Raw genomic sequence first — 144179 nt, 5'->3', positions numbered from 1 at the left:
GAGAGAGAGAGAGAGAGAGAGAGTGAGTAACCATTGTTATCTTTGATTTTTTTAAATACAAGAAATACCGGTATTTCGCAAATTGAAAGAGAAAAAAAAAACAGAGAAAAATACAAAATTGTACCAGTACATACACCTGTCAAATAGAACTTAATGACGTTGATGAAAAATGATAGGTACCATTCCAATAATTTCTCCCCTACAGCATTAACATTTTCATATGATGGTGTCTAAAAAATGGTGTGGAATTCATAGTGGCTTAATCCTAAATGGTGTACAATGATGAATCATTTCTCGCGGACTACATGGACTACCTCGTGGACTACATGGACTACCTCGTGGACTACGAAGACAGCATGCTGCATGGCCAAAACTTTTTCCTTTTGATTACGTAATTTCTAAACCAATCAAATTCGGATACAAACGTCACATGCAGCTCTCGGGTTTCAATAAAAAGCGCCAACGGCGAACAATGGATTTAATGAAGGCAAAAACTTTAGCGCCAAATGATGTGGATATGTGACGAAACCCTGATTGATATAAAAGATCAAAGTACTAAAAGTACAAAAGGGATTATTCAGACTATTGTGATATTATAGTAAAAATAATGAATTATACCCGAAGAACTTATTATTGAATTAGAAATTCTCAGTAAACTGCAGATTTATTCCCGGTAAGCCATAGTCATCTTATCAAATATTTGAACTAATAAACTGTCAGAATGGAATGTTGTCATCCACACTAAATATTGTCCTTAATATAGTATAAAGTCTACGTTCTTACCTTCAGTCTGGAATACACTAATTTTTTATATTTACCGGTGGTCTACTAAGCCCCCCCCCCCCCCCCCCCCCCACAACCCCCTTTCAATTTTTCATTTTGCGGAATATGTAAAATCATTGTCCATCTTTTTCTTTTGATGTAATCAATTTTACACATTTTGGGTCTGGTTACCGTCTTCAACCAATATAATGAAATATACAATATGTACAAGCAATGTAAGAAACAATTTCTTGTAAACAAAAAAGCACGACTTCCGCGTGAATGAGTAGTTTCTTTCTGGACATACTAAACAAGAATCCTGACTCTCCCGCCAGGGAGATTTCTTATTATATACTAATATCTTCAGATTTCAAGACCTATCTCAGGTCTTTTATTTGACTAAAAATTCTTTCTCGAATCAAGACTGCATTTTATCCTGTCTACTGGCAGCTGAAAAAAATGTTATAAAAAAATAAATTGTTTTTGTATCTTGCCCTTCGTATTTATCATATATCGGTAATAAGAAGTCAATATCTTAAACGTGAAAGGAGTGTAAGAGTAATATGATACCATGAATGGAAATAAGTGATAGACTGGGATCTCTCACATTCTTAAAAAAAAATACAGGTACAGATAGGTAGCGCAAAAACAATACCATCAGCAAATAAAAAAAAATAACCGACCCCGATACGGATACGTGTGCCAAATTTACTTTTATTGTGGAAGTTTCAATTTAAGTGCCAAAAAGCCTTGTTGTACTTTAAGGCTTTAAATGTTTTATTTTCATTCATTAAGGATACCATTCTGTGTTTTACATGAAAGTTGGATATCCTACATGTGTTATGCTTTCAATGGACAAAACAAAAGGAAAGCTTCGTTTTCTTCTTCAAAGACCTATTTTCAGTTGCGGATTCATTGAGTACAAAGGCCCTTGTCACTTACGTACCTTCAAGTCGACCGATTACATGTAGCGATGTATGGTTTAGAAAACAGATATTGTGTCAAGCAAAAACTGGAGAGTAAAAATGAAAATGAGAAGAAAAAAAGAAAAATAATTTCGCAAACCGAATTAGGAAACTGTTCCAAAATAATATTGATTATTGTATTTAAAATTGCAATTCATTTAATGTTATTATAAAAAATACACGGTCTTTAGCACGAGCTTCGTTTGTATAACAAAGGACAGAGTACTTTTTCATCAAATGTTATCAACAAAAACACCGAGTTCAATTAATTTCAAGGAAAGAAAAAACGAAAATAAATCTCTTCGCGTGCAAAAAATGATTACTTTAACCGAAATCCCCCTATAATTGGTATGGGAAATTCTAGATAAACAAAAGTTGTTAAGAGGAATGCAAACGCGATTTGTATAAGGTCAAATCTGAATGTCGCAAATTGACAAAGGCAGTTACGAAGGGCACCGAAACTGGTTAATTTAGTAATTAGTGTCTCTCTTGTTTCCCATCGGTCCTTGAGTTCATTAACATTACACAGAACAGTCGTTAATTAACGGAAATAATTAACGGAAGTTAGAAGCATCCCTATTATCGGAGCTTTTGATTGAATTTCAGTCATTTGTGATATTTACGAATCTTTATTTTTATTTCGTTCCACTCCGAACCTTAGAGGATATCGATCAGTCCAACGTACTAAAATAAAAGTACGTTGACTTGGTTCCCAAGGCGCAATAATTAAAAATAATAATGATATAATATACCCAGTGTTTCATCTCAATTTTTTTTTGTACACTTCAAAACTTAAGTATTACTCAATTCAAATCAAAGTTGTTTTTTTTTTTCAGATTATAAAGCATCGTTATTGACTTTATTCACGTTAAATTAAGAGAAGTGATGCAAAGTAAGGTCTACTTTAGGCAATTTTTTAAACAGAACTCATGAACATGAATTCTTTTGCCGTGCATATTATCAACTAATCGTCACCATGAATGGTTTTCAGTGTGAACGGGGGTGGGGGTTGTTAGCCTAAGTGATTTAACAATCAAAGGTATGGGATCAGTATTGAAGATTCTTATTTTGCGCGAATTCTTAATTTCGCGATTGTGCCGTTTCATATCATATTGCGACAACAGAAATGGCGAGTTACGAAGTTTTGTTGTAATTGACCGGTGGTGCACCATCTGTATGAAATGAAATAATTGCCAAATTTTTATTATCTGCGGAAACTGTTTCTTGCTAATTCGCGCGGATAAATTTCGATACATTTGTAGAACTGAATGTTAATTATAAATTATAATTATGAATTTACAGTACTACCATAGACATGAGATAAGTACCCTGTTTTCATAAAATGCAAACCTGGAAAAAATGTTTTATTTTCAAATTAGGCCGATATTTAGAATACTTTTCCTGGTTCTCTTTTACTCTAATTCTGATTATTTTTTTTTCTAATATTGTCTTCTCTATCAAGCTTATCGAATTCTGCGGCGCGAATTTGGTTTAATGTATTGCCTCCAGAAACAACTATGTCACGCTTTAAGACAGTATTAACATATTTATACCTAGTTCTGCGAATTTTCTTCCATCTTATACAAAAAATGATTGCGGCCTTTCAGGACTGGCGTGGTCGTGGAGATTAAAAAAGAAAAGTCCATCACAAATAACACCAAATAATACGAAGCAATATATATATATATATATATATATATATATATATATATATATATATATATATATATATATATATATATATATATATATTTTTTTTTTTTTTTTTTTTATTTCACTGATCAAAAAACACAAAATCCAGGCCAGCATGCATTTATTAATCCCGCTTTCGTTATCAAAAATCCTAGTCGGAATATGAAATGAAAAAAAGCCTCTTAATATCTCTTTTTTCTATAAACCAATGGGGATGTTAATGTAATCTATACTTCAAACACTTTTATAATTACAGCTCAATTAAGGGTTGGGACAATGAAAATGTGAATAGATCCTTCTCATATTATACTAGTAATCTTCACAAGATACTGCAGCATTCCTATATAGATTCTCAATTTACACAGTTAAAAACCATTTCAAATAATTTTGCGTATACATGTATAAGGTTAAAAAAAATATCAAAAAATCAATTATCTATTTATTTTACCCGACAGGAGATGTACATATTGAGAAATTTAACATTTAGTGTTTGTTAATTGTTAACGAAATAAAAACACGTTTACAGTTGGGGGGGGGGGGGTTAAAAATGTTTTTGGTGTTTTGTTTTTCAATGTTTAATACTATAATCATCCGTTTAAACATTTTTATTCCAAATAATGGACAACCGACTGCTTTTTACAATTTATCTAAAAGTTGATAAGCATATATATACATCAGTAAGTTCGTTTCATTTCCAAGATCGTTCGAAAAAAAAAAAACACATATAAAACACATCTTTTTTCACAGTCACTGTGTTTTTATCAAAATGATTATAACTTATACAAGATACTTATCTAGCTTTCCGATTATATCAAACTGAAAACCAATTTTGTGAAACATTGTACATTTTGAACATGTGCATGGTCTAGTTTGAACTTTTGCTATGAAAGATGAATGTGTGATGATGGGGGAAATTGATATACATGCATGTACTTGTCTCACTTTTAAAGTTCCTTTGGCAATGATATACATGTAAACGCACCTTTTGTGTCTCTGCAATGGCGTCTCTAATTTGATGGCGTCATCGATGACTTGGGCACACCAGAGCTTTCCGGAAAAGTTGTATTCGGAAAAAGTAAATGATAGGGTTCATGGCGTATTGTGCTGCTGTGATGATAAACGTGACCCGATACGCAGCCGGGGTCACGGCGTAAGGGTCGACAAAAACTATGACCCTCGTAAACCAGTATGGCACATTGAAACACAACACAACGAAAAGAACCAACACAAAAGTTTTGATTATACCCAAACTTCGTTTAGACTTCGATGCCGTCGGTGTAACCGGAGTTTTTCCGGCCGTCGTGTACGGTTTTGATAGGGTCAGTTTTTGCTGCGTTACATTGTAAGAAACAGCGTTGAAGGTATCGTTCGTCTTAACGCAGGATGGTCCAGTTAACACCGTCTCCACTGACGAAACGCACGTGTTTTCGTCAGACGCATGCCTCGTCCAGGTCGAGGAACTGCATGCTGCCTCTGAAGTACCCCCAAACGATACCTGTGCTGGAGGTCTAAAACTCCTGACACCTTGCACGTGTTCTACAGGTAATTGCAGGTGTTGTACGGGCGTAGGTTGAATTACTTTCTTCCAGTATAGATATGATTTGATCACTCGGTAAGTGCAACAAGAAGTAAGAATTGTTACCATCAACAACAAAAGCAGCACTGTGCAACCATATATAAACAGAATGTAGTCGTGGTTTCGTCCATACACTTCCAAGGGGTTGTTCTCGTCAAAATCGTAGTTTATTCCCACAACGACACAAGCAAAGACTATGACGATGACGTAACTGAGCACCAAGTAAACGGCCTGCCTCCATGACGTAAAATATCGTCTGTAACCCTCATAGTTTGCTCCAGAAGCCACGAGCCGCTCCAGAGCGATAATCCCGTGGTGTATGTACGACTGCAGGAGCATGCAATCAAAGTACGCCCTGATTTTGGAGAAATCATCCACCGGGGTGATTTTCCTGAAGACTGTGCCCGTTAATAGGAAAGGGCTGGTCAAGATGGCGTTGATGCTGAGGCAGATCAAAAATCGGAAGAAGCGGTGTTTCCTGAGTTGCGAGTTTCTTGCCATCACCACCAGGGGAACCACGTTGCAGACGACAATTGCCAGGACGACCACGAAGGCCACCCATAGGTAGCCGTCACCAGGGTTGTTCGAGGGAGTCCCACCCAGACAATTGGGGCACGGCAGCGTCGAGTTGTTTGCCATCCTTCTAGGGTTGTGTTCTGATTTCTACTGGCTTCCAGGTTGTTTTCATCATTGCTTTTAAATGATAGGTCTCCAGATCGATAAACGGCAGTCTAACTGTTTGTGACAACTTTGTATAGAAGTCGTCATAATTCTTTGTGTGTACGGATTGAAAGAGCTGTAATTAAACGGGGATTGAAAATTTTGAAATGTATTTACACCCACAGCGTTAGGCCACGCATTTTCAATTATTTTCAAAAAGTGTGTTTTATCACGAAAAATTGAAGTAATATGAAAACTGAGTAAAGTACTACAGATCGTGAACTGTAGTAACTTGATTCACAGAAGAATAGGACAAAGGAAGGAACGCACACAACAATGTGATAAAGTTGACAGATACCATTAATTAATTAAACCATATAATACATAACATATAGATCGTGGTGTGTGATTTTTTAGGAAATGATTTGGGTCATTTCTCGTTTTCAAAAACGTGTTTCTTTTTCTATCTTCTACCACCTAAAAAGTAGATTAATATCGAAATGGCGCAAAGTACTACTAAATATGATATGAAAACAGCCGTTCTGATAGGCTGTTTGAGAGCAGTAGTGTGCATTGGAACGGCTGATTTTAATCAGACTAAGAAAAACTGTAACACTAATATAATAGATTCACAAAAGAAACACAGTAAGTGATAAAATTTACACAGCAATTTGATACAGTTGATACATATTATTAAACCATCAATAAAATATGGGAACCAAAAAAAAACGTGATATATGTGGAATTATTTAGGTAATGATTTAGGTCAATGATCATTTTCATTTGTCAATTATAGCACGGACTTTATTTAACATGAAGAATTTGCTTAAAAACTCACTTGGAAATGACCAATCGGTGGTATCGATATTTTAAGGAGGCTAAGTCACGTGGGTGGTCAACATATTACCCGTCATGTCTACCTTAATTTTTTAATAGATGAATTCAAAGCCATACACTATGATTTAGCAGAGGAATAAATCAATATATAAAAGGAATAAGGAATAATTCTTTGAAAATTATGAGATGTTAATTTTGGTCGGGGCGTGGTCAAATCCTTAGGGCCTGTACCTCGCTCCGTCCGAAATTATCACCTCATAATATTCAAAGAATGGTTTCTTAGGACTTATATTTACATTATTTCCAATCTCTACACTTTCAAACAACATTTTAAATTCACTTTTTCTGCACATATAGCACATGCTATGTATTACTACGCGGCGCAGCCAATACCATTTTTTCGGTCATACTATATGACACGCCAATTTTGTGTCGTTCATCTTTTGATGAAATTATTGGGCTATAGGCTTCAAAATTGGTTCGTAATGTTACATATCATAGACAAAGACAGTTGAAAATGTAAATATTTTAGCTTAAAGCTTTGACTTTTTTTCCTTACATCTTTATCAGTAAAGAGCTCTTCTTCTCAAGAAGATTCATATATAGTCTTAAAAATGGTATAGTTGGCGCTAACGCAAGGTATTAAATTTGTCTGCACCGCCTTTGTGTGTTACAGGACCGACGACATCCAAAAAAGCATTCAATGCTGAAATGTTTCATGGAAAGTGCCATTATGCTGAATTGTCCTACTGTTGACTTGTTCAAATTCTGCATGTTACGAGTCATCACATCGTCACAAGCATTTGCGTCCAGGGACCTTATTCACAAAGCCTCCGTAAATTCCGCAGCTGTCGCGCTGAGTTTACGGGAGACTTGCGCAAACTTTACGGAAAGATTACGGTTGGTTCACGGCTTATTTACGAAGCTCCCGCAAACAAAGCGAAATTTACGGAAATTTTGCGCAAGTTTTATGCACATGAAAGGCACCTGCATGCATTGAAAGATTGTGAAAAGCCTTTTAGTATTTTTTTAAAATCTTAATTGTTATATATGTTGGGTTATTCATTAAAACATTCACGTGTGTGTGTTTGACACCCATGAGAAATAAAGTAGTGAAGGTATCGATACTAGAAATATTAAATGGTTAGTGCCTTTTTTTAATAAATTTATATATGGCAAATTTATGTAATATTTGTCAAATAGTTTTATAAATGATTACACAATTTGTTTTACTTGATAATAAACAGAATATGAAAACATTGTCATAATTATATGTAAATTGAATACTTTGTTGTTATATCATAATCAACAGATTCAAACTCCTATTTTCCTAAAATTGTGTTTAACATACTATGATTCAAAGTTTAACAAAAGATTAAATCATGTTCATCACAATAAGATACTTAAATAACTTAATCATTTTTCTTCACGATTTAGGATTTTTGATGTGTTGTTTTGTTTGGGGTATTTTTTTTTTTTTGGTTATATATGTTTTTTCCTAATCCTTTTAATTTCCGTAGCTTTCCTTTCATTTATTGACCTTAATGATGAGACATCTGTGTTTTTATGACATATTCCCTTCTATAATCTTTAGGCTGTCGATCCCTCTCCCCCTTAATTAGCTCTCTGCATCCAAGTTCTATTCTTGAATAATGGTTCATGATTAGGGGGTCAGAATTTCTAAGTAAATTTCTCTAATTAGTAGTCCCTCGTATGTTTATTATCAATTTCCTGACCTGTGATTCTGTGACGTCATCTGGCTTATTTTTTTTCTTCTATTTAGGCAAGCTGACGTCGTTTAAAGAAGAAACAAATTCATTAACTGTCTGTGTTTCTTTGTATAGCTTTTGTCTCTCTCTGATTTATTTAACTTCAATTTCTTGAATAAAGGATCTAATTTAAAATATAAAAAAAAAAAACGTTCATATAGTTTACAAATTAACTATGATAATTTTTTTTTTAATTTTACCGTTATTTCAAATTTCTGGTGCATATTTCAATTATCTAAGGTAATTGGTCTATTTTCCATTTCGTTGTGAGTTTTTTTGTTTATGTACATGCATGTCATATTCATTTGTTCGCTTATGCATATGTGTACTTTTAAACTCTTATATTTACATTCTACTGTGTTTTTTCATTAAATTCTGTGATGTTTAAATGCCTGTAAATGCAACACCTATTCACTGCGTATGAATATACGAGTAATTTACATAAATAGTTCTCAAACAGTGATTTCTATGTTATCGGTTAAAAAATGTATTTCATGAATGTTGTCAAAACACCATGTTTTATAATTATTCAACAAAATATTTGACTTTATTGTTAAAAGCAACATTTCAAGAGTTATTTATCGTGGATAATATTTTCATGCTCGTGGACCTCATCTCAACAGTCTATGTGAAAACCAGTTTAAACCGGTTTTACAAAACAGCTGTTCTTGCTGTTACTTATTCACTCCCTCCGTGATCTGCACTTTATATCGATTTATTTAAGTAAATAATTGATTTCTTCAGTAAGGGAATGTAAATATAAGCATTAAATGATTTATTTTTGACGTCGTTGTGTCAATAACTGCCGTCAGGTGAGCAGACAAATTATCATAACGCGCTAACGCGCGTTATTCAATTTGTCTGCTCACCTGACGGCAGTTATTAACACAACGACGTCAAAAATAAATCATTCAATGCTATAGTATAACGTCTTACCAATTTGATTAAAATCGATATCACTGATAGTCAACTGCTTTCGAACATGTTCAAGAGCGGTAGCGTACATATTAGCATACTATCACAGCTGATTTTAATCAGATTGAGTACCTTACATTACCTTCATCGGGGAATACATTACCTTCATCGGGGAATAACAATTCATGCAGATTGAGTGCCTTACATTACCTTCATCGGGGAATAACAATTCTATGCAGATTGAGTGTCTTACATTACCTTCATCGGGGAATAATATTTCTATGCAGATTGAGTACCTTACACTACCTTCGTCTGGGAGTAGTAACTCTAGGCTGCGATCGTATTTCCCTGCATGGAAAATAAATGTTTAAGCAATTTACTCTTTGAAACTTAACAAGATGTGGCTCCATTTTCCTGTTATAGTAATTGAAAATAGTTTGATTCAAGAATGAGAGCTACTGCGAACATTGTTGGCATTATTTGTAGAGTCCAGCAATAGTTTCGATTAACACTATCTCTCAATCTTTTTTTTTTTTTTTTTTTTTTTTTTCAAATTCTTTTATTGATTTTATGTAAAACAATTTACAAGATTGTGGTCAAAGATGGCTTATACATAGATATGAATTTCAATTGAAATCATTATTCATTATTATGCACACAGTGATAAATATAATAAAACATACATACTAACATACAATGTATCGTCCGAAAACATAATCATACATGTATATATTGAAATGTTACATTCATTGGTATACGTAGTAAAAATAAGTTGAACCCCTGGCTTACCCGGTGGACATAACACATACATATGCATACAGTCCATCACTACGTCCCCGGGTAAAGCGCTAATACACATAGACAGTCCCTATGTGTATCGGGTATATTATTGTTTTGAAAAGAATAACAAATATCAAAGTTTAGATATCAACAGTTGAAAAAGCTCATTTTCTTTTGTATTTTTTAGCATTTTCAGAACTGCACAGTGTGTCGGAATGTACTCTTTGAATGAGTTTTTTATCAATAAAATTGATTCGGGTAAATTTTCAAGTCTACAATACATTTTACATTTGTATATTCTATATGCAATAAATGACTTATTTTTGACGACCGTAAAGGTCATATATATGTGGTAGGGGACTTTAATGCCCGGTGTGGAACTTTGGATGATTTTATTTCTGATGACAAGCTTGAAAAGTCAGTAGAAAATAATTTACAGTCATTTGTAGACTATGACAATAATGTCAATGTATACTGTAGACATAATGCAGATAGAGGAGTTAACAACTTTGGTAAAAAGTTGATTAATTTGTGTAGAACTACAGGATTGAAAATTGTTAATGGAAGAAATGAAAATGACTATAATGGTAATATCACTTTTTATAACGCCAATGGAACTAGTACGATAGATTATTTACTTACAGATGTGTACAATTTTGACAATATTGCTTATTTTTCAACAGGTATTTTTAACTGCTTCTCCGATCATGCACCTGTTTCTTTTTGTATTAAAACTAACTACATAGATGGGGGATCAAAAGCCTTGTGCTGTGCAAACACTTCACAAGGGAACGGGAGTATAAATCAATGTACTTCAGTTAGATGGAAAGAAGGTGCTGATTTAGAAGCTACGTGGTCAATAAGTGAACACTATGATTTATTTTTGTCATATGTAGAAAACCAGTTATATACACAAGAAGATGTTAACAATTGTGTAGCGAATTTTAGTAAGACACTCTGTAAAATAATGAAGCCCTATTGTATTATCACTGGTGGACTGGCAAATACAGTTACAGTTGCAGAACGTTGTATTGATAAACCCTGGTTTAATGATATTTGTAAATCAAAATACCGTGATTATAGAGGTGCACTGCATAATTTTAATGTATGCAAGTCGGATGTAAATAGAATTGTACTTTGTGCAAAGAAAAAGGTTTATAAAAAAACAGTCCAGAAGTTTAAGCATAACTATGAACGATATCAGGGAGACAGAATGGAATACCTAAGAAAATGTAATCCAAAGCAGTTTTTTCGTTTATTTAAGAATAATAAAAAAATCAGTTGTGATGTAAGTGCCAAAGAGTTTCTTGAGCATTTCAAGAACCTTTTTGAAAATGTAAAAAGTACTACTTATGACAACGCTAGTGATGATTATGAAAGATTACCATGTTATGAAGAGTTAGATGTGTGTATTTCAGAATTAGAGGTTGAGAAAGCTATTTTGAAACTGAAAAGTAACAAGAGTAATGCTGAAGATGGTGTAATTAATGAATTTTTTTTCGAAATGTAAAGAGGTTATGATACCTATTTTGTGTAGACTTTTTAATAATATATTCGACTCTGGTTTTTACCCAGACAATTGGTCAAAAGGTTGTATTGTACCAATTTTTAAAAAAGGTGAAATGCAAGATTTAAACAATTATAGAGGTATCACATTAGTTAGTTGCTTGGCAAAACTATTTACAAGTATTATAAATACTAGATTGTTAGAATGGGACCAGAGATATAATATCATTACTGATGCTCAGTTTGGTTTTAAACCAGGGGTAGGTACAATTGATGCCATATTTGTACTACAGAATCTCATAAGTAGAACTTTAAAAAACAAAAAAAGATTGTACTGTTGTTTTGTGGATTATACAAAGGCCTTTGACTTAATTGATAGATCAAAACTATGGTATAAATTGCAAATGGAGGGTTTTGGAGGAAAATTGTTACGTATTATTAAGTCTCTATATAAAAATGTAAGAGCATGTGTTAAACATAAAGGTACATTTACAGAAACATTTAGAATCTCAGCTGGAGTTCTACAAGGTGAAATATTGTCTCCATTATTATTTTCAATGTACCTTAATGATTTTGAAAGATATTTTATAAATAGTAATTGTACATCAATTGAATTACAAATGATTAATATGTTTTTAATTATGTATGCTGATGATACTGTCCTTTTGGCAGAATCGCCCGAGGGTTTACAGGATATGCTGAACACATTGCACAGATATACTGATGAATGGAACTTATCTGTTAATGTACAAAAAACCAAAATTGTAATTTTTAGAAACGGAAAATGTGTTAAAGATAATGAAAAATGGGAATACAATAGCAAATACGTAGAAGTAGTGAATCAATTTAACTATCTTGGAATGTTGTTTAACTACAATGGTAAATTTTTATCTACACAAAAGCACTGTGCAGCACAGGGAAATAAAGCAATGTTCAGCATATCTAGTAAAATGAAAGATTTGAATTTTAATGTTGAAACTCAATTGAATGTTTTTGATACTTATGTAAAAAGTGTACTTAGTTATGGTGCTGAAATTTGGGGATTCCATAAAGGTCAAGATGTAGAAAAAGTCCATATAAATTTTTGTAAGAAGGTTTTGGGTGTCAGAAAAAATACTTGCAACAGTGCAGTTTATTATGAAGTAGGTAGATTTCCATTAGAAATTTTCAGGAACCAAAAATTTTTAAATACTGGTTTAAATTAAGAAACAGTAAAAACTGTATTTTAAAAGCATGCTACGAAGACATGGTGAAAAATAAAGACATATGGATTTCAAATATTAGGAAAGAATTGTCCATCTTAGGCTTAGCCGATTTATATCAAAGTACTATGAAAGAGACTGTTATTTTAGATATTATATTTAATAGAATGTGTGATGTCTTTAAACAAAAAGTTGTTAACGATATAAGCAATGCATCAAAATGTATATTATATAAACATGTTGTTGATCATTTTTGTTTACAAGTTTACCTAAAGAAACCAATTCATGTAAAATATCGTAAATTAATTACACGCTTACGGTTGTCCTCACATGACTTAAAGATTGAAACAGGGAGGTATGATAATTTAACACGTGATTGTCGAAAATGTGAATCTTGCAACTTAAATGTAATTGAAGATGAGTTCCATTTTTTACTTATTTGTCCATCACTTTGTAGTTTAAGACATAAGAAAAATAAGACATAAAAAATACTACTCCCGAAAACCAAGTGTCTATAAAGTTATACAGTTATTATCTACCTCTAATACTAAAGAACTGTGTAATTTAGGTAAATATTTATATTATGCAAACAAGCAACGAACTCTCCATGTGAATTATCCAAATTGATTATGTACACTTTGTTTTTCTTACTGTTTATTTAATATGTATATGTTCATATGTATAACCTATGAGACATTTGTCTCTTGGAATAAAGAACTTGAAATGACAAAAAATAATTATATAATTTGGTGACTTGTGTTTCTTCCAGGTAGAACCCCAAAATAATATGCTTCCAATTGATATCAAAATTTAAGCACTCGCTGGCCACTTTCCAAATTTTTACTACATTAACACAATCAAAAATAAGATGTTTTGAATTTTCAATTTCGTTACATTGTTTGCATTTAGCAGTGATATTTTTATTCCATTTGCTCACTAAAATATTGTTACATAACAGATTGTTCAGTAGTTTGTAATTAAATTCAGCTAAGGCTTTGTCTTTGGTATTTTTAATTTTCTGTGTATATATTGATTTCCATACATTTTTGCTTTCCAACTTAAATTCTTTTTCTAATTTAGATTGTGTACAAGGTGCTTGAAATTTACGTTTTATTAATCTTGAATAAAAAGTTTTGGTGTTGTGTTGATCGGAAATTATTTGTATTTGTTTTGTTTGTAAGTATGGAATTTTTGAAAAATCGTATTTGAGTTCAAATTTGGTAAAAACTTGTTTTATTATTTTGTATTCACATAACCAGTTTGTTCTTTTGCGTAATGTATCGAATATATCCGACGAACTTTTTAAAGTTCCATTCTCTTCAAAAATATCTTTTACATATAGAATTCCGCTTTTAATCCAATTTTCAAAGCAGATTGTCTTACCTTTAAAATTGAATATTTTATTTGACCAAATAGGTTGTAATAAAAAAGCTTCGGTAGAAAAGGCAGGTATTTTGGTTTGGGTATCATCTTTACATAAATTATAGCATACAAAAGCTTGCTTGTAGAACTCTGGGAAGTTGTTTATTATACCATAGTCTTTGGCAACCGTCTCATTTGTTTTCATCAGATATTCAATATCAATTTTTGTATCCTTACAGAAACTGTTAAAAAAATATTTAATATTGTGTTCTGTACTAAGTAAACGTGGAATCCACATAGCTTTTAGGGCCGTAAATTTAGATTCTATATCAACAAGACCTATTCCTCCCTCATATACTTCACCTATGATGGTATTTCTTTTGATCCTATCAGTTTTATTCCACATGAAATTAAATATAAGCCTTTTAACATTTTTTATGAAATCATTGTCGGGTATTTCCAAAATGCTAGCTACATATATAAGTTTAGAGATTGCTAATGTGTTTATTATTGTGCATTTTCCAAATATTGTTAGTTTTCTTTTTTTCCAAGATTCAAATAACGTTTCCATTTCATGATATATTTTCATCCAGTTTTTATTGTAACACTCAATCTTATCATGACCAATGTGTATACCTAAGCATTTCACTGATTGGTTCGTTGCATTCAACATTATATTGGTTTTTAATAGTGCCAAGAAGGATGCATTCTGTTTTAGATAAATTTATTTTTGATCCCGCGAGTTTGCAAAAGATGTCAATGGTTTTAATGGCTTGTTTGAGAGAATCTATATTCTTCAGTGATAATGTCATATCATCTGCATGTTTGATGTTTTTAATTTCTTTTTCTGAGTTTTTAACTGTAAATCCGTTTATTAACCCATTATTTTTTATTTTATCGGATAAGATTTCAGCGACGAAAAGATATAATAATGCTGAAATAGGACAGCCTTGTCTAATTCCTCTATGCATTTGACATGTTCTTGAAATCCATCCATTATTTTTTAATCGAAATATTGGGTTTTTATATAAAATTTTAAAGGGACTTGGACACGATTTGAGATCAAAAAATTTATTTCTATTTTTTAAGTATAAAATGGTTTACTTGTGCATTTTAAATGATTGACCAAAATATTAAATATTAAAGTCAAGTTACAAACGAGATACAGAGGTAAGAATTGATAGTTATGTAAACAAAGCTCGAGTCTTATAGTTGTTTACAAAAATGTAATGTAGAATTTTACCATTTCTTAGACAAAATGACATGTAAAAAACAATTTAAACTAATTCAATATCTTCATAAATACTATTATCAACAAAAGAAAGTTACATTTGATTAAAACTTACATCAATACAACACATATGTAAAAATGACAATATTCGAGCTTTGTTTACAAAACAAAGAATTATGAACTCTGTATCTTGCTTATAACTTGATATTTTAGCTTCAAAATTTTACATAGTATTATAAACTTCTATATTTATCAGTATAAACATTGAAAATGGAAAAACAAAATTTGAAAATTTTAAGTCAAATCGTGTCCAAGTCCCTTTAATCCAGTGAATAAAATTAGTTCCGAAATTAAAAGTCTCTAACGTTTTGAATAAAAAATTCCATTCAACAGAATCGAAAGCCTTTTCAAAATCTAAAAAGAGGAGTAGCCCTTCTTGATTATTGTTTTCGCAATATTCAAAAATGTCTAGAATTAGTCTAGCATTTGTACCTATAAATCTTCCCTTTATGTACGCTGTTTGCTCATTACTTATATATTCATCTATCACTTTTTGCAATCTGCGTGCAAATATAAACGCAATGATTTTATAATCCGTGTTAGTCAAGCTGATAGGTCTGTAATTTTTCAATAGATATTTTTCACCTTTTTTGTGGATAAGAGAGATTACTGCTAGGCGTTGAGAGAAAGACATTTCATTTAACTGGAAAATTTCTTTCAACATATTAAAAAAAAGTGAAGATAGTTGATCCCAAAAACATTGATAGAATTCTGCTGGCAATCCATCAAGCCCGGGAGCTTTATTACTTTTCATACTCATTACTGTATCTTTACATTCATCTAAGGTTGGAAATTTATCACAATTGTCTTTAGCTTTAGTAGAAAGCGTTTTAATATTACTAGTTTCTAAATAATTTTCAATGTCTACGTCGTTTACATTTTTTGTATCGTATAAATTCTCATAGAAATGACACATTTCACCTAAAATTTCGTCATCTGTTGTTAAGTTTTCCTGTTTTTCATTCTGTAGTTCATAAATTACGTTTTGTGTTTGATGTTTTTTTTCTAGACATAAAAAATATTTTGTGTTCTTTTCACCTTCATTAATCCATTTTGCACGTGATCTTATCTGAGCACCTTTAGACTTTTTATCATAAAATTCGTTTAACTGAGTCTCTAAGTTTCTTTTCCTAATCATATCAATTTCATTGTAAGGCAAAGATTCTATATATTCAATTTCTTTTTCTATATTAAATATTTTCTTTTTAAATCTGTTTGATTGTTTAACGGAGAAAATTATAGATAATTTTTTAACCTCGTCCTTCAAAATTTCCCATTTTTGTATAAATGTTTCATGCGTGTTGGAAATATTTTTTATGATTTCAGAAATTTGCTCTTTGTATTCTTTATTTTCTAAAAGAGACGTGTTAAGCTTCCAATAACCACCCCCCTTTTTGTTATCAAAAATATTTAGATCAAATTGTATCGATCTATGATCGGACATTCTATTGCCGTTAGAATGGGTGTCGGGAATTTTTTGTAATGCTAAATTATTAGTTTTTAAAGATAAGTTTTCACTCATAAATACAAAATCAATCCTACTTCTTGGTGTGTTATTTGCATCGCACTAAGTAAATCCATCGGAATGTTTATTTTTTTCTTCCCATAGATCTACACATTTCATTTGCTTAATAATTTCTTTCAAAAGTTTTGAACTCTTATCAGTAGTACTATTCAGCTTACAGTTGAAGTCACCACACAAGATAGTATTTGATATATTATTCGAGTTATTATTAATAAATGTTTTCATTCTTTTAAAAAATTGAATACGGTGTGATTCATTATTAGGGGCATAAATATTTACCAAAGTTAAATCAGTTTCGCCTATTTTTACATTAATCAAGATTTTACGTCCATCATTAGAATCAAAATAAAAATAGTTTGATTCAAGAATGAGAGCTACTGCGAACATTGTTGGCATTATTTGTAGAGTCCAGCAATAGTTTCGATTAACACTATCTCTCAATCTTGATAAGTTGATTAGTGGTGCTATCAAAACCCAGTTGTGTTAATAAAGAATTTGAAAATTTTTCCGTTAATTTTCCACCAGAGTATTCAGCTTGAAATTAAAACCCAATCTCTCATCTCGATTCTGCTTCAATAATTATTTTATTGATTCTATTGAATTTTGAAATAATTGTAAGAAAATTTAGTTTTTGTATACTTATTCCACTTCATACTTTTAATTAAGTTCACTCTTTGTCAAAGTGGATTCCATTCATCATGTGTTAATACAATATATTGTAATATGTTAGTAACATTCAACAGTTTCAAATAAACAACAAATACAAAAGAACAGTTTCAGATCATTTACTGTAAAAATAAACAATTACTCAGACTCTCATATTCTCTCACTGACATAAATAGCATACAAAAAATCATATGCAGGATAAAATTGGCTGAAAAGTATGAAATGCAATGCTCACTATCTCAAATGCTTCTTTAAAAAAAATCAAAAAGGTTTCGTAACATGCATGTACATGTGATATACTGTAAGTATGTTCAAGTATTTTCTCATTTTTTGTTACAAACAAATACATGTTTACTGGTGCAGTTTTTGTTGTGTTTTCTTATAGGCTTACAACCTTCAGCTATAATTCACTATAATTCAGCAATTGTTACACTTTGTCAGTTCTTTTTGAAACACATTAGATTGTATGACTGCTTGTGACGTTGTCAATTTCAAACTACATTACATCAAAAGCATGAAAAACATATTTTATCAAATATTATAAAAAGCTCTTAAGAAATACACGGTACATTGTTTAAAAATGCAAGTAATAGTAGTGTAGAAAAATCATTTAAAATTGTTGGGGATAATTTTCTAAGTTGTCAAATTTTCAGGGATATCACATCATGGGTTTAAATTACATTTTTGTATAAAATAATTACATGATTTTATTATATTTTTGTATGAAATGAATAGAGTTTTTTTTGTATAAAACGAATAAAGATTTTCACAGTTTTTTAAAGATGTAAATTCATGGGTGTGGAGCGGCCATGGAAATTGCCGGAATTAATGAAAATTGATCTACAATAAAATTCTCTTATGTTCCACCATACTTCTGTAGGAAAATAATCTTGACAATGCTTCATAGTCATTACATCATATTCCTTAGAAAAATATGCACACTTCAAGCTGTAAATTATGGGGAATTTTAATGAAAATATCACGGATGGAAAAAATAATCAGGCTTTGTTTATCTGTGTAAAAATAAGAAAATATCAGCATGCATACCATCCAAAATACTTCACTCCTCTTACTTATATAGATGCAATATAAAACGGTCTGCTTTGGTAACACTATTGCATATTGAGACTTCTCTAATAAGCCAAAAATGTTTGGAAAATGCATCAAATTTCTACACAAAAATGCACAACAATACGAACACAATTTCTCATTTGCACATCATCTCACATCAAATGATCTCTAATAAAAAATTTACAAATTTTTCTCTAAAATGTCCTGAATTATGACCCCGAGGAATTCTGATCCATGGTGACATCTGCTGATTGGCCGGCTACTTTGACAATGTCATTTATATTGGCCAACGTAGCTCCGGCGGCTGAGATTGGTGTCATGGCAACCTGTATGTGCTGTTGATCTCCTGCTGTCATGCCGACGGTTGCCCCGGTGATTGTTTGGTACATGGAGACAGGTATTGTTACTATTCCTGGTAGAAGAAAAGAAGCTACTTGTAGTTAAGGTCTTCCGTTTCCAACGGAAGACCTTACTATTATTCTGAAAAATTTTCAAATTTCTTATTATTTTTTTTTTTCTTCTAGACGCCAACTTTGATCCTTAATATCTCGCTCGTTTGTTCACCGATTGTTTTGAAATTTTCAGGACTGATAACATGCCGCGTGATGTTGTCGTTGCATATTTTAGTTGAGGAAAATCCCCATTCGGTTTTGAGTTATTCCCCTTTTAGTAAAATTTAACGACTTCTTTTGTCCAGGGGGGTTTAGCTATAACGATGACTGGCAGAGTCTCAAAGATGGGCTGGTTTGGAAGCTAATACATTGAATTTGTGCGAGATATATTTTATTTATTATTTAAATGCAAATAAAAGGGGTGGTATAGATGTTGAAACAAAGGCAAGAAAAAAATTCAAAAAAATTCGCGTATTTTCCGTGTTAGTTTCCTACCTGATAAAAATTTGTTATAACATGTATTTTAAAAGATCTTGGTCTTACCAAGACCTTTCATTCGGTATACAGAAAAAGGGGCTGGCCCCTATAATTAAGGAGTTAGATGCGTCAAAAGTTTCTTGTCAATAACTTGTAAAGGAATAAAAATTTCTAATGCATTATTGAAGCAAAGTTGTAAAGAAATTAATTTTGAATCCTTCCGTGGTATTCAATTTAATGTTTTCGTAATTTATAGCCAGTATTTGCAGAAACAATTGTTGTCAGTTCGGTCGATTTTTGTGGGGGTGCGCACGTTTAGGAGGTTATGAAAGGGCTTTTTGTAATGCACTAACTGATACATGCAGCGCGCAAAAATAATTCTACATAAAATTCCCAAATGTTTTTATTCATATGTACATATTCATTTCATAAAGATGAACGTCTTTGACCTTATTTTTGATGTTTGTTTCATAACTGTGCCCCTTTCTATATTTAGATGCATTACGAGACTCAGGTAACCGATCGATAGAAGAGTCGCTAGCTGTATTCAGGCCGTCGCCTTGACGACAGTGCATATGCTTGTAGAGCTGGACGTACACATGTTTAACGCCCCGCTGTGTTACTGTAACAGAGACATTTTGAATTGTTTCAGTACTGGGAGATGTGTTAATTAAATGGTTCGAATGCATGGTAATTAAACTCAACTTTTCTACAGTACGTATACACGGCCGTCATATAAAGCACAATGTGTATTACTGACATGACAAATGTACGCTGGCAATTTAAACGAACGTGGGATTGCTCCCGATAGAACATTTCTTTTAAAGCAAAACAAAATACTGATTTCCGATGGATATAATATTATCATCGTGGAGATGATTTTAAAAAGTGAACTTAATATTCGTATACGATAATATTTGAATCCAAAGCCGCTATTTTTAAGTAACGGTTATTAGGGATATTAATTATGACTTGCCCCGCGTTTCACGTTTTTTACTTGCAATGCATCTACAAACGAAAATACCAAACAACCTTCGGCCGCAATTTATAAATAATTTATTACATACTAGTACACAATATTAAAGAGATAATTAAATAAATTGTGCTTTATAATTGTACTCGCTATCTTCCGTGGAAATAATGGCATGGAAAAAATGTTGTTCAATGTTCATCAAAAACGATGTAGCCTTAGCAATCGAAAATAATTAACAAACTGTATATTGATAGATTGACACATTAACCAACATTCAGACCCGCAATGTATTTTTTGCAAATTCTATAAAATGTAGGCTCAATAAGTGAATTTTTCCGTTTGGGGTATTTTGAATCACATGTGTACGCTATGTGTACATGTACATATAGATTAATAGCCATATAGATAAACACTTTCAGTGTTGAATTTTTAAAAGATATTTTGTACATGCAAAGCAATCCAATGCAAGGGCTATTAAATTCGAACAATGTACATACGGTAGGGATCGAACTGATACTGGTTCTGCTTGTTCTACAAACAGCGAATGAAATGCGAAGTATTAGGATGTTATTTTTAAACAAATAAGTATTGCTCTCTTAAAACCTTGCATTACTAAACAAAGTATTTCATCGGAAGCATTATTAGTTACCTTAGCTGCATATATGTAGCTCTCCGTCTGGAAAAATTAAGTACCATCCGAAATTTTGCATACAAGTGCTATACAGACTTGCAGCTAACATTAACTTAGAATTGCCGCTGTTCACAATTTCATTAAAAGACGCGCAGATTCAAGTGGTTATATGTCGTTTGATATGGGATTTATGATGTCTATTTATATTATTTTAATTAAGGACAGACGAAACGTTCCTCAATTTTAATATAATTTTCCTTGATATTTCATTCCTTATTTATTAACATTTAAACCTGTTAATTCCAAAAAAAAATTAGAGTACATTACCAGGCTCGTTTTGGAGCTAGAATATTTCGAACTTCCCTTAAAATAGCACGCAAAATGCATTTGAATGCTTATAAGTAAAGTCATACTATATATTTTAATTTGAACACTTTATATTCAAACCAAAAAAATCATATTACATAAAAATTTAATTATGAAATAACAAAGTGGAAATCTTAATTCACATTGTGGCGATAGGAAAAAAATGGAAGACACATGAAGGTCGCGTTTGACCTTAATATTATACAAGCAATAGCTTTCCAAAAAGCTTGCCTGACTACCCAAATTTATTCAATGGAAGCATGCATGTATCAATTAGGCTATCTTATAAGAAATGAAATTTAATTTTCGCTGCGGATCATAAATTATTAAACTGAACGCGCAGAGTTTAGAAGCAATTTCAATCTTTTTCTTCGATCGAGTGCATGTACCTGTATATCACTGGAAATTAAATCATTTCATTATTTTAAATCATTTTAGGAATGTACATGTATCGAATAATCTCAAACAGCCAAATTGAAAATTGAATTTGTTATATATTAGATGCAAAATCAAAGACATTTTGTTATTTCTAACCATATAGGAAAGGATATTCAAACACGTACATGTAGCATCGTTATTTGAAAGTGTGTGTGTGTGGGGGGGGGGGGGGGGGGGGGTTAGGTGGGAGCTTCATCAAAAAAAAATCTTGACAAGGAATTTAAAAAATGGGGAATTTTGAAAATCCTAATCCGTAGGTGGGAGGGGGTATTTACATTTTAACTTCAATTTAATTCAATTAGAATTACTTTATTTTTTGGTTCCATTTATTACATGCTCCGACAAAAGTGAAAGATCCATGATATCTCTATTTATTATATGACCAGTTAAGAAAATAGAGTGGGTAAGACCATCTACACATCATGTGCTCTGGCCTAACTTGGACTCGCCCACTAATCGGCGAGCCAAAATTATGAATGAGACGTATTATGGCGCGAAGTCTTTCTTTACCATTCACGCAACAGCTGAGATCTCAGATAGATCCATCGGCATAGATCCACTGAGAGGGTGTCAACTAATAACTACATATAACCCTTTTCCAGATGAATGAAATCGCCCAATTGATCGAAAATCGGGTCACACGTACCCCACTTCGGCGAATTACTTGTACGTAGCCCCTCCAGTAAATATTCCAATTATATGAATTTATATTTGTTTTAATTAATCCAAACTGATCATTCTTTGTTAATGATGATAATCCAACACCAACTATTACTTACATTGTACTACTTAGACAATGTGTATCATCTTGTTGCGATGACACCTCCCTCTTTTTTTTTTGACCTTTCAAATATGGCAATCTATTTTTAAATCAGGATTACACACGTGCAATGTGAAATGCCCTTTTAATTGAACACTCTTGCTCATTGTGCTTATTACATCCCATATAACGTTTTCATCAATTATGAATATAAATGTTGACCCATTAAAGATGCATCCTCAGGCAATTATTAATTCAAGCTTGTGGGTGCCCCCCCCCCCCCCCCCCCCCCACTTTTTCTCACAGCAACTAATTTTTTTAAAATTTACTTATAAAAAATTGAATTATCAAGGATGTAAAAAATTTATATAAAAATAAGGAAATTAGGATTGAAATTGAAGTTATATACATACTACGCCAGACCCCCCCCCCCCCCCCCGGATTAGGATTTTGAAGATTTTGGGAGTCTTTTTTTTTTTTTTTTTTTTGCTTGTCAAGATTTTTTGGATGAGTCTGCCCCCCCCCCCCCCCACTTTCAAAAAGGATGCTACGTGCCTGCATAAAGATAACAACATTCAAGGGCCTTCCGTCATTTTCAAGCCATGATAAACATGATAAAAAGGACTCTCAAAATAAGAAAATAGACGCAAAGTAAACTGCATTCATGGCATATGTTCACATTGTATGATGTGTCTCAAAATTCCTATTTTGGACTCGTCCACTATAACTACGAAAAAATTAATGAATGAGACATTCTGATTCTGGCGCGGAGTCTTGTAAATGAAATTTCCATTGATCTGAATGGATTTTTCCGTGAGGGTCGGGGTACTAGGTATAAAAACAAATTTAATCGTTCAAAGTTTTGAATTGTTAACAACGATATATCAGATCGAATGTTTTAGAACGATTTATAAATCCAAAATACAGTCATTTTTAATCTGTTGACGCGTGAGCATATGTATTAAGTAGGCGGGCATCCCTACACTCTATTAATTGAAGACAAATGAAATCGCGTCCAGCAGAACTCCCTGGCATTTTAGTGTTTGTAATTATAAATTTATGATTTTGTTTGTTAATAACAATTCAACATCAATTATTAATTAACAATGTACACTCTAGTACGCTTATACACAATTTTGTTGCGATGACCCCCCCCCCTCCCCGGACATTATACCTATTTTTAAATCAGGATTACACACGTGCTTGCATGTGCAGAAGACAATCTGGAACTTAACTGATAACTATATCATCTCTTTGGAAATTTATTTCTCCGTAAGCAAATACGTGTAGTAACTGATACATGCAATTGTGAAAACCATAGAGGAATGCATGATCTGCGCATAATAACTAACTGCTTGATGCAATATTTCTTTTTTCCAACATGTTTTAAGTCAATGATAATATGAAAATATATGCTTGACTTCATATCGGAAATAAAAAACTCATTTTCTTTATTCCCCTTTTCAATAAACAAAACAAACCAACAGACCAAATTGATCCAGATAAATATAATTATCAAAAATAAACCTAAAAAACAAACTACACTTTCATCCTTCACCCACAATATTGCCTTTTCGATATTTGTCATCGTGGTAGATCCGTGTAACAATCTATTAAGTAGGTGCTTGCACGACATAGAACCGGCCCTTGCTGATCAACGTTTTCATTAACACATACATGTATAAAGGAAAAAAAAATATTTAGATTTTTTCTTGGATTTATTTTGATGTAAATAAAAAAGAGAAGAAATTAGTACTATAATATATATGCGATGTAAATCTTTTTTCCACGCAATATTTCGTATAAAACAACGAAGAGTAGTATCTTGAAACTTCATTCAAAATTTGATTAGACCTTTAAATTGTAAAATGTTAACATTGAAAATTGTGCCCGATTTCTTTTTTTTTAAGATAAAACTTTATTAAAAAAACTGATTCTTTGAGACAAAATAAATTGACATAATCAGTTTGACATTCTCCAAGTGCAGTTCTGTAGCTCTTAGTCTGAAAAAGAATCGGATGGACGACCTAGGACCCAGATCGTCCATCCAAATTTCTTGAATATTGCCATTTCTTTCGTACGCGGACGCATGTTGGCCGAATACTCACCGAGACTAAATGGTTCGTATTTTAAGTTTTAACTGCGTTTAAAGGTAATATTGGAATTCCGATAATTTTGAAAATGATTAATTAAATAAAAATGGTTAAAATTACCGTTAAATTACCGGCATCGGCCTTCCCCATGCGCGAATCTAGAAGAGTAGGGTGAGGGTTCCAGACCCCACCCCAACCCCCGCAAAATTTCTTTCCATTACATGTACAATATAAAATTACAAAAATATGCCTCGGACATCCCCAGGCAAACTCAAATAACCGTCAGACACTCAACCCCCACCCCAGGAAAATTTTTCTTATCCGCGCATGCCCCCTTTCCCCCCCCCCCCCCCTCAAAAAACAAAATTATTCTTCAGAACCCCCTGTAAAATTTCCAGGATCTCCGCATACATTCTAAAAGATTCATTGGCCCTTGCTTTCGATAAAAAATGCGAGTAAAATGTTTGGTCTTTTTACGTTCATACCGGGCATACCCACTGTGTGATTATAATCGTCGTCCATATTCTGTGTATATTGAGTCAATTATGATGATTCGATAAGTTTCTCAAAATAAAATGCACATGCAAACAAGAGGCCCATGGGCCACATCGCTCACCTGAGCAACAATGGCGAACTACATTGACTTAACACACTTTACGGTCAGACGCGACCTATCTTCCATTATTTTCTATTTTTTCCTATCTCCACAATGTGAAGATTTCCACCAAGTAATTCCATAATTATATTTTCCTGTTATATGATACTTTATTTATTTAGATATAAAGTGTTCAATTGAAAATATATACTATTACTTTATTTATAAGCATTCAAATGCATGTTGCATGCTATTTTTAGGAAAATTCTAAATATTATAGCTCTAAAAATAGCCTGGTAATAAACCTTGATTTTTTTGGAACTAACAGGTTTAAATGTTAATAAATAAGGAATAATTTATCTAGGAAAATTATATAAAATTGAGGAACGTCTCGTGTGTCCTTAAATAATTATGAACTGTAAAATTTAATATTTAGCAAAGTTAGGTACCATGATAATTTTCTGACCTAAAACTCAATATTTTATAAAGGCGTAGGGGTGTAATATATATTGTGATGTATTAATTATATAACACTGGTATATTATTTCCGACAGTTTTTGCACATATGTGAAAAGTATTAGCTCATTTAAGATAAAACAAATCATACATTTCCTAAGACGTATATCAGTTAAAAAATCAGCACCCATTGTGGGCCTAGCTTATTGTGTGTAATCATAATTTGAACATTTTGAATCTACACAATTAAAGGATGCCAACATTTTATTTCATTAATATGTTGTCTTAGAGGCTATGCAATGCATATTTATTTTATATGATGAAAATACTGGAAAAGGTAGTTACCATTTATCTGCAATATTTTTTGTTTGGTATATTGGTATTTATGAAAAAAAATATCGAACTTAAATTAGTGTAATTTTCATTTTCCACATCTAAGTGAATATATTTTGTGTGTTTATTTAAGATGCCAAGCTCTATGAATATACCATGCAGATGAGATACATTTCATTTTCACAGCTGATATCTCATATGTGAAAGTTAACAAAGTTTGACGGACAGAGAATCGCCAGCTAGTCTGGAAAGCAGTACGCAGTGTTTGAACTCTGTGGCAAAAGTTGCTAAGGCTACATTAAAAAACTTAATTGGTCTTCTCTTAAATAATTGTTTACATGATGTAAACTTGTGTGACGTTTAATATCCTTACTCACTTGATCGATGAAAACATTTGACTGGAAAATGTTGTCACATGATGTGTTAAAAAGCTATATAATTTAATGTATTGTCAGGCATACAGGTATCAGTTCTGTACTAAGGCCCATTAATTATTTCATATTCCCTCAAAACAACAAACGGCTACAAACCAAGATGATTTTCTGCTGCAATATTTTCTTTAAAATAATGATAATGCACGGATATCCTCATAATTATAATGTGTCAGAACTGTTTAAAAGAAGTTTTTATTTACTCGTTTGAAAAATATCAAAATTGTTGCAGATGTAAAATAATTTATCAAATGAGAAAGGACCCCAGAAAGTAGTTATAGCACATCATCCTTTTGATTTTTCTGTACACAAGTATATAATGTTTAGCAAGACAATTCCAATGATCAACAAACATGTCAGCGTCAGTCGTAGAATGATAGGCAACTTTTAAAAACTTATCCAATGTGTTAAATTTCATATTATTTAATGCATTCATACATTATATAGATAAAATGTTTTGTAATTGAGTTAGCCAGGTGACACAAAATCAGTTTATGCACTGTGTATTTTGGAGAAATAAGTCCTACCCTATGACCCAATTACAACAGTTTTTAGTTTTAAAGATAACTGTAAACAAACGGTTTTGCATTAATTTGGCAGAGTTATAAAATAATTACAAGTTACCTTCTTATATATTGTAGTATCAACAAGAAATGTAATGATTATCGATTGTAATTTTCAATGCACGGTATATGTGTTTGCATCACCCGTATTTATAACCTCTAAAGATAAGACAGTCGCGGGTGATTAATCACAACAGGGTTTAACTGAGGCTGTGAAAACGTCTTTTCAAATTCATAAACATCTTTTTATTGTCTTTGGATTTAATTTACACGATTATGAACTCGGAATACATGGCTACTTCAAATACTCTCTCAAAGGAAATTCCGGCGAAGTTACCGATCAAAAATCGATTATTTCAATCAAAGTCGCTCCCTTGTTTGATCCTTGTTGACACAATTAGAAATTAATAAACAATAAAAACAAAGGGAAATGCACTTTAGTACGTTGTTAATGCATCAGATTTTATCATTTTTGCAGGTTAACAATCAACTGCCTATTTACCGAAGTTAATGTTTCAAATACATGGCGATTGTTTCCCAAGTCAAAAAGCAAAATGAAACGAAGAAAAATTCAAAACAAGCTAAAACCACCCTCACAAGTGAAAATAACAACGCGTCGAAATAATTAACCTCAATTTACTTCACAATAATCGGCACCAATGTTATTTCCATGTTTCATAGATTATATTCGCACGTGAACTGTTGCACAACAAACTGCCAGCTTCAAACAAAGAACCTCGTTTTCGAGATGCAGTAGACTGGCGATGCCTGTCATAAGACCAGTCTATCGCATTGAATTGCCAGTCTACGATATATGGTATAACGAGCCATTCTTTATTAGTATTTTCGCAATTATCTAAAATTTGGAACAGAATTCGCGTATAATTTTTGCAATTTATATTTTCCTTTCCCTAAGGATGATTTATGCTAAATTACGTTAAGATTAACTCAGTAGTTCTTGAGAAGAAGATTTTTTAAAATGCACCCCCCTTTTTTACAGTTTCGAGGTTTTCTCCGCTTTGAATACAGATCGGACTTTTATTTTTGCAATTTATATTCACCTTCTTATAAGGATGATTTGTGCCAAATTTGGTTAAATTTGGCCAAGTGGTTTTAGAGAAGAAGATCAAAATGTAAAAAGTTTACAGACGGACAGACAGACGGACAGACAGACGGACAGACAGACGGACAGACGGACAGACGGACGACGGACAACGGGTGATCAGAAAAGCTCACTTGAGCTTTCAGCTCAGGTGAGCTAAAAAACAACATGCGGCGAATCAAACTTCAGACAACTTTTAAAGATCTGTATTTGCTTATATACATGTACTTTGTTTCTTTTACACAGTGTTTATACATCTAATATTGCACCATGGTCAGGTATAAATTTTTATATTACGTCACAAGTATGACGCAGCTACGACGGAAGACCTAATCGTTGCTTGCAACGAGCTCGTCTCTAGTTTCAAGTATAATTCAAAAGTTTTGAATATTTTCTTCAGTTTGCAGCAAAAATCAGTCTTAAAAACAGGGAGGTATTACAACTTGTCTCAATCACAATTCCTAACTGCCATATACAGAGTATAATTCATTTCATAATATTAACACAATCAAAACCAAGTGAATTTCCTTTTCATTGCCATTGAGCCATATCTTACAAAAATGGCAAATATTTCCAGCAAACACATAATAATCATTTATAAAGTCATAAAAAAATAATGAACAAGAAATATGAAAAGCGAAGATATGAAAAGCGAAGATATGAAAAGCGAAGATATGAAAAAAAAAAATATTTCACTCATTACAACCTACCGCCTATATGAGAAGAGTCATCAGCTAGAATGATTTGATGACCTTGACTGAAAGGTAGAGTGGTGACCTGACCTGTCTCCGGGTTCATCTCCATGGTGATCGGTTGCGCTGTCAGACCATGCGGAAGATCATGGTGGGTGGCCACATCGGCCAAAGTTTGCACCGCCTGAGTGGCTTCCTGCTGACCAATATTGGGAATCTATGACCAAAAAAAATAAAGCCGATACATTGTCAATGCCGTTCCACATCGGGAAAAATATAAAGCATGAAGCACTTTCTTTCTGTGAATCCTGCCATGTCCCCTAACTGCTGCTTTTTTGCTATGAAAAAACTTATCAAACTTTGTAAAACGGCCAACCACTACATTGACAGTAAAATTTATGATTGATCTTGTTTGACATACTTGAAAGTATTTAATATTTAAAGATCTTAATAGAGATAGCAACACTTTTTCTGCTTAAAACTCAATATTTTTCATGTCTACATTTCAGCTCATAAGTATTTCAACACTCACTGCAGGACAAACAAACACACTTACACAGTGAAAAACGGTCTGTGCCACACCAACTACATGTACATGGTGTGAAACTGTGAGTGTGTGTGTTCAACTGTGTTTCACAGTGTAAAATTCAGATGAACCTCTGTTGAGGTAGAGACTTACAGCATGTACAACGGTGGCTTGTGTGCCGTCAGCAAGAGTGACCACGGACTGGGGGGAGGTGTCTATCTGTATGAACGACACCGTTCCGTCGGGGTTGTTGATGGTCTGCACCATGGTCCCTGCAAAAGCCTGAGCCTGGGGGAGGGGATGAGTGGAGGGACCAGAACTGTCCTCGCTGAATACATGCAGGAGATCCTCTCTGCCATGGTGTTTGTAGCAGTTTTTGACAATCGCTCGCAATGCTTCTGTCCATGATACCTGCAATTAGTAAACAAATTTGCATATTAGGAAACATTCTACCTTGAATTACATCCGCATGTGGATTTTTTCTGATTACAGGTAGCCTAAATTACATTCTTATGAAGTAAAGTATATGTCTTTGAAAAATCAACAAAATAAACTGAACTTTGCTTCATCTACTGCCTTCCCCCTTTTGATCAATAAATAAAATGATCTTAATAAAAAAATATGATAAAATTTGGCCAAGGGAGAAAAACAGCACAGAACAAGCACTTTTCTTATCACTATTTAATGATGTCTAAAATAGTGATATATATATTGTGTGTATGTTTTAACAGATCTCTCCAAAATGTTACCTTCCGTTTCTCCTCCTCTGTGCGGGCATCACTCCTGACGTTCTGCCAGGGTAGATCATCGGGCCACCAGTGGGGTCTGCACTCCTCCTTACCCCAGCCTGGTTTACTCCTCCCAGTAGAGTACTTCAGCATCTCCGGAATAAAGTTCCTAAGCTGGGCCTAGAAGAATACATCACAAACTGTATATAAATTTTTTAATGCTAAGGACGCACACGACGTTCCTCATTTTTCGATAACTTTCCTCGATGGATTATTTCTTCTCTTTTTTCATTTGAACATGTCCATGCCAAAGATTCACAGTACATTACTAGGCTATTTGTGGAGTTGAATTACTTTGAATTTTTCTATAACCAGCATATTTCTTAAATTCATTTTAGTCTTACTTGTGTCATTTTATCAACAGGGGTGGGGATTCCATCAATATTGAGGGGAGGCAACTCATGCAGGCCTGATGTGTCTGGCTGAGAGGGCGGGGCCTGTTCATTGAGTGACTGCTCTAGTTCTTGGACAATCATGCTCTTGTTGTTTCTCATCTATTAGGAATATTCAAATACTCACATGTAGTATTCTCAATCATACATTAAAAATTAAGGTGATATGGGACACCTCCATGTTGTGATGTACTAACTATCGAAATAAACAATAAAATCAAGTTTAATTTTATAAAAAGTTTCTTTCCCGCAATTATCACCTATCAGCATTGGTATCACTATGAATCTGTAAGTCATGAGTTTGAATTCTGCTTGGCATTTTAAAATTTTAACCTTTCCATACAATTTTAAAACATATTTTTTGGTGAAATGTTGTGAAATTTTAAAATTCTAAACCGGTTAAAGTATTTAAATTATAATGTACTTTTATCAACATTAATTATTGACAGATGTCTCATACCACCTTAAAATCGGCTCTGAAAAAGATATTCATTTTAATTCAGTTATAATAAGTATTATTAATAAGAAATTTTTAGAAAGTTCTTGCTTTAATTTTTTTCAGAATTTAGATTAGATCTATTTGAAACCATTAGAATTTGTGGTGGCTCGATCCAATTGAGTGAAATTCATGGGAACATCTCATCCATAAATTAACATCCCAATCAAATAATGGAACCCAGTTTTAATCTATATACTTAGTACAAATATATCCACAAAATCATATCCCCATGAACCCTTTAAAAATATGGAAAATTCACACAAAAATTGTCCACCCCTCCACAAATCTGAATGATTTCAGAGTAATTTATCAAGTGCTGTATTTGGACATTCCCTTACCACACCCTCTAGAGGCTGAGAGCCAAACACTTTGAAGGCGTTGATGGACTGGCTCAGTTTCCCGGGGGTCACACACAGGACCACGGCTTGCTGACCAATCCGCGTGTTGTATTCATCAATGGTAGCCTTCAGTTTCCTGTACCAACAGAAAAATTCACCAAACTTTATTTCAGTTAACATTATTTATATTGTATTTCTAAAAGTTGAGAGAGAGGGAAGAGAGACAGAAAGGAGAGAGAGAAAAAAAAAATAAGAGGCTATCATGCATATCTTTCATATCTTTACTAGAAATTGCATCTTAATTCAACCTAACTGACAGCATATTTATCATACCGCACCTAGAAATTTCTCAATTGTTCGAAAGTTGAAGAAAATATAAATTAAGTACCATTAGGTCTTGGAATAATGAAAACATATTTAATGTCTGTATTTTGTAAGTTGAATCATTCAACATCTTCACATTTTACCCTAGGTTACCCTTGTGAGACTTGAAAACTCATAATGTCTTAAATTGTTTGCCATTACTTCTAAAAAAGATACTCATGTATTACAGTTCATATTTTCACATAATCTTGGACAGAACTTTGAGCAGTTTAAAACACTTTTGTTACAAAAATTAAACCTGGAATATTTCCTAGATCCCTTGATAAAAACATTAGATTTTTGTATGTACTGGGGATATATGAATATGAACTGTACCGTAAAAGCCTTGTTTGTTGCCGTTTTCTCTTTGACGGGTTGGTTTCAAAATGATGTGGATGTTTCCGCTTCTTGCTTGAAGCAATGGCTGCTGCTGCAGCAACTCCAATGGGACCTAACAAAAATAAATTGTTTTTATATACTATTGTAAGTGTAAAGGCAACTTGTCCAACAAAAATGTAAAAGTTAAAACTTCTTGTTTTCCTCACAGGATTGATTAAACTCAATGTTATAAATTATATAACATTCAATATTATAATGTTAAATAAATGTATAACAGTGAAAATTGAGTGCAGATTCATTCAGAACATTTCCTAGACTGAGCAGGACCGTGAGGCTAAACATGTAAAGCTGGGACTGAGTTCAAAATAAACACAGACCTGCAGCTGCCAGTTGAGCTGTGACATCGTCCTGCACGGATGTACTCAGAAGGTCGGAAGCATCGAACGAGGAGCTGTCCGGAGAACTCGGCTCGCTCAGGTCATCACTCATCATCCCTGAGCTGATGTGCCCAATCTGTTGAGTGTTGATGGTGATGGCGTTCATGTTGCCGACGTTTATCCCTCCAGAGGAGGTCACCTGATATGACATATTCATTGTCCGACTTTATACTTCGAATCATACATGAGTATATTGGCTGTAAATAGAAAGAATAGTCTATTTATTAATGGTATACTCATATATTTTATATTTTTCACATGGTTTGCACAATTATGTTTCACACAAATTTTTTAAATCCCCTATCCATCAAAAACAGCTATAGTGACTCTCACATCGCTGTCTTCACTCTTATGTTTGGGGTTGTTTCAACTTTGGCTGAAATTTAATTGATAAATTTATATGAATGGTGGAAAATAAAAGGGAATTAATCCATACAAAACGCTTCCTTCATTGGTCGCCATATTTGATTTTTTACAATCAAGACCATAAATTGAATCAAAGCCATTTTCACCCAAGTTTGTAAAATAATCCGTTGTAAAACACCGGGAGCATGTGTATATGTATATAAGTTCTACATATCAAAATAAAAGTTCTTCTGCGCATTCCGATTAGACTCAAGTTTACATGCGCATTAGGCTCGACGGGCGGGGGGACAAAGAATGCGACTGCGCTGGAGTGTGCGCGCACTCGCCCAAAACAACGGGCACCTGTCGAGCACATGGTGCAAAGGAATACTTGATTATGACCAGAAAAATGACTTAACAGTGTCTGTTAAATGCTGACTACAGTAGAAGACAAAATCGGGACACGTTTAACATAAATTATTCACCGGCATCATCGTCAAATATGCTTTGTTCATGCGAAAAGTCTCGTCTTATCTAAATATGTTGTATTACACATTTTTTGGGATATGTAAACAATCTATAAACACACTGAGGACTTCTCCTCATTCATAAACTAGAATTCATTTCTTACCTTTCAAACAAATTCGACAATCGTCATTTCTTCCGCAGATTGGTAAATTCCTGCGCCACAATTTGCCAAGCGGATCACACCGATTTTTATATCCTTGCGCATAAAAGTAGTTCGCGATATCTACTGTATCGCTTAAAATTTTGTTTTGTTATTTTTCTTTCTAAATTTAATTGGAAAGTGTTTTTTTTTAACGTTGATGACATCAATAAAATCATTTTGCCTTTTACAAAAAGAAATAAAACAAACAAACAAACAAAAACAATGTAAATACATGTATTAAAAAAATGATTATTTTGAATTTTTTTTATTATCAAATTTTTTTTTAGAGAAAACATTAAAAACAACTGTGTTTAACAAAATTCTTTTTTTTACAGGTGAAAATGCAAATAATAATTTTATGTTTTAATTAATTTCTTTTCGCACTAAAAATTACATGTATAGTAAGCATTTGCAACTTCACCCCCGTAGTTTGTTTCCCAATGACAGGGACATCGAGTGACTCAGATGCCAAATTAAATATCATTGATTTTTACATATTAAGACCCCATATATGGGTCATTCTCAAAAAAGGTGGATTTTTTCAAGTACCATATGTACCATATAAAAACAAAGTACTTACAACCAGATTGAATTGATCATCTTTTTGGTATTGGACACATATCATGTTGTTTGTTTGCTAAAATATGCCAACAGTACATCGAATGAAAATCTATAAAAATATAATATTTACAACCACATGAAAAGAAAACAGTCTTTGGTGTAACGCATAAGAAATATTCATAAATTTCATTAAATCTTATTGTTCATGCATTTAATTTGGTTTTAAAGTTAAATTTTCTGAAGTTTTTCTTGAACTTGATCCTAAAACAAGAATTCAATCGTGTGTTTTCCTGAAATTTTCATATTTGGTTTTTGAATGAGAAATATGCATTTATCTCATGACATTGTATTGCACACTGAAAACTTCTTTTCCATTTAATGTCTGATTTTTTTTTTAATAGACACTTGTAAGTGACATGAAAAATAATCTTAAGTGAAAAAAAACTCAATATTTTTTTGTAAATCTTTGAAAATGAAAACAAAATAAGGGATGTTACACTAAGGACAATAATTGTTAGTCCAAATGTTTTACCAAGGACAATCTTTATTTAAACACGAAAATATCAGATTTCAAAATAGAGACAACTGAATGTTTTCATAGCTAAAACTTATGAATGCATATATTTTATTAAAACAGTAATTATTATCAATGTGCATAATAGTGCCCCTAAAGTCAAATTATTTACACAATTTAGTTCCAATATGTTTCACCAAAGACACTTATGCTACATCATGGACTTTGCCTGTTATAAGAATCTAAGTTTTAATATTTTAATTTGTTTTAACAGCTTGTAGTATTTAAAATGAATTCAAAATTACCAAAAACACATTTCAGCAGATATATTATACATGTAACTGTTATTCTCTACAAGTTCAGGCTTAAAATTTAAGTTTGTTATACAAAAGACACAACATGTTACACCATGGACACCATTCTATCTAGTTGATGAATAATTTTAGTATTTTATTATACTCCTGTTTGAAAACATTGCATAATCTGTCATAAAATGTATTTATACAATACTAGTTTTATTAATTTTTCTATCAGAAATACATGCATGGGAATTGAAATACTCTTTTATGTAACATTAAAAGTCCTTGGTAACACATTTGGTTTAAAGTCAGATAATATTTTTTAGGGAAAATTTGGCTTAAGCTATAAGTCCGATATCAAATTCAATATTAATTATACTTGAATTGATAAATTCGATTTGATTTGACAATACTTAAATTTTTAAAAATGAATATTTTGGGTCATATGTGCTTGGTGTTAATTGTATGTGTCTTTGGAGTAACAAAATATTGCATGATTGAGAAATAATCTAGTTCTACAGCAAACAGATGCATCGGCATTATATATCAGCACAAACTAACTAATGCGATTAATTGTGATATATTTATTTATTAATTTCATCATATCTTTCCCCAAAAAATAAATTATGTTAATTATAGTCTCTGGGATAACAATGATGGTCTATGGTGTAACTTTTTGTTTTTGTTACACCAAGGACTGTTACACCAAGGACATATTTATGAATTAACCTGTCTCTGCTAAATAATTACTGTTCCCTCGGAGTAAAAGAGCATGATATCTGCTTCAACAACACATAGCAATAGTTTTTCTGTTTTCCAGAGTGTCTAAATATTTCTTTTTCCTAGTATTTCCTGTTAGCCCAAAGACAATATAAAAAGTTACACATTCATTTCTACTTACTTATCAGGAAAAAAATAGAGTAAATTTCATTATCAGCTATTTTGTCTTCTATCATTGTTAATAGCTATACGATGGGAATAAGGATGCATCATTTATCTTTCAAATTACTAAGAATGACAACTCTTACACACCAATATTTTGTTTCGTTACACCATGGACATAAAAAAGGTAACAGACAAACTTTATCTCGCTGAAAAATATTGTTCATATATTGTCTTCGTCTTTTTGCTCGAGAGAGGTATTTTTTCATATCGTTCATCCCGTGACCCTATTATTTTAATAAGAAAGGGTCATACTACCTTTACAAAACCTATTTAAAGTCGCAAACTCTGAGTTGTAACAGTCAAATAATGTATAAAAATCAACTTATAAACTTTCTAAAATTTTTAAGATTTTGTTAGAATTAACTGTATATATACCAATATGTATGCTAATATATATATCCAAAGGTAGCACAAAAGTGAAACTTGGCAAAAATCAAGGATTATACTTTCTAGTGCCCTGTAACAACCCAATACCACCTTTTTTGAGAATGACTCATATAACCATGATAACATCAACTGGCAAGATTGGAATTATTAATATATACAATTTACGTCAATTTCATCTGTTACAGTCAAAACATTTGAATATTGGCGGGGACAAATTGCCGCGGACGTCTGAGATGACATTCGAATATTTTGACTGTGAAGGTGAAATTGATATAAGATGTGCAAAATGTATATATATTTCCAACCTTGTCAGTTAAGTTCCGCGGTCTTATGTAATACGAAGTTTTAAACATAGGAAAATGATCTATTACTTTGGCGCGTTGATTGATAACTTCAAAACAAGTATATGTTTTTTATATAACTTGAGAAAGTGTTCTGGCTTTGAGGACGGGACGCTCCCTCTATTTAGAACCATTTCAACAATACCTTGGACTTTCGGTAGGATGTAGCTATCTTTTTCTTGCATCGAAACAAGGCCAGTCAACATGACGCTGGTATCAAGTGAAATATGCACCGATTGCATACGTTAAGTCTTAGCTCAAAAGCCACGTGGACAAATCTTGTTGATTTTAAAGAGCCGTGTCTGAGTGGCCAGCAATGAAATACACAGACCTACGTCACATTGATGTTTGACACAACTACACTATAACCTGGACCCCACCTGTTTATATATACATGTACATGTACATTCTCTGTAAGCACCAGAAATTCTTACAATAGTGATGGAAACTTTCATTCACCGACTTTGAAGAAATTAGGCATGCATATGCTAGAAGGGATATCTTGATACCTTTTCATAAAATTTGACTGCTAATTACTAATTTTAGGTACCGTTACCATGGAAACGATACCCCCCCTCCCCCCCCCAAAAAAAATGTGACGTCCAGGATCCCAAAATCACTCTATTTTTTTTTTTTTTTAAGAATTGTCAGTAATTGATTAATTGTGATCAGATGTGATAAAGACAATGGGTTGATTTGGTCAAATGCGTGTACAATCTATATATATATATATATATATCTTTTTTTTAATTTGTGAATATATATGCACACTACTTTTAAGTTAATATTACACATGTCACAAAATTAACAGTAAATTGCTTCAAGACTATACCAGTTAACACTTACTTAATTAATTAGCAGTACATCACGTAACCTTTGTAAACAAAGACGCGAGTTTTCACGACACGGGTTTTGTTTACATTTATTTACAAATAGTTGTGAATTTTGTATAGAGTTCTATTTGTTCTAGTATACTCGTCAACTGATATCAAAATTTTACCCAGGCATTTAATTCGAAACACCAAACACAAACATTTCTACAAATGCAATATGGAATATATTAAGATCTAGGGAGAGAAAAATCGTGACCATGTCCCTTTAAAGGGACTATACTATACATGCTAGTATGTAGATACGATTTGAGATGAACTTGTTATTTTTATTTTTATGTATCAAATGGAGTACTTGTGCATTGGAATGATTCACCAATTAATTATACTGGAAGATTTGAATATTTGAATTCAAGTTAAAAATTCAAGCAAGATACAAGGGAAAGAAGTCGCAGTTACGTGTATGTAAGCAAAGCTCGAGTATATATATAGGTCTTATATTTGTTCACATGCGAATAATGTAAAGAAAGTATCATTTCTCCACAATTGACAAAAATCCTCCTGGTAAACAAGATAAACTTTTTCAATGTGTTCATAAATAATTTCATCAATAACAAATCAAAAAATGTAATATTAATTTGAAAGTTATACCAATGTACCGGTAATACATGCATACGTAAACAACAACAGGACTCGAGCTTTGTTTACAAAATAAGGAAATCTCAATTCTAACCTCTGTAATTCGATGTTTGACTTCTATTGACAAAGCATTAAACACATCCATATTGACCATTCTAGACAGTGAAAATGGAAAAATAAGTTTTGAAAAAATTGATCTTCAATCGTGTCTAAGTCCCTTCAAAAGTTTTATTGAGAAATGCACACTGTCAGAGTTAAGGAATAAGATACACATATTTATCATTTCAATTTACTTTTTATTGTTATTTTGAAATGAGCAGGCGAAGTTGGCCAATCGTCCCAATATTTGAACCAATCTCTGGAAACTATTAATCTTAAGTACTGCTCTTTGAAGAGTGTATTGCGCAATAAAGGGTATTCATACCTGTGATACATATGCGTCATATTTGGAAATAAATCCAGATATTTTTTCATGAAATTTCCTTTCCCTTTCCAATTTCGTAGGATTTATATTTAGAAAAATATTCATATGGACCAGTGGCGTCGGAAGCAAATGGAACGCCGTGGGGGGGGGGGGGTTGTAGACTTATCAAAGCCCCCTCCCCCCGGTCCCAACGCCTATGTGGACGTAGAAGGGAAGCCAAATGAATTAAATAGAACAATGTATAATCATATAATAGTGATTTCAATATTTCTAAATGATAAAAAACAATAATATATATAGAATATTAGTCAGTCATGAATTGTTTTTATTTTGGTTGTCATTGCACATTAATTGTGGGAAGATTTTTACTCACGTACAACGTACCATCAAGTTGTGGTTTACAATTCTGTTAGATTAGTCAACATTGTATACATAATATATATAATCATGGTTATGCCAGGAACGAACAAACATCTTAATTAATTTTAATTAAATTAGTCTAAGTTTCTTACTATAATAGTTCTAATTTATGCATTCAAATGAACACTCGGACTTTTTTTCCCTATAAAATATTTACCAAAAAGGAATGATGTAACTTTTAACAAAAAAATTGCATATCCTAATTGATCAAACTACATTTTTTTATTTTTTCTTGTTCGGTTTCACACTGATGTGAACTATGATCCGCTATCAATACAATTAGCTGTGGATTTCTTTCGACATCCAAGTTTTAAACAGTATTGCACGTCGCATACACATGAAGAGGTAAGAAAAAAAATTAAAATCTGAAGCAAAAAAAAAACAACGGGTAAATAGTTCATAAAATGAATGCATCATGGACATAAAAAAAATTAAATATATTTTTTGATTGAACAAACATTAGTTAAATTGATTATTGGCATGTTTTAATGTTTATCACATATCTATCTAGCGTCTATCTATCACAGTCTTGTCATTATGACGTCATATACTAGTGTAGCATCATACATGTACTCGCAATATGAATCAAATGGTCAACTTTTTTTCCTACCCTGGCCTTTAAGATTCCGACTTGTTTACAAAACCAGCTAACTTAAAGTTATGTTGTTTAGGCGAAACTCCATATATCGAATATTGGATTAAATTTCTGCAGCTCAATTTAAAATTCAGTTTATATAAGAGATCTAGTGCAGGGTCGTCGGATCGATTTTCATCGAACCATTGAATGAAGCCTATTGATTTAAATCATGAGGAGGCGCAGAAAAGTGTTAAAACATTAATGTAAACATTCTTTGAAAATTAAGACACAAGATGTTACGGTGTTTCCGAATACGCCCCCTGGGATCCGCTAATATTGCCATTAATTTATTAGAAATCGATCCGTAATATAGGACATGCCTATGTTATGTACTTGCAGCAAACAGAGGAATCTTTAAAGGTACTGGCTATCAACGTAACTCGTCTTCTAAATTTTAAAGAAAAGAGAACTTGGCAGCTGTCCAAACTGTGTACACATATACACGTACTGAACAAATTACCCGGAATGTAATTGTTAACAATTAAAAAAACATATAAATAAATCGAAAAAAAAATGGCCCATGTACGGTTAGTGAAAAACAGATCTTCGATAAAATATTAATGTCAGTGAAGCACTAACTTCGCATGATTCAGGCGTCATACATGTATGCACTGATTATTCCCTTTCTCTCTTAATTTCTGATAATGCGATTTATGAACCATTCGAAACCTCGTCCAAATATTTTGAGTATTTTTCCTCACACGTCCGCACCGCCTTCACGAAATATTCTGGGTCCTTGATTGCTTGTAATAAATCCGCCTGGATCATGTTCATCGTTTCGTACATTGCAGCCTCCTGGTTTGATATACTTCTCGCTTCCTTCGCGTCTGGCGCTTCGAACACTCTCACATCTACGATGCTATCGTGCTCAAATGTTCGTATATTGTCGTCAAAGAATATATGGTGGACGGTTTGATCGAACGGGTCTATGTACAAGGGTTTGGCAGTCCGATGGTGGTAGGTATTGTTCTGCCAACACAGAAAATCGTCCTGGAAAGCACATATCCCCTCCGTTTGGCTCAACATGGAGTATATCTCTCGATCCCCTGAGTAAACTGAAGCCTCTTCTCCATTCTTAGACTTTCCATCTTTGATTTCGAATACGATTGGCTCGTTGGGTTTTCGGTAAACTTTTCCATGAGTTGTGTTGACTTTCATGTCCAAAGGGTTCGGAAAGTCCGGGTGATTCCCGGATAATCCATGAGAAAGACTAGTAAGTACATTTTTGGCATCTAAACCGTAGGTTCTGAAAACCACTGAGAAATCGCGTCCATCCTCATAAAGCTGATGAATAACCCTATACACAGAAGGCAGAATATAGTGATATTGCTTTCCATTTTTGCCAGACATGGTTAGATGTTCTACAGGATCTTGTCGCCATCTTAATAGGTGCAAGTGTTCTTGAAAAACAGGCAGAAATCCCTCTCCCATGGCTGTGTGTGTAAAATCACCGGTCGCTATCCGTAAGTTGGTCCTGTCTGCCGGAGTTTTCACGAGAAGTTTTTCCAGGAACTTGTATATAGTTGTAGTCCCCGGGGCGGGAGGGGTGAGGGACGGGGTGTAGGAATGCCAGTGCCATTCAGAATTCTGTGCTTTTCCCCATGCCACCCCCGTCAGAAAACTGTTCAAAGCCTGTTCCATAGAAACTCTAGTTACCGAATCTGCCACAAGCACCGTATTCCGAATATCGAAATGAAGCACCAATTTTCGTTTTCCATCTATCCGCCCGGTTTTGGTTTTAACATTGTTAACACCGGAGGGGTTGTCAAAATTTGTGGTATCCATGCACGCTATATCGTCTGTAATTGGTTTCATATCTCCATTTTTCATTTCTACTCCACGCCGGGTGAAAACCCGATGAACAAAGTCATGTAGCTCTTCTTCTTTGGTGCGGCGGTCCAGATTGACGGCTTGGAAATACAGTTTCGTACTGTTGCTCTCAATACCCAGGGTATACACACACAGAGTGTATAACAAAGCCAAAATCAATACTGATCTATGTACCTGCGGACATGCGCAGTCTTGATATAAGCGCCGTATATTAAATATCCGTCCTGCTTGATCACTTCTATATATAGGGAGAGATCGAACCAAATCCTGGTCATATACATACGTAAACAGTCCAGTTTATGTCATGCTAGTTTATACCCTTTTATATTGTAAAAACCGGGCATGTCATTCTTGAGTAAATAAACCGGTCAGGTGGAAATGGGGGAATCCCGGCGTCAGTCATTGTCATGACAACCGCAGCTAAAAGCCTCATCGTCGCTACCTGTCTAAATTATGCAAACAAAGGGCTCGCCTAATCACCTTTAATTAAATATATTCAAACCTTTAATTGGAATTTTAAGTAAAACATGTCTTAGTCAGACAATGGGATATCCCCCACCCCTCGTGATGGGCGAGTCATTACAATTAAACTCGGTGACAGATTTTATTTCAGATTAATTTCAATATACACCAAATTAAATTCACAAAAACGAAACGATTTTGAAAAAAAAATTATGATAAAGTTCGTGTGAAAATGTATATGAATGAAAACAATTTTAAAATATTTAACTACACATTCTAAGAATTTTAACACACTGACACTTTTTAATCACAAATCTCAATAATATAGATTTTAAATCGATTTTCACGCATAAATCGATCTAATAATTACAAATTGATCGGATATCAACTTGTATCGAAGAGACTTGTGCATTTGTTTCTTTTAATCGGCGCTTTTTTTTCTCTCTCTCTTCTTTTTAATGTGCATTGGAAAAATAAAACTTCGAAGACATTAGAACTCGTTAAATATCCCATTTCCGTTTACGTTTACATTCTTGTTCAAGCGCGTTGGTGGAATATCTACCATTAAATGTGGGAATTTCCTAAAGTAGTCCTTTTAAAATATGAATCGATCCAGGGATGATTCTTAAAAAAAATTTCCATAAACACCAGACAAAATCAGTTTCCTTTTCACTACTGATGTCAATGAAAAAGCGTCATAAAAATATTGCCGGAAACCGCACAATGTCTTAATTAAAACTTTTATGTCTTGTTTTAACTCATTGCGGTTTGACCTTGCTATTCCTGACGAACATTCGATGCCGTATTATACAGAAAACCGCATTGTCTTATTACGCACAGGTCAAGCAAGTTTAGATTCTGCTAATTGAAAAAATTATATATATATATATATATATATATATATATATATATATATATATATATATATATATATATAGTTCCTAGAATACAACTGGCCATGCATATATAGGGACACGAATGCATAACGTTATAATAAAAGTGTTTAAATTAAAAGGGCTTTTAGTGTAAACTATTGTTTAGAAAAACAAAAATTGTTAGGATATCTTTAGTTGTGTTTGCTATTCTAAAATTCTGCAAAATACTCCACACTGCAAACGTGTAAATTATATATACCGAATGACTGGAAACTTACTTGAAAATTGAACTGACTGCATGATCAGTATGCAGGCAATTACTAGTAATTAGAGAAAGATTTAATATCTGAAAAAAGGAAGATCAGTTTAGGCAATCATAGTAAGGTGGCATGTTAAACTCTTCAAACGGTGTTGATAATAAAATGTATGAGACGACATTTACTTTCGAAAAATATCCATTAACTAATATATCTCAAAAATAATTCTGTAACTTTGGAATTTAATAACTTTTGCTATTTAATAACCTGTGAAAGATGGAGATGGATTATCATACCGAGAGATAAACAATTTGTATTTTTTTTTTCTTTTGAAAAATGAAATCGGCGATGAGTTCCTTGCCTTTTTTTCATATGGGAAGAATCAAAGCCGCTCTTTGTTTTTATTTGATGAATCAATATCCAAACTGACACATGCGTCAAAGTTTACAAAACATCCGTGCGCCAGCATTTTGTTTGTTGTTTTTTTTTAACTTCTTTTTTTCACAAAAATTACTAATTTTTTTTTTTTACGATTACTTGTATACGTATCTAATTGCATCTTTCGACAGATTTTTGCGTTTAATTTAAACTCCAATGTGCCCCTTTTCAGGGTGAGGTGGTCATTATTTATATGTATCGTTTTCGTGTACATCTTTACAGTGTGACATCCGTAGGAAACGTAAATTCTAAGGCGAGTGTTTACATGCAATAAAACACTTTATAACAAATGTTCAACACTAAATCGTGTACATCCTTATTTCAACATTGCACAAACGTTTGTTTTATTTCACAAATGATTATGAAACCATCTTTGTTATAAAGTTGCCTATGAAAGGAAAAATAAAATGTAAAAAAAAGTTAAAAATCAAAATTACAGTAAAATTATAAGTTGGATAATGCACAGCATCAAATTAAAATAAAAGCTATTTATACAAAAAAGTTAAATAACTAGCACATGAACAGAAAATTGAAATAATGATAATAATAAATATTCAAAATAAACATAAAAAAATAATAATAGCAATAAATAAAGAATGGGAATTCCACGATTACAAACACAGGGGGCGGACATCAATTCAGCATCGGAATGCAAAACACATTGAGCTGTTTAAGGCTTCTTGTCTTTTATCTCTACGCACATTAAGCTATTTATAGTCCGTAACAGGACACGCAATCGATGAAATCCTCGTCATCTGCACGTTTAATATTCCTCCGTGTCGTCTTCCTCGTTGCCGTTTTCTACGGAATCCAGACCCACTTCCTCATAGTCATGTTCCAGGGCCGCCAGATCCTCGCGGGCTTCAGCGAACTCACCCTCCTCCATACCTATAGTATTTAAATCATCATCATCCCATCATCATCATCATCATCATCATCATTTTTTTTTCATCATAATCATTGAATTTATCACAAATTTTCAATTTCACAAAATCATTATCATCATCATTATCATCATCACCATCAACATCATCATCATCTTTTAAGGGCGTTTTTTTTTTCAGACTGACAGCTTGTTCAGGGACACGACTTACCTTCGCCGACATACCAGTGGACAAAGGCACGTTTTGAGTACATCAGGTCAAACTTGTGGTCTAACCTTGACCAGGCCTCGGCTATGGCGGTAGTATTACTCAGCATACACACGGCCCTCTGGACTTGTGCGAGGTCATCACCTAGGTAATAAAGTTCCAGGTCATTTAATGCCCCCAAAAAACCCCACCCCACCAATATTCCCAGCAAAAATTACAGGTATTTACTATGATATAATATCATATATCACGCATATCATTGTCATTGCAATTAGTCACCAGTGGTTAAACAATCTACAGAAAAAATCATTTATTGAATTAGATCAAAGTCTTTTAAACCAGAAGTTTTACCCCCAAAGTAATTATTATAGCGGCGCGGTAGTACCTGGAACGATCGTTGGGGGTTGGTAGTTGATGCCCACTTTGAATCCAGTTGGACACCAGTCTACAAACTCTATGGACCGTTTGGTTTTAATGGTTGCTATGGCAGCGTTGACATCCTTGGGAACCACGTCACCACGGTATAGCATGCAGCAGGCCATGTATTTACCGTGGCGCGGATCACACTTGACCATCTGGTTACTGGGTTCGAAACAGGCGTTGGTGATTTCTTGTACTGACATTTGCTCATGGTATGCCTTTTCAGCTTAAAAGAAAATTTGAAGAGTGGTTTAATTATTGTCATTGTGGTAAAATATGTGAGAGAGAGAGAGAGAGAGAGAGAGAGAGAGAGAGAGAGAGAGAGAGAGAGAGAGAAGGGGGCTTTACAAAGTCGAAACATTTTAACCTGAACAATACCAACGAATTTCTCACACATACATTTAAACTTGGTTTCTTTATTGATAAAGTAAGATATCTTGAATAATGAGAAACGTTGTATGTTAGTCATATGCACTAACATGCTGAAACTGCATTTTTAAAGGACGCCGGGTATTGCAAAGTCATGATGCAATCTTTTCCGTAGCCAATCCTTTAAATTATTAAAAATCTATCCATATTTCTTCAGACAAGCGTATAACAAAATATTTGCCTACATACTCAAGGATACACAGTACCGTTATCCGGGTCATCGAACCTGGAAAACCCAGAATGCTATTTTCGTCATAATATCGAGTACATACAAAGATCAAGAGAACTTTAAATCGATGAGTGTTCGATATTACCGGTACAAGAAGTAGGACATTCCTGTATAAATAAACAGAACACTCTATACAGCCTTTTGAACTTGAAAGCTTGCTAAATCATTTAATATGTACATCAAATATTTTTGTTTAGTCCTGGACAAATTGATCCATGAAGTTCTTAACCGAGGAATTATGTTCATATATATATATATATATATATATATATATATATATATATATATATATATATATATATATATATATTCAATAAAGATGGAGTGCCTACATGCATATTAAAATATGTTTTATGATGATTACGATTCTTGTGGTGAAAATGTGACAAAAATATATCAAAAACTGATAAAAGTGAACAACATTTTTACAACAAATGGAAAAATCAATAGCTACAAGCATAACTTATCAAAATTAATTATGACTGTTATCTTCTTTTTTTTATTTACATAGACATTATTGTATTTGGTAAAAAAAAATCATGCACAATTCATTGAATTAACAGAAAATCACTAAACATACCTGAAATAATTGGAGCGTATGTAACTAATGGAAAATGTATCCTGGGATACGGCACCAAATTAGTTTGAAATTCGGTCAAATCTACGTTTAGGGCTCCATCGAATCGAAGGGAAGCAGTAATAGAAGACACAATTTGACCAATCAGCCGATTTAGATTTTTGTAGGAAGGTCTTTCGATGTCAAGATTTCTTCTACAGATGTCATAGATAGCCTCGTTATCGACCATGAACGCGCAATCGGAATGTTCCAATGTCGTGTGGGTGGTCAGTATAGAATTGTAAGGCTCCACAACAGCAGTTGAAATCTTAGTTTAACAAAATATGAACAGAATATTTTTTATAGTTATATTTTAATTACCAAATGAACTGTATCATTTTTTTCTCGTGGTACCGGATCATAGAATTTTTTTAAAAAATAATGTTTGAAAACAGACATTTTCCTAAATCTTAATTATATTTTTTTTATTATTTACCTGTGGGGCTGGATATACGGCAAACTCAAGTTTAGATTTCTTTCCATAATCAACCGAAAGCCTCTCCATCAGTAAAGACGAAAATCCACTTCCGGTTCCGCCCCCAAAGCTATGGAAGACGAGAAATCCCTGGAGACCTGTGCATGGATCAGCCTGTGACAAACAAGTCATAGCGTCATTATTATTACATTGTCAGATTTAATGTTTCTTATGTATTCGTTTACAGTATAGTACAACAAGATAATCTGATTGTATGCTTTCTAAAAATAGTATTCAGTAGTGGACTTTCTATAAAAAAAAAAAAGAAAAGAAAATGTGTCATAATGATTCATTCTTTTTTTTTGCTTGTTTGAATTTCAGTCTGTCTGTTTGTCTGTCTGACCGACGTAAATCTTAGCAAAATTTTTAATTAACAAGACAGTGAACCGAAAGCCAGCCAAAGACAAAGCTTTCAATCGTGCGCGAGATAATTAACTGTAATATCAGTGGCGTGGTGTTCTTCATGCAACAACGAAATTGATTGTTTGTACACATGATTTTTTTTCCTCATAAAATAATGAAAAAAAGATGTTGGAGGTTCAGTAATTAAAACATATTGACTATAATTGAATCCAGTTAATAAGTAGTGTATGTTCGTTACGCGTGCCACTGAATATCAAGATATCAAGTCAGATCTAAAGAAATAAAGTTGACGTCTGAGACAGAACAATCCTGTACCAGTTTCCGGATCCTGTCCAGCACTAGGTCGACTATCTCTTTGCCGACCGTGTAATGGCCCCGTGCGTAGTTGTTGGCCGCGTCCTCCTTCCCGCTGATCAGCTGTTCCGGGTGAAACAACTGTTTATAGTTGCTGCAGCGCACTTCATCTGAAAGAGGAAAAATTCTGTTAATATTGGGTTACACTTATTTATATTTATGTAAAGTAACGATAGACATAATAATTATTACGTCATGAATGATATATATATATGGTAACGAGACAATTCTTTCGTAACTACTTGAGAAACGGTCAAACTGTTGTCCCCCAGCAATGAAGAAACCCGGGAAACTGTTGTCCTCGGCTTTCGGCATCGAGCAACAGTTTCCCGAACCTCTCCCCTGACTCAGGACAATTCTTTTGATTGTTTTCCGAACAATCATGAACTAATTGCAATATATATTATTTCTGTTATGATGAATAACGTCCGAATGAGACGCGACTTCCAAAATGTCACGATGTCAACTATATATGACTGAATTTGCGTCATCTGGCGAGAGTTGGCAAAAAAACAAACCCACAACGCTCGGCTCCAGGTCCACATAAATAGCCCGGGGCACGTGCTTCCCAGCGCTGGTTTCGCTGAAGAACGTGTTGTAAGATTCGTCGCCATTGTCCACCATGTTTGGCTTGTCACAGATCAAGTGACCATTTGGGTGAATTCCGTGCTCCAGACAGTAAAGTTCCCAGCATGCATTGCCCATCTGTACCCCAGCCTGGCCCACGTGAATAGATATGCATTCCCTCTAGAAAAGAAACCAAAATTCATCAGGGGTATAAAACAAGCACTCATATCCCCTATGACTTGTAAACGCAAATCCAATGCGTTTGGTATATTACATGTGGAAGTTCCTTATCTTAAAAACTATTATGAATTTATTATCGAGTTTGGGGTAACAAAATTGAATTCCACAGTTCCTCATTCAATTCTGAGTTCATTAATATTCTTCAGCAATCCTGCTTGGACATCTGACAGAAATTGTGCGATCGAATTTTTCCGCACACGTTATAAAACAAATACCGATATAAAAAAAATACTCCAACCGTTTTGATAAAAAGATGAGTTATTTTGATACATTGTTTTCAATACATATTTTGCATGAGTTTGACCCTTTGTTGGTCTTGATTGTCCTCAAATTGTACACTGTTTGGAGCAAGCGTTTAGAGACGTATGCATCTAAAACTTAATGAACCTCATCACTAAAAGTCGATCAGGTTTTAGGAAAAATCATAAGACTCTGAACCATATTCTATCTCTTTAATTTTTATCAAATAGAAAAAAAATAAATATTTTCTCCTGCTTTTGGTGACTTTAAACAAGCATTTGATACAGTCTGGAGAAATAATCTATGGTATAAACTACCAGATATAATAGATTAGGGGGGAAAATGTTCAGAAAGCATGACATCATGCAAACATCAAACTTTTAAAAAATGTTTGAAAAAAATAAGCACTTTTATTTTGAAAATCTTAGAGCAAGTCTGCTGTCTTAATAATTTATTTGTATTACTGTACACAGGGTTATTTTCGCCCAGTGATATTTTCGCCTTTCTTCAGTTTGCAAACAGTTTTGCCCCGGCTTGAATTCGCCCACACTAAGTATGGTTTAAAGAGAGGTCATGTGAGACATTTGTATTCGTCCAGTCTTTAACTCGCCCGCCGACAGTGAGGGCGAAATATGGGCAAAAATAAAACGGGGGCGAATATTTCCCTGTATACAGTATCAATTTTTTTCTCTGACTTATGCTTATTTACACGTGTATTACTGTGTAGTATTAAAATATTATATATGATTTATTAGACCCTTGACAATTAAATTAAACGCAAATAACACAATTTATTTTGTACCTCGTGTACCATTGTATTTTAATGGTTTGAGAGAATAAACAAATTGAAATTTTTGTAGTTGTTCGTAAATGATAGTGTTTTAGGCAAAACAAATTTAATTACCGCCATTAAAATGCATTGGATATAGTAAGGAGGCCTTAGACATTTCCGATTTTAAAATTTGTAAAAATTCAAAACCAATCAATCAAAAAACTAAATCGACGAATCATTTTGTGTGCTTTTTATCCTTGTCTGGAAACAAATTTCCCGATTGTCGAAAATATACATTTATGTATAATAATCTTTTTTTTAACAGAAAAAAATGACCCGCCGATTAAGAGTATACAGTACTACAACCCTGTCCTCGCCGTCACCAAAATTTTTAAATCACTTTTAAACTCTGTCCTCAACTCAAAGATAAGTGCATTAATTTGCATGGGGTCACACTCCACACTTGAGGCTGAACATTGACTCGATGAAAGTTGATGACGGTGGGACTAGTCCGCATTCGTGCAACGCGTTTCCGAAAATATTTCATGAATTACTCCGACTGTCACAACAAAAAGAAATTAAAGTTATTTATGTTTCAATGTATACATACTTTACAGCGGAGTTAATCTTTGTTACACATTTCTAATCCGTTAACGTAGAGAATTTAATTTCCAAATTAAACCAATTATTTCTAAATATAATTAGATCTGACTCAATAAATTAGATTTTGGTTTAGTCCCGATTGTCCTTAAAAATTTTACAGTCCAGTCCGCATTTGCGCAACGATCCCGCGCAGTAACGACTCCGCGAAAATATCCGATAAAAGTACCGAATGACGACACTCTAAGGTACAATACACAAAATCTCTCGACACCAAACAAAATTAAAGTTACCCGTCCGAATCTCAAATCCGGCGTTCCGTAACATCGAAGGCTGCACATTGTCTTTCTAAAAGAAAACCCCTCAACATTAAAAGCAAAACATCAACCCTGCTCACAACCCGTCATGTCCTGCAAATCTATGGAGCTGTTATAATTTACATTGTTATAATGGCAGCACCCAAGCAGATGCGTCCATTGTTGCACACCGCCCTGCATCACTGTTTAATTTATCTTTCTCGGGTTTGAAGTACTAGAGTGCCCAATGTAGACTTGCTGTCGTGGGTTTGGAACAGTGAGACGCACCATCCTCGTTATCTTCTAGGCTCTTTTTTTTGTTTTTATAGAAGACAGTCTGAAGTATTGGAGCAAAGACGCGCCGCGATGTTTTAATAGTCTTATGCAACTTCACATCTGCCATTCAGCGCGATTTACTAAGATCATCAGCATTTTCTCTCTCATTTCAATCTGTTTTTCATCTTCAGAAAAAAAGAGTAAAACAAACTGATGTTTTTTATCGAATGAGTCATTGCGAAAGGGAACGGTTCTATAAGAGCAGACGTTGAATGATGCAAACCCGAACACTTTCTAATTTTACATTTTGTGTGCACGGTGTAATAACATTACGTTATACTCAGATTTCAAGTTATTTACACTTACGTATTAAAGAAGATATTTTATTATTCATATCATACTGTATTTTATTTACCGGAAGGTAAAACTTTGAGTAAAACGAAAAACGTACTCTTCAAGAAATTTCGTGCTGTTTCCTTGAGTTTTATTGATAGAAATAGCTTCACCTTCTGTTTCAATGATATAAACAGACGAGAACTGAATTGCACACAGCGCGTGCACAGTATCGGCTGCTGATTACAAGACGCTCATAAAACAATGCACTATGCAAAGCAATTACCAATACACGAAAATCGCAAAGATGAAAATGAAAATGAAAAAAAAAAATATCTTAATTAATACACATGTGAATAGTTTTAGTACGCCTCTTCTTCAAATTTCAATCCACGATTTTTAATTTCATCATTTTAAGACTAGGCCTAATTAACCAAATGCATAAGGTATCAAAAAAAACTTTTACTTATGAAATATTACAAAAATCAAAATTTTCTTTTTAATTTATTCGTAATTACAACTGATTATTAAGGAAATGTCCTACGTACCATTGTAATAGTCTTTAATCGTCAGAAACAGGAGGATTCGGCGAGTTTTCTTTGTCCGTTGTTAGTTGGGTGTTCAAGGTACCAAACACAACGCCGATCTGACAAGCTTTGTATGCGCGTGCTGGAGATACACCATGACGTCATGCACATGCAGATTTCACTATCTCTATACCGTTTTGTTCACAGCTTCTAGCCGTTCATATCAACGATTTTCACCATCGCTTTTTACAAGCGCGTGATTTTGGTTAAAATGTTTATGGGGACATTTTTTAGATTTCGCAAAAGATATACCGGTCTGGAACTGACAGCGAATTATCCTTAGACATTCATAATTAAAATTGATACCACATTTATATTAAGATTTAGAATATATATGTAAGATACATGTATATCTAATGGACGAACTTCTTCTGTGTATCAAATAAATATCAAATGAATATTTGATTGGCATAAGGATTTACACCGCAAAACTGTTATATATATAGACTCAGTTTTTTGTATAATAAATAGTTTATAAAATATTTGTTGTACAATTGTTACAAACAAAACCTCAGCGACCAAAATCAAAACGTTTTAATATAGCATAAAATTTTGGAAGGCAAAATGTGTTTTACAGTATCAAAACTTCGGAGACCCAAACTTGATGAAATGTATAAAAGACATTGGTGACAAAAATTGCGGGATATAAAGAACCAAAAGGTTCATTTTCCATTGCCATAATTGTCTGCGATAACACTACGACTTGATTTTGTAATGTTTAGTCCAATACATTTCATCAATGACTATTATGATTAATAAAACGATCAAATACGGTCGAACGTAATCAAATATATCATAATGTCCTTCGGGCATTTTATGGATTTGATCACCCTGACCGTATTTGATCACTTCATAATATACTCAAAGAATGATTTCTTATTTAATATATACACTGTACACAGCATTAAAAACTTAATTGTCCAACACGTTGTGTCAGCATGTGGACTTGTGTGACTTATAGCATTTATGCTTTGCCGACCCTCATGCAGTCCTCTAACTTTTATCAAAGTCTTTTCTAGTGGTGTTTCAAGAATTTGTTGTTTATATAATATTTAAATCAAAAGCCAAAAGAAATTTTGATATAATATCCAGATGTTTTACAAAATTAAAGGCATTAAAAAATCAAATTAAAAGTGCACCTTTCTAGTTTCCTTACGGTGCAGGCACGTAGCATCGTTTTTGAAAGTGGGGGGGGGGGGGCAGACTCATCCAAAAAATCTTGACAAGCAAAAAAAACAAAAACAAAAAAAAACAAAAGGGAAATTTAAACTTTTCCAAAATCGTCAAAATCCTAATCCGGGGGGGGGGGGGGGGGGGGGGGGGGGGGGTGGGGTAGCTGGCGTAGTATATAACTTAAATTTCAATCCTCATTTCCTTATTTTCATATCAATTTTTTACATACTCCCAAAAAAGTGGGGGGGGGGCAACTTCATGGTAATTCAATTTTCTATATGGAAATTTTAAAAAATTTGTTGCTGCGAGAAAAAGTGGGGGGGGGGGGGGTGGGCAGCCCCCCCCCCCCCCCTGACGCTACGTGCCTGGCCTGCGGTGAAGCCCGGGGGGGGGGGGGGGGGGGACTCGAGTCTTTATCGTTGTCTGTCGGTCATTCTGTCCCAACTTCGTTTTCCAGACTTTTTTTTCCAATATAATTATTTTACATCATTCTTACTAGTTTTCAGTGAAAAAAAACCCAAGCAAGACTTTGCAATTGGTGGCCAAAACATGTTTTCGGCACTCATAGCTTTGTAGTCATTTTTATCAACATTCACGACTTTGATGGAAAATTGTTAAAGCAAGACTTTAGTGGTCAAATTACGAGATAAGTACATAATTTAAGACTAAGTGCTCAAAGCTGTTTAAAGCAAACATGACTCTAAGTTGAGTATCAAAAGACGTACTTGTTCAAATTGACTTTTCCTTCACCACAGTATTCGCATAAATACCTGGTTAGTCTTAGCTTTTATTAATCAAGATTAATATTTCTCTGGTTCAATGTTTTATCTTCTGCGATCTACTTCCTTCCAATAATATTGCACATTATCATTATTTGTTACGTGCATATTTAAAGCTTTTTATTGTACTAGATCTAACTAGTCCTTACTGTACAAGTAAGGACTGATAAGGACTGGTGTCGGCAAGAGAAGCAGTTCAAATTGGGGGGGGGGGGGGGGAGGGGGGGTGTGGGGGCACAAGTCTGTTTTGGCTTGAATAAAAGGGCACAATGCCGCCAAATAAACTTTCCCATGTCGGTAATTCATGTTTACCTTGCCAGTTAATGAAACAAGCAAAAAAACAAGCAAAGTTTCCAAACTTTTTTTTAATATTCACCAAATAACAGAAGAAGAAATATAGTAGTAATACCACCACTTTCCAAATTTTATCTAGTTGATTTATACGGTATGACATACATGTATTTGTTCTATAAACAAAGCAAAAAAGAAACAAAAAAGAAAACGGGAGAAGCCCACTTGACAATGGCGACGAGTCCATTATAAGTTATCTCATTGTAGCGGCCTGTCAAACAGACCTAGGCAGTAAAAGGAATTCAAACTCTTAAGAAAATTCTGTTTCACAGACATGCACATATATAATTATATAGAAAGCAACAAATCTCCGTGGAAAGAAACTAAGGCTTGTGTACAAGAATTATTGGTGAACCGAATTATTAATAGTAATTTTTCGACCCCCCCCCCTTTTTTCTGTCTCCAATATCCGGAATATAAAGGTTTCAGAAAATCCCTTTTACTGATGAACTTAAAATTTTAGAGAAAGCCTTATACTTTCAGTAAAATAAAGATATATTTGCATTTCTTTTAGTCAGATTGTTTACATATAAAAAGATTTACTTTTTCCTCCATTTACTTCTATTATAGGAAAGACAACTCTGAATTTTCAAAATAACAAGTGACATGTTTTATATGAAAATACTTGTATGCCAAGATAATTTTTTTTTTAGAAAAAAAAATACTACAAAATTATAAACAAATGTGTGGAATGAGATGAAAAAAAAAGTAGAATACACGTCACGAATATTGATCGAACCTGTAGTTTCTTTCCAAGGCAGAGGCCAGATTATACTCATTAGATGAGAATACATGAAGCTACAATCGTCTCTACTCTACAAATGTACGCATAGACAACAGAGATCGTAAACACACACACACACACACACGTACGAAACATATAAAACACAAATGGAAATAAGAAAGTTGGCCTCAGATTAATACTTGTGAAATACTTACACAAACATATATGATGACGATATAACACATAACCATGGCAACACAGTAAACTTGTTTCCATTTTTTTTTCTGGAACATTTTAAGGGGGGGGGGGGAATTTTAAGAGGGGGACAGGTAGTGGGGCAAAATACTGTCAAGATGCCATATGGCTGAATGCAGTTTAAAAAATTTAACCTGTACGACAAAAAATAAAATTTGATTAACCAGTACAACAGCTGATGCTAGGGTTATTAAAAATCATGAGAAAAGAAGGGCAATTCTGCAGGGCCGTAACCAAATGCATGCTTGACTATTACTCGAGGGATGACAAAATGTTACATTGCAGTACAACATCATGACAAAGATTGGAAATATGATATTCGTAACAATTGGGAAATCTGTCTCAATTGTCATAGCACCTTCATAATCTTTTACAACACACTATAAACCAGTAACATATTTCTCAACAATAAAAAGATAAATACTCATCATTTAAACATCTTAATCCTAAATCTATAGATTGAAGAAAAAAAAATTTAAAAATGATGTAAATATGGAAGAAAGTATTCATATGATCGAAAAGCGGAATTTTGAAAATTTAAGCGGCCCAAGAAAATATCGTATTTCATACAATGAATATTTTGTTCAAATATGGCTAATCAGATATAAAACACAACAGCTTAGACAGATAAAATAAAAGCACAGAGAAGAGAACAATCTACCTATATCTTTCCACTTACGTTGGCCATAAACCCCCCTCCCAAGTTCTCATTGACATTTACACGTATATATCACAACATTTCTTAAATTAAAAAAATATATCCAAGAACAAAATAAAAGCACAAAATTCAAACAATTCTAAAAAGGATTTTCCCACTGAAACAATATTGTCCTGCTTTATAAAGATAGGATTTGAATATTAAAAAAAAAAAAAAAAAAAAAAAAAAAGTTCAAATTCAACAAAATCCAAAAACATGCAATGACCTGTAAAAAAAAAGTTTCAAAGCACTAAAATATTCTTTGTGTGTTTTTGGTCTTTGTCACAGAGCAAATAAATTGGAACTGTACATAAATTTTAATAGCGTTTGGTGATGGGATGAAAGAATTTTTTTTTTCATTTTCCAGGAATGAAGACAATTTTCTTCATCCCACATCTAGGTCTTTTACAGGAAAAGAATTCTTTAGATAAAAATGTGTTGTATTTCACAAATGAGTAGCACTAAACTGATGTAATATTAAAACCAACAGCATACGGTAATGAATTACACATGGATAAATCCAACAGGTTCAAGATGAGTGAAATTCTGTTACATTTTGAAATGCAATAAACGGCACATCTATGCTGATGATGAGAAAAGATGAAATGGATCCCACAGAGATTACACCTCATCTATGTCTTGTACATGTTGTATGTAAAATAATTTTTTTTTTACACAAATGCGTCTGCCAATGCATATCAGAGAACAACATGGCCGATTCAAATCCACTGTTGGATACAGGGACAATCTCTCTATCTATCCACAATTTTTTTTTCTTAAAAAAAAAACAACAAATTCCAAACTGCCGTAAGTCTATCTCCAAAAGGAGAAAACTCACTGAAGCTTCCGTCCACATATCACATTGAGTCTCGAATGTTTTAAACTCTCAATAATTAACAAATAACAAACAACAACTCTCTAACAACAGTTGGATGATGTAATTCCTCTCCTTTAAAATAATTTTTTTTCTTCCTTATTTTTTTTCGTTTTTTGATTTTCATGAACATTCTTCATTCCCTTCATGTATCTCTGTCAATGTAAAAAAAAAAAATGCTCCATTTAAAAAAACCTTGCTGTTATGTTGTCGCAATGGATGTCTGTAGTGCTGAAATTGCCTCCGAAGTCATCTGAGCGGTCGTGATCTGAGGAGAGGCAAACAACATGGACCCCGTGGGGGTGGAGTCCAACCCTGTCCCCTCAGCTGCCCCCTGCAGGCCCTGCCCCGCCATCTGTGAGTTGTATTCGGCGGTCTCCATTCTGAGAATGTAAGGAATTATGCTGTCAATTTGAACACTGCCGATCAGGCCGGCGAAAAACAGTTCCTCCATCACGCTGGGACTGAGAGAATGAAGGGCGGGGAGGCGGAGCAATAGTTTGGCTAGGCGGTCAGGATTAGAGGGGTGGGTCTGTCGAACGTGATTGGCCAACTCCCGCTGAGCTCTGTCTTGGACCCTCTCAATCTGTGGGGCATTGGGCAAAGATGGAGTATCTGTAAAATATAACTCTATGTAAATGACAAAATTCAGCTCAAATTTTTTTAAAGTCTTATCAAAATGCCTATATCTGCAATAAAACAGGTTTTGGGCTTTCTGAATTCAACACAAACATTTCCCCTTCCAGGAAAAATGCAGATTACAAATTATTGTCATTAAAACAAGTTCATATTTCATGACTATGTAAAGGGATAATGTTATTTAAACACCCCCCCCCCCCCCCTTTAAAAAAAAATTAAGAAAATTTATCTATAACATCTATGTAAACATGTATTAAATGCATTTTTATCAATGACTAATCTTTTTAAAATAGTTTACAAGTAACATCCATAGACAGATCTTCAATGTGAATACTGCAAAAAATCATTTGAATTTCGTGTTTCCCCAATTTTCATGGGTTGCCCTCCCCCATGAATTTACATCCTCAACAAAATCAGATGTAGAAAGAGTGATTTTTTTTTACTGAAACTGAAAATGCATCCATGAAATTACATTCCCACGAAAAAGCAAAAAACCTAAAATCCACAAAAATTGGCCCCCACAAAAAATTTAATGATTCCACAGTAATCCACTTACCTGGAGAGAACAGGACTAGGGCCTTCAGATAGGCGAACTCCTCCGAGTCTATCTGTAAGGCCTCCAGTGATTGGATGTAGTTCTGAAGCTTCAGAATGTGATCAATCACCAGCTTCACACGCTCCGCCGAGTTCTTGTCTACAAAACATCAAATGGGAGATAATTAACAGACTGTCTATACAAATTGACACTCCATTTTCTTCAGTTCCAGTAAATTATCTTCCCATGAACATGTGTGCTTTGGAAAAATTTGTGCAAATTCGATTCACCTGAATATTTGATTAACAATACTGCACTATTATTTGTACACGTTTTATTCTTTTCTTTTAAATACTAAAAACATTGTGACTTATTAGTTTATGAAATTTGACAGAAAGAGCAGAATTTTAACTTAATATGGTTAGAAACAATAGTTCCTTTGAAGTCAAACAGCTTGACAATCATGCCAAAAAATTCAATGTACAATGTGGCAGGCAGATATTTTAAATCTATTTTCATTGAAAGATATACAAAGGGAAATAACTCAATCTCCATATTTTAACTTAAAATTGGAAATGGAGTTATTTTTCTTTTCAGTGTGGCAATAAAATTGATCAAAATGGCAGCATTTGACACAAATGTAATGCTGGGATTCCAAAGAACCAATATAATTATTTTTTGGTCGTACCTTGTTGGAGCGCGGTCTGTAGGTGATTCAGTACAGCTATTCTTGGTTACTAGCTATATATTTACCTTGTTGGAGTGCGGTATGTAGGTTGTTCAGTACAGCGGTTCATGGTTACTAGCTATAGATTTACCTTGTTGGAGCGCAGTCTGTAGGTGGTTCAGTACAGCCGTTCATGGTTACTAGCTATAGATTTACCTTGTTGGAGCGCAGTCTGTAGGTAGTTCAGTACAGCGGTTCATAGTTACTAGCTATAGATTTACCTTGTTGGAGCGTGGTCTGTAGGTGGTTCAGTACAGCGGTTCATGGTTACTAGCTATAGATTTACCTTGTTGGAGCGCAGTCTGTAGGTGGTTCAGTATGGCCATCAGGATGGTGGACAGAGACATGGACTGGGCACACTGAGCCAGGCCCAGGGTGAACAGCTCGCTCCAGGACGACTTCACCAAGATCGTCTGCACCTCTTGGCTACAAGCAGATCAGATATATAAAAATAACTCTGTCAAGTCCCATAATGAAGACAATGTGCAAAGCTGAAGCTTCAATTTAATTGCACTTCAAAAATTAATAACTTTTGATACTTTCAATAAGGGGTTATGTAAATCATTATTTATATGGAAGAGATGTTTAGGAAAAAGTTCTTCTGGAGGTCAAGCTAGTGTAATCAAGACACTTTAACCCTCTCCCTTCCAGCCCCCGCCCCCCCCCCCCCCCTTCAAGATTTGCCCTTTGATCCTACATTTGACACGTAGGTGAGAGAACTGACCTTAGAACGTGGAACGCGGGAATGGAGCGTGTCCAGTGCATGGACAGGAACAGGAGGCGGGAAGCAGTCTCACAGATGTAATGCACGTTCAGGTACGCCGGCATGGGCGAGGGGGTGGTCAGGTTGAAGGTAAAATTCTGCTGAGTCAGCACCGGGCCTGGAGAAACAAAAATTTCCAACATATCATTATTAAAGCATGTTATTTCACACATACATCTTAATATACTGATTTATCAAAAGATTCGCACTGCAACAAATAAAAATTCTACAGATCAAGAAAATAAATTCATATTGTGTACATACTGTTTTTTGACTAGTACTGTAGTATGCTTTACAAATGTGAAGTGTAAAATATACCCCCTTTTTTTTTTCAATTCTGTCAATAGCTCAACCCACCCCTACCTAAAAACATGTATGAAAATATAAACCCTTTAAATGAATTTGAATTTAAAAAAAAAAAGGTGATATATAAATACATATTTACTATTGTCATATCTCAATAGTTATACTCTGTTGCTCATGATTCGAATATTTGTGAGATAGAAGTTGAAAATATCAGAAAATTATCTAATCTATATATTCTATATTGAATGCATTAATTCATCTCTAAACTTGTGAGCAGGGTCTCTCTCTGTTATAACCACATGAAACATTTATTTAGCACTTGCCCCTGATGTTATTTGAACTTTTCAGCAATGTATAGCATTTTTTAAATTGGAATAAATCAAAGTCCAAGTTAAGATAAACTGCTAGGTCATTGCTATTGCTTCTACTTATGACTCAAATAAAACAGTTGAAGCTTGAGAAGTGACTTACCGTCAACCTCGACTACGATGGAGCTATCTCGGTTGTACTCGGAGCCGAGATCCATGCTGAGGGAGGACTGATCCAGACTACTGTCACACAGAGAGGACTGGTCCAAGGGCTGCAAAAGGAGGGTAATCAGGTCAGTCCATGAAACACACTTATCTGTCATCTATGTGCATCAAAAGGACTCAGACATGAAAACTTATGATTAGTCATTTTGAATTCATAAAATAGAACCTCCCCCCCCCAAAAAAAACCCAGATGAATTGGAAGAATGAGTTTAAGGAAGGGTTAAAAAAATGATATGACTGTACAAAATAGGTGATAAAAACAGTCATTTAAAGAAAGGGTTAAAAAAATTATATGGCTATACAAAATAGGTGATTAAAAACTCAGTCATCAATCATAATGCAATTGTTTAGATATCGGCACTTTATTAATTATTATCTCAGTGATGCATAGTGTGAAAGAGGTTTGCTTCACAACAAATCCACTGATGCAAAACATGAAATCACCATCCTATACATGTAAAACATACATATTTTTTCATAAATATTTTATATGCAAATATTTAGGTTTAAAATGAAGATTCCTGATGAGTACCTGAGGCTGGACAGCTTTAGCCAGTGTGTCGAAGGCCTTCGCGGCATTGTTTGACGTGTCGCCTCCTAGTCCCGTGTCGCCGTTAGACGGGCTCTGATCCTCCTCCGCATTCTTGCTCATTGTGGCTAACGTAGTGACAACATTGGCCAATGTACTCAGATCTGTCACAAAGAATAAATCAGTCAGATCTTTCTTTAACAAGGAAACCACAGAGAGAGAGAGAGAGAGAGAGAGAGAGAGAGAGAGAGAGAGAGAGAGAGAGAGAGAGAGAGAGAGAGAGAGAGAGAGAGAGAGAGGATGACACTGTCAACTGTAAATTTGATATCCTCACATGAATCTGTGCATGGAATTGCACATGAAATTGAAGCCCTCACCAAGAAAGAGTTAGATGAAAAAAATTGGAGAGGGCTACATGCATTGCAGGTAGACATTTTTACCTGTTGTGGTGGAGGCGGGCACTGCCCCTCCCATGATGACACTACCCTGATCTGTGTGGACAATTCTCTCCTGGAGATTCGCCAACAAGTTACTGGCCGTTCTCTGAGCACCAGCGTCTTCTAACTGAAACAAGAGCTTTATACTGTGAATGAAACAATACTGGCTTAATAATCACATAGGCTTTAGTCTTTCTGATTCTTAGCTTCAAATTTTGAAAAAAAAGAATATACAAGAGTGGTAAAATGAATTGTGGGGAACTCTTTAAGAAATCCTCATACAATGTACTGTCAATTTACTATATAATGTAAAAATCTTAGCAGTTTTTAATTTAGCAATTTTATGGAATATAGCTTTAATTAGCCATGGTGGTACTCTTGAAATTCAAATCGTAAGTTTTTTTTTCTTTTTATACCAAATGAAACTTTAAATGTAACTTTTTGCAAGCATCACATTATTTTAATGACAATTGCCTATTCTGTATAAAAACAGCAAATGGCATGTACACTGCACATCAAAAACAAGACTAGACCTGGCTCCATACTTTGCCTGCAAATGTAGGAAGTGATGCCGAGGGACTGCTGAGATCTTTGCGGATGTAGATTTTCTGTGTAGATGTGGCCACCGTCGCAGGGAACTGTGGTCGCTGTTCTTTCTCTGGAGGCTTCCTCTCTTGCTGTACAGCTGAAAATGGAAAATGTTCAAAGGCACATCACAAACCTATCTTGATAAAAATTACAACCAGAATTGCTAATGAAGGGCTTTTGCCCCAGGCTTGGCCTCTTTTGGATAAGTGCCAGGATGAATGACCTTGGTCAGTGACCTCAGATTAAAGTCATGACAAACCATTACTTCACATGATTCTCTGATATATCTTTTTGTAAAAGTTTTGAACCATATTTGAAATCATAATGAACAACATAATACAAAAAGAGTACTCCAAATAAAATCATAAACCCCTCTCACCACATACGAAGTTAACTTCGTTCCAAAAAATGAATAGAACATTAAGATTTATCCTGTTCCAAACCATTTCTAAAGTTATTTGTCTTCAAACTGTTCCTCACAGTCCCCTTGGTTCACAAAACCCCAGTCCCAGTAGAAAAGTACAAACTACAGTGTATATTAATAAACTCACATTCCGCTCTCATGCCCACGGCCAGGCACTTCTGGAGCCGACAGTACTGACACCGATTTCTGTGGGGTTTGTTGACCGGACAGTCTTTGTTTCCACGGCACGCGTACCCCAGCTGTTTCCTGATGCTTCTTTTGAAGAACCCCTTACACCCTTCACAACTTGTGCAGCCATAATGTCGACCTAGGGATCAAAAGGAAAATCAACATCTATGGTGCCAGGGATGGAAGATTTTGCTTAGTTGTAAATGTAATTCATTATTTCTGTCATCTTCACAGTATGTTTCAAACCCAAGAGGAATGAAAATCACTTCATTATAAGAGTCAATTCATTATAAGCGTGTTTACCATAAGTACATGTAAATCTTCCATGTATAAGAAATTTATGACTGATAATAACTCATTAAAAGGTATTGCACTTATCTATGCCTTGATATTCTAAGTATTTCAGCATGATTGTATACCATAATACATTTAGCAACTTGCAGAGAACCTCAGCTTCTAATTTAATTCAGAGGGCACAAACTTCAAGAAAGACACATAGATGCAACACTTAATAATATCAGTGAGAGCAAAGGACAGAGAGAAAAAAAATGTGATGAAGAAGGTAATAACAATGATGATGATGATGATGATGATGATGATGAAGATATTTACCAGAGGCTTTGTCTCCACACACGACACACGGCTCAAACTTGCTCTCAAATGACGCTTTCTGGACCTTCTCTCGGATTAAGTTTTGTTCATCCCTCAGTCGCTCCAGTCTCTGATTGTGTTGTAGTTCCTACACAAAAAACAAAATTCTTGCAACTGCCTTAGACGTTTCTCATAGAAAAGACAAAATGCGCCGCAATTAAATGAAAATGGGGCAATATTTAAAAGAAAAAGTTGCTCTTTGCCTTTCAGTTAACACATGTCTGTATGTATTAGCTGATGAAGGATTGCTCTAAGAGAAATTTGACATGTCAGTATGACATGAGCGCCTCAACAAAACCTAGTTCAAATGCATGTTAAGGAGAGAGTATAAAAAGAGAATCCCAAAAACCAAAATTGGCTCGATACATCTAACAATGGTGTGGTAAAGAAATCCTAAAAACTAATTTCAAAAATCAAGGGCTATAACTCTTCTATAACTTATTTTCAGGAAAGACACAGCTTTCATCAATTTCTTTACTTCAGACCAAATTGTAAAATTAGGCAATATAACTCTCATGTTACTGTAGGCAATTGTATACCTATATAGTTGGGCATCAATAACACGCAAGAAGAGGAAAAAGAACAATGGTTATGTTCAAGAGCTATCACTTCTTCAGCAGAATTCTCGATCAATGATGTACACATTAACCTAAATTTATATCAATCATCAGGCAGTTAACTTGTATTGCCATGCATTGAATTTCAGTAGACTAGTAAACAATAGCCTCTCATATAATTAAACCAAGTAATACAGCATCATTTTTAAACATTCATGGGATCTGCAGATGTGGGCTGGTCACATGATCCGTAGGGAAAAATCAACAACCCCAGATCATGTGACCCACCTGCATGAACAGCCTCATGAATAATCTAACGAATGACACCATATTCCTTTTCACTACAACCTCCATTTACACTGAGTCTGACTGTAGCAGCACAGGTTCTCAAGCTGACTTTAAATTCAAGCTCACTTTCAGCTCAAGTTCACTTTAAACTTGAGCTCACCCTTAGCTCAAGCTCACCTTCAGTTTTACAGCCCAGTCTATGGAAGCCAGATTGGCATTAGGCACCTGTATAACTTGTGTGGGTAGGGCCCCTTCCTTCAGCTTGGCTGCTAGCTCGGGCGGGGCCATCAGGATCTGTTGCCCGCTGCTACCGTTAGTACTTGCAGTGCTAGTGGAGGCCTGGAAAAGTTTGGTCAATTTCCATTGTGAATACTGAGTATAGAGTTAAATGGGAGTCAATACAAGGAAATATATACACGAAGGTTGTTTCGATGAAAAATGATAAAATTCAATTTTTTGGTCAGAAACTCTGACATGAATCTTAACATTTTCCACTTAAAGGCTGTCACTTTCATTCTTGCCCCTCCCTCCTATACTTTCCCATTTTTTTTCCAGCACAAAGCATAATTTATAATACAAACTTCTTCTTGCCCTAAATTTCCGTATGCATTCAATGTAATAGAGAGATATGTGATGGCACATAACACACCTAAACACATTTACCTGTAAATTGGACGCAAAGTTGACAGGAATCGGGAAGGAGCCAGGCGCTATTGTAATAGTGTGCAGGCCAGACATACCGCCCGCCGCCGTGGAAGAAACCGCGTTAACCACGCTGGACAAACTCCCGAGGCTGGACGGGTTGATGACATGGATGACGTTTTCTGGGGAAATTCCACCCCCTTCCATGATGACGCGACTAGTGGAGACCGAGGACGAAGATGAGGGAGACACAATACTTGAGGTTATACCAGGAGCCCCCTCCTCTGTACTCATCTGATCTTCCAAATCTTCCGCCTAGCCAGCTGCAACGATACAACAATGGAGCAATTAGCACTAGTCTTGATCTATTCACATGTATGCAATCAGCATGTGAATGATTCTTTTGCTCAAAATCATCCGTCAGTTTAGGTCACCCTCTGTTATATATTGAGATGTTATTCTGTGTAGTATCAATATTGTGCTTTGAAATTCATAAGAATTAGCAATAGCAGGAGTCATTAACTCAATTTATGTTGAAGAAGCAAAGAAATTTATTTTATACACATCTTTTTCGTAATCAGTTTAAGTTAGGTTAAAAGTTTAAGGTGGAATAACACACCTGGAAAAAGTAACTCAAACTAACAGGATTTTTTTTTTATAATGAAAGATATATGATAAATAAACTGTACAAATGTCAAATAAGCAAAAAATATGCAGTTAGGGGTCAGCCATTTTGTGATGGTTTGTTATTCAACCTTAAGGATTCTCTACACCCTGTGACTTCTACTTTTTATGACAGTATCTCATAACATTGCAATTTTATTGGATTGTAAAACAGTCTCTGTTGCCGAAATTTAGTGTTTATGATAAACACTTTATCTCTGTGGCACAATTGGTGTAGCTTCGGTCTACCAACCCGCAGGTCCCAAATTCAAATATGGCAGGGATTCTTTATTTTCATGAAGAGCAGCAAAATTTAAAAAAAATAATATTTTTTCCCCCAAAATTGAATTTTTTGGGAGTCATTTTCAAATCAAACACATGCTAAAAATCCATATCATCAAGTAATTTAGAAGAATGGGCTTGTATGCGGATCTTTTCCCAGGTGTGTGTGGGAACCCTAATGACAAACCATTAATTTCCCTTGTTTTATTCCCTGATGACAATAAAAATTGAACGCACACATACTTTTCAATAAAATCTGATTATACACCAAATAATTGTTCCCCAACCACTTTACCCTTTTGAAGTTGAAAAATTCATTTATCTTTAGCAAGGAATTATACATGTATATGCATGATTTTTCCCTATTATCTCAAATCTACCTTTTTTCTCCTTGCAAATGGTTGTTTCATAAAAAAAAAAATTAATTTTGAAGATCAGTACATGGTACATATTGCTGTTTTAAAAAAAAATAGATTTAATGATTACTGAGAAATAAGAGATCAAATGGTAGAGCTACGAAAACAAATAGATTTGAATTTCTATCGATGAGTAAAGTTTTAAGTCAGTCGTATCATTTTCTACCCCATTTGACTAGATTGTCTATGAGAGAATTATCAGAGGTAAGAAATTCTCTTCACGTTAAATGTAAGTATGAATAATCATGTACTGCATGCTGTTTTTTTCTTATTTAATTTTTTTTTTGCATGTACTTATGCATTTTCTGAATAATCAATGAAATATAAGCTTGCATGTTTTTTTTCCTCATTTTTTATTAAAAAATGAAATTTAATTTGAATTTTTTTTATAATAATCATTTTAAAAAAGTAGTAATCTAATCAGTATCATTTTAATTTTTATAGTGGAATATACGACAAATTCTTGCCAAGGACCATTTCGTGCATTGTTAAGAAAAATGGCCAAACAAAGCACTGGTGAGAAATGGTCCTTTGCGAGAATTGGTTGTATAAATTTCAGTATAGCTCAAAATATAAAACAATATTCTGCCACTTTTCTTTTAAAATATGATTAAACTGTACTGCCTTATATTAATAACATCAGAATGTATATACATGTATATATCTTTGCAAATGTTAGCTTACTGAAAACTTCTTGTGGAATGTGTTCTTATATACATATATATACATTAGTATGATGTTTCAGTAGTAAAAAATCAATACACAATCCAGACACTAATTAACATAATGTATGCACGTGACCTAATTCTGTCTCAAGCTCTCTTAGAAAAGGACAAAGGTCGTACAGATGTCGGGCAAAAGGAATATGGCAGAAACTGTAGAAATAAACATGACATTTTAATAATTACGTAAAGATTTAGCTTTAATCCCTTCTCACACCAAAAATGATGTCTGTGCGTATAATTTGTGTGCTAGTAAAATACGCACAAACTCGATGACCGCGTAGTTAACACAGGGTATCGAAAGGTCATGCACTCTTCCCATGTGTTACTGGCCGTGGGGTTATGTTTACAACATACCAAAATGAAAACAACAACATACCGTCGGGGCGACTTGTCAAGTCCGTTGAAATTAAATTACAGACCGAAACATCAAAATACATCAAGATTCTTAAATTCTAGCCATTTTCGGGCAACATTTCTGTCATCTCCGACGAGTTCATCGAGAAATGGCGGCTGCCGAAGCGTTGAAGATCCGGGTTGCAGTGTGAATGAACGTGGAGATGGATTATTGCCCAATTAATCGATTCTGCTTTGTCACGAAATGAACGTTATTGTTGTATAATAAATACATACCTTTGTCTGACAAATCCCCTGTGTATTTTAAAAATATTATAACTATAGGTTTGATTCCTCCGAATAAAGGTCATAGGTTGTGACCTGTTGTAATAAGAGCCCAATGTCTCGTGATTTTTGATTGGTTGACAATGACATCACGAGCGGGTTTAAGCGCGAGAAATAAAGCGAGAGTTCACTGCGCATTAATTCTACGCAATATAAACAGGAAGTGCTCTGCAAAACATGTGTGGGAAGGTTTGTTATTAACTGATTATGAATTAAATTATGTTCTCTAAACTTTTCCTGTGCCTAAATAGAAATTACGAGTACCTGAGAATGATAAAATTCAATTTTACAGAGGGGGACATTATTTTTGATTTTTGCACAAATGTTCTCTGTGTCAGTCAACTGCCTGACTGTCGAGAACGCCCCTGCTAAAAGTTGATGAACACAAATTGTTATCAATTTTAATTAATGCACTATATGACAATGCTAATATGTCATATTGGCTAAAAGTTTATCCAATTGTGCCAGTTCTGCAAGTTCCATTTTTGCGATTATTCTGTTCCAAGATGTCTATGCACTGCACTATGCAGCCCATTTTTTTTTTCAATTATTTGCTATTGCTATTCATATACTCAGTTGAAGTTTGTTTTCGTTCTTGTTAATTACTCTGGATAAAAGGAGATAAATGTTACCTTTGTATTGATTTCAAATTATTTCTCTGACAGGTTTGTTAATTTTTTTTTAAAGAACCAAGGTTAGCTTAAACAAGTAAAAATCTCAAGCTTTGTCATGGCTGTTGGTCAGATAGACCCCCAGTAACTTTGAATGCTGGAGAAAATATACCCAGGAGAAAACGTACCAAATTTAACGGGTACGTTTTCTCCAGGAGAAAATGTACCTGGGTACGTTTTCTCCAAGAGAAAACATACCCTATGAAAATAATAAATAATGGTTTTCACAGACATTCTTAAATGAAACAAAATAAAATATACCATGAACATTTGTATCATTTGTTGCTATTGATCTTAAATGCATACAATAATTTGTAACACACACATAAATGAACATGGCCTGAGCATTTTAATTAGTCAACAATTAATCCACCTTAAACAGAACCGTTAAATAATTAGTTTTTATTGCAATCTCATTTGGAGAACTAAATGATGAGTATCTGAAGAAGTCGATATCGCGTTTTTTAAAACATTTTTTTAAAAATTATCTATAAAACAAAGTTGCTTTAATAAAACCAAGTCCAAGTCTTTTAAATATTTGTTTGATTCATATATATGGAAAGTACTACGAGATGTAACATTGAACAGTCAATTTGCTTCCGACGCCACTGACATGTATAATGTGTGGAGTGTGAATATTTTTACCTCATGCGTGGGGAGGCAATACATAATATTACATAATAATAACTGCTCAGGTATTTTATTGATTATCACTATAATTAAAATTAGGGGATCTCGCATAGAGACACTCAAATCGGTAAGGCTACCGATAAATGGATAATTAGTAGAAGTAGATAACACTTTATGACAGGTCATTTGTACTAAAATAAAAGTTGCTACAATTATTATAAAGATATTATTCATAAAATGAATATATTTCTATACATCTATGCATTGAAATATGCATAAAAGTAGCATTTGAAAATTATTTAAAAATATTAAAAACTATTATTAAGTATATTTATGATTTTCGTAGGGTACGTTTTCTCTTGGAGAAAACGTACCCTAGAGATTGGGTACGTTTTCTCCTGGGTACGTTTTCTCTTGGGTACGTTTTCTCCTGATACCGTAACTTAAAGGGCCTGAGCTTATGAGTTAGAATGAATAAGCATGAAATTTATACATTTGTAAGCTTATAAGATAAACATGGTTAATATTTACATCAGGGTTGGACAGGAAATACTGGTCCTGCGAATTATCAGTGGTAAATAGTAGTATTTCCCGTCCCGGTATTTTTACAAACTTGGATATTCTGAGAACTACAAATTTAAAATCTTTATTTGTTTAATTTTCTTAATGTTAAATACGTTTTTATGAAATAGTATATTTTAAGAGTAAGCATAAAAACACAATTCAGCTTGCTTTGCCGTTTCACTGTCAGCAATATGATTCTTAATTTCACCAGATCATCTATTCCCAAGGACTTCTGTAGCATCTGGAATATAAGCTTCAGTCCATCTTTTAATTTTGAACCTCAAGTTTTGTGTTTACAGATTTATAATCATTCAAAAAATAAATACTTGAATTTTACATGAATTTAATTTGCTTTAATCTGCCATATGTTATATATTTATAGTATAGTAAAGATAGTTGCTAGCAATATTCTTGAGTAAAATATCATTGCTGCTCAGGTTAGTGCGATGAGGTTCATAAGCCTCGTTTAAGTACCATAATTAAAGCATACATGCACAAATCTAGAAATTTATTTTTGGGGGGGGGGGGGGGGTTCTGAAGCATATTTTTTGTGATTTTATAATGTAATTAAAAGAAATTTGAATTTTGCAGGGAGGGTCCAGACCACCCCCCCCCCCCCCCCCCCCCCCTTTATAACTGTGCATGGCATAGATATCAACTTAATGAGTATCAAAAAAAATTAGTTTAAATTATAACTCAATTCAGCAAAATATTGCATCCCTTCATTGAAAGAAATCCACTGTTTTATTGAGACTGGAACAATATTGTATCTGACAGTCATATAGTTGATTAAAAAATACCTACTGGCAGTACAGGTAAACTTCTGTTTTCAGAGTAAAACTATTTCTAACAAAATATTCGTAAATTTTCTTAAGTACCATATGTCTTCTAGATGAACCCTATAAAAAAAGTACATAAATAACGTGAGTATAGCTGAGTGTCTACTTTTTAATGTGTATAGATAACCCGAATGTCCCAGTTACTGTGAACCACCAACAGATCTTAGCTTCTGAGAAAAGTCACACATCATTGCAGGCACTTAAAACATTTAAAACATTTTTCCCTCATGTGTTAAAAAAATAGAGAATTTCTCCTTTTTTATGGACAGGTATTGAAACAAAATTTGTAAATTACCTTTTCAGGTCTGCATACATGTACGGTACTTTGAATAGATAGTTTATATGTACCAGTACACATCCATGTATATCTTGCAGTATGAGATTTATCTGTAGATTGTTTATATATTTAAACGACGCGCCTCGGTTGACTATTTATTATTCCATTACTGGTGAAAGGCAGGGGGGTGGGGGGGAACTAAAGTCTCTATCATGGTTTACTGGTCGTTCTGTCTCCATTTCAATATCTAGATTTTTTGATTTGGTTTTGCGAATAATAATTTCAAACTTACGCCGTAGCTTCATCATGATCGATGCCTTGCAGATTGACTGTTATTACTTTTAATCAACATGTACAGGCATTTAACATGTTAAATAAATTTCTAAATGTGACTTATTGAACTGTGAATTCCAATAATTGTAAAGGTGGGAAAAGATAGAACAGAACTTTGTCATGCAGATCCAACTGTACTATTCCATCAACACACAGGAATTATCACTCATCAAGTTCGACTTTCATTACTTTTTAATATTAACAGTTATTGATTTTAAAAGTAATTAATGTTTGAAAATCTCTCATATTGGTGTCATCAGGGTAGTGCTAGGCTGGTGCACTACTTCAAGTTTCGGTAAGTTTAAGTTGCGGAAACCTTTTGTAAACAACATGTACCTGGTATCCAAATTGTATATGGAGGTTGAAACTATGCAGAAACTTCAAGTTTCAGTAAGTTTCCGTTGCTGAAACCATTTGGATTTGTTGACAGCCAAAGTTTCTGCACTGAGGAAACTTAATGAAACTTGAAGTTTCTGTGCTGAAACCTGTCAGGAACCTAAAGTAACCTTAAATTTCCACAAAGTTTCCAAAGGGTGTCCGCAGCGCTGAAACCAGATTTTTCATCCAGTGTCAATTCACACAAATTGACCCAGATGTCTGTTGATCCTAAATGGACCAAAAGATGATGAAAAAATTAATTTTATTATATAAACTCATTGAATTAAATTTTTTTTTTTGGGGGGGGGGGGGAGAGGGTGCTTGTAGGGGTCATTAATTGATTCAAACATTAATTAATTCATTTATTTATCTTGCAGTATGGGACGGTTCTGGAACAGAGTCTATTGGATCCTCTTGGTGTGCCCCATCACCTGTGGATGGGAGGACTTGAACTTGCCCAAGAGTCATTTGTCCTTCTATCTACGTAACCACCCAGAGGTCGCGCAAAGATGTCAACAGGATGAGAGCTGTCCCTATAAGGTGAAAATCCTCGACAAAGATCTATTTACTGTGTACAGGGAAATATTTGCCGCGGTTTTATTTTCGCTCCTTTTGCCCTCTTTGTGAGCGGAAAATTTAAAACTGGATGAATTTCAATGTCTCAAATTATTTCTCTTTAAACTCAACTGTGTCTGGGCGAATTCAAGATGGGGTGAAACTGTTTGTAAGTGTAGAAGGGTGAAACTTATGAGGGGCGAAAATAACCCTATATACAGTAATGAGAAAGTTGTTGTTCACATATTCCAGCCTCTGTATTTTCTTTTTTAACCAAACTTTACAAAATAAAACCCATTTGTATAATTATTACAGCAATGTTTGGAAATTAATCTAAATAATGCATGCGAGAAACAATTTGAAATAAAATATATTGGTATTGATGAAACATCTTAATATGCATTAATTTTAGGTAGCTCATTTATATAAAATTTCCTACATGCAGCCTTAATTATCTGCTAAAACTAAAGTTTATTTTATATTTTAACTATATTTCCTTGAATTTTGTTTCTGACAGAGGTTTTTAGACGAGAAAAGATGTTGGGGATACGAGGATTTCTGTGACTCGACCAGCCGTCTCAATTCCACTTCCTGTCCAGAGCCGAGTATGGGATGGTAAACTCTATAGCATCAACTACTAACCTTACTGACCATCTCTATTGTTTACATCCGTTTTTACAATACAAATGATGTCAACAGCTACTTAGTTTATACCAGTGTAAACTGAGTTAGTGAAATTTCAAAATGGGTTTTAGACAAATTATACCCATAAACAGCAATAACAGCAAAATTTAAACTTGCCATCTTGCAGATTGATCATATGTAGTAAATTCCTAATTAAACGCGAGGAATTTATATCCGCGCAAAATCGCGAGAAGCAAGTACCACGCTTTTATTTGCTGAGAGTTGGGAACTGTAAGAAATAAAGATAAATCTTCTGCGTCCGCGATTTTATATTCTCGCGATTTGATACAAAACAGTGGGAACGCGGAATTAAGTGCTCACGTAATATAAGGAATTTACAGTATGTGGTCACAATACCGGTACATATAATATTTTGCAAGCATTGTATGCTTCTATTAAGCCCATACTATACCTTTTTCATTTAACCGATGAAATAGTGCGTCACATAAAAGTTAAATTTTTAACGCTGGTACATTGTAAAAGACCATAGACTTTGGTTAGTATGTGTGAAGCAGAAATTTGACATAAACTTTCCACATTTATTTTTCATCGTCAGCCATTTATTCAGACATTAGTTGAATGAAATCAACAGCACACCTGTCCAAATCTATGCTTGTAATTTAGTATTCTATAGAAACAAGTGTTAAATGTCATTCTTTTTTGATGGGAGAACTAAGTAGTTGCAGAGAACTGAAAGCACACTGTCTAATTAAAATGGCTCAATTACCTTTGATTCTTGGTTATCTTCTGAATCATATTAATTATATATTGTCAGCTACATGTTTTTATATATCCTGCCTTCTTGACAGAACGATAATTGTTTTGTTTTCATTGTAAACATGTTTCTAATTAACTTTAAACGTGTTAAATAATTTCCTTTCTTGGTTATGGTTCTTGTTAATTTGTTAATTTCATATTTATTTTGATATGTCTGAAATCTTAGTCCTGAGATAAGAAAAGTTTGAAACCACTAAGTAAATATACTATGAAGTCACCATGTTAATTTTTGTAAACCAATTACTTTTTGTGAAGACTATTTCACAGTCTACAAATTGCAAGTTTATTCAAGCAATTTATACTTCCATTTCTTTGAATTTTAGTGATGAATTGTAATGATTATTTAATTACTAACCATGCTAACAATTGATGTACAATTTCCGGCCTATACATAATGATATACTATTATTTTTTAAAGAATTCATATTAATCAAAATAATTTGAATACACAATAAACATGAAATTAAGCAATGCGTATTAGATAATGGCAAAGACATTGCAAAATTTAAATAATTCCTTTTTGAAGTTTTCACGAAGGTTAAATAACTTAACTTAAGATGCATTTTATGTAGAAAATACAATTTATAGTTTGTTTTTGGAATGAATGAACATGCCATTGTAAGTTTCTTTTTTAATGTCAATATGTTAGTTAATTTTTATAAAGAGGCACTATGTAAATGAAATGTAAAATTTTTACAAAATGATAATGAGAAAACTGCGAAAAATGTTGTCTTAAAAGTTTTCACACATTTATACATGTACATGTAGTTGTGTTCTTTGAGTAGTTATATTAGTGGCAGGTTTTTGTGATCCTTCTGTTGTTATTCTTTAGACTTTTGAAATCATAAGTCAGTTCATGTTTTATGATATTTATTAAGCACCGTAATCATTGTATAGTGGTCTAAAATCAATCTACAAATTCTTAATCAAATCATAAGCATTAAAATTAGTAAAATAATAGAATAAGCAACTGTTAATACATCCTTTCGTGTCACAGTTCATATTAAAGTGACTTATCAACGAAGTCCATTGTTAAAGGTTAATTACAATTAAGAGTCTTGCATCCGTTGAGTGTTTCCAAAGTCCAATCATCATCGAGAGTTTTACTCTTCCTGGTCATTCTGCTGACAACACGAATTCAAACTACGTCAAGTGTCCTTTTCGGTCAATGACCTTTAACATTGTTCACTATACACTTATCTCGTATCGCCGTGCACAACAAGCTAATGACTAATTAACGTAAAGCAGAATACAATCATAAAATTATATTTCCTAGATATATGGCTATCTGGTTACATTTTGCTGTATTCCAAACAGGACCAAGGATAAAGAGTCCCAGCTGGATCTGTTCTGGAAATCGGTGGACTTTGGTTACGTCCTGGAAAGAAGACGAGAGCTGAAGACAATCTGCTCACCTAAAACTCAGGTATGAAAGGGCCATCATCTAGTCCTTGGCAAAAAAAAAGACTCTTTAAATCTTCAAATATCTTTGCCAGTCTGATACAGAGAAATGTTTGCCCCCATTTTATTTTCACCCCTTTCACCCTTGTGTCAGCTTGTGAATTGAAGACTGGGTGAATTCCTACGTCTTATATTATCTCAAAATTGTCTCGCGCGAATTCAAGACAAGACAAAACTCTTTGCAAGTCAAGAAAAGCGGAAATATCACAGGGTGAAAATAACCCTGTATACAGTACCCGGTACTTTCAGAAAAGAAAAAACATCTGATTCATCCTCTTAAACTTTTGCAAACCATGCAAAATTTTGATCGACTAAAATTTGTAGCAAACAAAATTTTAATCAGCCAAAACTCTTAGTAACCAGAGATCTAACTGTCACTTTCAGTTTTGAATACCTTCTTATGCCTTTGTATTTAATTGTATAGCCTGATGCATAAATAAGATATGAACAAAAAAAAAAATATTTTTAGTTTGTTGTGGCACAGTGCAGCACACTAAGCAGGTATAATCAGGTACATATGTATGAGGTATTTAAGTATATGTAAGATGGAAATAGGCTTTTGTTTTCCATATTTTAAACAATTTTTTGCACTAACAGGAGGATTCCCTGTTGGAGTGTGTCCGTTACACCAGGTTCTGTCATGGAAAAAACCTGTTCTTTGACTTCACCAAGCCAGGAATGTTTGCTGGACAGGATAGGTAATATTCTTGTATTATTTCTGTAACATTAATTTTGTGAATAATAGCGGTCTTGGTACTCTACATTAACAAAGGAATGTATACATGTATGGTAATTGAGAAACATCTCACATAAAGATAAAATATTGCAGCAGATAAGCAAATGAAATGAAAATAATGTGGTGATATTCTTTTAAAATCAGTGAGGAAACAAGTAATGAAAGAACATCTTTACAATTTTTATAGAGCTAACAATCCATTTAAACATGTATTATACAAAACACATTTTTTAAAAGATTTCACTGTAGTCATAAAACTAAATTTAGAATTGTCAAAGGGTGTGCAGAGACCTTGAATGATATTTTTAAGTTAAGGGTCAAGGTAATATCGGACCATGCAGAATCCTTTTTTCAGAGCATATTATACTTTCTACTAAGCCCTATTTGGCTCATACTTCACATAAGCAGAGCTTTTGAAGAAAGGTTGTGTAATGACCTTGAACCAATTTTCAAGGTCAAATGTGAAGGTCATAGTAGAATTAAATTCTTGTCTGGAGCATATCTTCTCTCCCTTTGCTCCAATCTGGCTCATACTTTACCAACATGGTACCTTTGATCAAAGGGTATACAGTGATCTTGAATGATGTTTGTAGGTCAAACGTGAAGGTCACACGGATCTCACAAAAATTCTTTTTTTAAAAGCAAATATAAGCTCAACACTTAGCCTTTTTTTGGGGCCAATACTATACTTAAACAAAGCTTTTTTGTTAAGAGCATGCAGTGACCTTGAACCAAAACAATGTGAAGAACATAGAAGATCTCTTTATAACCAAAAAAATGTGAAGGTCATAGCAGATCTCTTTATAATTAGTTTTAGACAGTGTTTTATTTCCCATTTGCTTAATCTTACTCAGATTGAACAAAAATACCAGTACCAGTATGTAAGGGGTAATGAGATTGAGTTCTATGCCAGCTGCAAAATTTATATGTTATAGGTCAATGTCAAAGCAAAATTCTCTAGAAGGCTTTTCATCCTATTGGCCATTATTTCAGGGGTAGGGTGGGGGGGGGGGGGGGGGCTTTGAGATGGTCACCATCGCAATTTTGTCTAGATATATTCATGAAACCTTACCAGGAGAGAACATAAATAGGCATTGTGCCTGCTGTTCAATCCATTTCAATGTATTTATATACTTGAATAAAATACTTCTTAAATTAATTTTGTCTAGATAATCAAAGTACTTAAAGTTGAAAGTAGATAACATAATACTTTTTAGCAGAAGTTGAAGGTATGAGGTTGGTTTTGAAATCCATTGAAACCATTCATGAATATATCTTTCTATTTAACTTATTGTAGATTCAAAGAGAATATGTTTGATGAAAACCTCAGGTTTTCCCAGGACTCTTTCAATAATGGGGTCATAGGAGGTCACTGTGACCTAGATCTAGAGAGCTTGAGGGCAGAGGGGGAACATAAAAGTGCCTTGCAATCTTGGTAAGTCTTTCTTTATTGATGAACAATCAGTAAAATCTGCTTTTTTTAAAATAAATCAGGTTGGGATGTTTTGAATACTGTGTGTAAAGAGTTTTAATGTCATTTGATGTCATTAGTACATTTTATATCTTCACTCCAATAAATACAGTACAGCTCACGAGTATCCCGACAAAAACACCGACCACCGTGTTTGAAAGTCCACGCTGAGCGAGGAAGGGTCGGTACCTTTGATCTATTGTTCTCTGTTACAGCCACAGAACGAGAAAAAACACGGTGCGACACGGTGCAACGCGATGCAACACGGACCGTAACACGGTGTAACACGCGGTATTTACCCGTGAAAAAAGGAGGATTTAGGAATAAAACTTAAAAAGAATAAAATATTTATTGATGTACGTAAGAGAATGAAAGAAAAAGACAAAGAAATAGAAATAAATAAAATTTTTAGGCACGCAATTTTCAGACGTATGTGATTGTTACGGTTGATTTTTGTTGATATTAAAAATCGATAATATAAAACCACATCAAGGTTTGATCAATTAAAACACTAACACTTTATTTTCCTTTTTATCATTCAATTCAAATAAACGGTTCCATAAGTTTTTGTTTCAGTCCGTTTTTAAGCGTAGTAGTAATCATAGTGACTGTAGTTTGGCAGTTTTAATAGTGCATAGAACCATAACTGTGATCTTTTCTCACTTATACTCTATTCAACGATAACAAATCTAACGGGTTGTCGAAAACAAATGTACTTTCTCTAAGTTATATAATTATACAGCTTTATATCTAATATATTTTCAAATTTTCTTTCTTTTAAACATATGGTGATGTACTTGTCCATGTAGTACCGCGTGGTACATATTCATAGCGCTAAGAATCCGTGGATCGGTACTTAATATTGTTTTTATTTCATCTTTATAGCAACTTGAGTTTAGAAATTATTTGTGTTCCAAGAAACTACAGTTTACTCAGTATTGCAATAATTTCTGTTTGATTGTTTAATGATCGTCATATAAGAGAGAGAGAGAGAGAGAGAGAGAGAGAGAGAATATACCAGTATGAGTTTGATTTAAGTACATTTTACTTGTAATTCAGTGTAATAAGTTAGATTTATAGTTTCCATTATATTGAACCCTTTTCCCTAAAATTGCGATAGAATATATGCAGTCAGGGTCCACGTGCTATCCCTGTCAATCAAATCAGCCCGCGAGATAGACCACGTGCTCCTTCCATGATATGGAAAAATGCCGTTCTATTGTTTTTTTAAGTCCTCAAAATAGAAAAATGTTTAACAATGAAGTATTCAGTGTTTGAAATGTTTAGTTTCTTTATTCTTATACTGCATGTATGAAGGTTGGAATATTACGTTGTAAAATCTCTCTCTCTCTCTCCTCTCTCTCTCTCTCTCTCTCTCTCTCTCTCTCTCTCTCTCTCTCTCTCTCTGTACTTTTGTGCAAGCATTTTAGAATCATCAGAGTTCTATTTGTATGAATTTAATTCATTTATTTTAGATCCATGGTTTTAATAATGATTTCAACACAGTGACTAATAGTTTGTAAAGTTCACGATGTAATAACTTAAAGATTTTTCGTTAAAATTTCGACACTATTTCACATCAATAAAGTTGTGTGTTCTAAATGCTTGCAAAAAGTGACCAGTATTATATCATTCATCTTTTTATACCCCCGCTCCGATCGAGAGGGGGTATACTGTTTTACCCTTGTGTGTCTGTCTGTCTGTCCGTCCGTCCGTCCGTCCGTCTGTCCGTCCGTCCGTCTGTCCGTCTGTCTGTCTGTCCGTCCGTAACAAAAATTTCTGTTGCATTTATCTCAGCAACTATTTATCGCAGATGCTTGAAATTTTAAGACAGTGTTTGTTAAGGCATGCCATATCGTGGGATATATTTTTGTACCAATCGGACGTCAACTTCCTGTTAAATGACGACTTTGCTTATTTTTTAACCAAAATTTTCAAACAAATTTTCGTCAAAGATTTCTCAGCAACTGTTTATCGCAGATGCTTGAAATTTTTACACAGTATTTGTATAGGCATGCCATATCGTGGGATATATTTTTGTATCAATCAGACGTCAACTTCCTGTTAAATGACGACTTTGTTTATTTTTAGCCAAAATTTTCAACCAAATTTCCGTCAAAGAATTCTCAGCAGCTATTTATCGCAGATGCTTGAAATTTTAACACACTATTTGTTTAGGCATGCCATATTGTGGGATATATTTTTGTATCAATCGGACGTCAACTTCCTGTTAAATGATGACTTTGCTTATTTTTTAACCAAAATTTTCAAACAAATTTTCGTCAAAGATTTCTTAGCAACTATTTATCGCAGATGCTTGAAATTTTTACACAGTATTTGTTTTGGCATGCCATATTGTGGGATATATTTTTATATCAATCGGGTGTCAACTTCCTGTTAAATGACGACTTTGTTTATTTTTAGCCAAAATTTTCAATCAAATTTTCATCAAAGATTTCTCAGCAGCTATTTATCGCAGATGCTTAAAATTTTAACACACTATTTGTTTTGGCATGCCATATTGTGGGATATATTTTTATATCAATCGGACGTCAACTTCCTGTTAAATAATGACTGTTTATTTTTTGCCAAAATTTTCAAACAAATTTTCGTCAAAGATTTCTCAGCAGCTATTTATCAGAGATGCTTGAAATTTTTACACAGTGTTTGTTAAGGCATGCCATATTGTGGGATATATTTTTGTACCAATTGGACGTCATCTTCGTGTTAAATGAGTACTTCGTTTATTTTAGCCAAAATTTTCAAAAAAAATTTCCTCAAAGATTTCTCAGCAGCTATTTATCGCAGATGCTTGAAATTTTAACACACTATTTGTTTAGGCATGCCATATTGTGGGATATATTTCTGTACCAATCGGATGCCAGCTTTCTGTTAAATGTCAACTTTGCTTATTTTGCTTATTCACATCAGAGCGGGGGTATCACTAGTGAGCATTGGCTCACAGATATCTTGTTAATCACTCAGGTTTTTTTTGTACATACATGTATGTGTACCCGGTAAATAATTTCTTATCGCAAGTAAATACTTTGAAATTCCCGCATTTATAGAGTTGCTGAATTGTTCCCCGGATCCACGCCCCGATAGTCTTACGTGTAGTTGTTTGTGTACATATCTACAGACAATTTTGTTTGTTTGTTAGAGATTAGGAAAAATCATTGAACTAACAAAGTAGAAGTAAGTTATATTCAGACCATACACATGACGGATCGTGATGAGTTACCACACAGGTGTTCGCAGAAAGGTGTGAATAACGGCATCTCGAGTACACCTGTTCAGACGTCCAAATATACTCAATGTTAGTTGTAAATTCCAATGACACCTAACAAGACAGACAATAACACCTGTTGTGTATAGAACCCAAGATGAAAGACAATGCTGTGTATCTGATCAGCTTCCGTACATCGCACTAGTGATTTTTTTCATGTGAAATCACGAGGACATTACCAGCTATACGGATATAAAGTTGAAAATTATTTTATGAAATGCGGGTATATTTTTAATACATGTACAATTCTTGAATATAATTTAACAAGAGTTTGTTAATGTATTTATCTAAAATCTATAATATAAAAGTGATTTTTTGTTTATTTATTGCTACATAAATAGCTGAAGTCCAAATTATTCGAGTCACCGGTAATATGGGGTTATTATTTACCACAGCACATCAACAGCACATGTTTTTAGAAAAACATGATCTGAAATGTTTTCATTTCTCATTTTTAATTGGTTTAAAGTAAGGCTGTAAATTAATTGATAAATCAGAAAGTGTTTACAGATTACAGAAATAAGACGTTTAAGCTCCCGACATTTAAATAGGATCGTCAGTTACAACATCACGTGTGTTTAGAAAAAAAAATACAAGATGAATTTAATTATTAGGGCCCCGCAAGGATTTGCGGGTGCCCTATAGTAATCACTCTGTCCGTCCGTCCTTCTGTCCGTCTGTCTGTCACTCTTCCGTCCACAAATTTCCTGTTTTTTTCTAATAACTTTTTTTATGGTTGCCCAATCAAGTTCAAATTTGGTATGGTAGTTCAATAGGCAGAAATACATATTTTGATGCTAAGTTTGGTTCTCTATGTCTTCTGGTTTGGAGCTGGGGTGGTGGGGTAGATTGTTAACTATGCAAAAGAATGAATGGGCAAAGAGAGATAACTGCTTAGAATGAATGAGCAAAGAGAGATAACTGCTGAGAATGCTACCATTGTATACATGGAAGGCTGTGCAATATTTGTCCTTTGGGATTAATTAACCTTCCACAGGTAGAAAATCCTAAGCTTTATCTTTATCTGTCACAATGAGATTAATTACTGCACTGCCTGTGTCTGCAAATGAACTTTGTTTTGAAGTTAAGGTCAATTTTGAATGATGTGTAGTATTGTGTACATTCTTTGAAATATGGATTTAAAATATAATATTCATATTTTATTTTGGTTAAAATACCGTACACAATGATTTATAATAATTTTATTGAATTCTAAAATCAAGATACATATTAAGATATCCGTTTTCACTATTTTATTTTTTAATTATTTATTTTATTTTTTTCTGCATTAATGCTGTTAATTTTAACAGGTAATCAGATAATAAACCCATTCTGTTATTTCTGAAGAACCACTAAGGCTCAAGAAAAAAACACTTTAATTGTTGGATGAAAATCATATCCAACTACAAATCACGAGATCCTATATATTCCAGTTCTTTACATCTTCTGCAGGGCATTTATTTTTCATCATTGTTAATATAAAGAGGATGGAATTCAAAGTTTTTTTCACTTCTCTATATTAATTGTCATAGCGGGGCCCTTCCTGACTGGTCAGTTTTCTAGTTGATTTGAATTTTGATTATATATTAATTGATTATTAAATATTTTTGGTGAATTTATTCCAATTTATTCAAGTACAAATGAATTAAAAGGTACCCATTTACGTCGAGTTTCCAGATCACAAAAAATTAACTTCACGTTGACAGCCTCGACAATTTTCTGGGTCCGTGCAACTTAAGTTGACATTCTTTTTTTTTTAAATGTGAAAAGGATATATATGTTTCAACCCTTGTTTAGCCATGATTTCTTTATTTCTAAACATACGCTATTTCTATCAACGTCTCAGGTAACGATATCCACGGAGTAACACAGTGGCCACGGAGTTACACAGGCGGCCACGGTGCGACACGGTCCTTTTTCTTGAATTTTCCAATACACATACACAGTGTTACACCGTGTGCACGGTGCGACACAGACCGTTTTCCACCGTGTTTTTTACACGGTGGGTGTCGGGATACTCGTGAGCTGAACTGTACTTTGCTGCCATCCTGAAAAGTTGATAATCCAACCCTTCTCCATCCTTTATCCTACAACCTAACCATCAAAAAGGCTCTTTTCTATCCTGTCCTTTAGAATTCTATTTTGTTCCATCCTACTTTAAAGATGGCAGCATTTTTAGCTATATAATGAGGACAATTCTAATTTTGCAGAAAAGAATGGTTGTATAACGTTTATTAAGTTGTTTGATTTTATATACTCTTTATCGTCAACAAAAGATTATATTTAAAGGTACGCAGAGGTGGAACATTTTACTTCATTACCTTTCCGCCCAATTCAAGACGGCCATTGTGATGTCATAATAGACAAACCTGTATACTTTATGAAGCTGGATGCAGGTAGGTACCAGCAATTTTTATGTCATATGAGGTATTGTTTTTTCTTTGAATATATTAGAGAGAGAAATTTTATATAGAGTCTTCATTTAAATGAAGGTGTTGAATATGAATGATAATGAGTTTAATACATGATGAAATAACAGTTGATCAATTTTGAAGAAAATTGGGTTTTTTCAGCAAACCATTGCTCATGTTTGTTAGATTTTGAACAAAAACCCCCCCCACAAATTAATATTTTATAATTAGTTACTAGTTATAATTTTTATGATTTTATAATTGTATGTAACCTAGTACTTAGTGAATCCCAAAATCTGGCACCAAATATATTGCTGTTTATGAAGTGATGGGACAATAAAAAGGTTAATAAAAAAAAATGATTGTTTTTGGTTTTTTTCAGGAGTAAACATGTACCACCATTTTTGTGACTTCATCAACTTGTACACCTCCAATCACCTGAACAATTCTTTCTCCACCGATGTTTACATTGTGATGTGGGACACAGTAAGTTGCCATGGAAACATAGGTGATAAATGACGCACATATATTGTCAAAAGACTTTGCTCTCACTGCATCTTCGCATCGGTAGAAAATGTTGAATTTGGTGACTATATGTATTTAGAAAGCATAGCAAAACATGATTAGTAGAAAAACCTAATAATGTAGTGTTGCAGGCAGGAATTCTAAATTTCTACTGATATTAAGGTTGCTGGTTGGTCAACAAATTAATATCTGCGTAAAATTTTGATATTTGATTTGTTTAGTTATAGCCTATTACTTGAAAAAAATCCATATTTATATATGTCACCTTTTGAATTTGGTTACTGTACTATAGTTTTATATAGAGCTCTCCTTATAAAGAAGATCAAATACAGTCTAAAAATGGCCACGACCATTGAGCTCTTAATATTGACATATGCTTTGCAACTGAGTCAGTTAACAAACATTAAGGAATCTGTATTATTTGATGTGTCCATCCTTTTATGATGTCTTCAGTACCATAAACTGAAAATTATATACCTAGTTATGATATGTGCTTGACAATCAAGACAAATCAATATTAATCAATAAGCGAAAGGAATCTGTATTATTGTTTGGCAAAGAAGCGCTAGGTGATACAACACAGGGGTTTGATGATTTAATTTGCTGTTTTTCAAGGGATACACAACTTTCACCTTTATTGCCAAGCACAAGATGAAGGAAGAACTATTCGCTGTTATATTTCAATGCTAATGTAGATTTGTCGCAGATGGAACTTTTGATGGAAATAACCCTGATGATTGATTGTTACTGTAGAATCATTAAAATTCGTGGTGGCTTAATTTTTATGGCATACATTGGTAACCTCCACCACAAATTTTCATCCATGACAAAAACAAATTTAATATGAAAGAGTTCATTTTTTTTTCTCAAACTGAAAACACAAAATTACATCCCTACATATAAGTAAAATCTCCACAATTCGCGAAAATTGGCCCCCACAAATTTAAATGATTTCATAGTACTTATTGTAATGTTACAGAGCACCATGGGATACAGTGATATGTTCAGTGAGACGTGGAAAGCATTTACAGATTATCCTATAATCCGGTTACATGAGTACGACAAAAAACGGGTGAGTTTTGTATTGTTTTACGTTATTGGCGTGATTTGATGACGTTCTCCTCAGTAAACCGAAGTTTAGGGGATGTTTTATGAAATCTTCTTGTCCATTTGTCCGACATCCCCTTAAATTTCATTGAAGCTGACCTGTGATGTAACCTGAATCCAAGGTCATTTGACCACGATCAAGGCCATATCATCAAAAAGATATTTAAATGTCATATTTGTTACTTTTAATTAGTGTCAAGAGATGCTATCATTTACTTGACACAACATATCCCATGTCTTTAGGGGGAGGCAAGTTAATGACTTGTGTTAACTTAATTTATTTTAAAAAGTCCAGGGTCACATTATTTATTTAGGTACAGCTGGCATTTTACCCATCATGCATCAACATGTATTGGTAGCTAGCTCTTTGTCTGACTAGAATAAATACATTATTAGCCTTGCATGCTAGCAAGGTTAATTAGTTATTTCTGCTCAAAGAAACCCATTGGTAGGAAATTTCCAATTTGAAAGACCAAGTTAATGAAGTTATTTTTATAGAGTTCAAAAAGTCAGCTAAAGTTATATGTAGGAGCTGTTAATAGAATGAAAATTATTTAGCAATAAAATGCTTTTGAAGGTATGGACATTTCAGAAAATATACGATTACTTCGTGCAGTCCGTGATTTTTCTTAGGTCACTGTAGATTTCGACCATTCGATAAACAGGGCATGTAGATTTCAGTTCTGTCTGTTTTATAGAGCTATGAATTAACTATAACTTTTCGTAACAAATAGAGGGAATCATACTCGGTAGATGTAAATATAGTGAAATAAGACTCGACAACATCTGACTTTGATTTTTATGAAGAATACAAACGTAAAACAGCGTCTGCTCATTTCTTAACAACTGTTCAATTACTTTCAATTGTAGGTTTGTGTTCGTGATACTGTGTTTTCACTGCTGCCAAGAATGAGATATGGCATGTATTACAACCAGCCATTAGTAAGTGTTCAGATACACTGAATCAATTTGGGGGGGGGGGGGGGGCAAGGCGCAGGCAAATGTTATGGTGATCAAGTTTTTAGCTGCTTTTCCTCTGTAAGGGAGATAAGTTGCAATTTGAAGAAGGATTGTAAACCAGATAATTTGGAGTTTGATACCTTGTGTTATTATTAAACTATTAAGATGAGTTTTATATAACATTTGAATTCTGTAACACAGAAATACATGAAAATAGTAACTTTTGGCTGGGGTCAATTTTTTTTTTACAGTACCGGTACTTCTTGCCAAGAAAATGTTGACATATTGTTTATCAATTAATGATAGGTAGTGGGTTTACAAAATTATGTTTACTGTAAACGTGGTTATATTGACGAGTTCAAAATTTGAAGATTTTTTAGTAAGAGACAATTGGCGAGTTTTAATTTTGACGAATTTCTGAATAAGAGTAAGAGTTATCTATCTTTGATTTCTTATAATGCCAGGGTTAGAGTTATCTTTCTTGCGAACTCTTTTACAAGCGTTAGTATTAATAAAATTTAACTTTGATTGAAAAAAAAGTCTGTACAGATTTGATGGAATAAAATTGTTCTTTGTATTTTGATTTTATTCACTATACGATATTGCCTGAGGTAATAAAGTAGGTCAAACACGGCATGATAATTACGCACGCAAAGTTATTAAAGAATGTTGTGACGATTGAGTGATAATTGCATTTAAAACATGTTTGTTTAGATTTTATGGGTTTTCTCAATGCTAATTACGTGTTTTTATAGCTATTTACATAAATGAATCATTAACTTTGATCTAGTCCTAACGGGATAATGCCGATAAAAAATTCTGGTATTAATATATATGATGTGAAGTTTGGCGAGTGGAAATTTTGACGAGAAAATAAAAATCGCCAACATAGTCAAAATTAACACATCGTCAAAATTTCCACGTTTACAGTATATGAACCAATAAAATTTGAATGATCCATTGAAGTTTCACTGCCCACAAGTATAAAGGTTTAAACAGTGCTGATAGTAAAATACATGTACATGGTGTATTTTTAGTCTATGAAACAATGATTGAACCATTGGTAAAGTCATGGAGTTTGAGAATATAAAATATCAATTAGTTTGAGAAATATTTTATTCAAAAATATACATATAAGTATACAAGTAAATATGGATTGAACAGCAGGCAAAAATAGCCTATATTTATAGTTCTCTCCATCTGAGATCAAGGTATGAATATTTATAATACTAATAGTGTATACTTTTCAAAGTTTTACATGGACATTTTACTAAGTAAACTTATAATTTAAAAGAAAAAATCAATGACATAATAATGTCAATGAAATTTTCTGTACATGGACATCCCTTTAATTACTTATATGTTTATTATTGTTCCAACTTTTATTTTCATAGGTTTATGGTTGCCATGGTAGCAGCTTGTTTGAAGCCTTTAATCAGCATTTAGCACACCGACTCAAACTTACTCAGCATGGGCCTCTAGTAAGTGTCATCAAATATATCAATGATATACAGTTATATATATATTAATTAACATAAAAATATTATTCAGTAACTTTTTTTAAAAAATCATGCTTCTTTTGAAAAAATTACCATAAAACATTTTGAAAGCGAACACACTTGTTATGAATTCATGCTTGCAGCGAAATCTGTGATGTTAGCTTTTATTTCGAACTGTTTCATAAACTTATCTGTCAATGAAATTCCAAATTAAATTTATATTTATAAGAATAAAAATTGCTTAAACATTGCATTTGGCTATAAATGTGTTTTATGTGCACTGTTAATGGGTTTTCATAATTGGTATGAAATAGAAATGTATTTAATTAACTTACTGTGGAATCATTAAATTTCGTGGTGGCTCAATTTTCGTGGAATTCGTGGGTACCTCTCATCCACGAAATAACATCCTCCACGAATTAATAAATTATGGTAATAAAGTCATATATCCTTTGCATGTTTAAGAGAAAACATGAAATTACGTCCCCACGAACCTGTAAAATGTAAGCAATCCACGAAAATTGGCCCCCACGAAATTTAATGATTCCACAGTATTCTATTTTAACAGGTTGGAGAAAATATATTTCAATCTTTCTTTTGTTTTTATAAAAACAGGAGAACAAAATTAGAATCACTTTGCTGTCAAGAAAAACAAAGTACAGGAACATTTTGAATGAAGACGAGGTTTGACTTTTCCATATGTTTTTACTGAAATATTTTTATATATATGTTTCACCAAAAGATCAAATGTTGGCGTCAATCTGCAACAAGTGAAAAAAAAGTTTTAAATGTTCTGTCAAATCAGTGTTTGGCAGAAGTGAGTATTTTGAAGAAGTTGCTGTAATTAATGAAAAGCAAGTTACCTAATGAAATTATTAACTCATACATTTATAAACTTTACATCTTCTAATCTATTACTATTATAGTTAACAATATCAGGCATATTTATTGATTAATTGCAATTTGTATATTTCAGCTAGTGAAAGCCATGAAAACTGTAGGAGAATTTGAAGTTCAAGTTGTTACCTATAACAGGTAATCTTAGATTCTTGATTTTGAGTTTTATTCTTTTGATTGTCATAATCAGAAACATTTTTCGCAAAAGATAAGCATTTTAAAGAAAAAATAAACAACCTTCACCATTGTTCATAGTGCAAGTTTGATTCTAAACCAATTTTCCCTATTCACAAGCATTTTCAGAGGTTCAAATATGAACAAAAAATGTTTTTTTAATTTTTTTGAAATACAAGTCATGTAAATTATTTTTTACTTATAAAAAAAATGACTTATGATGAATTAAATATAAATGTCATGCATTTACTCACACAAAATTTTAAACTCTTCAGTGTATTACTTGCAACTAAAACAGATTTTCCATTTTCTCATAAAAATACAATTTTTATACCCCCCGCAAACAAAGTTTGGGGGGGGGGGGGGTATATAGGAATCACCTTGTCCGTCCGTCCGTCCGTCTGTCTGTCTGTCTGTCCGTCTGTCTGTGCAATCGTGTCTGGTCCATATCTTTCTTATGGAGAAACATTGGAAGTTCTTACTTCACACAAAGATTGCTTATGACGTAAGGGTGTGTCATGACCTTGACCCAAGGTCATTCGGGCAAGGTCAAGGTCACTGGCAGAAAAAGTGCAAAATTCGTGTCCGGTCCATATCTTTCTTATGGAGAAACATTGGAAGTTCTTACTTCACACAAAGATTGCTTATGACCTAAGGGTGTGTCATGACCTTAAACCAAGGTCATTTTGGCAAGGTCAAGGTCACTGGCAGAAAAAGTGCAAAATTTGTGTCCGGTCCATATCTTTCTTATGGGGAAACATTGGAAGTTCTTACTGCACACAAAGATTGCTTATGATTAAAGGGTGTGTCATGACCTTGACCCAAGGTCAATTGAGAAAGTTCAAGGTCATTGTTTCAAAAAAGCTAAATTCTGTCTGCGTCGTGTCTTGTATTAATGGAAATATTAGAAGCTAAAAATTAACAGTTTTCAAAAATAAAGCAGTTGTTATTTATAGAAAATGGACAGTGAAATAAATTCATCCAATATTTTCTATAATAGCAAAAATACACGCGTTATGATTTTTTTCTTAGCGGGGGGTATCAATTGTGAGCTTGCTCACAGTACCTCTAGTTTTTTTTATAATTTTATTGTAATTAAGAGCACATATCCTTCTTTGAACAACAATTTTTTTTTATCAGAAATGATACTTTAACGATACCAAAAAATAAAATTTGGGTGTAGCATTCCACCGTACAGCAATAAACAATGTGTACATATACATGCAATAAGTAAACTGTCGAATCTGAAGCATGTTAAGTGTTCATTTTATTTTTCAGGGACATGCCATTTAAAGAACAAATTGAGGTATGCAACATGAATTCAGTGTAGCAAATGTTTAGTTATTGAAGAATGAGTTTTATTCTGTAATCTCTGATATAAAATTTGCAAAAGATTGGTGAACGGTGATATATGAGCTTTCAGTATGATGATAATTAATAACCCCTGTAAGATAGATAATTACAATGTTATTTAATGAATGAATGTCTTTAAGAAAGCTTGATAGTTGTGGCCAATTCTGGTCTGTATTGATCTCCTTCAGAAGAAGAGCTTTATATTCAAGTTTATATTATAGAACATGTATAAGAAAATACCCAAATTCAAAAGGCGAAATGTATGGATTTTTTCTTTTCATTAACTGAATGATAGTTAATAGCTAAACAAATGATCTGATGGTTAATTGTTGATCATCCAGCCTCCTTAAGTGAATAATTTTTTTTTTGAAGACCTCTTACAACAGTGATATATTCATCGGTATGCATGGAGCTGGGCTGACTCATCTTCTCTTCCAACCAGACTGGGCGGTGGTCATTGAACTGTAAGTGGAGTAGAATAGCTAGATGTTGGCTATGGTTAAACAATCATTGTTTTTCTTTGAGCTATAGAGACACTGTATTATTAGATAAAATATGTCAAATGATTAATGTGTACACATATTAAGCAAGTAATCTAAAATATCTGGTCAGCAACGTGGTTGCCAGAAGGTCTTCAATTTTACAGGTATTTCATTTCTATTGTTATGTACATACAAATGGGTTTGGTTTTTTCCAAATCAAAGATTCATGTACATCGGTATGATGATTATAACTGTATTAAAAACTGGCTTTTTCATTAGCCAACATATTTTTGTCCAAAAACCTAACAAACCAAATAAATGATATAATTTTAACCCAGCACATTTTGAACGTAATTAAAATAAAATTATAAAAGAAAGAACGTCAATATGAAATAATTTTTATGATATACATGTAGCTACAGTGGTACTGTTAAAACAAAATGCTTTGACTTTTTCTTTTTCAGATATAATTGTGAAGATAAAGCCTGCTATCACGACCTTGCAAGGTCACGAGGAATACATTACATGACTTGGGAGAAACAATCCAAAGTTCATCAACAAGACGAGGTGAAAATATTCTCTTATATTATGAAAAAAGATCCACATGCTTAGAACCTATGTTTTAAAAATTTTAAATGAGGACAATAAGTATCAATACAGACTAAATAATACATCCAATAAGGTGTTGAATCTCTCCAAAATTAAATGAGCTGTATTTTTATTGCTAATTATTAAATGCAACATATCATGATAAAGCTTATTTATTCTGTATCTTTGAATTTTGAGTAACTACTTATTCCACATCAAGAAGTAATTTAAAACTTTCAATAGTCCTTCCAGAAAATTAAAAGAATATTGATGCATGTATTTGAAGAATAAGTCTTGTTATGTTATTCATTAATCTTGTAGTTCTAATCTCCGTGTTTTCTAACAAACATTGTTAAATCTCCATTGTTTTTTATTCCAAATTTTTAGGGCCATCATCCAACTTTAGGGGCACATGCAAAATTCACAAACTACGAGTTTGATGTGGGAGAGTTCATGCGGCTTATTCTGAAGGCTGCCGAATACGTAAAATCTCATCCAAAGTTTATCCAAGGGAGACAATCAAAGACATTGAACAGAGTAGGGGGACAATCAAAACCTCATCAGGGAGCAGACTCTAAAGATGAATTATGATGAAATATTTTTTTGTATTTGCAATAATATTTTATTGGTTGTAGCAGTCTAAATATGGTTGTTGAAATAGGTTGTAGTCTTTAAATGTTTTTAAAAGCAACTGATTTTACATAATGGGGTTGAATTTATTTTTTGAATAATTTATTACTATGGTGCTATTATTAAAGCTATATATATATAGATGAAAAATATATGATTGGTGTGAGGTTTTATATCCATGTAACATGAATATTGAATATTTTGCTTTTGCAAATGATTGTGACAAGAAGTACTTACAGTCATGTTATTACTGATTGACAAACCAGAATTTATATGATGTACATGTAAAAGCAATATTAGATGTTTTTTGTATGATAGTTGTTTAAACTTTTTTGTACGTATAGAAAGTGCAGACCCAATGTTGTACTTAAAACTTTTTAAAGTTTGTATTTCAGACATACATGTATATCACAAAGTTTACATGTTGTAATGTACTTGTATTTATAACTACAGTAAAACACAGTTATATTGAACATGCTTGTAATGAATTGACACTTAAAGTGAAGTGATTTTCATTCTCTGTGACTTTTTTTTTACATATTGTTAACTGTATGTATATAACAAATTACTCTTGTAATGAACAAAATCGCCCGTCTCTGGTTCTTTGTTATAAACATGTTTTACTGTACCTGGTACAACTGGTTGATTGTTTTCTGTCAATTTTGGTTGTATAAAGACTGATGATTATTATCAGCAAAGGGTAATCAGTAGTTGTAATTTCCGATTGATTCCATGGACTGTATTAATGTAAGCTACTTGTGATTATTTTGTACGTAAAGAAAGAAAAATTCCTAAAGTTTGTTTGTATTGCAGAAAGATGTCACAAAGTTTACATGTTGTAATGTACTTGTAATTATAACTACTGTAAAACACAGTCATATTAAACACGCTTGTAATGAATTGACGCTTACATTAAAGCGGGTTTCATTCCCTGTGACTTTTTTTACATGTTGTTAGCTGTATGGTTATAACGAATTACTCTTATAACAAAGCAAAATAGTCCACCCTTAGTATTTCGATATTAGCGTGTTTTACTGTACCTGGATTGATTCCTTTCTTTCGATTTTGATTGTATAAAGTCTGATGATTATTATCAGCAAAGGGTAATCACTAGTTGTAAAATCCTGATTCCATGGACTGTATAAATTTAAGCTAATTGTGATTATTTAAGGGATCCAATAAACAAGGTTGTGAATTTAATTTACGATTTTTTGTCTAACACATTAAGTTCCAATCAGTGTCCGACAATTTTGTTTATGCCTCCGCCATGAAATGGCCGGGGACATATAGCGTTACCCTGTTCTGTCATTCCATCCTTCTGTCATTCAATCATCATTTACTTTTCGATCATTATCTTAACAATTTGCACAAATTCAACTCAAATTTGATTTATAATTTCTGTAATAAAACGAATGTTATATCAAATTTGGCATTTGAAATTTTGGCCGCCTGCAGGGGCATTCGTGGCTTTACGACCTATCAAGTCTTATCAAATCTCATTATACTTTTTATTTCTTATGTATAAGTGTAAAATAAAAATGATTATGATTAGAATAGATTTATTTGCTAGTATGCAATAGTACAACAAAGGCATTCGTTTAAAATAATCTATAGAAATCCACAAGATGTCCATGTCTATTCAAACAAAATCTTTCAAAATTGCTAAATTAAATGTTAAGTTGTACTAGTGCATTTATTGTTAGAGCACTTAACACTTGCTGAAGTATTTTTTTCTATTTCCAAAATTTGTGTATTTAATGCTAATACTCTGCCATTCATTATATAGCATTGTCAAGTAATGGGGGAGCGTGGGGTATGTGAGCTTGTTCACTTTTTCTTTAATTAATAGTAAATGAAGGGATATAAATAATCAATTTGTATAAGGAATGTATTTTATAAAAAAACCACGCAATGAACATCAATATACAAAGAAAAATATGGATGGTCACATTTGTTATATTCACATCTCATTTTATCAATTGATGATGTCTATTTTAAGTATTTGGTTTTCTTTACATTCCCTTTGTAATACTCACACACAAACAAATTGTCATTATTGTCCACACATAAACCAAAGGGATACTTCAGATCACAGTTATCAATGTAACGGAGAAACTGTCCATTCTGATCCAGAATGTGGATACAGTGGTTTTCATTGTCTGCTGTAAGGATATGACTCTGACTGTCTGTTGCAATACCCCTAGGTTTAAATGTTTTTTTCTTGGTAACTGAAGGATGATCAGTATATCTCCATCTGAGTTTCCCATCCTGATTAGCCACAACTACTGCACCAGCCGCACAGTCAGCTACACAGATGTCATGGTTTCTGTTCTCAGTGATGTATTTTGTATCGCTATATCCTGAGTACAGAGGTTTACCTTCATCATCAAATTGAATGGTTTGTTTGACTTTCTCTGTAGATCCCGAGTAACGGACAACTTTGGATTGAGTGTAATCAACACGGAACATGGTAACCAGGAGATCACCAGTAGAGGTGACACACAGATTGACAGGCAGCCATTCCTGTAATCTGATCAACTCTTCTATCTGTTCATTCTTTACTTTATACACTGACCCTGTTGACCAAACAGAGTACAGTAGATACCCATCACTGTCTACGGCTATATCATAAGGATAATTACCTGATTTTGTCTCGATTGTTTGGAGGAGTGAACCTTTACTGTTGAAGCATTTGATTTCATTAGTCGTTCCACTCGCCCATATTATGCCTTCATTCAGACAGGTAACACTGCGTAGATATTGATGCCCAGTATGTATTGTGGTAACAAGCTCAGGTTCATCCAGTAGTTCTCTGACTGTAGTGTTTGGTTGGTTTAGTAACGAGATATTGTCTTCTGTGGCTGTAGATAATGGGGTAATCTGTCCAAACAAACTATACAGCTTCTCACGGTCTATTGATTTTGGAATGAATGTTGGTAGTGATACCTGAACCTTGGGTGGAAGCTTGCTAAACTCACTAATTCTAGAACTGTATTCAATGGTAGAAGATACCTCTGTGGATTTCTCGATTTCTCGTATGGCCAATAATGATTGTTTTATGGCAGATTGTACCTGTTTAATTTGATTCAAATGTTTCTGTAAAATTTCTCTGTGTTGCACTTTTATCTCGCTGATTTCAGTTTTCATTTTGTTTATGATGATGTCAATTTCTCTGTGCCATTGCTCTCCTTGTTTGGACATTATTGCTGTAAGTTTCTCATATCCTACATCCAGGTTGGCAAGCGTTTGTTCCAATTCCAGAGTAATTTTTTCATAAGAAGGAGAAATATGATTTTCTAACTCTTTAATGTCTTTTTTGAGAACTTCCTTCTTTGTCTTGTAAACTTCTGTAACTTCTACAAAGTTATGCCCTTTGTGCTGTTTGGATGCAGTGCAAGAAGAACAAACAAATATATTGTTGCAATCCTCGCATTGAAATTCGCAAGTTTTATGTGGATGTGTTTCACATTTTGGATAAATAAGGGTTGATCTTCGTTCCTGGAAAGGCACAATTGCATGTTTAAGATATCCATCTGAGATGTGATCTCCAATGCAGGGCTTGCAGAGGTTGACATGACAAATGTCACAGTAGCTGTGGACTATGGCGGTCTCACAAAGGTCACATCGGTGCACATCTTGGGCAGTAGAACGGGGATACATGGTTGGTCTGTTAAAAAAATAAGAATTAGAGTTATTGAATTTACTTTTTCAATGAAATTTTTAAAAGTATTGCATTTTTAATCTGCACACATACAATGTAAGGAATTTACTTTACATGCAGGATGATTTTTTTTTTTAAATTTCACTTTAAAAATTCTATAAATCATTAGTTTTTTTTAAACATAAAGCTGATATAGTTGCGTTTTTAGTGCATTAAGTTGATTATACAAAACATCATTCAAAACGAAAGTGGTATAATTTGTAATAGTCTAAACGTGATCAAATCACATTCACTTAATTAACGTTACATGTGGCAATGTAAGTAATGATTCAATGAGCGTGTAATTAACGATAGGAATACCAACCTTGTTCACAAGAAAATTCACAATCTCTAACTGACTGATAGGCGTGCCCCAAACATGACTGGTCCTGCTCTGAATGTAACCACCTGATCGGAGTTGAAAAAACCTATAAGAGTTACTTCCCGTTCATCGCTATCACTGTTGTCTGGTAGTTGACCTTCTTTAAGGTTTTTTAACAGTCTGGTGGGATATTTCTTAATTTTTATCGAAGACTTTTAACGCATATTTTTTTCTTAGGAAATTAGTCAATTAAAATATCCATTCATTTTTTTCTAAATAAGGCAAATCCCACGCAATTAAATGTAATGCTACAAAAGGAAAAATGAAAGTGTAGCGTATTGATAGATCTGTAGTTATAGAATATCAAATGCATGATATCACACTGCGTTATTTAAATTATCATATTTACATTCTACTGTGTTTTTCCATTAAATTCTGTGATCTTCAAATGCCTCTAAATGCAACAAGTAGTCAAAGATCAAACTGACGAGTTTTATTATTACGTCACAAACGTTGAACGCTGTAAACTGAAACGACACAAGAGAAAATCAAAGTTCACGCTTGTGGCTGTTACTGTGGCTCTTCCGTTAATATTAACTTACCCTTAGGATAAGATAGGAATTTTAAGGTATGAATCACATTTGCAGACAAGGCAAGAAGTTAAAAAATGTAAATTTAAGCATTAAATCATGATTTTTTGAAGTATACACTCTCATAACTGCAGCGGTGTGTGCATGCAAATTTTCATAACGCGCTAACGCTTGTTTTTCTGTAATAATCAATTATTGGTTTGTCAGGAAACAGAGAAGTTTCCTAAAACTTCAATCAATAGTTTAGATGTTAATTATATCACAATTTAGTGTAAATTATTTTATATTAATTATTAAAGTTGATGAAGCGATGAATTTAATTGCATACCTTTTATAAGCACTAATTTATGATGTACCAAAATCAATTTGTTGGCCGCGAACTTCTGTTTAATATCCAAATGCTGTCAATCAGGAGAGAACATAAATAGGCATTATGTCTGCTGTTCAATTCATTTCAATGTATCTATATACTTGAATAAAATACTTCTTAAATTAATTAAAACGTGCCTTGAAAGCAATTTCATATCCAAATAAATAACTATTAAAGTTTTGATTTTTTAAGTTTTTGTTTTTAAAGCATTGCAATTTAATATCGGAAAAAATTATGATAACTGGAACATCTGTATATATAAAGATGTTTGATTTTTTTTTCAAGTCATTATCTAAGATGAAATTATTATTGGAAAGGTTGTATAATTTGGTGTTCAATAGCAGCAGTACTGAAAGGTGATATTTAATATTAAAAACATCATTAAGTTTTTACGTATCACAGAGGACAGGTCCTCTTTTCTTGTTTTGAAATGTTTTAAGCATGCACAGTTTCTTCCTAAACAGACCGAATAAGGTAAAAAACTAAAACAAAGTTATAACTGTTCCCAAATTTAGGAGAGCTTCGAGACACAGAGTTAAGACTAAGACGTATCCTAAGACGTACTTATAACGTACTATTGTCCCAGGAGAGCCTCTTGGACATGCCTGTAGATATATTTTATATATAATACTTAATTAAGAAAAATAAAACGATCAAAACAAGGCAAAACTACACGTTCATCATGGACAAGTTGCATAAAGATAGTTTATGTGAAACTCCAGAAATTTTTTCGGGGAAGAGGGGGGGGGGGCTTCCGAAGAATTATTTTGCCTGGCGTGGGGGAGGTGGGGGGGGGGGGGGTGCAAAGGCTTATTCTTTTTGTAATTACATCCCATTTTTCTCAAGATCTTTGCATGTAGTTTTATAACTACCGTTACTGTGAAAAATGTCTTTTAAAAACATTACTGGTGTATTATATCAACAGAGAGATCATGCAAATTTAGATTTCAAATGAAGCTTGATGGCAATGATGGGTAAAACCTTTTCTTTTCTGTAACTATGTCATTACAACTGCTAAACTCAAAGGATAGTTAATGTTAATCGTAAGCACTCTTTTTGCTTTAATTTTGATGCATAACAATAAAAGTGTTACCGGTATTTTTTGGCCTTAAGAGCATTATTTGCTGTCTTGAACACAATTATGAAAACGATTACAATGAAGATAACTGTTGGGGATATCAGTATACATGTTTCAACTAAGATTTAGGAAAAAAGGAATCAATCAGCCATGTTTTTACAATTAGGGAGCCGCCATTCAAAGTAGATATGAATATAAATAGCATTGAAAAGTAAAACAACAAGAGCGATCAACCGCAATGATTTGAGCGTAAACAAAGTAAAACCCATTCGTCAAAGTTTTCAGAAAAATATGAAATGAAATGTTGGAAATGAAAAATTATCAAATATGTTTTTGAATATTGAGATCGGATCAAGTATTTGGTTATAGCAAATATAAGAACATTTGTGATATGGTTGTAAGATCAAAGTTACTACAACACAATCTTAATCACAAATCTAGTCACATGTAAATTCCTATTCTCACCTTCTTAACTTGCGTGGTGGTTTAACTACTAAAATGAAGTACTGGGCTGTGTTTTACAAAAGAACTTACGACATACGACCAAATTAATGAATGCTAATTAATCACAAACTAATCAATGTTTTATTCTCATGGCTGTAGAACATTATTATGGACATCAGAGTAGTTGTGTAAATAAAGTTATGTGTAAGTTTTATTCTTTATATATCATTCCATAAGACTGAAAATATTTATGACTTTGTCGTAAGTTCTTTTGTAAAACACAGCCCAGATCTACTTCCAGATATGAAGCTTCATTTCAGTTATCAGGATGCTTGAGTAGGATTAAGGCTCTGATAGCTCTGATCTGATCTCGTAATTTGTTTAAGTTTCTACTACATGTAATCCCAACCATTTTCATGGTAATGTTGCTATTTAACAATGGTTGCGTCAAATACAGAGCCTAATCTCGATCATTCCGAAGCATAAACAGGTTAAAGTTTTAGAGGCAGATCAAAGCAGGTTTGAGTATTGACCTGGTTTTACTTTCAAATAAATAATTGTCCATTTAAAGCAGTCCATCCATAAGTAAGGCAAATTTAACTCTTTTGATTGATCTATACTACATCAAGTACGTATTTTAAAGCTATTATGAGGCTGAAATAAACGAAACTCGGGTGTATGCATGTAGTCAATTAAATGAACTTTTTGCACTTAAAACTTTTTAAAAGAGTTGTTTGCCCTTTGGGAAAATTTTAAAAATCATATTCTGAAAATATGTATGGTAAACTATGAAATTTGTTTGCGTATTCGAGGAAAGGGAACGCTTTTGCAATTTTTTACCAAGAGAAATTTGGGAAAATTACTTTTACTAAAGAAATACATTTAAAAATGCATTTTCCCCATAGACTTCAATGTTAACTTCAACATATGATAAAGTTATCAATATTAAATTTTTTTAAAGACTTTAAAGGTGAATCTTTGTTATTTAATAAACTCCTTGAAATCACACTAAGATTTTAATGATCAAACTTGCAATCTATTAGATATGAAATATGATATGGATGGACTACCTTAAGACTGCCATCATGTGTGTAACGATTTATACGTACTTTTGTAACATTAGAATTGTTCATCAGATAAAGGGTCTGCTCTTGGTTATCAATGTTATTTAAAACAATTAAGAAAACTTTAGTTTGTATGGCTGATGTCTCTGTCTCTGTTGATGTCTCTGCCTTTGCATAGCATAAGCAAGTTTTGGACGGAAATCCTGATTTGAAATTTTGAAAAAAGTTTAATTGCTACCAGCTAACTTTATTTTATTGTTTTACTATTGTTCTTAAAATTTATCTTTTACGTCATCTTCGTATTGATTTACAATTAATGACCTAAATGCATAATGATGTAACCTTTTGTAATTTAGAATTGTGAGCACAAAATACTAAGAACGGAATTAGGTAACAAAACAATTATATAATGCCGTTGGCCTCGGGCAATAGATCATACTGAGCTGTTCCCTGCACCTCTGGAAAATATTTGGGTCTATTGACTGCTCAAGCATTAAATAACTGTATAATGTTTTTTGACATTATAACACATAATGAAAAATATGATACATGTATGATGCTATTACCAGACATATAATTTCATATAATATTAAATCATGATAATTTGATACATTCAGAATATCTAATATTTGTACAATGTGCACCCAAGTATGGTATGATACAACTCGAATTGCAATTGATAAAATGCAACATCGTCTACTTAAAAGATTAAATCATATTTTTTTTTATTTGTTATTGAATCATATATTACTTATTAAAAAATTTTAATGTTCCTTTTTATATATAAAATACAATTCATGTTTGTAATAATTCATATGGTATGAAATGATAATATAAACATTTTTCTCGTTTACATCTTGATTCAGAGTATTATGCACTTTTATCTTAATCAACATAGTGACAGGTAATACTTTGATTCAGTGAGTTTTATAATAATCTATAATAAACCAGCCGGGGTTTCTGTTTAACCTCCGACGTAGGCGTCAGAATAGTCTCTAGTAGGTCCCTAGGTCCCTCGTCTAAGTTATCACTGTTCTATCTCCAACAACTTTTATTATCGCAAACGTTAAGACTTGCAATTACTGACTAGTTTCTAAGGTAATGCACGTAACTTTGGCAGGTTTGTAGACATTGAAAATGATTGCACTGTATTAACATATCATAACAGTGCGACTTATGAGAGTGTACCGAAGTCACGTTATACCAATATTTTGAAAACGTCCAATCTACTCCTTTAAACTTGGTAAAATTTGTTAAAACGGGGTTATTCTTTTTCAGGTAATATACGACGTAGGTTCTATTTTTATACAAAATGATACAATTTTTTTTTTACAAATTTGTTACAGCTGTGGGTCATTTCTATGGGGGAGGGGGTCATTATTTTTCTTTACACCGGTGTTAGACCCCTCCTCACCTACTAAAGAAATACAGTCAAGTTTCAATCATGCAGTGCAATTAAAATTCTTATTTTAATTATTGTAAGAGTATTTTTATTGTTTCATGTCATTCTAAAAAACACAAATAGCTAGGAAGATATTTGTACAATATCGAACGAAAAGGGAAAAAAAATCTATAACCTTCAAACTTTTATTTTATAAACGTTATCCATACGCTTTAAAACGAGATTTTTTACTTATATCATTTTTGGCTGTTGGAAACTAGTATAATATGTTTAAAATTTTTGTTTTTATTAAAAAATAACAAAACCGGTACAAGCACTGTTAAGTGTAAAAAGCAATTTTGGTGAGTAATAATCAATCGTAACATTAACAAAACTACAGTCTTTGTGCACATACATTCAAATATTGATATACATAAATTCATTCTTTCTGATGTATTTTTAATATCAAAAACAGGTATCTAGTTTGATACATCCAAGAATTGTTTTAGTTTTTTTGTCCTCCATTATCTTTCCTGGTAAAACGGATGGTCTTTTTTCGAAACTGAAAAAATAAATAAATTGTTAAAACCTCTTTCTTTAAATGCGTCGATGGAATGCTGCTTTGGTGACAAAACCACAAAATAGCTTTTTTGGACTTATTCAGTAAAGAATGTAAACCTGGCTTTTTTGGTGAAAAAACATTAAAAGGTGGATAACAAATATAGATGTATAAAATTAATTTGTATAAGAAACCGCTTGTTGATTTTGATTGGTTCGCCTTGAACAAAAATAAGGGGTCACGTGCTGTCTAAATCTCTGCAGATGTCGAGGGGAGAAAAATAAGACAACAACATCCCAGACGTAATGTAGTTTTCTTTCATTTTTTCTTATAGATATTCTTAAAACTTTAGAGAGGTTTTGGTCCTCGACAAAACAAATTACCTACAATGCACGGTCTACTTTTTACATTAATGTTTACAACCTTACATAGTTCGTATAGACAGGCAGTTAAAACACTAATAAGTACATGTTATATCAAGTACTGCCAAAACTACCGAAACAAAACAACCAGTTCAATAGATAACAGGATTATCTACGTAACAAGAAATTATGATAAGTACTTAAATATCATTTTGGAAGGGGAAACAATATGAGAAGACATCATAATGAAAATATGTGTACTTACATTATTTTTTTAATGTTCAGAAACTGGGAATATGTTTTGATATTCTTCAATGCGGAATTGTCAACTGAAATTTAAAACAATCAAACAAGGTGCCATATTAACCAAATATTTAAATTTTTTCACAATTTTTAACTCTCCGGAAAAAAAATATGAAACAATTTATTTTCAAAAAAGAACGTATAAATAAACAGACAATATTTGAATGATATATCGGTATTGGGATTGTAAAAATATGTTGCATTGTGCTTAATCGGTGTCGTGCTTTTCTGATGAGTTTATCTCGAGGAGAGTGTAAAATAATATATATTATGTACCTGCTAATGGCGCTGTGTAATTTCCCGTTGAATTGCTTGTCATAATCTGATTTATAAATGACATAAAAATGAGGACAGCAAAAGTGGTCGTCATTTTCGGAGAACCCTTAGAATTAGAAGAAAATAATAGGCAAATCACACTTTTAATCAGTGGTTTTCCTGAAATTCTTTTTGATTTATTATAAACAAGCATGCAATTTTCGATAATTAAGAGAAATATTCTGATGGAATAAATGCTTATTTATGAATATTGATTAGTAAATACATGACGTCTCATTATCAATAATAAAGAAACGTTTTAATGTAAAAACTTAGCGACCACACCTTTAAAAAAATGACATAAATATCTTCAAGTTTATGCATAGAAAAATCATATACTAGTATTCATTATTGGAGACATTGTTAGTCATTATGTTTCATGTTAACCTACAAAAATTTGTCAGAAATGAATTTACATAAAAGTCATACAATATTGTTGGTAAATACCTGAACGATGATTAACGTCAATAATCAAAGGCTGAAATGAAAATGAATTAAATATAGTGCGATGTGTTGTATTTATAGCCTGTATTACTTGTAATTACGCAATAAATATAATAGAAATGTTTACTTACTTCAATTTTTATCTAGTTATCTTCAGCTCTCTATTCCTCTTATTGATAATAAAAGATGTAAATGTCCATTATAAATCATTGCTATTTTTAATTTTTATTGTTATTTCAAAAAAAAATCTGCTCATATATCATTTGTTGCAAAATTTGTTTTCAATAGGCAAGTAATGTTCAAAACCGGAAATGCAGGAGTGGAAAGAGGGATGAGAAAAGAACACAAAGACAATCAATCTTATAAGAAGACGGAAGAAAAAAAGATTAAAATTATGCTATCAAGGTCAAGCATATTTGAATGATAAAATGGAATTTCCGTCAAAAGGAATGTAAAGCATATATTGTTAACGTCAATTAATGGATGAATGAATGAAATCACGGGTTTTGTAATTGTGGTGAATTTAAAGCTGAATGTTATCAACATCTGTGTTTGTCAATGAGTATGAATTGGAATGACTTTAGGGTTTAGAGGGTTTCCCCAGGCAAATACTTTTTAAGCAATCAATGAAATTGAAATTCATAGCACACAAATCCGCATCTTGATTTCTACAGTGGTTAAACGTGTAGATGCAAAACAATGTGGCATTTCTCCCTTCTGCAGGAAACAAACTTAGGTTGACATGACAAAAGTAACAGAAGCTGTGTATTATGGCGGTTTCAAAAAGGTCACATCAGTGTACATCTTTGACACTATAATGAGGATCCATGATTATTCTATGAAAACAAATCAAGACGTTGGTAAATAATGTTGAAAATAATTTGAATTTTTAAAAAATCTTTAATTATATTGAAAAATTGTTTTATATTGTTATTTCCCCCTATTTTTATACACACAATGAAAAATTGATTATTGTATGTTGAAGGAACATAGTCACGATGTCAGACCCCCCCCCCGTTTTTAATTGTGATATAATGCTTTAGTAAGGCATTTCTAATCGTTAACGTACATATGAGAGTCATCTTTGTTGTGTAAACAAATCTATGGGAATGTTTTTTTTCTTTGAATGTTGAAAGGCAAATTCCATGTTTATACTTAAATGAATGGGGCAAACACTAGAAACCTATGCTCAAAACGATTAAGCAGATAGTAAAAAAGGCTCGAAAAAGAACTCTTACCGGTTTATGAGACCAATGTAAACAGAAACCTGGCAGGAGCCATCTGACATGATAGAGAATTGTTAGCTCTGTATCTTGATTATAACTCTACGACTGATTCATTATGAACACAATAATAATAGAGAAAAATGACCAAATTCGTGACCATGCCCTTTTAAGATAAATATTTTGGAAGTAAGATAGCATACAGATCAATTCATAAAATTTTCACTACGCTTAAAATAAGAAGCCCCTACCCATAGGAATTAATTATGTTTTGATGGAAAATTATCAGATACTTTAACCTCTTACTTTTTTTTATTTTGGATAAGAATATGAAATTTTGACATTATATAAAAACGTTGTGTAAATTATTCATAATACTTGATTTAAAATGGAAACAGTTAATTGTTTAATTTAAACAAGTTATATATAAATTATATTAATAAGAAGCATGAGTGATAAATTGGTAATTAAGTAAATATAAAAATCAAGAAAAGAAAACAAACTTTATCCAGGAATTAAAAAATATTCAACTATCTGGTAGCCATGCCCTAACCAAGGCCAACCTCGTAATGCAACTACCTTATTAAAGTTGACAAAATTAAAGTAACTTCCCATTCTTCATGGCCGGTTTTAGTTATTTACACGAAAGTGTTTATATTTTTATTGGGAAGTTTATGTCCAATCAGTGTTGAAAAAGAAATCACACTTTAGGCTTTGTCCAGTCTGTAGATTTACTATTTTGCGTATTATTATATCATTCGGGAGAATCGTATGAACACTCAAGGTTAATTAATTTATCAGGTATTAATCCAATAAAGAAGTGGATATATCCTGCTAACGCAAGTTATAAACAATGTGCATGTTCTTTCCTGCAATATTCGCTTTCTTCGTGCCTATATAATTTAATTCTTGTTGTAACGCGCTTTCTGATTGGCTAAAAAATTATTTTATATCGTATAAAGAATGTTGCCTACGTCATAGTAAGACTAACGTCAAAAATGTATTAATACGCCTGACGTTACGTTTGAATTTTGTACAATTTAAAGTCATTTTAAAGGTCAAATGACCGTTTTTATCTACAATTAAGAGTAAAAAAATTAAATTATAAGTAATGAATTCAATATTTATTAGTTTTATACGATATAAAATGGTTTGAAACAGTTTACGCTTTTTTATAAACCGCTTCGCGGTTTATAAAGCGTAAACTGCCCGAAACCATTTTATATCGTATAAAACAAATAAATATTGAATTCATTCCTTAAATAAAACACCAAAGAAAGCATTAATTTGTTTAATTAAACTCATGTTGCAATTAGTAAATAAATCTTACTTGATTATTTGATTAAAATGAACAAAAAACTATTTTTTTTCTAAACACAATTGAAGAACCATTTAAATATTGTTCAATACCGAGCGGAGAACGTAAAGAGGGACTGAATAAAGGAACATCTAGTGCATATTGAGCTGGTCTGCGTCAAATTGTTCATTTAAAACAAATAAACTAAATTTATATCAATCTGATTAAAGCAGGTATCGAGAAATTCGCTGTGATACTAGTGATTTCATCATTATGAGGGACCAGCATGCAACACTGATGTTGTTTTGTTTAGTTCTAATATTTGAGCAAGAGAGGCATGCATCAAAGATGTCCTAGATATAAATAAGGTGTAAGCTGGGAAATTGTAAGAACATAACTTTGACACTGGTGATCAATCTGAATAGGCAAGGGCTTGGTATGGTTAGCATTTTTTGTACATTTTCAGTACAGCAAGAAATAAGTTTCTAATTTATAGACATAATTATGTGTTAATATAAAAAGACTGATATTTCTGTCACTGACAGAGATTTTTTAGATTTTACACACGACTTCGAATTCTGTATTAAAACAAATGGTTCATTATTTTTCAAAATTTGGAGTACTGATTAATTTTCTGAGAGAATGGGTGATTCTAACAGAAAAAGTACATTTAGATGATTATTTTTGTCAAAAAAAAAAATAAAATTCATGCGAAAACTAATAGTTACACTGGTACTTTAATGAATTTTTGTACTTTCGGTTCTTCCATGAATATTTTAATTCAAAATATTTTTTGTCACATGAATATAAAGAAATTTAAGGTCAAGATCTAGTAAATGATTCCCAGGGTGTCTTTTTGGTGCTAGAACCATTATGACGTCATAAATGATTTGAAGAATCTTTTCCCGTACTTTACAGCTTTAAAGGAATTATGTAGACATTTAACTATTTATTTAAATTCAATGTTAAATCATGGGAAAAGTAATCCCGATACCTAACTTCAATTTGAAATCATTTTAAAGAGGAGGTCAAGAGCTTGTTTAAACCCGTTTTTAGGGAGACTGGAGGCATTCTTCATATATTTTGATAAACAAAAATGGAGAAAACTCCGAAATTTATTCCTCAATTTCTTCATATTTCATGGAAAATGACAGTTTTAAACACGATATTTCATTGTTTTTACTTAAAATTTTAGCCCCGATACACCCTATCAAACAAAGCTAGTGTTATGAACCATCATGGCAAGAATTTATATCTTATTAACCTGTAGGCACCTTTTATTTACTAGATCTTGACCTTAAATACATGTATGCTAATGGATGACCTGCCAGCAATGATTAGCAATGATTTGAACAGTAGAGGATACAATGTATTTCAAGACCATTCTCGTCAATCATTGATGGTTTGGGTATATTTTGTAAAGCCTGGAATAGTTTGAGGTCTTTTTCAGAATCCTAGAGCTGTGACTCTGTGTTAGACCTGCTTAGTTTATGAAAGGTGGAGCAGTATTAAAGCATTGCTAAAGCATATCATGCGCGATTTTAACGGTCTGGAGACGACATTAAATGGTCTTTCAGAAGTCGTCCTCTTGGTGTTTTAAAAAGTCTTTAAAAGCTTATTATATCCTTAGTCATTGCCTTCTTTGTGGCTGACCAGGATGTCTTCCAGACTGCTGTAGTTTTGGTTTTGCATTTCTTGAGACGATTCACCAATATTTAACATCCTGAATACGACGGGTCACGCTGTTTGTGGGAATCCGAGGACGGTCAGTTTTTAACTTATTTGTTTGTACTGTATAAACGGAATAAACACCAGTAGTAAACCCAGATATATAATTAATGAAACTTGTTTATAGTTTAGTGTATTATTGTGCTTGTAGATATCTTCGCTTTTTTTTTATAATTATTCGTCTGAGTATATTTGTAGATAAAACTTAGACTTAATGTGCCTATGGTTAAAGCAATGAATAGAAAACTAATACTTAACCTTGTGTAATAGCTTGTTCACGTCACAAAACGTGGAAGTAACAGAACATTAATCATTTTCTTCCCTACAGCAACTCAACAGGTTACAGAAAAGTTTCAAAAATTACAACTCTTATGTAGTGTGTTTAATTATATCAACTAAAATCAAATTTCAAAACGTTTACCTTGTGTTTAAACATTCTCAATTTATTAAGGAGCTTTGTCGCTAATAAAGAAGCTATCAATTTTTATTATGATGGTTTTGGAGAACATTCTTTGTTTTGTCTTATACTTGTCCTGATAGAATTCGCTTTCTAAAGCATTTTGTGAAAAACGTTTTTGTTTAAGAAAAAACATATGTTAAATCGGTGAGATATTTTCCTAGTAAGCTACTGTAACAATTATTCATTGATTGATCGTTTACCAAATATTTTAAAGCCTGACATATGCCAGTTATTAGGAGGTCTGTGAAAATATTGTGTTTTACATATGCTTATTAATCGTCGTATACAACACATGTATTTTATTTTGCTTAAACTGAGTGTTTTAAGATTGAATGAGTGCAACTCTATTAATAAGTGTCTAATAAGCTTACATCCGCGATGTCACATCCATATTTTAGGTCTATTTATCATTCTCTTATTCGTGATTTCTTAACACTCTTTTTAAAATACGACGTTTTGACGTTAGTTTAGAAAGTGAAAATTTAGAACATCCGCTTGTTCAGGTATATATTGACTGAGTCTACAGAAATTGCTTCTAAGAAAGCTAACAAAATGCCAGCCTAAAAATTAATATACTTTGAGTAAGGCTAAGGGGAGAGCTGAAGTCATCCGATTGTCATTTGCGGCCGCTGGACAGTCGTTTGAGGACAAGAGGTGTTCAAGAGAAGAATGGTACAAAGTGAAACCAGGTACGTTTACCTTTAAATTCAATCAAATTAAACTTTTGCATATTTTATAGCTAAAGAAAAAATAAAGCGTAGTCTAAAGCTTATATTAGTGATTGAATATAAGAAGTGTGTTTAAATTAAGCAAATTGAATTATTGGTACTTCATCGCAAATACAAACATCAGATGTTAGTACAGAGGCCGGTATTAAACATTGTTTGGACATGCTTGTTTTGTGTCATCCCAATATAAATACAGAACTTTTATCGATAGAAGCTGTAGACAGTAATTTAGAAAATACAAACCAGCTTGACTATGAATGCTGCCGTAGATTAACAACTCTGCAATAAAATTGGTACTACTTGTGCTGATACTTTTTGTCCCAAAATGAAAGACTTTATTGAGAATAATAAATAAAATGGTAAAGACTTTTCTATAATCTTCAACTACGATCTATTGCATGATATTGGTCAAAGACCATCATCTCTATCGATTTTGAACTGCCCCTTAAGGAGACGCAGGGTATTGTCTGGATGACAGAGGAACACAAAAAGACATACACTTTTTATCAAATTTATGCAAACTCGTTAAGTAAAGAAAAAGAAACAGTACTCAACAAATTAAATCTTGTTTCACATATCACAGCAAATCTTTACTATTTACTGATCTGAACTACATGTTTTGATCTGGATTAAATTACAAACTTTCTGCGGATGAATAAGTCCATTACTTATAGTCGAGTTCGTATATATGTTTACAGCAACATACGTTTTCTTTTGTCAGTGGCGGTCTTTTCTTAATGAAGAATGCGCTCTAAAAACGAGGTTTTTTATTTTGATATTTGTTTTTTAGCAATTCCACAGCATCAGTTGCCGTGTCTTCAGGTTGACGGTCGCTTTATCCCTCAGTCGGGAGCCATCATGAGATATATAGCCAGGGAATTCGGTACATATTTGTTAATTAAGAGCGTTCCTGAAAATGCATCATTAAAATCCCAATCAAAAAGACACTTAAAAAGGCGTTATTTTCCCAAATCTCTTATTTTTATTTCATTTCATTTTGTGATATACAGAAATGTAAAATCGTTGCGTAAGAATTGAAGTAACATGAACACCTTTTGAACTGCCAATATTCTTATGACCTTATGTTTATATCAGTTTGGAAAAGTAAAAAAGTATAAGCAGTGTGCCTTTCCTGCTTGTGTCAATTTTAAGCACGTGGTACTAAATTAACCTTTAGTATTTGTATACATGAAAGCTGTAATTTTAATTTACAAACTTAGATAATCAGCATCTCAATACCTGTTCTAGGGTTTTACGGTGATAATAATAACGAGAACACTCGTGTTGACGTCATCCTGGGAGCCTCCGACGATTTTTTAAAGAATGTCATGTCATGGTATTATGAAAAAGACGAAACCAAAAAAGAGGAAATCAAGAAAGATTTGGAAGAAACCAAGCTTCCTCAGTTTTTCAGCTTGTTGGAGAGCATTCTAAAGGAAAACGATGGTGGTGACGGCTACTTTGTTGGTAAAAAGGTAAGGCACGATCCTGACATATCTCCGTTTATTTTCCATATTAAACAATTTCTTAAGAAATAATCCGGCTGTGTGCATAATAGAACATGCTTTCCGTTCCCCGAATCGTGTGGGATATTTTTCTACCTGCAAGCGTTGGTAAAGGGTCTAGAATAAAACACAAACGAGATAAAAACCGAATTCCATTCCAATTCCAGGGAAATTCTTTTCATAAATTTTTTTCAAGTACTTTTTAGTTATAGTTAAATTCCATTTCAATAGCCTTTTAGTTAAGATGGCAAATATCCCGACGTCATGTTGTCTTCAATGCATGCAAGCCGTTGTGATTAACAATTTAGTGTGTAAAAAATATTGAATGGGTAATACAAGCATTTAATGAATCGTCATGGAAACTATTTCTTTAGGCTTTAAAGAAACGTAAAGCAGTTTATCACATTTTTAGCTCAATATACGGTGGATATTACTCACGTAATAAATGTTTGATATTTCACTGTGTATTCTTACCCAAGTGACGTCATAATTAAACACTACGTATGTCTAGGCGGTTGGTTGACGTAGAATGAAAAGAAAAAAAATCAGTTCAAAAGTGTGGAGTTTAAACAGTTCAAAATTTTTGAAGCATTAAATGCTGTTTATGTTTTCATTAATTGATAAAAAAAATGTTCGAAAAATGAAATGTTTGTTTGTTAATCTTGAAGGTACTTTTTTAATGCGTGAAGTTGTTGCCTTTTTGTAATAAATGTGTTGTGTGGCTCACAATTATGACTTTTACAGAAAAGATTGAGGTTTGACAAAAACGTTTTAAAACATGTCATAAAAAGAAAATCTCATGATCTGCGATGATAAAAGATATATGATTTTTATCCAACTCGTTTTGTATTTTCTATCCCCTCACCAAGGCCCGGGGATAGAAAATACACAACTCTTTGGATAAAATCATATACAATGGCAAATCATAAGAGATCCTATACGTAAAGGTGCTGAGTGTTTCGGGTGATTTTTTTTTTAATTCTTTCACAATTAATTTAACTTAACATTGTTTTTCATTGATTCATTTAACTTTCAGATATCGTTAGCGGATATTTTGATTTATGACATCACTGACCAGACCAGTTCTATTGCAAAACTTCCTGCTTTCCCACCAAAACTGGCAGGATTGATTGACAGAGTGAAGAACAATTCCAAGATAAAGGAATATCTAGCCAAGAGAGAAAAGCTATCGCAATAAACAAAGTAAACACAGAACCAATCCGTTTGTTTCATTTTCAGTCCTGCAATTCAACAGTGTGTAAACACTTTTTTCCTGAGGGTATTTCACATGTAAACTTTTTAACAGTGTTAAAGTTAGGTAAAAAATTTGACTAGAGTACTCTAAGAATGACGCCATAATGTTCGGGGGGGGGGGGGGTAAATTTCGTTTCGTATGTTTGTAATGTATGTAGCTATCACGTGACTGCCATTAACCAATTATTACCTACAATTCATGAAGAGGTAAGACTCTTACAGATATAATTCTAAAACAGTTTATTTTATAATAGTTTCAAATGTCAGTCTTTATGCAGATACATTCTAAAATTTACACACATGAAGTATTGAATCTAGAATGTTCATCTACAGATGGATGTATTTTTTAAAATTAATAACAAGTATCTGTTTTAATACAACCAAGGAGTGGCTTTATATTAATCTTCTGGATCTCCTTTATTTTTCCTGGAGGACTGGGTGGCTGCTTTTTGAAACTAAAAAGGAATAAAGTCTGAATAAGGTAAATCTTAAATACTTAAATTATGGTATGATATACAGATGTAAGAAATGTTTTAATGTAGTAGGTAAAACTTCTGTATACATTTTGGTCATTAAAATAGCTTTTACAGAAAAAAAGATTGTAAATAAATTTAAATACGTGGACATTTTCATGACCGTTGGTCTTGTCAAAACAGCACTCACGTAGAAGTACATGTACCAGGTAAAATCAATGGCAGTTAAACATGAAAATGCACATTTCTGCGAATGGTAAAAAAATGAAAACCGAAATAACAAGTAACAAATAACTTTATTATACCTTTATTTTAATGAAATCGATCTATCAGTATGAAAGTTCAGACGTATTGAAAATCCGACATTTTGACAAGTTGACGTTGCATAGATTATTCTCAAAGCTTTTTCTAATCTCTTTGCACAAATCTTTTTTGGGCTAAGTAAATTCATGGTTTTAAATTTAAGAGCCATATTTTGCTCTCCAGGGAGGATAATTAAAACATATAATTCATGTTTTGGTATTTTTCAAAACTTTTTCTGAAAATTCATTTGACCAGAAAATATGTAGCTTGTGCAGAAGCATCCTAAGGTAATGTAGATACAAGTTTGTTGACGTTATGACTCCTGGGTAAAGAAAGAGCCAAAGTGGGGGAGGGGACAGATTTTACATCGGAATACAAACAGAAAAAAATCTTTAAAAATCGTTTTCGAAAACCAATCGACCAGAAAAGATGTAACTTGTGTGAGAGCGTGAAGGAATCCTAAGCTGTCCAAATAATGGTCTTCTAGGAAAGGGTGTAGCTTCAATATGGGGATTTCATTTTTCATAGGAATATATACATGTAGAAAAAATATTTTAGATATTATAAAATCTTCTCTGGATCAAATTGTACAGAAAAGCCATTACTTTCATGAAACAATCCCTAGGAAGTGTAGATTTAACTTCAAATGATCCTCAGGGGGTAGGTTGGCGCGCCACCAAGTGTATTTTTTATGGTAGTATTAGAAGAAAATCTAAAGACAAATGGGCCGGAACTTTTATAACTTGAGTGAAAATATATCTAGGTAGTCTTGGTTTAAATTGTTTAAATCATCATTGCTGGGAAACAATGCGGCCACAATATCAATGGGGGAGGTGTTCGGGCAAATCTGTACTAGGGATATCTAAAGAAAAACTCTACTCAGAAATCGATTCGTCAGAAAAGATGTAAATTGTGTGGAAGTATGCTCAGGAAGGATAGAGTTGAGTTGTTGAAATCATAATCCCCAGGGGTAGGGTGATACCACAATGAAAGGGGTTTCAATTTTTTACATAGGATTATATAAAGAAAAATCTTTAAAAATTGATTTAAGTTTATAGAGAGAGAGAGAGAGAGAGAGAGAGAGAGAGAGAGAGAGAGAGAGAGAGAGAGAGAGAGAGAGATCTTAATCATCTCTTACACGGAATCTTTTCTGTTACGTTATCCAGATAATTTGTACATGACTACATAATGCTATTTTATTATGGCTTATATTGATCATATGAACAATATGGCACAGGGACCTCATTTCCATATGATGTCTCATTTTTTATCAATAATTTTTCTTTTCAAAAAATATACCACGATAAGACAAGTTTTATAGATAATTAAAGCGTTCTTTGTTTTAAAATTTGATATCATAGGGAAAAAAGTAAGCATTATCAACTCAAAAGATTAATAACTTTTTGACAATATGTCTTGAATAATTGAAATGATAAGATAAAACTAAAATAGAAAGATACAATTATTTTTCGAACTAATAAAACTTTTATCAGACATAAAAGAATTCACATGCTGTATGTACTTGCCAGTCACAACCTAATTGCGTGGACCCTGAGGTCCACGCAGAAAATATATAAGCGAGGTTAAACCGGATGCTATGGTGAAAATGCAGCCTGCGCATGAGCTAGCCTGGTTCCCGTGCGTAATGGGTAGATCAGGGAACCAGGCTAGCACACGTTTATCTGAATCTGGATCGGGATTCCATGCCATATACACAGAAGTTCAAAGGCGCTGTAATTGTAAAGTTGTCGGTAACAGTACAGAAACAAAGTATTCCTTTTAAAGAAATGATTGGCATGTGATATGAACTATCAGTATTATGAAATAAGTTAATGTTATGCCGAAACTACAACATGCATCAAATAGCATAATTTGCAATGTTTTGTTGTTTTCCGAATACACATGTAACTTCACTTTACTTTTATAATAGGCGAGGCTAGAGTTCTTCCCAATTAAATTTTTAAGCAATTAAGTATGATTGAAAAATTGTCACTGTATACAAGTTTAAATCTCAAGAAAAATGCATCAAAATATGAAATTTTTAATTTACACAAAGCTGTCACTGCATAGCTAACAAAGTAGTGCGAATCGTAATGTGTGCGCAAATAGTAGAATTCACCGAATGCCAGATACTATACATGCAAACTTCATTCATAGATAGATCATAATTATTTTAGAACTAAGAACCCTTTAAATTCTGAGATAAAAAGTCAGGGCTTTATACGTAATACAACGTACAAATTTAGCGGTTAAAAGAAGAGGGCTAGAGTTGGTGGAATCTCTGATAATCTTAAGGCTTTCATGTTTTCGTTGGAAACACATTCAAATGGTCCACGTATTGTAGTCCTTTTTTAAAGGACAGCAACTTGTTTAGAAATAAACGGCAACTGAAAAAGTTCACTGGGATATGAACTTGGTTGGTCACGTGATCAAATCCTGTGAAGCCCGAAGGGCTTTTCAGAAGATTTGATCACTTACCAACCAAGTTCATATCCAGGTGAACTTTTTTCATTGCTGTTTATTACCTATATTTACGTTTGAGAATGTCAAACTGTTCAGAATCATTAATATAACGGTGATTTTTACGTTTACAATATTACAACCGTCAAGTGATAAGCGCGTGCTGTTTTCATTGTGACGTCACGAAAACGTTCATACAGAATTGAACGTTTTCGCTTTTCTATATAAGTTCATATAAGGAAGCATATTTACAAATGTCAATATCAATATATAAATGAAGTACAAACAGTTAAAGATAATAATTGCTTAATATAATATTTTGGAAAGAGTTTATTACAAATGTGAAATAAAATGTGTTGAACGTACTTACATAGTAGTAAACTTCTTTAAGAGAGGGATTTGTAGGATTGACTTTTCAATTATTGATACAGGATCTTCAGCTGAAATTTTTTTTGATATTAGACAATTTTGATACATGTACCAAGATATATTTATGTACCGAAATGTGTTAACTTATTGACCACATATTCCGATTTTACGTTTTAGTAAAAAAATATTTTTTTAAGTCTGGTTCGCTAATCTTTAAAAATATTTATAAGTTTCTTTCATGTTTTAAGGTTAAAAATTACATGCACCACCTGAATGTGTTAATGTGTGCCTAATATGCAGGTCATATGGAAGATGACTCAATAGCAAGAAATGTTACCTGATAATGGCGCAGTGTCGTTTCCCTTTGAATTGCTTGTCATAATCTGATTTATGAATGACATAATAATGAGGACAGCAAAAGTAGTCGTCATTTTGGTGAACTTGATATAAAAAAATAAACAATGTAACATTACTTCCTTGCATCTATGTGACGTGACATTTGATTAATGATAAAATGGCCTTGCAGCCTTTGAAAAACCGATTGATAAAATAGTCTAAATATAATTTTATAAAAAGAAAGAGAGAAATATATTATGCAGTTTAAGTCCAAAACATTCTAACTTCTAAATGGTTTTTTTTAAAGAAACATAAAAATTCACATATCTAGCTATGATCAGTTACATGAAAGGTTTTTTTTATTAACTTAGCAACCATATCTTTAAAAATGTGTCCAGATTTTATTAGCTGAATGCACATTAAGTCGTCTATCTATTATTATTAGGAACAAATGGCTAGTGATAATGACTATCAAAAGAAAAACTTTCATGTAATCTTAACGTTCTTGCTGTAAAAAATGAGACAAGAATTCTTTGAAATAATTACACATTAAAGACATAAAAAGTTGTTTATAAATACCTCAACGGTTGTTGACATCAATCAACAGAGGCTAAAATGAAAACGAATAAGCTACTGAGCACTGTGTCGTATTAATATACTTCGCCACTTGTATTTACGTAATGTTTATATTATAAATTTTACTCACTTCTGATTTTTTTTCTCCTTTTCTTTCTCTCTTTTTATTTTTCTTGTTGGTTATAAAAATTGTAAATGCTTATTTTAGATCATGACTATTTATTATTTTCATTGTCAGTCAAGAAAAATCCTCTCATTAATCATTTGTTTCAAAGAATGTTTTAATGGGCAAATAATGTTTAAACCCGGAAATGTGGGAGTGGGGGAAAAGGGGCGGTGACAACACTACAAATACAACTAGTCCTAAAAGAAATAAATAAACGCCAGAAATTGTGCAGTTTAGGTTAAGCATAGCATAATAATTATATGGATTTCCCATTATTTGTAAAAAAAAAATCATCGGCTGATGGCTTTACTGAATGAAATCACAGGTTTTTATGATTTATAGCTGGAGGTTATTAACATCTGTGCGCCCTTGCCGAAAAATAAAATGACTTGGTAATTATTCAAATATGGCAATGATACGTTTCAGGTTTTTCTCTTATTTATAAAGTGTGTTTAACGGTTATAGTTTGTTGATGTACTCGTAAGTCATCGTATTACATATTTGTTTTGTCTGAGAAATTAAAAAATAAAATTGCAAAACTGTTTTAAGTTGATCAAACGGGATATGAGATAATGTACGTTGCAGAAAATGCCATAACCCTTATTAACGAATCATGTAAATATTTACAACGATAATCCTATTCTTGTTAAGATGTATTTGAGTATTATCTTTTACATCCTGTTTAAAATATATTCTAATGGTGGCATTGCCATCAAGTGTTGATTTGAATAAATTGTACTGGAAGTTTTTTTTTATTCTGACTTGCAAGACTTTGTATTATGTTGAGTTGTCAGAATATTATGTTGGCTTGTCAGATGATCATTTTGACTTGCCAGGTGTAATTTTTTTTTTATCAGGAAATTGATTTTCGTTGTCGTCAGTGGATTTTTCCTTTCATTCTGAATAGATAGCCTCCTCATATCATTAATTAAATTTCATCCCATATGATTCCCAGGAATATCACTGCGCCTCACCTAATGATTACGTAATCAATGTATCAAATCATTTCCGAACAACCGATGGATTCTACTCTTGTTTTATATTCAGCCGCTCAAGATATTTTTCAAATAAACCATTTAATTCGCACAATACATAAACTAGTATATTACATCATACATAACGATGTCATAAGAATGGTGATTTTGAATTAAAATATTGATGGCACATGAGAAAAATCCTTAAAGTTGCCTGTACCAATACACTACAGTCCGGAAAAAAGAATCAATCTAAAGGATGGGTTTCACGTTGATTTAATGGTAACTTTTCCTTTTTGTGTTCAATCTCCTCTTTTAGCTAGATATTCCTTTATCTTGGGATGATTCTTCACTCTCTCGATCAGCCCTCCCAGTTTTGGTGGGAAAGCCGGAAGTTTTGCTGCAGCGCCGACCTGGTCAGTAATGTCATAAATCATGATGTCCGCTAACGATATCTGGAAGTTAAAGAATACAATTTCAATATCTACACTTAATAAAAATGTTGTCAATACAGGCTTAACTTGGTGAAAAGTAAAATGTTTGAAAACGAAATAGTTTGCACCAGAATTAGTTTATATTGCCTTAAGGTGGTATGAGACATCTGTCGATTTTAATGTGGATTAAAGTACATTTAAATTAAAATACTTTCACCGGTTAAGAATTTTCTAATTTTACACTATTTAACAAAGAAAATTAGCTTTTGAAATTTTTGGAGGGAAAAAAATGTAAAACCCCAGCGGTATTTTTTTTAATATTACTTCGTGGAGGCTCGGGTTTAAGAAAATTTCACAACTGGTGCGACATATTTACATATCATGAGAGATTCTGAATGTGTGGTATGAAATATGAAATGGTTATAAGTTAAACCAGGCCTCTACCTTTTCACCAACAAAAAAACCATCCCCGCCATTATTTTCCTTTAAAATGTCCTCCAACAGGCTGAAAAACTGAGGAAGCTTGTTTTCTTCCAGATCTTTCTTTAACTCTGCCCTTTTGGTTTCGTCTTTTTCATATCTAAGTGCAAAGGCGTTCTTCAAAAAATCTTCGGCGGTTCCAATGATGACGTCAACACGGGTGTTGTCGTCATTATTGTCCCCGTACAACCCTAGAGTACGAATTGAAATTCCAATTTAATAAGTACTTAGATTTGATATATTTAAGGGGAAAATGGTCCACCCCTCTTACATTTTTATATTCTATAACCAGGATGATCTGACATAAAAACTTTAAAAAGCGATTGACAGTTCGAAAAGTATTCAGGATTAAAAAAATAACCTGTCACACAACGCTTTTGCATAGCAGAATATCAAGAAAGTTGGAAAAAAAAGTAAAAAATAAGAAAATTTGACACAAATAACGCAGCCTTGAAATTGTTTATGCGGATTTTTTTTTTTTGGGGGGGGGGGAGGGGATTGTAGGATGCATTTTCAGGAGCGCTCAAAAATAAAAAGAAAAATATATACCAAATTCCCTGGCAACATATCTCATGATTGCTCCAGACTGAGGGATAAGGCGACCATCTACCTGAAGACACGGCAACTGCTTTTGTGGTATTGCTGTAAAACAGATATCAAGTTTCTGGGTTGCTTTGTACACCGCATTCTTTTTAGTCATGAAAAGACTTAGCTACCTTAAGGAAAATGTCATCTTTTTGCCTTGAACTCGACTTTAAGAAAAGAATTATTCATCCGAAGAAAATATGTCATCTAATCCACAAGAAGAGCAGCAGTTAAGAATGCATTTATTTACAAGTTCACAGTTTTCTGTGATTTGTCAAATAAACTTTGTTTTGTTTTTGATGTTGTTGCTTATTTATCATTGTTTAAGAATTTTGCATGAATTTGATCGGAGTGTTTTGCACCGAACCAGAAGATATTGTATATACTAGCCCAACCATTAAATGACACTAGCGTGCCGCTGTCTCCCAGACATTTCACCGGGCCTCGCTCAGTTGTTGTTTAAAATCGATAAAAAGCGTATTTAACACGCTCGAGCGATAGCTGAAACTGAACTATATGGAATATACATTCATTTTGAAAAACACAAAAATATTTTCTGATTGCAAGCAACCATCACTATCATTGCAAAACTGTTAATCTACGAAAACAATCACAGCTGAGTTGATTGAAAGTTTCCTGTGGAGCTGCAATTCTGCAGCTTCTCTCCAAGAAGTAGTGTATGCATATAGGGGTAACTCAAAACCAGCTTTTAAAAACAAAAGTTGATGTTCGTCACTGTGCAAGTATCTGATAGTTGTATTTGCGATAAGTACCTAAAGGTCAACTGGCTTAATTTCTTCACACGTCTTATTTTTCCTTACTCTTCTTAAGAATACGCTTAATTTTATCTTAATAAAATTATTGAAATGAATTTGCAAAACTCTGATTTGACGGAATGAATAGATATACATACTCGGTTTCACAGCTTGCCATTCTTCCATTGAAAGTGGAAATCTTTTATCCTCAAATGACTGTCCAGCGGCCGCAAAGGCCAATCGGATGACCTCGGCTCTCCCCTTAGTGTCAAAGTACATCAACTTGTATGCCGGCATCTTGTGACTTGTCTTGGTATCGACTAGTGTAGTCCTGGTCTATTGCAAGGTAATATGAATTGTATATATATAGATCTGAGCAGACGAATGTCCTAAATATTTACTCTCCTAACTACAGGGTGACGCAAAAGTTGGCGAAAGTATCTGCATGTTCTTTGTACCCGTCATATGAATGACATAATAATGAGGACAGCAAAAGTAGTCGTCATTTTGGTGAACTTGATGTAAAAAAAATAAACAATATAACATTACTTCCTTGCATCTAAGTGACGTGACATTTGATTAATGATAAAATGACCTTGCAGCCTTTGAAAAACCGATTGATAAAATACGTCTAAATAAAATTTTATCAAAAGAAAGAGAGAAATATATTATGCAGTGTAAGTCTAAAACATTCTAACTTCTAAATGGGTTTTTTTTTTTTAAAGAAACATAAAAATTCACATGGGTATCTAGCTATGATCAGTTACATGAACAGTTTTTTGTTAACTTAGCAATCATATCTTTAAAAATGTGTCCAGATTTTTTAACTGAATGCACATTAAGTCGTCTATCTATTATCATTAGGAACAAATGGCTAGTGATAATGACTATCAAAGAAAAACTTTCATGTAATCTTAACGTTCTTGCTTTAAAAAAATATGACAAGAATTCCTTGAAATAATTGCACATTAAAGACATACAAAGTTGTTTATAAATACCTCAACGGTTTTTGACATCAATGAACAGAGGCTAAAATGAAAATGAATAAACTATTGAGCACTGTGTCGTATTAATAGACTGTGCCATTCGTATTTACGTTATGCTTATATTAAAAATTTTACTCACTTCTGATTTTTTTCTCTCCTTTTCTTCCTTTCTTTATTTTTCTTGGTTATGAAAATTGTAAATGCTTATTTTAGATCATGACTATTTATTATTTTCATTGTAAGGCAAGAAAAATCCTCTCATAAAGCATTTGTTTTAACGAATGTTTTATTGGGCAAATAATGTTTAAAACCGGAAATGTGAGAGTGGGGGAAAAGGGGCGGTGACAATACTATAAAGACAACGTCATACAAGAAGTAAATAAACGCTAGAGATTGTGCAATTTAGGTTAAAGCATATCGTAATAATTATATGGATTTCCCATTATTTTAATAATAATCATCGGCTGATGGATTTACTGAATGAAATCACAGGTTTTTATGATTTATAGCTGGGGGTTATTAACATCTGTGCGCACTTGCCGAAATTGTTAGCCTAGATATATAAATAAAAATGACTTGGGGCTTACTAGTAATTATTCAAATATGGCAATGATATGTTTCAGGTTTTCCTTTTCACACATATGTATTTATAAATTGTGTTTAACGAGTATAGTCTGTGGATGTACTAGTAGGTCTTAGTAGTATATGTTTGTTTTGTCCGAGAAATTTAAAAAAGAGTTGCAAAACTGTGTTAAGTTGATCAAACGGGATATAAGGAAACGTATGGTGAAGAAAATTCCATAACCCTTATGAGCGATTCATGTAAATATTAACAACGATAATCCTAATCTTTTTAAGATGTATTTGTGTATTATCTTTTACATTTTGTTTAAAATATATTTTTAATGGTGGCATTGCCATCAATTGTCAACTGAATAGATTAAACTGCTAGGTTGTTTTATTCCGACTTGCCAGACTTTTTTATGTTGAGTTGTCAGAAGATTATGTTGACTTGTCAGATGATTATATGTCTTTTATCTGCAGGAAATTGATTTTCATTAGTATTAATTAATAGTATTAATTAGTGATTTTTTTCTTTAATTATGAATAAATTGCATTCTTAAACACTTTTAGTATCATTATTAAATTTCATGCCATATAATTCCCAGAGGTATCACTGCTTCCCACCTTATGATTAGGTAATCAGTATAGAGCCATTTTAACGAGAGCTGGGACTTTGGGTAGTTGTGTCAAACAGCCATGTGACGTACGTAGGCCTGTCTATTTCTTCTGGCTTTTGAGCTAAGACTACGCAATCTGTGTATATTTCACTTGAAACCAGCGTCATTTAAACTTGTTTAGAAATAGATAGTTACGTCCTATCGAAAGTCCAAGGAATTGTTAAAATGGTTCTATCAACTCATTTCTATACGACCGTTGGATTCTGTCCTGGTATATATTCAGTAGATGAAGATGACTTTTTTCAACAATTTATTTTATTAACACAATACATAAGCTAATACATTACAGCTTACATATAGATATTATAAAATGGTGACTTTGAATTAACGTTTGATGAAACATGAGAAATGTCCTCAAAATTACCTGTATTTATACATGTACACGGCAGGCCTTAAAAAAGAAATAGTTTCAAACTAACGGATTTGTTATATGTTTGTTTTATGTTAACTTTTCATTTTGTGTTCACTTTCCTCTTTTAGCTAGATATTCCTTTATCTTGGGATAGTTCTTCACTCTCTCGATCAGCCCTCCCAGTTTTGGTGGGAAAGCCGGAAGTTTCGCAGTAGCGCCGACCTGGTCAGTGATGTCATAAATCAAAATGTCCGCTAACGATATCTGGAAGTTAAATGAACACATAATTTCAAGATCTAATAAAAATGATGTCAGTAGAGGCTCACCTAAATGAGCTATGGAATTTTTGAAAACGAAATAATTTGCACCAGATCTATTTATATTACTTTAAAGCTTTAAACTGTTTTCTATAATGATTTATCATAATGATGTTTGCACCACCATATATGAAACATTTTTATTAATGAACTGTAAAAATTAAATGACTTTTAAATTTTACTGTTGAAATCATGCAAAAAGTAACAGGATATCAAATTTGGCATTATGATCTATGATTTTAATTGTTATATTTCTACATGGAAGCTCGGGTTTAAAAAAAAAATTAACAACTCGGTTCAACAAATTTACATATCAAGAGAGATTTTTAATGTTGGTATGAACTATGAAATAGATATAAGTTAAACCAAGCCTCTACCTTTTTACCAACAAAAAAACCATCCCCGTCATTATTTTCCTTTAAAATGTCTTCCAACAAGCTGAAAAACTGAGGAATCTTGTTTTCTTCCAGATCTTTCTTTAGTTCTGCTTTTTTGGTTTCGTCTTTTTCATAATGAATTGCAATGGCGCTCTTCAAAAAGTCTTCGGCGGTTCCTATGATGACGTCAACACGAGTGTTTTCGTCATTATTGTCCCCGTACAACCCTAGAGTACGAATTGAAATTAAAATTTAATAAGTACTTAGATTTGATATAAGCAAGGGGAAAATGGCCCATCACTCTTATATTTTCATATTTACATCCAGGATGATCCGACATAAAAACTTAAGAAAACTATTGACAGTTCAAAAAGTATTCAGGAATAAAAAAAAAACTGTCACAGAACGCTTTTGCATAGCAGAATATCAAGAAAGTTGGAAAAAAGTAAAAATGATAAAAAAAAAAGCCTTGAAATTGTTTTATGTGGATTTTTAATTTGGATTGCAGGATGCATTTTCAGAAACGTTCTAAGATAAAAAAAAAAAAAAAACCATCATATACCAAATTCCCTGGCTACATATCTCATGATAGCTCCGGACTGAGGGATAAGACGACCATCTACCTGAAGACACGGCAACTGCTTTTGTGGCATTGCTGTAAATCAGATACCAACTTTCTTAGTTAATTTGTACACCACATTCTTTTTATCTACAACATTTAAAAGACTTGGCTACTTTAAGGATATGTGAACCTGACATGAAACAAATTGAATAATTGGAAAAATTGATTGAACAGACCCTAATTGATTCGCTTTTGTAAAAAAGGACATTTTAAGCATATGTAAATGAGTTCGTTTCCATGGCAACGACCTTCATACTTACCCATGTTCAAAAAATTAAAAAATTAACTAGAAAACTCTTCTTACCAAAATATTAAAAAGGTTAATAAAATACTTTATTTATCTGAAAATGGATTATTGGAATTCCTTTTATCTAATCCGCTATTTTAGTTTGAATTTCCTCTGACCACTAAAAAAGTTACATTTTTTGACCTGACCAGAGCTAGAAAAATTGCAAAAAATACTATTTGTTATATTTAGACTCTTAATTTGTAAATGTTATTTGGAAGAAATTATAAAAAGCAACAGAATGATAATAAATAATTGCTATGTTGGTGAATTAGAAAAACAGATAATAACGTCTGAATTTCCTCTGACCTCTATTAAAATAGATGCTACAAACCCTACTCATCTATTAGAAAAGGCGTATAATTCAGTTTTAAATGGCTTTCAACTAGTTATACTGTGAACCTGCATAAGTTCTTGTAGAAAAAAATTAATGGAGTTGTGTTGCACATACTACTAGTAATTGAATGAAATAGGCTGTAACACCGAATTTCCTCTGACCTGACTTTTACAAAAATTCACTCTGCACGCTTCATGAAAGTCAACACTGCCATAAATGATTGTATTTCTAAAAACCAAACATATAAAGAGAAGAGGATTCTTTAATTTGACATTTTTTTCACTTTCAATGTATACTGAAGAGTGTATTTTAATGGTAATTAACAAACTGAGAGCCATAAGTTGTGCATCTGATATAATCAAGAAACTCTGGTCTCTGTACACAAAAGAAAAAAATGCATGAAAACTTTTATACACACAATTTTTATTAAGCCTTTGCTGAATGATTTTAAAATACAATATCAAACCAAATAAATAACAGGTTTCCTAAAAAATCATATATTGACTGTAATTAATTTGAATTTCCTAGCTCTATCAATCTTTAAACGTTTTGTCTGATTTTCAAGGTATTGCATTAAAATGGGTATTGAAAATTATGAGAATCTTTCAAATGATTACAGGTATAAAATGAAATCTGATAATTAATCATGATAATTCTTTAGATCATATCATCTGATTGGACTGGACAACACTACATTTCTGAGATGATTTATGATTTGTCCTTAGGTATACACATGTATGCAATCCTATAGTTCCTATATATATGCTGAACTTTAAACTTTGAACCCGTCCTTGGTCCCCATAATTGGTCTTGGTGCTAATTATAATGTATAATTTTGACTTTATCAGAATAATTATGCAGGGTAATATATTACAATGTTTCAGCCTCAATTTGAACTAAACAATAGAAAATGTGAAAGGCCACACCAATTAAATTTCTTTTTCATTTTCATGTTTAAATAAAACTTAACAAATCGTATCATTATGTACCACCTACATTTACATTTTTTTTCATGTAAAAATGATAATATAGATAAGGTATCTATACCTGTATGTATAACAATTAACATTCTTATTCACAAAAATCATTTCAAAAAATATTTAAAATAAAAAATTTACTCAACCATTCATTCAAAAACGTCATTTAAGAAGACTACCATTTTCTGTAAGGCAATTGTGTATATAAGTGTCATAATAATAAAACAGACTTCAGACAGATAAATGGATGGACAGACAGACACTGATATACAGAAATGATGATTTGATATACTATGCAATCATAAAATTAAACATAATTATATATCTTAAAAATCAGTTACTCCACATGACCAGTAAATAGTATATAGCCATTACAAACTTCATTACTGCACTTGGTCAGTATATACAACTTTTGATGTCTATCAATTGTATTTCTTATAGCATATGCATGTATCGTGATATATAATCTTTACAATAATAATTCTTAATTGTATGCATTATATGTCCAAGTTATTCATGACTTTTGAAGTTTCAGAAATGGTTTTCAAATCCAATTGCAAGTAATGTAATGAATCTTAAATGGTAGGTTATCACTGGTTTGGTCCAGCTTCATATTTCAGGATATGTTGTGTTGCTTATTAATTGTCTTAATATTATATCATAAATGTTCAAATAAATATTGTCATCCTTAAATAACCAAATAAATGCTCCAAGTCATCAATCGGGAAAGGCTTTATCAGGATGAACATAATAGAGTTAATCTGATTATCAGCACTTCTCTTCATCACTCATGGTTTCAGTTCTTTACGTTAGTCTTTTATTTTTCCGCATTGTGGCTTGTATTAGGAATGACCTCGTTAACACATACCAGTGATGTTCTCATCTCTTGGAGGTTTGAAAAATCTGTATTAAAAAACCAAAATGATATTACTATTACTTATAACATAAAAGAAGGACTCATATGAAAAGATGATTTTAAGACGCTACATGTAGAAAAATAAAATTAATATGGGCATATTATGAAAGTATATGCAACATAGACAGAACCTTATATAAATGGATTATTCTATATAAAAATTTCATATCAGGTGAAATTTTTCAACATTTTATTCTAATCTTGAACATTTAAATTAATGTTACTTAACTTGACAATTTCAAATCTTATATGACTGTTTGTATTTAGAAATCTTATGTTTTCATGATTTGAATATAATGGGGAAAAAATAAGAAATTGTAACAATAATGAACACATCACATGAAATCTAAATATGATGTGAGCAATTCTATCAACCAATAAATCAAAATATACTAATTTTTCTTTCAACTGTACTTTGATTTTTACAGTTCAATAAAGAGGGTGAATATCAGTCATCTGTTCAAATGGATTCACAGTACAGAGAATCAACATTATATAAATAGTGCCTGTTTGGGAGGGTAACTGTTGAAATTGACACCCCAAGACAACCATTTAAAGAGAATTTTACTGCTTTTATATAGAAATGAAGTGAATTCTAAGGCAAACCGTACACGCATAATTTACGCACGTAACAAAACAAGTGTGTTGCTAACGCTGAGGGTAATAGAACGGATTACCAATTGTGCCTAAACCAATCCGATTTCAGTATTTTACATGAAAGTATAATAATATCAGTTACTGATAGTGAATAAAAAAATAATTCTTCATGTTATGAACTATATGTGCCAAAAAATATCATAAATACAAACATATAACATATTTCCTTAAAAATATACTGTTCAAGCTAATGTGCATGAAAGTGTTACATTAAAAATCATTTTGTGAGTAAATGTTGGTAAATAAGCTTGTCATATGCTAGAGTTAACTCAGGGCCCTCTACGCTAACAGCTGGGTATATACGCGCCTGGTTAACTTTACCATTTATCATGGTTAATTTCATTTGAGCAAATTCGAACTAAAATTGTGATTATTTTAATTACAATGACTGAATTAACAATGAATAATTTTTATGTTTGAACAAATTAATATCATTGTGTAGCTATTCTGCATACAAGCTAGGCGATATTGTTTTCACGTGGATATTATACGAGCATAATACTAGTAATCTGTAACGTTTACATAATACAATTATAGCACATGTTATGATATCACACCTACCATGCTTACTGCTTGCAGATGACAGGTTTAGATCACAGGGAAAAGGTGTATGGTCTCGTCCTTTTTTCACTCCCTTTTTATGACAACCGACATCAGTTTGTGTTCGCAATATTCATCATAGCGAGCGCAGCGAGGCGGCGCGAAGCGTAGCGAGCTCCATAGACAATGTGTACGAACGGAGGAAATTCGAGTTGAAATCTGCACATTGTTCAAAGAAAATTTTATGAGGCCACGTGAAAAAGTTCTACTATCCCAGTGATCCTTTGCGGTGCATAGCAACATGGTGGAACAGGAAGCGTTTCTACGGAAAATTCTTACCTGAAAATCTCATACATCATTTTCATTTAACAATAAAAAATCCTTTTCAAAACATTAAAGTAAACAACACATATGCTTACCTAAAAAACTGTACCTATCTGAACTTTTGCTGACATATGACGTCATTTCCTTCCCCGAATTTGTCCGACAATTTACGAAAACTGTCGAGCGCAAAAGTTAAGGATGACGTCACAGTGATCTCGGGCTATATAATTTCAGAGGTGGATCAAGCATCTGTACTGGATGTAACGTGTAGAAAGTACTTAGAATCAGTGTTAACGGTGACTCTTTGGCTGATTAGTTTTGTTTTGATAAATTTTTTTTGCTTAGTAAATACACATGCAAGTTCCATGCTAAATTTACTGTCATATTGATCCAAACATATATGCATACATTAGGTAGGTGACAAAAAAATTATTAAAAAAGAAAAGAAAAAAAAAAGTCCAATCATTATTAGATCTACGTGCAGCCGCGTTATTTTGTAATGAATGAATAAAAGAAAAAAAAATTAACTGTTAAAATATCTACATGTATTTGTTATAGTTGCATTTGTGGTCAAACCTTTAAATGATATTGGATAACACACTAAAAAAGAGTGAGGGCACATGTCTACAACGCTTATATAGCGTACAAAAATTAAAAAGATTAAAAACAAAATTGATGTCAAAGAGGAAAATAATTAAAACACAGATAACAACAAGGAACAAAATGAGAAATAACACAGACACACAATTTATTGTTTACTGATTTTAATGATCATTATTAAAAGGTAAAGGAATGATAAAACATAATTGTATTAACATTAAAAATAACCAAACAGCTTTGTGTTTATCTTAATATTTTAATAAGTCTGTTTAACATTTTATTAATGCTCATTGGTAGCTTGTTTAAGTGTATAAGCCTAGGAAGGGACCATTGGAATAAAAGTTTAATAACTTTGGGTTCCTTGCAGCGGTAAAGTTTTCAAACAAACCCTAAGTTTTTTGGTTAGGGCAAGTCCACGGGTTGCATTTAACAATGATGATAGATGTGTGGTTCCTTCTGCGCTCGCCCCAACGGTCACACCGTAAAACATATTATCATATCCATCAGTTTTTGTCATTCCACCTTGTTGTTTACATCCAGATTTGGGAAATTACCGGAAATGGGCGCAAGTATGTTTACGACATACTTGCACTAGCGTGCCAATGTCTCCCAGAGCCTCGCTCAGTTGCTGTTTAAAATCGATAAAGAGCGTATTTGAACAGGATCTTGCGACAGCTGAAAGTCGAGCTTTATCGACAATGCATTCTTTTTTTTACATTGCAGAATTGTTAATCTACGAAAACAACCACACCTGGCTTAATTTTAACACACGTCTTATTTTTACTCACTCATAAAAATCTGAATAATAGGCTTAATTTATCTTTTCAGATAATAAAGATTTTATCTTAATAAAATTATTGAAATGAATTTGCAAAACTCTAATTTGACTGAATTGATAGTTCATCTTCGCTATAGCCAAGGGTGACGATCCACGGTGTTTCTGTGAATAGAGAAACACCGTGGATCGTCACCCTTGGCTAGCGAAGATATTGATAGATATACATACTCGGTTTCACGGTTTGCCATTCTTCCATTGGAAATCTCTTATCCTCAAACGACTGTCCAGCTACCACAAAGGCCAATCGGATGACCTCGGCTCTCCCCTTAGTGTCAAAGTACATCAACTTGTATGCTGGCATCTTGTTACTTGTCTAGGTATCGACTAGCACAATCCTGGTCTATTACAGGTAATATAGGCCTATAGACGAATGTCCTAAATATTGACTCTCCAAACTACAGGGTGGCGCAAAAGTTGGCGAAAGTATCTGCATTTTCTTTATACCCATCATCTTGCAATTCCTATTGTAATAATTCACATTACAACATTATCGTGTAATATATATTATGTATGTACTCTCCTAATGGTCTCAAACATAGGACACAAAAGTCGTGTAGGATACATATTCATTTGTTGACAACTCAAGAATGAAAGACAGATGAATAGGACAAACATAAAGGTGTGACAAAGTAAACTTTTCGGGTCAATTACTAGAACGCTAGGCTAGTCATTTAACCCAACAACCAAAAAATGGCATCGACGTATAAAATTAAGCTTAAGAAAAAATGCAGACAGTGTATGCATTATTTATCAATAGTTTGAAGAAGACAATATTTTATAGGCTTTCTAATAAATTAACATCTGCCAGGGTTCAAACTATTTGTCAAATCATCAATAAATATATAATTGTAACTTACCAAGAAAATTCCGTACCGATTTGACATCAATGTTTTACAAAACAGTTTTCTTGAGAAAATGTCGTGTAAAACAAATCAATCTGAGAAAACTATAAGAAAACTACAAGATATAAGACCATCAGTATCATTTTTGGGGAATCGGGGTTGGGGGGGGGGGGCACTCAGCTTACTGTAAACCAACTTTTATTCGCATGCGAGAAATTTTCGCGATGTTAGCGAGAGCCTTGTCGTCGCGAATATTTCTCGCCGCGAACAAATCCATTGTCTATAGTTTTTTATAATAATACAGGTCTGGATAAGGCTTTGTCGCGAACATTAGTCGTCACGAACTATTTTATTGGCAGTTAATCGCGAAATAAAGTCGCCGCGAATAAAAATTGGTTTACAGTACCTTAATTTATTACAATGGTTTAAAACATTTGCATTTCCATATTGGAAAAAGTGTTTAGATTTTTAGTTTATATATATACTTCTCAAATATTCGTCTTCTTTGAAGGCGTCATTTTGTATAGTAAATAATCTTGAAACGATAAAGTGCTGCGCACACATTAAAAGGCGAAGACAAAATTGCTAAGGTGTTAAAGGGAGAGTGCGAAGTTGGGAACGCAAATGAGCGATACAGTAGTATCGTTCCTTCGTCTTTGCATCCTAGGAGTTTTGCCTTGCATCTTCGTACTCTAGCATCTTCGCCTTACATGCGAAAGTTCGAAGGTCGAATTGGCCTCACCAGAAATTCATAGGGGATTCGATACTGTTCACTTCCAATATTCCGGGCGTGAATAATCTGATAAAGTTTTTAGATTAATAATTCTCAGTTAATTGCTTAAACTAATGGAATGGCTTAACCTTATTTAGGTAATTAAAACAACCAGCAATTTAAAGGAATAGCAATCACCTGTGGGAACGGGAAAACACAAAAGTATGAAAGTATTCAGTTGTCTTTCTGGGTTTAATACTGATGCATATACCGTGGTATTTCTTATCCAGAAACAAAATGAATATATATGAAACCCTTTTTAAAAACTGCACGCACTTTATTGTATATGGTGCAATGATGCAATACAGAGAGATAGTACAGAAGTCTAGATGGCAGTCTATTCATTATTAAACAAGACAGTAACTAAACCAAGCTTCTCCACGGAATATTTAGTCTTCAATGACCCAAGCACAAAGAGTACAACTCATCAAAGAATTTTCAAAGTCACTGCTAGACCGTTGAGAACGGACAGACACTGTTTTGACACACAACTCTTCTCTACCATTATTACACTTAGCAGGTCTAACGAAGTAAAATCACTATAATTATTAAATACCTAATTTATTTCCAATTACGACCAAAAGTACCTAAATTCATCGGAGTATGATGAAATAAATGAGTACCAGTGTGTTAGTTTTTTTTTTTTTTTTAGCATTTTCATGAATTTTATTGATTTTTAATTAGAAAGAAATTCAACATTTCCTCTTTTGAAAACCTACCTCAAACAAAAGAAACAGAATTGAACGAGACAAAAAATATTGATGATTTATTTCATCTACTTCATGTACTTTTAATAATAGTAAACTCGTTTTCTCTTATTCACTTACACCAAAAATCTATCCATTTTTCTTTAGCTCTTTTTTCTCTTTGTGCGTGATGATTGTTGTTTAATCTATGTTTTGTTCAGGAAGTTTTTGACATTTTGAATATCTTTAAATCTCTGCACAAATGCAGTCAACTTAGGAGGCATGTTGATCGCATGATCAGAGAAATATTCAGGTATGACATCCAATACATTATATACCTGGATATCTGCAATGGATACCTGTGAATCACAAATAAAATTGTATATGAAAAATAAACATGAGGCCCACGGGCCACATCGCTCACATCGCTCACATCGCTCACATAAGGAACAAAAGGCGTTATAAAATCAGCTTTATGAATCATCATGCAAACTAGCTGGACAATGTAGTATAATACATCTAGATTATGTATAAATAAAAAATCAACCCCCAACCCCCCCCCCCCCCTGAATATTCTGATGTTTATAATGAAGTTGTCTTTTAACAGGATGATATTAAAGTCATATTACTTGCTGAACATTGCAGTTCTCAATAAGAACCTAAACTCTGAACTCCCTGTAAAGCCCAAGAATCGCCCATGAGTTAACATTTTTAAAGAATCAGCAATATGTCAAAATGATTGCATATAAGTAAAACCCCTATTATTTTTTGTAAATAATTAAAATGTTTTCCTTTGTAAAATTGTAACCCCAATGTGGCTGCACCCTAATTTACAATATTTTGATTTGAACAAATTTGAGTCTACATTATCTGAGGTTGCTGTCACTAATGATGCAGCTTTACTAGGCAGATTGTTTTATAGAAAAAGATTTTTAAAGATATTTCTCTATTTATTCCTATGTAATGTTCCCCTCATCCTATCCCCGGGGATCGTGATTTAAACAAACTGAAATCTACCTTACCTTTCACACAAGTTTCAGCTTTTGTGACCAATTAGGTTTTGAGAAGAAGATTTTTAAAGATTATTCTCTGTATATTCCTATGTGAAAATTCAGCCCCCATTGTGACCCACTCTACCCCCGGGAAATCATGATTTTAATAAACCTGAATTGTCCTTACCTGATGATGCTTTCATACAATTTTCAGCTTTCCTGGCTGATTAGTTTCTAAGAAAAAGATTTGTTTTTAAATTTACCCTATATATTCCTATGTCAAAGTTTTACCCAATTGTAACCCCATCCTACTCCCCGGGGGTCATGATATTCACAACTTTGAAAGAAACGTCATGAAAATGTTCCCTCACTTGTTTCAGCTTTTCTGATTGATTAGTTTCCGGAAAGAAGATTTTTAAAGATTAACTCTAAATATTACTATGCAAAAATTCTAGGCCTCAAATGTGGCACCACCCTACCCTCGGAGGTCATGATTTTCACAACTTTATATCTACACAACCTTAGGATGCTTCTATTAGTTTCTGAGAAAAACGGTTTTTAAAATTTACTCAATCTATATTCCTTTATAAAAAAAAATTAAAATGTAAAAATTTGACCCCCCCCCCCCAATTGTGGGTCCATACTTGCCCGGGGGGTCATGATTTTCACAACAGTTACTTTGAAATAACAATACATAATGATGCTTCCAACCTAGTTTCAGCTTTTCTGACTGATTAGTTTTTGATAAGATTTTCAAAGATTTACTCTATTTATTCCTATGTAAAAAAAAAAAAAAATTGTGGCCCCACCCTATACCAGGGGTCATGATTTTTACTACTTTGCATTTATACTACCAGAGGATGCCACCATCCAAGTTTCAGCTTTCCTGGCTGATTAGTTTCTGAGAAGAATTTTTGTAAAAAAGTTTTAGCTTTCCTGACAAAATGTGTTCTTGAGAAGATTTTTGAAAAGTTCTCAATTTTTTTAATTATTCCTAACTATCTCTCCTTGAAAAAAAGCATGGCCCTTAAATTTACAATTTTGCATTGCCTTAAGGTGCGTTGTGCCAGGTTTGGTTGAAATTGGCTCAGTAGTTCTGGAGAAAATGTTGAAAATGTGAAAAGTTTACAGACAGACAGACGGTCGGACAGACAGAGAGACAGACAGACAAAAAAGTGATCAGAAAAGCTCAGTTGAGCTTTCAGGTAAGGCTAGATAATAAATACTGAGCAATTCAAAAATTCATAATCAAATCAATGTATCAAATTGATTCAGCTATCTTTTCAATGAATAAAAAAATGGAACAGTAGACCAATCAATAGAATAATTATCATTATTTGTTATGCCCATGTGTCTTTCTTAAATTATCAGCTATATAATAACTGCAACTAACGATGAATTGTAATGTCCTAAACAATATCCGATATCGAGTTCAAAGATTTACTATAACAAATATACTATTAAATACCTAGTTTATATGATTTACGAACCATGGTATACATGTACATTAACGTCAAATGCAAACGTATCACATGATAAGTAATATCATATAGAGATCGCATGCTAGAGATTGTATTGTGATATTGTTGCTTTTGTATTTACATTCAATCAATAAGTAATTCAAAAATAAAAGTAATGTTCAAGAAGAAAACTCGTTAGCTAAGGTTTCTCCACTGTTGATGAGTGTATTGTTCAAGCAATTTATTCCGTGTTTAAATTTAATGATTAATATATGTACAGTTTAACTAAAATAAAATTTGGATACTTTACGAATATTTTTTTTCATGCTGTAGGAGCTCAGACAGGTACACTAACAGAGCAAATATAGCGACGACTGCTTTCCAAACAAAACTCACTTTAATTCTTTATTGAGTTCCATAGAATAGAGTAATTTATAAAAAAAGAAACTAATCACAATCCTTTATTTCTTTTTTTTTCAACCTTATTAGCCCGTTGAACTTGTCATTAGGAAAGCTTTCACATATACAGTCCATTTTGATACAATTTTTCATGAAAAATACAGTTAAGCAATAAATATTCTTTGAATTTTTAAATAAGGCTTCAAAATCACTAAACAATTTTGTAAATTTGTAATTCATTAAAATTCGATCGAAATGTGCAAAGAAATTTTAACCTTACCAGGTACATGTAAAAAAAATGTTGAATTATAGTGCCTACTTGCCTTTGTACGGTGTTTCATAAACTTCAGCGATTCTATCAAAACAACTTTTCAAATTGTTAGATTTTATTGTCATTTCACTTTAAATTGTATCAAAACACACCTATCAATAAGAAACAATTGGCAAAACCATGAATCTTAAATACCGATAAATGAATCACATTTCACTTAAATACCGATAACAGCTCACTATTTTGAAGTGCTACTGATGACGTCATGCGAAAATCAAAAGACCTAGAATGGATTTAAAGGGGCATGGTCACGATTTTGGTCAAAAATTATTTTTCAGATTCTTATAATTACAATGCTTCTGTAAGGCATTCCTAATAGGCAACCGAAATTTGAGTGTAATTCGATAAATTATAAGCAAGTTACAGAGCTTGAAATTCTTTGCTATGTAAACAAAGCGTTTGTTTACATTCTGAATGTTAAAGTGAAAATTCCAAAAAAAAAAGATTGACAAATTAGGTTAAAAATTCTTTAACTGGTATATTGAACCTATGTAAACAATAACAGGGCACGAGCCTTGTTTACACTGCAAAGAAATATCAGTCCTGTATCTTGCTTTTAACTCCACGACTAACTCTCAAATTTCATTTTATCATTAGAAATGCATTTCTAAAGCATTGTAAATAATAAAAATAGAAAAATAGAATTCGACCAAAATCGTGACCATGCCCCTTTAAATGAAAAGCGTCATAAAGTTATCACATCAAATTTTTCTCATGAGAACGATTTTGGGCGAAATGCTATAATAGATGCGATATTATATCCAGGCCAGTTCATCCAACATAAAAAATTCATTAATTTAATCTTTGTGTAACACACGATGTCAAATTTGTTCTAATAAGGTAAACACAATGACATACAAGGTGAAATGCATTCTGGTACACATGTTTGTTACACTGTTAAATTAGTATGCAGAAAAGTAATGATATATGACAAATTCAGTTACTCAGTAATCAATGACATGATTGTAGACTTGCCTGATCTCCGACAAAGAATGTATCGCCGTTGTGATTTTCCTTAAGGGTTTCCTCCATTATACCAAGAAATTCTTCCAGGCGCCATGACACCATTTCTTTTTTTAATTTCTCTTTTGCCGCCTCTACTGTTTCATTGTAGAATAAACGTTCCATTAGGAATATTATGTCGTCCACAGCACCAGATATGACGTCAATTCTTGTCTTTTCCACGTTGTTGCTTCCGTAATAACCTGAAGAGAATTCATAACTTTTTACCAGACTTGAATAAACATCAAAATATATTATTATATTAAACACATCTGGGATTTTTGGTACCAGTAATGTCATATGCATGTAACAGAGTCTCAATGTATTTAAGATTTACCAAATTCTCTGCCTAGATAACGCAAAATGGCACCACTTTGTGAAATTAGATTTCCATCAACTTCTAGCACGGGAAGTTTCCGGTGGGGCATATCTATTGTTGGAGAGAAAAATGAATATTCATACATACGAAAATCAGTCAGGTTAGATAAAACTGGTAAATATATTTATGTACCAGTTGGCCAAGAGAACTACAAATCTTTGCATTAATTTAATGAGTATTTTGAATGATATTTCAGGCATAATGAATAAACAAAGCCAACATTCCATTAAAATCAAATAGACAGTCAATCAAATCAAACTCATTCCTTATGCAAACATCATTAATTGATAATCCTCTACCCAATTTTGGATGTTTTTTTACGAAACCATTGGCTCTTAAAAACATCTTAAAGGAGTTGAAATTTCACCTTTCGAAAACATCAACCTCGGTGTTTAGTTTCAGCTTGGGTGTACCAATTTTAGAACTTATACTTGAAAGAAATTTAAATCACACCTTTTTTTGTTAAACGTTTTACTAGGTCTACATCACTGTGCTTCAAACTCTGACAATCATTCCTGGCAGAGTAAAGTTTCAACTAGATATAGACAATCTGGTAGTCTAACAAACACTCAATGCAATTGCCTTGCGGTTCATTAATTTTATAAACAGTGATTCATGTAAATAATGACTATACTAGAATTTCACGTAATCAAAAGTATTAGTAATTTGCAATTTTGCTCTCTTTGACTTTTGAAACAAAAGGAGAACTATTGAACAGGATAGTGGAGTTACAACGGTACGATGACTATATTATATCAAATAGTCACTTATATAAATGACCTGCATCGAAAACCTGCTTGCAAATCAATTATTTCTTCCAGAATCAAAAACATGACTCCTACATATATATTGTGTGATTTTATATTTGCTTTACCCAACGAGTATAAAAGGTGTATATATTCGCAAGGCTTGCCGAGCGAATATAACCATTTCAACGAGCTGGATAAAGCAAAATAAAATCACACAATAATGGATATTCAATTTATCTTATACGATTTGATTTATATTATGAAACTTTTGAGACGGTCCCTTACATGACCCGAATTGATTTTTTAAAAGATTAATAACGATGATGCATCGTTGTGTTATCCGATCATTTTGATCTTGCGCAATACAATTTAGTACGTCATTATGATCGAGATAAATCTTAGTGTTTTAATGTAAGGTTTCACTGAAATAAACCTTCAAATCATTATTTAGCTCTCAATAATTTTTCCTAGAGCTTATTCACTTGATTACTGACCAGAAAACTTGAATAATTTTATTAACATTCACAAAATTATGAATGCTCGTTATTTTGAATTGACACGAGCGAGAAACAGTTGTTGATGATTTTTAAAACAAACACTAGCCTAATGATTCGAAAATATTGAAACAGGATGCTTACTGGTTGTGGAATAAAAGTCTTGAGAAACATTACTGTGGAATCATTAGATTTCGTGGTGGCTCAATTTTCGTGGATTTCGTGGGTACCTCTAATCCACGAATTAACATCCTCCACGAATAATATATTAGGGTTATAAAGTCATATTTCGTTTTGTAGGTATAAGAAAATAAACGAAATTACGTCCCCACGAACCTATAAAATTTCAAGAATCCACGAAAATTGGCCCCTGCGAAAATTGATGATTCCACAGTATTTCGGTAAGTTCTTGTATATAAATACAACCAATGCGTTCTATTTTCATTGCGTCGTCAGGACGAACTCCTTGATAGCTAGCGTGATTTGCAGTTTTATCTAATTTAACTACACAGTGGTGTCGAAAGCAAATTGAAAGTGTGAGGTGGAGACTAAACTTATCCAAACTCCGGATCCTGACAAACGAAAAAAAGTCTTTGGTTACGGTTAAGTATAACTTTGCCCCGACGCCTATGGTACACAGTTATATGTTTTCCTTCCATTTATTCTGTTTTTGGTAGTAGATATAGTTGCGTTGAAAGTACAAGCATATCTTCATATATAGTACTATACGGAGTGTTGATGAGTTTGCCGGCCTCATATCTAGTATACTAGTAATATAGTGTGTCGATGAGGTCACGAGCCTCATACCAGGTATAATATACGGTGTCGATGAGTTCACGGGCCTCATATGTAGTATATAGTATATGTAGTATAATATAAAGTGTCGATGGGTTTACGGGCCTCGTATATATAGTACTATACGGAGTGTTGATGGGTTCGCGGGCCTCATATCTAGTATAACATAGTGTGTCAATGAGGTCACGAGCCTCATATCAGGTATAATAAACGGCGTCGATGAGTTCACGGGCCTCATATGTAGTATGTAGTATATGTAGTATAATATAGAGTGTCGATGGGTTTACGGGCCTCATATCTGGTATAATATAGCGTTTTGATGAGTTCACGGGCCTCATATCTGTTATGATTTAGAGTGTCAATGAGTTCACGGGCCTCATATCTGGTATAATATAGAGTGTCGATGAGTTCACGGGCCTCATATCTTGTATAATATAGAGTATGGATGAGTACACGGGCCTCATATCTGGTATAATTTAGAGTGTCGATGAGTTTACGGGCCTCATATGTGGTAGAATATACGGTGTCAATGAGTTCAAGGGCCTCATATGTGGTATAATATAGGGTGTTGATGAGTCACGGGCCTCATATCTGGTAGAATATAGAGTGTCGATGAGTTCACGGGCCTCATATCTGGTACAATATAGACACGATGAGTTCACAGGCTTCATATTTGGTATAATATAGGGTGTCGATGAGTTCATGGGCCTTATATTTGGTATAATATAGGGTGACAATGAAGTCACGGGCCTCATATCTGGTAGAATATAGAGTGTCGATGAGTTCACGAGCCTTATATCTTGAATAATATAGGGTATCGATGAGTTCACGGGCCTCATATCTGGTAGAATTTAGAGTGTCAATGAGTTCACGGGCCTCATATCTGGTATATATATATATAAGATAGGGTGTTGATGAGTTCACGGGCATCATATTTGGTAGAATATAGTGTCGATGAGTTCACAGGCTTCATATCTGGTACAATATAGAGTCGATGAGTTCACAGGCTTCATATCTGGTATAATATAGGGTGTCCATAAGTTCAGGGGCCTCATATTGGATAGAATATAGAGTGCCGATGTGTTCACGGGCCTAAGATCTAGTACAATATAGAGTGTCGATGAGTTCACGGGCCTCATATCAGTACTATATAGAGTGTCGATGATGTCACGGGCCTCATATCTGGTATAATAAAGGTTGTTTATGAGTCACGGGTCTCATATCTGGTAGAATATAGAGTGTCGATGAGGTCATGGACCTCATATCTAGTACTATATAGAGTGTCAATGATGTCACGGGCCTCATATCTGGTATACTATATGGTGTTGATGAGTTCACGGGCCTCATATCTGGAAGAATATAGAGTGTGGATGAGGTCACGGGCCTCAGATCTAGTACAATATAGTGACAATCAGGTCACGGGCCTCATATCTGGTAGAATATAGAGTGTTGATGAGTCACGGGCCTCATATCTGGTACAATATAGAGTGTTGATGAGTTCACAGGCTTCATATCTGGTATAATTTAAGGTATCGATGAGTTCACGGGCCTCATATCTGATATAATATAGAGTGTCAATGAGTTATCGGGCCTCAGATCTAGTACAATATAGATTGTCGATGAGTTCACGGGCCTCATATCTAGTACAATATAGAGTGTCGATGAGTTCACGGGCCTCATATCTGATAACTAGAAAATAGAGTGTCGATGAGTTCACGGACCTCAATTATAGTACAATATAGAGTGTCGATGAGTTCACGGGCCTCATATCTAGTACTATATAGAGTGTCGATGAGTTCACGGGCCTCATATCTGGTAGAATATAGCGTGTCGATGAGTCACGGGCCTCATATCTGGTAATATATAGAGTGTCGATGAGTTCACGGGCTTCATATCTGGTATAATATAGCGTGTCGATGAGGTCACGGGCCTCATATCTGATAGAATATAGAGTGTCAATGAGTTCACAGGCCTCATATCTGGTAGAATTTAGAGTGTCGATGAGACACGGCCCTCATATCTGGTAGATTATAGAATGTCGATGAGTTCACGGGCTTCATATCTGGTATAATATAGGGTTCCGATGAGGTCACGGGCCTCATATCTGGTAGAATATACAGTCAGTTCAAGCATATCTTTTACAACATACACCATAGCATAGCATAGCATTGAAATCTCATACCATAGCATTGGAATCTCATACCATAGCATTGGAATCTCATACCATAGCATACAATCTCATAGAATCGCATTCGTCATATCATACCATAGCATACCATAGCATAGCATACAACATTATTTTAACTCGGTTTTAAATGTTTTTATTTGAAAAAATAAATGTTGACATGATAGATTTGTGGTAAAATTTGGCTTCTTATTATTTCACTTCGAAATGTGTGGAACTCTTCTGTGTATGGAGGCGTTTTTGTTCCAATCTGATAGCATACCATAGCATAGCAAAGCATACCATATCATTAAGCCCTTCATTTCATTTTCTCATAGCATAGCATAAAATTCTCATAGCATACCATACAAATCTCATAGCATATCATTAAAATCGCATACCATTTCATAGTATAACATTGTAAAAGATATGCATGAAATGACTGTAGAGTGTCGATGAATTCATGGGCCTCATATCTTGTACTATATAGAGTGTTACTGAGTTCACGGGCCTCGTATCAATTATGATATTGAGTGTTGATGAGTTCACGGGCCTCATATTTTGTACTATATAGAGTGTCAATGAGTTCACGGGCTCATATCTTATATTATATAGAGTGTCGATGAGTTCACGGGCTTCATATTTCGTATTTTACAGGCACTTGATACAAGTAATTTTTACAGTTTTAAAGTCAGGGGCAAACTTATTTTCATACTATCATTTATAATATAAAAAAGAAGCTACATAAACACATTATTTTTACGGAAAGAATGTTAGTTTTAAACATTCGTAATAGTAAGATCATATGAAGAGAAATCTTCGTCATGAAGGATGGGCGGAGCGGAGTGAAGCGAAGCGTAGCCCATTCTTCTTGACGAATATTTCTCTTCATATTATCTTACTGTCTTAGAACAGAACCCAAGCCAATGAAATCAAAGATTTGAGGAAAATACACCGGCCCCTATTGTGTCCAAATATTGCTGTGCCTTGAATGACATGTAAGGAGCCTTATTTACGTGAAAATCGAACACGTGTATTTTTAAGATGGACTTCCAACCACGTCATGTTAGAATGAAGATGATTTGAAGGATATTGGTTTTGAATAAATAGGATATTGAGATTAATTGTGTAAAAGTGTTAAATCTATACAGATGATTAAAAATATACATATAATCTGTACAAGGTAACCAAATATGCAAACGTCGTGTTTTCTCTTCAATAAATATAATTAACTGGCCAAAAAATTGCCCAAACAGTCTTCAAAACATTGCTGGTATCTGATAATAAGGTGACAAAATTTGTGCAATTTAAATAGGAAAAGAATTAAAAGTTCTGCACAGAATTCATTGTGATTTAAAATAGTAAAGCTTTTCTTTGATTTGTGTGTGTGTGGGGGGGGGGGGGGGGGGGGAATGAATACGTAAAGTCACGCAAAGAAGAGTTTCCGAAACGCCCCTTTTCAAAGTTTCCACCAATCAAAAAGTCTTCATTACTCGAGAAAAAGAAATATTCTTCAACACGAAGACTAAATTCTTTGCGAGAATTTGGGACATTTGATTGGCTCAACAACTGGGTTATGTTAAATAGAAGAAGTACACAAAAACGGCTTACGTATTCAAAACGTGTGTTTACAATCGAGTTCACAGGCTTTCTGCTATTAAGGTCTCGGGCTTATAGACTCTCCCTTCGAAAATAGGTCACTAAAGCGTTGAAGCGAGGGGCTAAGTCACAAATAGTTCGGACAGGAAGCATTTGATAAAGCATCACTCGTTTGATAAAGCAAATGTTTATCACAGGAGTAGTATACACCACACGTATGAAATGAAACACCATAGCCATTAACATTTGTATAACCACATGAATAGGACTATTGATATGACAATCACAGGGTTTTTGCTCTATTGTTTGAGATACGTGAATTGTATTAGGCAATGAATTTAATAGAAAAAAATAAAAGATTCTCAAATGCAACATATAAGCAAACATCAGAAAAAAAACATAACCAGGCGACAACGCCAACAGTTTGGTTAAGCCAAAATGAGCATATGTAAAGGATACCCAAATCAGGATGTAATGTGGAATAATAGAATCTGATGCACCTTACTTGCTTTGATATCCTTCCATTCTTTGCGAGTAACTTTGACATCATCGAAATCAACTCCAGCAATATGCAGCAATAAACGAATCGGCTGACCGCGGCCTTTACTAGCAAAGTAAAGGAGTTTGAATTTTCCCATCTCGAGCGTCTTCTTCTCTCTAAATAACTGATAATTATTTTTGTTCAACTTTACAGAAGCTTACAAAAATTTATTACATGTGTAACGCAGTTGTTTTACGCTTTAAATTATTACTTTATAAATTTATTTTTATATAAAAAAGTGAAGCTTGTATAATGCGACTGAAGCGATCTTTTTTTCACAAACATTGATTTTTTATTTACAAAAAAATTTCCTGATTATTAAATACAAAAATTGACAGCTTTAAATACATACATTTTAAGTACCACCTGTATAGCATTACTTAGAATGACCTTTTATGAAAATTTTACACATCCATCGTCGTAAAGTGGCTGACACATAATTTTTCATATCGGTAAAAATTGTCATCATTTTGTCGAATGCAATTGGATTTAAAAAATTTGATATTTATGCTAATTTAATTATAATATCTGACGTTTCTTGAGATGGAAAGGTACATGTAGGTCAAGGTATTTTTTAAATGTTTACTGCAATGACCCGAAAGGACGGGTCTGTTTTATACTTATGTTTTGTACCTGTTCTTCAGTCAAACACATTAATGTTTTTGTTAGATAAAGTTGTTTAAAGACTATCTATAGATTGTTTGTTTATTAAATTGTTTTTATTATCGTGTTGAGTAAAAGATGACTTTGGCTTACAGATTTAGAGATATTTTTTAATTATGATATGTGTGCCTAACCTGGGATATATTTTATGAAAAAAAAATACTAATACCAAACCTCCAAAGTATTTTGTTAACAATTAAGTACTATATAATTTCACTCTTAAATAAAGAATTATTGTAACATGCATAAGAATATGTGTTTATTGTCTCTAATAAAAAAAAAATGGTTTACTAAAACATCAATGAATCTCTTTGAGATTTCTTTGTGACTAAAACTACGATGCCACTCTATAAAGTTCTTGGTTAGTACATGTATGTCCTTTATCTTTACGTATATTTTATAACGATAGTAATTACGGGTTGCAAAAGGGGTGTAGTATCGACAGGCATCCAATATAAAGATACGCATATAATGACTGCGTGTAGTATTCAAAATAGTGTTTGGTGTCTTAGTTAAGCTTGCCCAAACTAACATTTAGCTCTTTTAACTATGGTTTTACAATCTATTTGTTCCCTCCATCTTTTCTAGTTCCCCAAAACGTCTGTTTTATATACTCTATATAAATATGATGTAATAAACAAAATTACCTCCCTAACTTTGGTGACTTTCCCCACACCATAACCGGGAGGTTTATGTTGCCAAAATGTACACCGTATAAACAGAACTTATTTACAAAAAAAATGTATGGAGCGCCAGCGATAAACAGAATCAGGGTAAATAGTTACCGTTTACAGCTATGACTTGTATGACAATGTTATTTATCGACACTATTCTATTCTTCAAAATCACAAACACGTGCACCAAAGATGTCCTATAAGATTCTCCAACGATCTACTTAAACTATCAGTATGATGAACTTGTATTTAAAGAATACTCAATATATCTTTGGATTATCCATAATGACAGCATGCAACCAAGTAGTGCTTGCTGTTACAACCTGTAAACAAGATAGGAAAGGCATATATAAAAAAAACACATCAAAATGTTGTCTTATTTAATCATTGATCATTATGACTCTGAGCAAGGTAAGCGTACAGCCCAAACAGCGTGATTTGACACGTTAAAAAGTATAAAAATTCACAAAAAAATAGACAAAACATATAATCTTGTTTTCTGGCTCATTCATTACAAAATTAAACTCGGTATATGAAATCAAAACTTCTTTAACATTTTTCTAATTAAATATAAAAACAAGTTAATTTGTGATTAGAATACAAACTAAAAGCTACTATAAGCTGTGATGTGCATATACATACATAACCGGAGACATATACAAATCCACAAAGTTTTATCAACAAAAACCAGTGTTTACAATAAATACTGTTATATATGATGTATCCTTGGGTAAAAATATATATCGAATAGCTTACATATTTACATGCCCATCTAACTTGCTTAGATGACCCATTAATTATTGTGCTCTTGATTTGTTGTGGTGGTAATAAATGAAGTGTGTTATTAAAGCAAACATTAATCATCAACTGAAGCAAAACAAACACGAGCTTTTCTTTTTCAATTGGAGGAACCGGTTTCCTGGTTAATGATAGAAAAACTTGTTCTAGTGAAAATCTGGCGAACAGAATAAACCTCCACTTTTTATTACCCTGAACAAAAGTTAAACTGAGACTCTGAATTTTAAACTCTTAATATCCAAGTTGATACTCAAAAACTTTTGTTCCCGGAAATTCACCTATCAAGAAATTGCGTACGGGACCAAAATTTTTGCGTTTCCATGATCGTCACATGCTAAACGTACAGTTGATGTAAATCCCTGCGATAACTTATTCTTGAGATGCCATGGACTCCCAAAACAAATAAATTGTCCATTCACCATAATTACAATCTTTGTGCAAAGATCTAGAGTGTCGCATTTAATTCTTCCATGCTAAAACTAATTCCAGAGAAGTATATTAATATTATTTGTTGATTGCCCATCTATTCATTTTGAAGTACATGTACTATTATATTTCAAATTATTCCCCGATCATAGATACTTGATGATAAAAATGTTGTTATTTGATTTCAATTGAAAAGTTTCTACTGTAGAAAATATATCTACAACTTTTGAGAGGTTAAGACCAAATTTATTCCACTTGGTCTGACTTTGGACAAAACATTCCAGATTTGTCTACGAGCAGCAGGATCCACGCCTGTTGTCGGTTCATCCAGCATCAAAAATGGAGGATCTCCAACTAGTGCAATCGCAGTGCTCAATTTCCTTTTGTTCCTACCACTTTTGAAAAAGAATTGTTCTCAGTATTCACCATTAAAAGAAATAACTAAAGGTTTGATGTTAGTGGTTACTATATACAGTAAAACTCGGTTATAGTTAAGTCCTAGGGGTTTTTGGAATAACTTCGTTATATCCTTAATTTGTTATATCTAAAGCGAATTCACTATATACACATCGTTTACTTTCACCAGACTATAATTTTTGCTAATTGAGGCTTAAGAAAGAAAAAACATTAATTTGATGCATTTAAAAATTTGATTGTGAAATGAAAAAATAACATGAAAATGTATTGATTCAAACTTATTTGTTAAATGGTACCGTAAACTTTTTTAAACTGTAAAGAAATCGCTACAAAGGTGTTCAATTTTGTTACTGATCACCTCTAGGCGACTCAAAATCAGTTCGCAAATTCGTTATATCTGAATCCATTATAACCGTATAATTTTGCAAAGATTTTTTAAAGATTCTATAATTACCGGGAACTCAAAAAAAAACCTTTCCTATATCCGAGAATTCGCCCTAACCTTGTTTGTACTAAACGAGTTTTACTGTTTATAAACAAGAATAGATATTCGTGTGAACGTAACATATTCAGTAGTATATGATTCAGAAAATATTCAGCTATATTAAACAAAATTTAACCTATCAGCAGGAGATATTTATGCTGTGAAAGTAAAAAGCAAATCAAACGAGAATTTGTAAAGACAAAACATTCTTTAAAATGAAGCAACATACCTAATAGAAAATAAAATCTAACTTGGTTATGTAAGAGGATAGTCTAGGATCTCACTAGATTCCCTCTTTCTGTGTAGAATCGATGTTATTATAAAAAGCACGACTTCAAAAGTAAACAACAACAAAAAAACAAACAGCGTCAAAGTAAAAGCTTCCGCTATACCAAATAGTTACACAAAGAGACATGTTTTGTCAAAAGTGTTGGCATTTTGTTTCTTTTTTTTTAATATCGAGAGAATTGTCTATCTTTATTAGTTTTCTTATTAATAACGTGTTTTAAAAACAGGACTATCCATCTGGACACATACAATGCATATGAATTTCCATGAACTACTTTGCTGCGCTTTGAAGAAATGGGGATTGAATAAATAACACTTGTTGCAAAATTCAAGGCAGCAACTGTTAATTTTTTTTCTACTAGTTTTCTACTAGAAAGACATATTTTTGTTTATAGCCGCTTACAAAATTTGATCGCTCTCCGACGCTTTGCCGACATTAAAAGCCTGAGAGATAGAGAGAGAGAGAGAGAGAGAGAGAGAGAGAGAGAGAGAGAGAGAGAGAGAGAGAGAGTCTTTACAACACAATATGCATAAAGAGACACCAAAAGAGCCCGGCTTTCAGTACTTCAGTACTTTGATTATTCGTTCCTTTGGTAGACCAACAGAGTACACAACTTGATCTGCAAAGATTAATATGAGGCTTAAATCTCCATCGTAAGCTCAAGGTTACTTGCAATTATTTCTGTTGACATGTAATTCTGAGCTGATTTTAATATCTGTAGTACAAGTTTTCGTTCCCCTGGTTTAAAAGCTCAAGTTAGCGTTTTTAATTGGCTGTCATTCTTTCTGTCCTTTCATT

The 144179-nt window shown here is 33.1% G+C and overlaps 8 protein-coding genes, 3 long non-coding RNA genes and 2 pseudogenes across 22 annotated transcripts; 2 read left to right on the top strand and 11 right to left on the bottom strand.

The window, feature by feature from the left end:
- Positions 1 to 17611: 17611 nt before the first annotated feature.
- Positions 17612 to 33612, bottom strand: LOC128161510 (DNA-binding protein P3A2-like). Of its 5 annotated transcripts, none has more exons than XM_052824804.1 (9): positions 33540 to 33612; positions 32504 to 32760; positions 32124 to 32238; positions 31425 to 31560; positions 30540 to 30689; positions 30157 to 30315; positions 29561 to 29818; positions 28900 to 29098; positions 17612 to 18991 (listed from the first exon to the last, which is right to left on the bottom strand). In XM_052824804.1, exons 2-9 carry the CDS (start codon positions 32718 to 32720, stop codon positions 18789 to 18791), a joined length of 1437 nt encoding a protein of 478 aa, XP_052680764.1. In that variant the 5' UTR covers positions 32721 to 32760; positions 33540 to 33612; the 3' UTR covers positions 17612 to 18788. The 5 variants fall into 5 exon arrangements, with proteins under 5 accessions (XP_052680764.1, XP_052680763.1, XP_052680767.1 ...); XM_052824803.1 differs by lacking the exon at positions 33540 to 33612 and adding an exon at positions 33000 to 33231; XM_052824807.1 differs by lacking the exon at positions 33540 to 33612 and adding an exon at positions 33000 to 33231 and having other exon boundaries at positions 28972 to 29098.
- Positions 33613 to 38811: 5199 nt separating this feature from the next.
- On the bottom strand, positions 38812 to 41753 carry LOC128161513 (uncharacterized). Its single transcript, XM_052824810.1, has one exon. The coding sequence runs from the start codon at positions 41403 to 41405 to the stop codon at positions 40227 to 40229; it is 1179 nt and encodes a 392-aa protein (XP_052680770.1). The 5' UTR covers positions 41406 to 41753; the 3' UTR covers positions 38812 to 40226.
- A 1988-nt stretch (positions 41754 to 43741) lies between these two features.
- LOC128161512 (tubulin alpha-8 chain-like) lies at positions 43742 to 51435 on the bottom strand. 2 transcript variants are annotated; one of them, XM_052824809.1, is made up of 8 exons: positions 51287 to 51435; positions 47933 to 48161; positions 47376 to 47524; positions 46659 to 46811; positions 46187 to 46490; positions 44914 to 45174; positions 44532 to 44672; positions 43742 to 44325 (listed from the first exon to the last, which is right to left on the bottom strand). In XM_052824809.1, the coding sequence occupies exons 1-8, from the start codon at positions 51287 to 51289 to the stop codon at positions 44201 to 44203; spliced, it is 1365 nt and encodes a 454-aa protein (XP_052680769.1). In that variant the 5' UTR covers positions 51290 to 51435; the 3' UTR covers positions 43742 to 44200. The 2 variants fall into 2 exon arrangements, with proteins under 2 accessions (XP_052680769.1, XP_052680768.1); XM_052824808.1 differs by lacking the exon at positions 51287 to 51435 and adding an exon at positions 50127 to 50324.
- A 2188-nt stretch (positions 51436 to 53623) lies between these two features.
- Positions 53624 to 66801, bottom strand: LOC128161505 (orphan steroid hormone receptor 2-like). 4 transcript variants are annotated; one of them, XM_052824794.1, is made up of 13 exons: positions 66682 to 66801; positions 63987 to 64288; positions 63501 to 63662; positions 62440 to 62566; positions 61787 to 61966; positions 61193 to 61332; positions 60651 to 60774; positions 60214 to 60374; positions 59620 to 59728; positions 58804 to 58960; positions 58366 to 58505; positions 57374 to 57511; positions 53624 to 56793 (listed from the first exon to the last, which is right to left on the bottom strand). In XM_052824794.1, exons 2-13 carry the CDS (start codon positions 64257 to 64259, stop codon positions 56381 to 56383), a joined length of 2124 nt encoding a protein of 707 aa, XP_052680754.1. In that variant the 5' UTR covers positions 64260 to 64288; positions 66682 to 66801; the 3' UTR covers positions 53624 to 56380. The 4 variants fall into 4 exon arrangements, with proteins under 4 accessions (XP_052680754.1, XP_052680756.1, XP_052680755.1 ...); XM_052824796.1 differs by having other exon boundaries at positions 63549 to 63662; XM_052824795.1 differs by lacking the exon at positions 66682 to 66801 and adding an exon at positions 66428 to 66634.
- On the top strand, positions 66794 to 90408 carry LOC128161509 (EGF domain-specific O-linked N-acetylglucosamine transferase-like). The gene is made up of 17 exons (XM_052824802.1): positions 66794 to 66918; positions 70799 to 70961; positions 71494 to 71591; positions 73755 to 73863; positions 74496 to 74596; positions 75932 to 76069; positions 81681 to 81787; positions 82185 to 82288; positions 83307 to 83399; positions 84305 to 84376; positions 85789 to 85875; positions 86509 to 86577; positions 86870 to 86928; positions 88243 to 88270; positions 88690 to 88781; positions 89264 to 89366; positions 89775 to 90408. Exons 2-17 carry the CDS (start codon positions 70800 to 70802, stop codon positions 89976 to 89978), a joined length of 1626 nt encoding a protein of 541 aa, XP_052680762.1. The 5' UTR covers positions 66794 to 66918; position 70799; the 3' UTR covers positions 89979 to 90408.
- Positions 90409 to 91589: 1181 nt separating this feature from the next.
- Positions 91590 to 94138, bottom strand: LOC128161507 (uncharacterized). The gene is made up of 2 exons (XM_052824800.1): positions 94043 to 94138; positions 91590 to 93684 (listed from the first exon to the last, which is right to left on the bottom strand). The coding sequence occupies exon 2, from the start codon at positions 93675 to 93677 to the stop codon at positions 92007 to 92009; it is 1671 nt and encodes a 556-aa protein (XP_052680760.1). The 5' UTR covers positions 93678 to 93684; positions 94043 to 94138; the 3' UTR covers positions 91590 to 92006.
- Positions 94139 to 99175: 5037 nt separating this feature from the next.
- LOC128161522 (uncharacterized) lies at positions 99176 to 100573 on the bottom strand. Its single transcript, XR_008240383.1, has 3 exons — positions 100467 to 100573; positions 100153 to 100216; positions 99176 to 99528 (listed from the first exon to the last, which is right to left on the bottom strand). It is a non-coding gene; the product is annotated as an uncharacterized LOC128161522 (long non-coding RNA).
- Positions 100574 to 106209: 5636 nt separating this feature from the next.
- On the top strand, positions 106210 to 109105 carry LOC128161514 (S-crystallin SL11-like; annotated as a pseudogene).
- A 103-nt stretch (positions 109106 to 109208) lies between these two features.
- Positions 109209 to 113803, bottom strand: LOC128161520 (uncharacterized). 2 transcript variants are annotated; one of them, XR_008240381.1, is made up of 4 exons: positions 113665 to 113803; positions 113087 to 113189; positions 112751 to 112820; positions 109209 to 109599 (listed from the first exon to the last, which is right to left on the bottom strand). It is a non-coding gene; the product is annotated as an uncharacterized LOC128161520 (long non-coding RNA). The 2 variants fall into 2 exon arrangements; XR_008240380.1 differs by lacking the exon at positions 113665 to 113803 and having other exon boundaries at positions 113087 to 113656.
- Positions 113804 to 114884: 1081 nt separating this feature from the next.
- On the bottom strand, positions 114885 to 126808 carry LOC128161515 (S-crystallin SL11-like). Of its 3 annotated transcripts, none has more exons than XM_052824814.1 (4): positions 126594 to 126806; positions 116265 to 116357; positions 115680 to 115906; positions 114885 to 115256 (listed from the first exon to the last, which is right to left on the bottom strand). In XM_052824814.1, exons 1-4 carry the CDS (start codon positions 126724 to 126726, stop codon positions 115104 to 115106), a joined length of 606 nt encoding a protein of 201 aa, XP_052680774.1. In that variant the 5' UTR covers positions 126727 to 126806; the 3' UTR covers positions 114885 to 115103. The 3 variants fall into 3 exon arrangements, with proteins under 3 accessions (XP_052680774.1, XP_052680772.1, XP_052680773.1); XM_052824812.1 differs by lacking the exon at positions 126594 to 126806 and adding an exon at positions 117214 to 117419; XM_052824813.1 differs by lacking the exons at positions 114885 to 115256; positions 115680 to 115906; positions 116265 to 116357 and adding exons at positions 119504 to 119898; positions 120329 to 120555; positions 120891 to 120983 and having other exon boundaries at positions 126594 to 126808.
- Positions 121977 to 125276, bottom strand: LOC128161521 (uncharacterized). Its single transcript, XR_008240382.1, has 2 exons — positions 124685 to 125276; positions 121977 to 123453 (listed from the first exon to the last, which is right to left on the bottom strand). It is a non-coding gene; the product is annotated as an uncharacterized LOC128161521 (long non-coding RNA).
- Positions 126809 to 128790: 1982 nt separating the features above from the next.
- LOC128161519 (glutathione S-transferase 2-like) lies at positions 128791 to 139770 on the bottom strand. The gene is made up of 4 exons (XM_052824818.1): positions 139595 to 139770; positions 133247 to 133339; positions 132883 to 133112; positions 128791 to 129084 (listed from the first exon to the last, which is right to left on the bottom strand). Exons 1-4 carry the CDS (start codon positions 139725 to 139727, stop codon positions 128932 to 128934), a joined length of 609 nt encoding a protein of 202 aa, XP_052680778.1. The 5' UTR covers positions 139728 to 139770; the 3' UTR covers positions 128791 to 128931.
- Positions 139771 to 141348: 1578 nt separating this feature from the next.
- LOC128160885 (phospholipid-transporting ATPase ABCA3-like) lies at positions 141349 to 143015 on the bottom strand (annotated as a pseudogene).
- Positions 143016 to 144179: the final 1164 nt, after the last annotated feature.

Source organism: Crassostrea angulata, chromosome 8 (assembly GCF_025612915.1).
Source record: "Crassostrea angulata isolate pt1a10 chromosome 8, ASM2561291v2, whole genome shotgun sequence".
Classification (NCBI taxonomy): Eukaryota; Metazoa; Mollusca; class Bivalvia; order Ostreida; family Ostreidae; genus Magallana; species Magallana angulata.
Note: the sequence above shows the minus strand (reverse complement) of the source record. Positions and strands in the feature narration are given on the sequence as shown.

Bases quoted from the DNA above. Each gene is read 5' to 3' on its own strand.
- LOC128161505 (XM_052824794.1), bottom strand. From the start codon at position 64,259: ATGAGTACAGAGGAGGGGGCTCCTGGTATAACCTCAAGTATTGTGTCT. The intron at 61,967-62,439 runs GTAAATATCTTC...TTTGATCCCTAG, and splicing joins GTGTGGAGACAAAGCCTCTG to GTCGACATTATGGCTGCACA. The intron at 60,775-61,192 runs GTATGGAGCCAG...CTCTTGTTTCAG, and splicing joins TTCCTACATTTGCAGGCAAA to TTAGAAGACGCTGGTGCTCA.
- LOC128161513 (XM_052824810.1), bottom strand. From the start codon at position 41,405: ATGAAAAATGGAGATATGAAACCAATTACAGACGATATAGCGTGCATG.
- LOC128161519 (XM_052824818.1), bottom strand. From the start codon at position 139,727: ATGGGAAAATTCAAACTCCTTTACTTTGCTAGTAAAGGCCGCGGTCAG. The intron at 133,340-139,594 runs GTAAGGTGCATC...CTCCAACAATAG, and splicing joins ATGGAAGGATATCAAAGCAA to ATATGCCCCACCGGAAACTT. The intron at 129,085-132,882 runs GCAAGTCTACAA...TGTGATTCACAG, and splicing joins CATTCTTTGTCGGAGATCAG to GTATCCATTGCAGATATCCA.
- LOC128161507 (XM_052824800.1), bottom strand. From the start codon at position 93,677: ATGTATCCCCGTTCTACTGCCCAAGATGTGCACCGATGTGACCTTTGT.
- LOC128161512 (XM_052824808.1), bottom strand. From the start codon at position 50,174: ATGTGCAGCCTTCGATGTTACGGAACGCCGGATTTGAGATTCGGACGG. The intron at 46,491-46,658 runs GTAAATAATAAA...TGTTAAACTAAG, and splicing joins CCGTATATCCAGCCCCACAG to ATTTCAACTGCTGTTGTGGA. The intron at 44,326-44,531 runs GTAAGTCGTGTC...TAAATACTATAG, and splicing joins CCACTGGTATGTCGGCGAAG to GTATGGAGGAGGGTGAGTTC.
- LOC128161509 (XM_052824802.1), top strand. From the start codon at position 70,800: ATGGGACGGTTCTGGAACAGAGTCTATTGGATCCTCTTGGTGTGCCCC. The intron at 70,962-71,493 runs GTGAAAATCCTC...TGTTTCTGACAG, and splicing joins ATGAGAGCTGTCCCTATAAG to AGGTTTTTAGACGAGAAAAG. The intron at 88,271-88,689 runs GTATGCAACATG...TTTTTTTTGAAG, and splicing joins CATTTAAAGAACAAATTGAG to ACCTCTTACAACAGTGATAT.
- LOC128161515 (XM_052824812.1), bottom strand. From the start codon at position 117,352: ATGCCGGCATACAAGTTGATGTACTTTGACACTAAGGGGAGAGCCGAG. The intron at 115,907-116,264 runs GTATATATTTTT...TTCGTACTCTAG, and splicing joins ATATGTTGCCAGGGAATTTG to GGTTGTACGGGGACAATAAT. The intron at 115,257-115,679 runs GTAGAGGCCTGG...TTTAACTTCCAG, and splicing joins GTTTTTTTGTTGGTGAAAAG to ATATCGTTAGCGGACATCAT.
- LOC128161510 (XM_052824804.1), bottom strand. From the start codon at position 32,720: ATGAATATGTCATATCAGGTGACCTCCTCTGGAGGGATAAACGTCGGC. The intron at 32,239-32,503 runs GTCTGTGTTTAT...TATTTTTGTTAG, and splicing joins AGCTCAACTGGCAGCTGCAG to GTCCCATTGGAGTTGCTGCA. The intron at 18,992-28,899 runs GTAGGTTGTAAT...TTCTTCTACCAG, and splicing joins TGACTCTTCTCATATAGGCG to GAATAGTAACAATACCTGTC.